This window comes from Phyllostomus hastatus, unplaced genomic scaffold, assembly GCF_019186645.2.
Source record: "Phyllostomus hastatus isolate PE091 unplaced genomic scaffold, TTU_PhHast_1.1 phas_scaffold_501, whole genome shotgun sequence".
In the NCBI taxonomy this organism is placed as follows: domain Eukaryota; kingdom Metazoa; phylum Chordata; class Mammalia; order Chiroptera; family Phyllostomidae; genus Phyllostomus; species Phyllostomus hastatus.
In genome coordinates, this window is record NW_025334033.1 from 17,316,580 (window position 1) to 17,422,373 (window position 105,794).

General features: G+C 43.4%; 1 protein-coding gene across 1 annotated transcript; it reads right to left on the bottom strand.

Moving 5' to 3' along the window:
• Positions 1-3,033: 3,033 nt before the first annotated feature.
• LOC123808544 (aromatase) lies at positions 3,034-99,855 on the bottom strand. Its single transcript, XM_045823258.1, has 10 exons — positions 99,729-99,855; positions 30,084-30,266; positions 27,407-27,557; positions 18,299-18,453; positions 13,539-13,715; positions 10,559-10,673; positions 7,473-7,587; positions 6,881-7,043; positions 5,084-5,325; positions 3,034-3,840 (listed from the first exon to the last, which is right to left on the bottom strand). Exons 2-10 carry the CDS (start codon positions 30,226-30,228, stop codon positions 3,586-3,588), a joined length of 1,518 nt encoding a protein of 505 aa, XP_045679214.1. The 5' UTR covers positions 30,229-30,266; positions 99,729-99,855; the 3' UTR covers positions 3,034-3,585.
• Positions 99,856-105,794: the final 5,939 nt, after the last annotated feature.

Genomic DNA, 105,794 nt, shown 5'->3' on the forward strand with positions numbered 1-105,794 from the left:
TGCAAAGACCATGTTTGAGAATGTATACATGTGAAACTAATTATTCTTGTGAATTTAATAGAACTTGCTCTTCTTAGTGGCTCAAAGATTCTTCCATTCTTCATCCACCAAAAATTTATTGAGTTCGTGTTGTGTGTCAGACACTGAGATGAATAAAAAACATGGATGAATAAAAAACATGAATGGCTAGAGAAAATAGATAGATCAATTGACTTTGACTCCTTAATATAGTCAAATCAAATAACTGGTTTGACCCACCCTGGGCTGGTGATTAAAGAGACAGCCCAAAGTCCCCAGTCCTTGTTTTTGAACTTATTTTCATGCTTGAGTGGCCAGTCAGGGCTAGGATAGGAGCAAAAATTCACCAGTTTTCTTAATACCTGATTTTCTACCCCCACCCCCAATTTTAATACCTATACTAATTAAAATGTATAGTTACTTATCATTATATTATATTTGATGTTACAAAGGATCAAATACCACTTTTAGTTAGATCATAGACATTGGAATAAGATGGGGGGTTCGCCCTGGCTGGCGTAGCTCAGTGGATTGAGTGCGGGCTGGGAACCAAAGCATCACAGGTTCGATTCCCAGTCAGGACACATGCCTGGGTTGCAGGGCACGGCCCCCAGCAACCCCACATTGATCTCTCTCTCTCTCTCTCTCTCTCTCTCTCTCTCTCTCTCTCTCTCTCTCTCTCTCCCTACCCCCCTCTTCCTTCTCTAAAAAATAAATAAATAAAATCTTAAAAAAAAAGACGAGGGGTTCAAATTTCTAGCTAAGTGGGTAGGGCAAGTTACTCTTGAAGAATCAGTTTTATCACCTGCAAAATGGGGAATACTCTCTACCCTGCAAGATTGCTGTGAGGTTTAAATGAGAAAACCTGGTTCATGGTAAGTACTTGGTGAGTGAACAGCTGTCAGTTGTGGTACCCTAATGATTTATAACAATTCCTTCCTCTTCACACTTGCCTCAAGGACCACACACAAGGTTATCTCAGCCACTCCTGTGTTATCTTGGGCAGGGATTTCTGCTAAGTGGGAGTTCACTTCTGTTTTTTTGGTAGTTTCTAGAGCTTTGTGAGTAGTAAAAGCAGCAAACTGCATTTTGGGAAGGTGGCAAGCCTATCAGAGAGAAAGTGTTGGGGGCCAGGGAGAGTCTTAATTTCAGCAGGGAATGAAGGTACTGTTAAGCTCTTAGTGATCCAGTTGATTTGAGTATGAAACCAAGGCTGCTCAGGAAAAAAAAAAAGATTATTTGCTTCAGCGAATCCATTGGCTTGCTCACAAGTTCAAATAGGGCATAAAGTGACTATCTGTGAATGAACTGTGTTCCATAAACTTACTCATGCCCCTGCAGCAGTAAGTGAGAGCATATGCAGACATTTTAGCACTTGGGGACTGACAGTCTGCCAGTTGACACACACTGGATGCCCAGATCATCTGTTCAGTGACCAAATTGCATGTTTGACCTGAAAATGAGATTGTCTTGTATACTTAATTTGTGATTAGGGCTTAGATACAAAGGGGAAAATGGTGTTATGTATCTGAAGCAAAATAATAACAGAACAAAAGCATTGGAAATGACTTAGAGCACCTCTGGTGCAATCATATTTATGGATGGGTCTACTGAGGTCCACACTAGGGAAAGGACACAGCCTGTTTTTGTATTGGCATTTTCTAGATACAACTGTGTCAACCTTCCATTTTACTTTGACCCTATAGACATAGGCCTTGGGTACATAGAAACATATAAAAGGCAGTAGATGTTCCAAGGGAATTGGATAGGTGAAGTACATTGATCTAGTCTGATTTTCTCTAGTATGCAGCTCCAGCCAGAACAACGTATGCAATGTGTTAATAATAATTGAGTGATTTAACCTGGATACAAGAAATCTAAAATCCTGGCCTTGCTTTCAGGTATCTGAATTATTTAGATGATTGTCTATAGACCTGACTACAGAAATATCCAGGCACACAGGCATATTTGCATGTACTTTTGGGCCTAGAGATGATTTAAGTAATTTTAAGTTCAAATATTTCCTTCTTTACTAATGTCCATCCTTGAATTCTTGGAATGCCTGCCTCTTCTTTACTTGGTTTCTAGGGCCAGTTGAGAGTGTCTATGAACAAGGCTGTCTGTTCAGTACTGATCTTGAGAGTAAATATGGGAAGGATTGCAAAAGAAAGAAAAGAGCTCTAAAGGAGCTTACACTTTCATTTTATGCTCAGCTGTTGTCCTATGGCCAAATGGTAAGATGAAAAGAATATTCAAATGTTGTGGTGGCGGTTGACTCAATGGCAAACACTTACATTTTGAAAATGAGTTTAATTTTTTAGCTTTTAAATGACGTTCAGTTGAAATAATCATAACACAAATGGTATTTAAAGATTTAATCTATTTATTCCCTCTACCAAGCTAATTCACAAGGTATATATTTTATCCATGGTCACATGTGATGATTCAACAAAGTATACCATTGTTTAATCTCCATAATGACTATTAAATCTGAGGTAGGATAAATTATGATTGCAGGGGTTCTACATTGATCACCTTCTATACTAATCTGTTGCCCTTGGCTTTGGGGTCATAGAAAGAGATGGGGGAAATGTCAAGGGAGAAAGATAATGCTGTGGGAGTAGCACTCCTTAGAAGTTTGAATCTACTGGGCTAAAGAATTAGATAAAGATTTAGAGGACTTCTTTTCCTCCAAATCACTGGACCTGCTGTAAGAGTTACTAGATGCCATATTTAAAGTTATCTCTTGGTTAGCCATACTACTAGAACTAAGCAACAATGCAAACATGAAAAAAATTTGAGTTTTAAATGCATTGTGTGACTTTCAATTCCTACAATAGATATATGGTCCTAATTATATATTTTACTTGAGTAATTATTAAGTTAGCTTGTATTACCTGAATCTACACCTTTATTATAGCAGAGGTAAGTGGCTGAGGCATGAATTGAAAGACTGAGGAAGGAGTTTTCCATTTAACTTTTGCTGCAGACAAGTCACATGTGGATAAACAAGAGTCAATTGAATATAATTAATAGGAAAAGTAAAATGCTGAATTTGTATTTCTCCAAAGACTATGAATACTATAGTCCTAAATCCACTGAAAGCCAAATCAAACACTTTTATTTACACTAACAGATGTGTTTAACTCTAGGCACCCAGACGTTGGTCTGGTCTTTCTAATCAATTGAAGGGCTTCTGCCCCAGATATTCAACTGCTCTTGGGGCAGGGCAGTGGAGATTCCATTGGCAACCAGATATAAGTTTTGCTGGTGGCCTATTTTTTAACACCTTTTGTGGAATTGGGCCTCTAAGGCTGCAGTTTTTCACTGACCATTTTGCCTGCAAACGCTTGACCTCTGTGTTTTCTCTTGCTCTTGATTCTGTGTTTTGGACAAAATCAGATGACTGATGTCTTCTAGTTTGCTGACAGCCTGTAAGAGGTATGCCTATAAAGTGTCATACACTACCTAATGTTCACTATGAAGATGATACTATGGCAAGGATGAATAATTTTCTGATGAACTACTGATTAGAAGTGCTCCAGAGTAGGTACTGACCAATCTTCTTCAGCATTCGTGGCACTTGTCTGATTTTCTTGGGACAAAAGTCATATTCAAGTAGTTGCATGTCTCATCTGGGTGCACGGCCAAGTTAGTTTTCTTATGCATCTTTTCAATAGATACTCCTTGACCTTGCAATGTCTGCACGTGGAATCGTCTCAGAAGTGTCACCAGGATGACTTTCATCATCACCATGGCGACGTATTTTCCCGCACAGCTACGGGGCCCAAAACCAAATGGCTGAAAATACCTGTAAGGGACCTATGAAAATAATAAGCCAATTAGCTAAAATCATACAATCTCTGTTTGATTTACTCTGAAAATAGTGGTAAGTCAGCATACTCTGGTTTGGGGTCTCAGCCATACTGCTACTTTACTGAGATGAATGACTATAACTCAGCTAAGCCCCTTTTTCCACACAGTTTGATTCATCCCCTGATTCATATACAACCTTGGACAGTATCCAGTTTTGCTTTTCATATAAATGTGCTGGGTAAAGCAATGCAGACCATTTTATCACAGCCATTGTTACTCAGCTAGCTCTTTGGGATGGCCAAAGCTTTACTACTATTCTGCAAATCACCAAAGCAAAGACTGTTCATGTCATATAACTTAATGACAAAGGACAAATTTAGGGAAAGGTGTATATTCCTGATTTATCAGCATCTAAATACTTTTAGTTATGCAAAAAAATTAATGGGTACCACATCTGTCGTCTTGCCTACATCTGGACTTACATAGTGCCTGTCACATAGTTGATTCCCAATTAAGTTTTTGCTGACAAATTGTCAGCGTGGCATGGGTTGCTTATACAGAAACAGAAAGAATTGGGGAACCAGATTAATTGTCATTTTTCTATACCACATGCCAATGGAAAAAGAAGACACTAAAGGAACTATCTGGATAATACAGGTTAAAAACATCATTGCCTAAAATTTGACGTAAGGGAAGCAGAATCTTCAGTATATTTCACTGATAAATAAAGAAAAAAACTGAAGCCCTTCTAATTACCAGGTCCTATTTTGAATGGGAATTAGTGCTTGTGGGGCTGTTTTGTGAACCGAAGGAAGACTGGAAACACCAAGTCTTTTGATCTCCTTTGATGTCCATCTGAAGCACAAGTGGACTTTCCTTTGCTTAGATACTGTTGTCACTGAATTTACGTGATTACAAAGTGGTGACTGTAAATGGAAAAGTAGGTTGGTTGAGCTAAACAAAATTCACCTCATTTTAGTCAAATTCGGGTCCCGACTTTTTCACATTCTGACCTATCATGTGGCCACCATGTAGATGACTTACTACAGCTGGAAACCCAGCATCCTTGGCTTGAGGACAAATATGGTACCTATGACCCAAACTAGGGAAAATGTGCATTTCTGGTGAGGCTACAGGAGGGAAGAAGTAAATAGAATGAAATGTGCGTGGCACAAACACAGAACCAGAGAGGATTTAACAACTGAAGTGTTGAAGAGGGGCATACTTGGTTTTAAGGAAGGGCACTTACATTCTTGGCAAAGTTTTCAAGAGTGAATTCATTAGGCTTGGGGAAAAATTCGAGTCTATGCATTCTTCCAATATTCAGGATAATGTTAGTCCCCTTTTTCACTGGGTAACCATCAATAACATCATCCTGTAAGGCTTTGCGCATGACCAAGTTCACAACAGGCTGGTACCGCATGCTCTCATTAATAAAGTTTTCCACCACTTTTAATTTTTGCATATCATCAATCCTTATGTCTCTTTCACCTGTGGGAAAAGATAAAAAGGACAAACAGGTAATAAGAGTTTCAACATGTGGTGGGCATTAAAACTCCTGTAGTTTCCACAGAACAGTTTGTTCTTGGTTGGAAAAAATTTGTATTTGTAATTCTAATGCAAACCAGCAACCTGGGCAAACTGTGTTACGTTTGGCCTACAGAGAATTTTATAAAAATTCAGGTTTGAAGCCAATTATCATAGAAGCTGGGGGATTTTATAGAAAAGCCTGGATTTTTATAAAAATTTAGAAAACCTGGAGACACTGGACTCACATCACCACACGGTGACAATGGGCTGAAGCTGAGTGGTTGGTGAGCCTTTGCAGGGGCAGTCCCTCTGTAGTCTCATGTGGACCTCCTAATCCGCTTCACACAGTTGTCTGCCTGGCCTCTGGGGTCTTAGAGTTTTGTCCCTTACTCTAAAATCTGGGGGGCATTCACTCCTTCTCCAGTCAAATGAGACAGTGACCTTAGTTTCAGTAACATTTTCTCATCTGGGTACTTTATGGCTCATCTGCCCAGGACACACCCTGTTGTGATAGAGTAGCAAGAACCACCCCTGCCTCCTACCACAACAAAATGGTGCCTCAGAGCAGCCCCAAGTGTGCTGGGGATTGAAGGACACTCACACTGTCTCAGACTGGCCTGACATCAGTCAGAGAAGCTCAGATTACTCCCAGAATTGGTAAAGCTTCAGAGCATCCTCCAATGGGCTACCACCTTTGCAGAATCAAAAACAGACCAGGGTCCTGAGGCAGACCTGTCTCCTGTACAACTGTGCCATTCAGGAAAGGTCTCATTTGATCAGAGAATTTTAACAGCCCTGCCCCTCACATACTGTTTTTTGTACACTTAAGGGTGTAATGGGGTGTGTTTATCTGGGGTAAGGAGGGAAAATGACGGAGAAGGTAAGCAAAGGCATTCCCTAGGAAGCAGTTACCACGGGTGTGTATCTAGAGGCAGCATGGACACATGTGCAAATGGTTCTCATGCTTTTTCATCTTTGCAGAGGTCTTTTGAAGTGTCAGGGGGATGTAATGAGGCACAAACACTTTTTGCTTCTCAAGAAAATTGTACCAATAGATATAGTCTTAAGAGTAATTTCCCCCTCTTGGAGCCCAAGTGCCATTCTGGCTCCTTGCTAATTCACTTGGCAGGCAGTTTCCTGCCTACAGCAATGCATCAGTAGACCCCTTCTCTCATATGTTTAATTTACTGTCAGCTATTCCAAGCAGCACTGAAATGGTTTATAAAAGATAGTGTCTTTCCACAGCCAAATAACTTGTTTCACAGTGACTGTGCAAGGTCAGGAGAGAAATGTCAACATCAATGAGCATGTATTATTTTTATAATTAAATAAAACACAGAAAAAACTATATTTTAACCTATCTGGCATATGAAAGTGTGACAAAATGCCTTGCTTTTTTGTTCTCTGGGTGGATTGTAATAAAGATTTTGTTTGACGTCAGATTCTTAGGACATAAGAAGCTGATATTCTGAAGGAATTATTTTCTACCTCTATTATTTATTTGATAAATTCTTACCAATAACAGTCTGAATTTCCTTCACCAATGCCTCTTCAATGTTAGGATGCTTTGCAATGAGAAACAGCATGAAGAACACAGAGACAGACATGGTGTCTGGTGCTGCGATCATCATTTCCAGTATGCACTGGTTCACATTCTCCCTTGTCAGGTCACCACGTTTCTGAATAATGGAAAAGAGAGAAAATTTGGAAAAGTGAATCAAAATTTCACAAAAGGAAGGGAGGTGATGCTCAAGGGTCAAGAACTTCACAAAAATGACATGTTTCTGTAATTGACCGTGAACATTTTTCATAATCTTCAGCTGAGAGCTGAACTATTAATAACAAATTATCTATGTACTTAGTCTTTGGACTCCACCGTTTTCATATTTTGTATTTTGCAGACACAGAGTCGCTTCAGTCTTAAAGTTTGGTCTCAACCAGAATGCCTAAAGAATAGGCCATTTGAGTTGGACATTATAGAAGACCTGGAGCAGATACTGAAAAGCAGAAATAAGCAATACGATCACAAGAGGAAATCTTGACACACCTACACCCAAGCAGTCATACACATTTGTTGTGTGGGAAGTATGGTTAGTTCAGGTCAGTACCTCGGCAAAAATCAACTCAGTGGCAAAATCCAAATTGTCTTCGAGTTTATCTGCTGTGGAAATCTTGTGTCTTTTTTCATCTATCAGAATATTCATGGCATCTTTCAAATCCTTGCTGGAAAAAAAGAAATAAAAATACAATCTATCTGGACTCAGTTAAGACGTATAGAAAAATGGATTCATTTGTCATTTGCTTAAATAAAAATAATCTGCTTTAATTGAAACCATTAGTGCTTATGAATAACTGAATTTATACTTAATATCCTTATATTAAGGATATTAAGATCCTTATATGAAGGATATTAAGTATTAAATATCCTTGCATTACATATATGTTACACAGATATCCTTACGTTACATATACGTTATACTTCATGTTAAGGAACCAGAGTTTCTAGGTATGGATAGCAAAATCAAGGCTGTAACCTCCAGTTAAGGGTTGAAAACTGGTAGAAAAGCCAAGTCCAATCATGTTTTCTTATTTTTTATTTGGTCAACACAATGTATAAATAAAAAACAACAAAACCAAAACCAGTGAATGTCTTTAGTGGGGACATGCACTTTCCAGTTTGCTACAGGTACCTCCTCTTTCTGTTGTCTGTGTCCACCCCGCACACTTTTATTTGCCCGGCCCTCAAGACTATTGGGTTTGAGATTTCTGTTCTACCCAGTGAACTCAAGTGACTGTTTATTAATCTTGATATTTATTCTCACACCTTGTAGTGTCTGCCACATAATAAATACTAAGTAAATATTTGTTGAGTGAATGAATGGCTGCATTAATTTGTATAGGCATTTTGACAGTGTGGGGCAGTGAAGAGCTCCTTGGACAAAGGGTCAGGTTCTAGTCCAAGTTGTTCTCTTTCTACACAACTTACTTTAAGTCTCTGAGCCTTATGTATCTTCTAAAGCAAAGGGATCAGACTAGATGAATGATGAGTCCACCTTGAGATCTAAAGTCGGTTATTCTTGGCTTTGTCTTTAAGTGTATGTGTTTGTGGGTAAGTGTGTTGTTCCTCAATCTCAGGGAACAACATTCTGTATTACCTTAAATGTAATACAGACACCTACTTACAGTACTGTGACTGAGAAGCTTTATACTTGCCAAAATAAAAAGTAGAAAACAACATTGCTGTATTAAAAAAAGCAAAAATATAAAATTGAATAAATAAGGATGGGAATAGATGTTTGAGAATCCTTTTCATAAGTATATTTTTAAAGTATTAGCATGATAAAGACAAATACTGTATGATCTGACTTATATGTGGAATCTTAAAAATGAAACAAAACAAACCTGAGCTCATACATACAGAGAACAGATTAGGGGCTGCCAGGGGTGGGGAAATGGACAAATGGATGAAGGTGGTCAAAAGGTATAAATTTTCAGTTATAAAATAATTAAGTCCTGGGTGTGTAATATATAGCATGATGACTATAAATAATAAATAATACCTTTTGCATATTTGGAAGTTGTCAAGAGAAAAAAAGAAAAAAGAAAAAAAGGAGAGACTCAATCCTAAAAGTTCTCATCACAAGAAAAACAGTTTTAACTATAATACCTATGGTGATAGATGTTAACCAGATTTATAGTGGTGATCATTTTGCAATATATGCAAATACCAAATCCCTGTGTTGCACTCCTGAAACTAATATAATGGTATATGTCAATTATACCTCAATACAAATATTAGCATTATTGCAAGGGCATAGAGGGGAAGAAATTAAAGGGTTTCTCTAGGTCTTTACTGCTCTATGACATAGGAGATATAAACTAGTGCACTAACCATTGACAAATGTTATATATAGAGAGAATATTGCTAAGCTATTTCCACAGAAGCCTAAGAGAAACTGTTACACAGTTGCATGCAGTAAGTTTCTATGGGCCTGCTGGCCAAGACCAAAGATAAACTAATAACCAAGAACCATGACCAAATCTGACTTCAGTGAAGTGATCAATCCTTTATCTCATTGATTCTTGAATCAACAATCTCTGGTAGAAATGAAATGAAATGTATAAAAACAAAGTCTCCAAACATCTACTTAATACTCATTAACCATATGAAAAAATATAAAGCAACATCAAGTTGGTTTCCTCCCTGGAGACTAATACTATAGAATTAAAAATACAGAAACAGGATAAAGTTGGGAACTTTTAGAGATGGAGAATTTAAGATGGTCAAGAACATTGGGGGAAAATATGAACAGAGGGAAGGGAAAAATTAACGTATTTAGTGCCTACTATGGTCCAGGATCTGTGTTAATTGCCTTCCATATAGGATCTCATCAACCTATATCTCTACTCTGGAAGGCAGGTTCTTTTCACTTTAAATAACTTCCCAAGGCCATTTAGTTACCAAGTGGTAGAGACAGGCTACAAACCACATCTGTCTGCCTCTAGATCACATGGGCTTTCCACTGATGATTAGAGTGGGCAGTGTTTAATGGCTGGCTACTTACACTAAAAACAAACATTGATTACCTAAGGCCATTGGATATTTGTCCAGTTTTCAGCTAGGCTAGTCTTAGACCAAAGAAAAGACATTTAATGATGGTTTCTGGATCCTCAAAGATACAAGATATATAACTAAAAAACAAACAAACAAAAAAACCCATACATTTTATTGAAGTCCATTATGTTCACTATGAAAAATTCTTCTGAGACTACAGTCAATTCTATAAGTTGAATTAAGTTAAATTTACTCAGAAGCAATACAATTATAAAATGGATTCCATGTTTCCATTTTTCTGACATGCAAAGAGAATTTTGACAGATAATAATGACACGTTCAGCCAGCCCTTCTGTTCAACTCAAAGTACACTGCAGTGTTTTAGTTGCAGGTATGGAGCGCTCAGACCACCCACTTGGCCCCTTTGCTGAGAAGCTGCCTTGGCCAAAGGCTTCCTTACTCTCTGGTTCAGCCACGTTCAGCCAAATTGATGTAGAAAGTGTTACATCAGCAACTTGATCAACATCTCCCTTGTGGGCTCTAGTGTGCAGAGAACTTGCTGAAGAGGCCAACAATAGCAAAGACACAATAAAAAAACAACCCAATATCACGGAAAAATTTTCCAAATTTGTTACTTACACAGACTTTTCATACTTTTTGTAGAGCCAAGAAATCTTAAAGAAGATGTCTGGTTTGAGAAGGAGAGCTTGCCATGCCTCAAAATAACCCTGTATTTTAACTACGATGGCATTTTCTGGAAAAACAAACAAACAAACAGCAGAGCAATTGAGCAAAAAGAGCCTAAGAAGAGTACTCTGAGCAGAAAAGATACCTACCAGTCTGGGGTTCTGAGCTAGGAGAGGTTCCACCTCCAGTTGGTGTTTTAGCTGCATTATTGCCACTAGACAAATCAACACTAATTTATTCTGCCCGGCATCTAAATTGGCTGAGCTGATCAAAGATTTGCCAGTTTCCAACTTTGTGTTAGAGACACAGCCTAGAATCTCACATGCCGTTCTTTGGCTGAACATCCATGTCTCTCCTGTTTTTCTGGACAGTGGGGAATAAGAGGGACATTAGTATTATGGTTGCTGTGGCCTCAGTTCTGGCACCCAGGAGGGCAACGAGCCATGCCACTCTCTTGGTGGGCAGCTGACAGCCAGATTTTAACTTCATTTTCTGTCGAGTGAGGAGACCCATTTAGTGAATAATTTACTTGTATTATGTACCTAATTAATACCATTTTTGTATTCTTACCTCATAGTGCTTTATTCATAATTTTCATAGCACTCATCACATAGCTTTCATATTTATATTCAGTTAGAATGTAAAATTCATTTTAGTATCTTCAATGACTTGTCTTGAGCCTCATGTATAGTCAGCTCTTAATAAATGTTTTTTAATTAAATTGAAAATTGGAAAAGAGAAAACCCCTGCTTTTTCTGAATTATACAAAAGGGAAAGAAATAAACATTATTTTCAACTGCTAAATACCAGCCACCATGCAGCATGCTTTGCAAATACTTCATTTGATCCTTACAATCTTGCTAGGGGAGTGATCGTATCATCATTTGGCAGATGAAGAAACTGCAATTCATAGAAGTTGAGAAGCTCGCCCAATACCATCCAGCCAGTGTGGCAGTCAGGCCCTTGGGCTGGAGCCCAGTTCTGCCTGATCTCAGGACAATGTCCCTTCCTCTTCGTTGCACTGGGTCCCTTAGGCAAACAGAGTTTATCAAGGACCAGGTGAGGAGGAGGGAAATAAAATAACTGTGCATGACTTATGCAGGTTCTTAGCATCACAGTGTGTATCCAAGAGTTAACAGAGACATTATAATTCCCTTTACATGGTCCTTCCTAAGAATCAGGGCTAGCAGGGAACCAAGGAGCAGGGACCTATAAAATATGTACCTGCCTAACCTGAGGAAAGATGTGTATAGAACAGGCAAGCTGGGATTGGAGCCCCTGTCTGAAAGGGGATCGGGGAAGAGGGTGTGACTGAACTCCTCAGAGCGAATGGAAGCTCCCATCCAAATGGCAATCAGATGAGGCTTCTATGGCTCTCGTGAGGACTAATTGAAGAGCAGGGGAGATGAGGCAAGGAGAACTGAGAAGAGAAAGGGAGGTCTTAGAGCTCGTCTATTTGTTCAAATGTGGTGCATCAGGCAGCAGGTGTTAGAGCTCAGCTGGTTTGTTCTGACGTCTGTAATGCTTTCCCTCCGAACTGTACGTGGCTTGTGGCCTCACCTTGTTTAGACTTACAGGCAGACGTCCTCTCTGCAGGGCCCTTTCCTGACCACCCCCTCCGTGAGGGCCCCATCCACTCCCACTCACCCCCCTTTGTCCTCTTGCCCTGCTTTGATTTTTCTTCAAAACACTTTTTATCACTTAATATATTATAGGCAAAATAATATTACTTGTTATATATTACAAGTAAATACACACACACACACACACACACACACACACACACACACACACACACTTTTACTGTCTGTATATCCACTGAAATGTAAGCTCCCTAAAAGCAGGACCTTTGTCTGCCTTGTTGGCTGCTCTGTCCTCAGAACCTATATCAGTTCCTGCATAAATAGGCAATCAATAGATGTCTGTTAAAAGGATATATGAATCAATGATTGCTGCTAGAAATTAATTCAGTAAAAATTACATGAAGCTAGACAACAGCAAAATGGAATTAATCCCAGTGATTAATGTTTGTGTTTAGGTGGTGGCAGAATTACATGTATGTGTTTTAATTTTTGCTTCTATAGCATAGTGAGGAAAGTAGCATCTTAAGTAAGACATCTTGCCAGCATTGTTTAAAATGCTTAATGGCAGCCCTGGCTGGTGTGGCTCAGTGGATTGAGCACCAGCCTGAGAACCAAAGGGTTGCTGGTTTGGTTCCCAGTCAGGGCACATGCCTGGGTTGTAGGCCAGGTTCTCAGCTGGGAGTGTGCGAGAGGCAACTACACATTGATGTTTTCTCTCTCCCTTTCTCCCTCCCTTCTCCTCTCTAAAAATAAATAAAATCTTTTTTAAAATGCTTAATGGCAGTCTATATGTAAAACAGCTTTTTATACTGCTTGATACATGGTAGACACTAAATTAATGGCAGCGATCATGACTGATTCCTGCAGCAGCAAGTAGCACTGTCATCATCGTACAGATTTTCACACTGAGAGTCTTGAGGGAGGGGTGTGTATGTAGTGTATTTATATCTACATATGTATGTAGATATATGTATGTATGTGTGTGTATACATCATGCCCCAAAAGATGGTTGAAGATGGTTAAATATATCAGTGTGTTTGATGGGAGCCTATATTAATGACCAACCAAACTGATCACATTTATTGAGTTTTGATTGTGGGTAGAATTCTATATCCTAGAGCAATGAAAAGATTTATAAAAGAAATAGATGGTCCACTGCTTTACAGAAATGTATATCTTATAAGTGAACAAGGCAGACACACTAGGAAAAAAATCTTGGGAAATCTTAGAGATGTTGAAAGAAAAACAATGTAGAAAACAGCAATCTTTTTACTTGAGTCTACTCTCCCTCTCGTCCCCTTGTTCAGAAAGGGCAGAATGTTAAGTCATAAGAATGAAGATTTCAGTACCATCCAAGGGGATCCTCAGGAAGACCATGTTGGAGGTGTCCAGTATGATGCACCGCATGAGGTGCAGCACGTTGAGGCTGCCCGACTCATTTCTGACTTCCTCCAGCCTGTCCAGGTGCTTTACGATGGATTCAGCACAAACTGTCACCATGCGCACGAGCCCAGGGCCAGACAGAGCTGAAGGGAACACAGCAAAGAGTGAGTCGTCCTGAACTTGGGGACACACGCACACAATCGGCTGCTTTTGACTTTTTATTTTTGAGAGCTTAATCGTCCACAATTTTTTACTCCATAACTGGGTGGCATTTTCGTATTCTTTATATACTTTTCTTATTCTCCTAATTTTCTATAAGAATGTATCACCTTTCCTATTAAAAATGCATGAATGAGTTTTATTGTAAACAAACTGTTCAAAATTAAACTTTTCTTCATGCTCTGGCAAATCATTTGTAAGACTGCAAGTGAAACATTTAGTGCTGTGGTCACAAACCAGTGTGTTTTTTTCATATTTACTGTATATATTTTCCTCTAAAAAAGGTTTAGGGTGATACTTATTTTATGTTTCAACAGGTGGCAGGATATTGCTACAAAACTAGTCAAATTGGACCTTAACTATTTTATCTAAGGTGCTTCCTTTTTAACTGTAGTTTATATGTTTAAAATGCTACTCTTATAAGTTACTAAAAGTGCCCTTCTCTTTATTGTAGTTTCTCTTCAAACTGTTTCTGGATTTATTTTACTCAACCAATTTCATAACAGCTAAGCAATTCTTGGTTTGCTTAGCAGTCTTCCCCACTGGACTGGGACTTCTCTAAGGGCAGTGACAACCTCCCATGAGCACTATACTTCAAGTCCATAGTACATAGTGGACCTCAAAACATATTTGTCCAATGGAGGAATGAATGAATGGATGAATGAGTGAATGAATGAATGAAAACAGGTAGAGTGAACTGGCTTCTGATCTTACCCTTTGCTCTGCTCCTGACCATCTGAACAGCTAGTTGCTTCTGATGGTAGGTGGTCCATTGTGAAAGGTTCCCTTGAAAGTTCCCCTTTTTTTCTTTGCTCTAAGTTTAAGCTTTAGAGTAATCATATATATATATATATATATATATATATATATATATATATATATATATATATATATATTTTTTTTTACTATTCAGACTTGCTGTTAGAGTCCTTGGAATGCAAGGAATAATACTGGGGAATTTTGTAGGCATATTCTTTCTTTTAAAAATATATGAAAAAACAGCTGCAGAAGCCCCTGAAGGAAGACTTTGCAAATTAAGGAAGAAGGCCTGGTGAGTGGTCTTAGACTCTTAAGATTTCTATTTATGTGGAAAAAGAAAGGCTGGGTTGGTGGCATACTTCCTGACTGTAGGAAGGACTTGGCAGATATGAGAGGCCAGGGTGTTGTTCCCTGGGTGACCATCACATCCACAGTGGGGCAAATAATTCCCTAATGACTCAACACTTTGCTTTTAAGCACTGGCTTTGAACATCACTGGTGGTTTTCTCCCTGGCTGGTGTATGATTTGCCTCTACGTCCAAGAGGTTGAAGCCAAATTTCAAACAAATAAAATATAATTGCTGATAGGTAGTGGTATGATGTAGATATGACTTTAATTTTTGCGGTCTGCTTAAAAGTACTGAGTTTTATCCAGTTTTTAGAAAAATTGAGCACGTAATCAGTAATTGAGCAAGCAACCATCAATACAGACGGTTCTCGCGGCAGTTCCAGGAAACACAGGCTGTGTCCTGGCCCTCCCACTTCACCCCCAGCATGGGCTTCCCCTGAGTTGAACTGAACTGTTTCCCCATAGACACACCCAGTGAGTCAATAACTTCACTAATATACGACTTTAGATAATAAAGCCTATCCCAAACTCTCTGCTATATCAGAAAAACCACCAAGAAGTCCAACCCTAAAAGAAGATTCATCAAGAAATGTGTGGGGCTCTCACTGATGATTAAAGGTGTCACAAACAGCAGTGAATTTTCAATGAACACTTAGCCCTCTATTTTTGGCATTTAATTTGCATATAATTTTTTAATGTTTTCATTAGAAAATCTGATATTCCATAGATGGGGCTAACCTTAAAAAGTCACAAAGACTTTTTTATTAACTTACAAGGACTGTGGATTCTACTCTTTTTACCTCGCTTACAGGAGTGCCCTCCCCTCCATCCATCTGCCCTGTGTCTCTGCTGTAGCTCTTAACTCTTCTCACTGCTCACAGTCATCCTTCCTTCCTGTTCATCATTCACTCTGCTACCAGAACAGATTTTCTAACATGAATATGTTCATGTCATCCTGCTTAAAATCTTGAAGAGTTTCCTGCAGTTTCTGAAATATGTTCGGCTACTTGCCTTAGCACAGGAGTCTTTGGTGGCCGCCCCACCTTCCCCTTGGCCTCACACCTTGCATGAATATGTGCAGGCATGTATCCATTGCAAGGTCCAGGGGCCTCCTTACAATTCCCTGGAAAGGGCATGCTAATCTATCCTTTTCTGCCTTGGAGTATCCCGTTTTTCCCTCCTGTGGAATGTGTCCTCATCACACTTCCTTAAGTCAGGAAAATTTTACCTTCTCTGAAAACTCACCATAAGCATACACTCTGAAAATCCTTCCCTGACCTCTCAGTGTGCTTTAGATGACCCAGTGGTCTGTGCTCTGTACACTCTCTATACCCCTCTACTGGAACACATCATTGAGGGTGGTATTTGGTGAGGTATTAAGTGGCCACTTTGCACCCTCCGCATTATAAATTCCTTGAAGGCAAGGCCATATTTTGTTTCTCATTGTGTTCTGGGCACCTAGTTCAATGACATGAAGACAGTAGTTTGTTAAATGGATGAGTTTAGAGATTCTATTGATTCTTGCATGTCAGAATAGAGAGTAAAGGTATATGATAGTTTATTGTTCCTAAATACTTATTCACATATTCCTAATACAACTGGACCAAATGACAAAGTAAAATGAAACGTATGTTTCTGTAGGATCTTACAGTACTATTTCATTTATTCTTCATAATAACTCTAGAATTCAAGTTCTATAGTGCTTGTTACTTTTTATGGAGAAGGAAACTGAAGCTCAGAGAGGCTGAGTGCCTTGTCCAAGATCATATGGCTAGTGAAGCGGCAGAGCTGCGAATCAAACCCACAACCTATAATCCTAAACCCTATACTCTTTTCATTAATCTGTTCGGCAGTTTTGTCAGGCATAAGAGGATTTATCTGCCCCAATATAAATAGTAGGCAGAATGATAGTCCCCTAAAGTTGTCCAGGCCCTAATCCCCGGACCTTATTAACATGTTACCTTACATGGAAAAGGGGATGTGGCAAGTGTGATTAAATGAAAGAGCTTGAGATGGGGAAAATATTGTGGATTATCTGGGTGGGCCCATCTAATCACAGAAGTCCTTTAAAGCGAAGAACCTTTCTCAGCTGAGGTCAGAGTCAGAAAGATACGACAGAAGGATGGTTCAGAGAGACGTGATAGAAAAAGGACTCAACCCACTGCTGCTGTCTTTGAAGACAGAGGAAGAGGCCATAGGCCACATCATGTGAATGGCCTCTGAGGTTGGAAAATGCAAAGAAATAGATTCTCCCGGGGAGCCTCCAGAAAGAAACACAGCCCAGCTAATGCCTTGGTCTGAGCCCAGTGAGACCCATGTCAGACTTGACATACAGGACTGGAAGATAATGTGTTGTATTAAGCCACTAAGTCTGTGGCAATCTGTTACAGCAGCCATAGGAAACTAATGCAACAGGGTCTCAGGAGAGTTGTGCTGAGTCTTGGTAATGAGCAACTCTGCAGAGGGGAACCAGCACCCAGCGGGAATAGGCATAGCTTTTCCCCTTCTCAGCAGACATACAGGAGGCACCTAGGTTCACTACAAGGCTGACTGGGGAAAGAACATTGACAGTGCACAGTCAGCCCTGAAATCTGCTAGCCCATTTCCCTCACTGGCAACATCTCCAAGGCACGATTATGTTCCTTGATGTTAATGCCAACGTCTGGTCATGTATATCCCCCAACAGCTTCATTTCCAGCAGAATATGGTAAAGGAGGAACTCACTAGATAAGGAGGCTTGCGATGAGGTCTCTGCTCATTCATCCATTACTCTCTATGTTGGACAAAAATCACAACCTCTCTAGGACTGGAAACCTCAGCTATAAAACTCAGAGGCTGGATAAGGTGATATATACAGTCCTTCCCAGTTCTAAAATTCTCTAATGTAACTCACAAATTGCTTTCTGTTAAAACATCTGGGATGTCAGTCAATGGTTCAGCAAACATGTTGTTTGCTATGTTTAAATTAAACATATGGCAGATACACTTAATTATTTTTTAAATGATCCTGAGTTTAAAGCTCCATATCTTCTTTACATCCATGAAATTGCTTTGTGAATTAACAAGAGGAACAGAATTTGCAGTGATTAAGTGTAGGTTCTGGGGTTGTCTCTTGGGCTCACATTTACTAATGTTGTAATCATGGGCAAGTGACTTAACCTCTTTATGCCTCAGCTTTCTCATCTGTAAAGTAGAGGTGATTAGAGTGCTTTACCACCTGGGGTTGCTGTGGAATTAAAATATCAAGTGTTTAGAACAGTGCCTACTCTATAGTAAATGTATAATGCATATTAGCTCGTATCATTATTTCAAAACATGAAGCAGCAGAATTTAAGAATGATTTCCAAATAAAGGGCACATTCATAGACAAGAGCAGAATGTAGCCTGGCACCTGATTACCTTTTGTAAAGAAAGGTCGAACTACTTTCCAGACATCTGTGTTATTGTTAAATATGATGCCATTCTCATGCATGCCGATGCACTGCAACCCAAGTTTGCTGCCGAATCGGGAGACGTAGTGATTGTGCTTCATTATGTGAAACATGCTTGAGGACCTGCAGAGAATGAAAGCCTTGGTGTTAATTTTTAAAGGTCAGGAAAACTCCTGGTGATGATTTTGACTACCACGTGTCTCTCTTGGCAAATGCATGTTGATCTAACTGCCATGCGTGATTTCTAGTGTTCATATTGAAAAAGCACTTCTGTTAGCACAAGAACATCCCTCTCCAGTCGTAACATTTCTATTTGCTGACTCCCTGTTTGAGCATTAGGAAGATAGAGTACACATACACACCCCATTTCTTATTTTCCTTTTTTCTCTAACTCCCAAGTCATCAAAATACTACCCAAGTCACCAAAATATTGGGGTCAGAGCTGCAAAGCTATTAAGAAGTTGAATCCTGCACACCACCAGAGTTCTGAGAGCCTCCAGCCCCCCAGGGACGGTCCAGCCCCACTCCAGCCACAGCTGCCCCTGTAGGAGTGAGCCTCAGAATCAGAAGTTGCCAGAATTCTTGAAGTCTTCTTCAGTTTGGAACCAGCAATAAGCTTAGGGTCACTAATCAGATCTGGCCCTACAGTGAGGTATCACTCTGGGCTTGAAGGATATTTCCTGGGCACTCCTGGCCCCAGGCTTGGCTAGCTGGGCTGGTCCTGGCAGGCTGTGTGTGGTGGTGACAGTAGCTATCTCGGGGATGTGCGTGCTATCATGATTCATCAAGGTCTCTAGGGTCACAGAATTCTCACAGGATATAGGACATGGGGAGACATTAGATAGCTCTTGATATGGCAATTCTGGGACCTTACCAATAACTCAGGCTTCCTTGAATTTCTCAGCTTTTCCTCCACTATTCCATCTACATCCCCACTACCATGCTCAGCTTTTAAGGCCTGGGAAGATCCTTCAGAAAAAGTGGGAAGGAAAAGGCAGCTCCTTCCGTCTCTGTCCTCCCCACCCATTTCCTTCTCTAGGAGCTGCTTCCCGCCCCCACTGCTAGTCTAATTTGGGCATGATGAGGCACTGACAGTTTTAAAACGTTATAAAATTCTGGGAAGAGGTAGAAGAGAGGGGGGATAGATGGTGATGGAAGGAGACTTGACTTGGGGTGGTGAACACACAATACAATATACAGCTGATGTGTTATAGAATTGTACACCTGAAACCTATGTAATTTTATTAACCAACATCAGCACCAATAAATTTGATAAAAAGGAAAAAATTAAAAAATAATACAATAAAATAATAAAATTCTAGCTGAAGGAGTCATAGTGACATACACATGTGAAGAGAATGTTATCTTCTTAGAAGAGCAATATGGAATTCATCTGTAGAGAGAGACTCATGAAAAGATGTTTTATTAAGACCTCTTAGCCCTGGCTGGTGTTCCTCAGTGTACTGAGTGCTAGCCTGCAAACCAAAAGGTCACTGGTTCAATTCCCAGTCAGGGCATATGCCTGGGTGGTGGGCCAGGTCCCTAGATAGGGGCGAGAGAAAGGCAGCCAATCAATGTTTCTCTCACACACTGATGTTTCTCTCCCTCTCTTTCTCCCTCCCTTTCCCTCTCTCTAAAAATAAATAAATAAAATCTTAAAAAAAAAGACTGCCTAGTTGTTAACTTATGGCACTGGAAAGATAACTGTAATTTCAGCATTTTTCCTTTTGAATTCAAAATTTCAGAAGAATTGATGTTATCTTCATTTTTGTCATTAATTTTTTAAAATTTTGGTGAACTTAATGTATTTATTCAAGTTTTTATGTGTTCACTGTAACTTTGGCTCTTTGTCCTCACTTCCCCACTGAAACATTGTTTCTCAGCTGCAAATTCTCTTACTGTGGGGGTTTTCTGAACACATAACCCTCAAAGGTGGTGTGCGGCAGCTATAGTACATGCAATCCATTCTTGTGTAGCCTGGTTCTTACACTGGGCTGGATTGGCCACCTTAATACCTACTTCTCCCTTTCAAAGTTGATACTTGGTTCCTAAAAGAATGATTTTGCCTTTGTTTCGTTCTGTTAATGCCTGAGAAAAACACATTCTCCTACAAGACATTGGGCCAGAAGCTCTCCGCTGGCTGAGCGGATTAAACTCTGGGCTAAGTATTAGCCAAACCCGCACATTTGTGTGATGGATTTCACAGTCCTATTTAAACTTTAAAAGAAAGCCCCTGAAATAATGGCAGTACCAAGAAATGAAAACAGAATTATTATATGAATTCTGTGTTAAGTAAAATATTCTCTTGATTTGATTTCAGATAATATTCATCAACTGATCCTGAGTTTTCAACAAGTTTCCCCTCTTCCTAGAAACAAAACAAACAAAAAACCCAGATGCTTCTATTTATATTTCAGGGAATTAATTGGTCTGACAAACAGCTAAAATTCTGTCCTGTATAGAAAATCATGCCATAGAGAAGGTTGAAATTCTTATTAATAGGTTTTAGAATTCTTAGCTTTTCTTACTGTCCCCTACCTTATTCTATAATTAAAGCAGGAAATAAGTAATTTGTATATTCTTTACTCACAAATTTGTATCTAAAAATGGTTAGTGCTCAGAAGACAGTCAGGACACTAGTTTTCTGCTCTGACCCCAGAGCTTCTGTATACTGCGTTAACCACATTGTCCTGTCCATGTATTTTGAGGAATTACTAGTCAATTTGGAAAAGAGAACAAGAAGCCCCAAACTGAAACCCAGCTGAATGCTAATGAAGATCTAACTTTTAAGCCAGGTGGTGAAAGACAAATACCATATGATCTCACCTCTAACAGGAACCTAAACAACAAAACAAACAAACAAGCAAAATAGAACCAAAGACACTGAAATAGAGGACAGGCTGACAGTGACCAGAGGGGAGAGGGGAAGGAATTTCAGGGGAAAAGGGAAGGGTTTACAGGAACAAGTATAAAGGACACATGGACAAAAACTAAGGGGGGTGGAAATGGGAGGGAGGTGGGGAGGCCTGGGGGCGTGGGCTGGGGTGGGAGTAAAAGACAGAAAACTGTACTTGAACAACAATTAAAATTAAAAAAATTAAAAATGAAAAAATGATAATAAAAATAAAATCAATGTGTCCTTTAGGGGGCACCAACATCTCAGTTGTTTTGAGTCAGAAGCTCAGCCTTGGCGAAGGACAAAGCTGCCAAGACTGAAGCAATACAGCAAGCACAGTCCAGGCAAGCAATTTCGACCAGGTCTTTTATCAAAAGCAGGCCAGCTTTATCAAACCAGAGTAAAGTGGGACCGTGAAGAAGAAAAGGCTGGTGAAGAACAAGCCCAGAGCTTTGTCATGAGGAGAGAAAGGGAGTCCCCAGGTTCAGATGGAATAGTGGGCAGCATTAGCTGTCTGGTAACTGGTGTCATTGTTCTCCTTTAAACAAAATTAAAGTAAAATAAAGATAAAAAGTAGAAAATAAAAGAAAAAAATAAAAGAATAAACATAACTGAAGTCAAAAGATACCCTAAAGATAGGAAACCTATTATCTGTTCAAAGTGGATAGGAGCCAGGAGGTAAGTTCTTAAGTGGTAAGGAGGAAGCCACCCCCCTGCACCGTGTCCCCCTCCCTCTGCCATTCTGAGTTTAAAGGACTTACATAGCTGTGGCCAGTTTCAAGAGTGATGAGTACTAGACATATGGAGAAGACAATTAACGGAATAGCTATTCCCCAACATTTAGAAATACTTGCTTTGTTTGGACCTGTTCTGTGCCTGAAGTTTATGTTCCATCAGTCCTATCACATTCTTACTGTCGTTGCCCTTCTAATATCCTCACTTACCCACCTTAAAAACTGGGGTCATTGAAAGGGACAAAATGTCTTTTTAAAAGGGAGATCTGAGTGTAACCACCCCAGCCAAGTGATCAAATTTAGTACCATTAATAGTGGGACAGACAGCCTTTCCTTGCCTCTTGATGTGAAGCAGTATGCAGTGCCTGTACTACTAAGGAAGTATTATTACAAACATGTTTAACCTGAATCTAATTAAGCCTTAGACTACATTTCCATTTATAAGAAATACAGGGAACAGAGGAGTATGTTAAATGACACTATAATGAAATAACGAGAAATTCAGAATGTGGAGCATCCAACAAGACAACTGACCTGGTCTCTTCATAAGGTCAATGTTGTGGCGGGGGTGGGGGTGAGGAGGGAGTGGGAGGACTACTCTTTTAACTTTCCTGTTCATTTGAACGTTTTCTCAATAGGAAGTTTGAAAAACTATGTTATTGTCTATCATTAAAATCACTCCCTTCCATGTACCCTTAGCTCCCTTGACCCTCTCCTTACTTTGTCATAGTTGCTTAGTTATCTCAACCCTGGCTAAATCCAATTCTTAGCCTACTCTTTGCTTATACCTGGCAGCTGAATGGTGCTGGGAACACGACCCCCCACCCTCACCCCCACCCCCTCAGACACCCACCAGCTGCCAGGTCTCAGTTGACTTTAAGTGGGCCCTTAGTGCCACTGGCAATTCTATTGCATTTCTCCAGGCCACTCACTCATTCACTCTTCTAGATGACTATTATATCCTGCCTCCTCTCTCTTTAAATGTTCCACTTCCTCCCTGCTCAATATCGACTAAAGACTTTATTTCCACTTTTACTAAAGGAAACAGAAGCAACTAAAATCTCTGCAAGCTCCACCCACCAGGATCTGTGCTCATATATTCAATCTTCCCTTCTGTTTCTCCGAAATTCGTACTTTATGGAAAACTGCTTGGAAAAGTTATTTAAGCCTGATGCCTCCAATTCTTCTTCCCCTCCATTCTCTAATCCAGCCAGACTTTTGCCTCTACCACTCCCTCTCCCCACCATGGTCATGTCAAGGTCACCCATGACCTCCCTATTGCTATAAATGTGACATTCCAATCTCTGTATTTACATGGCATGATCGACAATTCCCTGTCCCTGATGTATGTTTGTTATCTGGCTTTGAGACCACCATACTGTCCTGGTTCACCTTTCTTTAGCTAGCCTCCTTCGCTAGTCTCTGACTATGGTAGAGGGTCTCGTGGACCACAAGAAGAAATACATCTGCCAAGAAGGACTCCTTGTGGTTAACCGGGCCCAAATTCATAATCAGAATCTAGCAGCCATTGTTTATGTGTTAACTGCATGTCAGGGAAAAGCCTCAGACTGAGCTGCCAAGCCCCCTGCACTGTGTCCCTGCTCACTGAGCCGTCTGGTTTGCCTGGGGCTGTCCCAGTTTTATTTAGCATTAAAAGTCTCACATCCTGGGAAACCTATAGTCCCAGGCAAACAGATGGTTGGTCAGCCTCCTGATACACTATACATTTTACTTATTTTTGGTATATCAACAATATGACAATATATTTCTCTATGTCTGTAGGGAGTTTTTGGCTGATTTGTTCATGATACCCAGTGTACATATGAGTTCTCAATAACTATTTATTTAATGCATAAGTGGAGAACCAATAATGATTATAACTTAGTATATAGTAAATTCCCAATGTGTTTAAAGAATAAATAAAAAAGAAAACTAGCCCTGGCTGGCGTAGCTCAGTGGGCTGAGCGCGGGCTGTGAACCAAAGTGTCGCAGGTTCGATTCCCAGTCAGGGTACATGCCTGGCTTGCAGGCCATGACCCCCAGAAATCGCACATTGATGTTTCTCTCTCTCTCGCTTTCTCCCTCCCTTTCCTCTCTAAAATTAAATAAAATAAAATCTTAAAAAAAAAGAAAACTGTACTTGAACAACAATTTAAAAAAGAAATGAAAAAATAAAGAATAAATAAATTCCCTATAAATTTATACATATTAAAACAGGTACTACTATAACCCTAATTGGTATGTTAATTGCTAACATATGTGCAAATATGACCCTAATTAGCATGTCAATTGCTTATTCTGCTTTATGGATGCTAGCCACATTCTTTTGTTTTGTATTCATGATGAAAAATAATATATACATGCTGCATAGTATCATGCACAACTTTTGTAGACCCTCATTAATTTAGCACGTGCCTGCTCTGGGAATTGTGCATGCTTTATCTACTGATGATTAGCTGGGCCTTCCCCCAAAGCCTGGAGATGCTCAGGCCACATCCCAGCAGCGCTCCTGCCTGCCCTTCTCCACAGCCCACCCCAACCCCACCTCCATCTCTGAAGTTCTGCATCCCTCACCACTTCAGGACTAAATTGGTTAGAAAAGTTGGGCCATAATCTCTACATAGTTACAGTGATTACAGATCTCCACACCTGTCTGGTGTGGCTCAGTGTATTGATTGAGTGCCGGCCTGTGAACTGAAAGGTCACTGGTTTGACACCCAGTCAGAGCACATGCCTGGGTTGTAGGCCAGGTCCCCAGGTGAGGGCATGTGAGAGGCAACTAATCAATGTATCTCTCATACATCGATGTTTCTCTCCCTCTCTTTCTCCCTCCCTTCCCTTCTCTCTAAAAAATAAATAAATAAAACCTAAAAAAAAAAACAAAAGAAAAAAGATCTGGCAAACTGTTCAAAAGAAAATAAAAAGCTTTCTAAGACCCAATGGGGTCTTCTTAAGAGGTACAGGTAGTTCTGGAAGGGACCTGAGGAACAGGCAAGGAAAGGAGATAGGGACAAACATGTCCTATTTCTGCAGGGGGGCTCAGCCCTTAACAAAATTGAGTGGCTCAGAGGCCATTAAAAAGAACACAAAGACTCCAACCAGTGAAAAGCCTATGAGGACAAGATAGTGAAAGAACTGGGAGAGCTGGGGGAAGGGCAGGATGGGTTGTGTCCACTTCCCCAGCGTGAATCAGCGCCTGACTTGGGCAGGTTGCTAAGGTGACTTTCCTAAGTAAGAGAGCAGAGTGGTCACATGCAGCCCACCCCTCACTGTAATGAGGGTCCTCCTTCAGGAACTGGCTTTGGGCTTCCAGGGAATTTATCTGGTGGTTTAAGCATCTAGAATCTGAGAGTGATTTCTATTCTGGCCCCCTGGTCCTTCCTCACATTTATCATTCTTCACTTCAGGTCTCATCTTAACAATACCACCCCCTGAGCTAGACCTAAGGGTAACACGGTGAGACAAAACCCCACTCCAGCTCCATTTAGCTGTTTCCTTTAGCCCAGGGAAAGGCCTGCCTGTTCTGGAAGCTTCTGACCTTCTCTCCTCTCTCAAGCACCTCAGCACATTGGAACCACCTGGAGAGCTCTACATTTCACCTGTCCACTGGGAGAAATAGGTGACAAGGAGGGCAGACACTGCCTCCAGGGCTGGAAGGCCACTCGCTGTGCTGGGGGACTCGAGAGCAGGAACGAATGTTCCAATCCCTCAAGCCCAAATGTCATCAGTCCCAGGACATTTTGGAGATGGCAGCCAGTTGCAAAGGTGAGTAGAGTATTGATTTTTAAAATGAGAACATAAAAAATTCACTTACATTTGGCTGACCAGAGTTCAGTAGCCCAAGAGAAGTGAAATCCAAGAGTAATCGTGGTCCAGCCATGGCAGCATGGTTCTCAACCTTGAGTGTGCCTCAGAAATCACCTGGAGGGCTTGTGAAAACACATCAGTAGGCCCCACTCCCAGACTTTCTTATTTAGTGGGGCAGGGTGGGATCCAAGAATGTGCATTTCTAATAAGCTCCTAAGTATGTTGATGCATTGGTGGAGCGACCACATTTTGAGAAACATTACATTACAGTGGTTTCACAATAAACCTAATGAAATGACATTTCCACCTTTAGCTGTTTATACTTAGTTTATAAACATGGTCTGCCTCAAAAGTGCAACAACAGCAAACTTAAGAAGCAGAAAAAACCCAGGCAAAACCTGAGGTGTTGGATTGGTCCAAAATAACATTACGGGATAGTTCAAAATATTTGTAAGGATAACACATTTTTCTTTTTCACCTCCTTCTTTCACATATTTGGTTCAAAGAACTAGGCTTTGAGGATACCATGGTATTTTATGAAATGATGAATGTAATCTTGGCCTGAAAAAAAATTAAGGTAGTTCCCAGAAATACTTTACTTATGGGCAATAATCAGTCAGTAAAACCTTAGTCAGCCTTAGTTTTTGAGTGAAGCCCCATTAGGGATTCTAAATATAAAAATTCACTAATGAGACAGTGTTGGTAGATAATTTTGCTAAAAATCTAGTAAAGATACCTGAAAGTCTAGTCAAATATACTCCCTCTGAAGTTCTCCATTTTCTACAATTACTAAATAAGAAAACTAGAATTTCATAAAGCTAGTTCTGTATAATCAATGCCTATTTAGTTAATCCTCCAGTGAATTCATCCTGCTAAAAATTATGATTTCTTTTAATAGACAGTCTTGTTCCTGCTTTATTTAGGATCACTCAGCTAGGACACTGGCATGCAGTCATGAATAGGATAGTGTCATGTGGATGGCTTCTTGTTCTACTGTCTACCCTTCAACAGGTGCCCAGCAGCCTGACACTAGGAACACATTAGCAAACTGGCACAGTCAGATTTTTGTTTCAGGCATGATTCATTCATCCATTCACTCACTCATTCATTCATTCATTTGTTTATTTATTTATTTAGAAATGGAAAGGGAGGGAGAAAAACATCAATGTGAGAAACATTGATCAGTTGCCTCTTGTATGAGGGGAACAAACCCTCAACCCAAGCATGTGCCCTGACTAGGAATTGAACTGGCAACCTTTTGCTTTGTAGGATGACACCACTTGTGGGATAAGACCAAAGTCTTAGGAAAGCAGAAAAGAAAATGTCACTCTCTAAAGTGTGTTGTTTTCAAAACCAAACTATCTGGATTCTGTATATTCTTTAGAGAAATTTTGAAGAATACTTACCCAGCTTTCCCAGAGTTCTTTATGTATGAATCTCTTTCTTCAGGCAAAGCCCATTTTTCCACTTGTTTACAGTGTTAGGTTGCTACCTAGAATGCCCCCCTTTCACTGAAGGAGTACAAACATGGCCTTATGAACAAAGATGCCAAGATGTCAAAATAAGTTTGTTTGGTTTCGAATAGGAAAAACCCCAGCTTTTTCTTTAAAGACTGAGCTCTGACTGTTAACAGACTTACTTGCTGATAATAAGTGTTTCCTCTCCAGCAATCCAGACTCTCGTGAATTCTCCATACATCTTGTTGTAGTAGTTGCAGGCACCGCCAATCCCCATCCACAGGAACCTGAAGTGGGAAATGAGGGGCCCAACTCCCATACAGTAGCCGGGACCTAGGAAAATCATCAAATCACAGTCAGCACTCTGGTGACACCAAAAAGAGCAACTGCTTTCTGTCGCTGCTGTTCTTGTTCTTTTATATCTAAGTGTTCTTTCACATCTTCTGATGTATATCTGTGAATGACTTTAAAGTTTTTTTAAAATAAACCAGTAAGTTTGACTAGAAACTCTTTACCTCTCTATGAATAAAATCTAATTCATTGTCCAGACCACACTAGTTCCATTCAACCTCAGTCATTTCAGTCTGAATGAACAAGGGTATGTGTCCAATATTCTCTTGTCATGCTAAATGGTGTAAATGAGTTTCAAATACAAGTCCATCAGCCTGTCTAGTTACAAGCATAGAAACCAGGAAAAGTGACAAGTTGACAAATCTATTTGGCTGCCTACTTTTGTCTGAAAACTTTTAGTTTAAATCCCCCACTTGACCTAATGGGTAGGTTAAAATTAATTTGTAGTTTTAGTGTAATCTTTTTAACTGAGAGAACCTGGTCTGCAAAGATAATGTACAAAGAACATCCTTACCTCCCTCCCTCACCAAAGGCCTTAGGTTAAGAAAAGAATCTTAAGATAAATCTCATTAGGCAAAATAAAGCTAAGACTTGATTTAGACGACGAGTGGGACCAGTGTTTAGACCAGAGTTTCAGTCCAGTGACGTACGTGGTTTTGCTCAGATACTGTTGTCCTTGCTCACGCAGATGCACACAGAATTTTAAAGATACAACTCTAGTGAACAACTAGGGAGCCTGATCTTGTTTATATCGGAGACCAAATTTGGTAGCTTGCTTTTACCAGTGGTGGTGAAAAGTTAGACAAAAGCTTTTTGGAATGGTTTTAGGAGTTTATTTGTAAAGTAGTAGCTTTTCTAAATCTTTCTCCTTTCAGTCCATTCTCTCAGTGAAATAGTTATAAAGCCAAAACATGCACAACTGTGTGAGGCAGTGCTCTCACTTTATGGGCAAGAGTTGTGTAGTAATAATCTAGATAATGTAAGCTTTTTCTTGAATCAGATGAATTAGATGTTTAGTTCCAAATTCAGCAAAGTTTAGTTTAACTATGTTAACTATGTTAATAATTAGCTGCATAGTGTAGCGAATTATGTAGTAGCTACATTAATGTGAACAAGACTGTTAGCTTTTTTTCTTTAATGTAAAGGACTTTGTTTATATATATATAGAATGAAAACATTTTCAAAGTGTTCTTAATCTTGTGATTGTTCTAATAACACTCTAAGTAGATGACTGACTTTATAGAAAATTGTTACATTAAGTTCTTAAAAAGATTGAAATATGGAGATCTGATTGAATGGATACCTGTTCTCATGCTTGTCCCCCTAGACTGACATCCCCACTCAGGGGTCCACCTTCTACTACCACCTTCAGCATAAACATCTGGGGGGACTTGTTTAAAGTGCACCCACCTCACCTCCACTATTCATGGACCCTGACCTGGGAGCCCACTGGGGAAGAAGAAATCCAGTAGGAAAGGATTTCAAGTTAAAGACCATGGAAGAATCTTCTCTCAGACCCCATCAGAGAGCAGAGAACAAAATTAACTAAATGTTCTGATAAATTGGACATTGAAATAACCTAAAATACCAGGCTGAATCAGGTAGAGAGACAGACAGTTCTCTGAAAATTCTTAAAGAGCCCCGACACAGGGCACTCTGCACCAGCCCCACACTCCCACTCCAAATCACACTGTGATGGGGTCCCCCGCACTGGGAAGTATGAGATGACAGTGCTCCTGAAACACAGCCTTACCGTATATCTTCTGTGATTGGGGACAGATGCCTGCCATGAGGAATTTTCACTGAACACTGAAGAACTAGTCTGATATTTCTGATTCATTCTGAATTAATCTGATAGTGGTAGAGTGGTGGGGATTTCTATTGAATTTATCTAGGTAATTATATTATACTCTACTTCTGATTGACCCACAGATCTTGTTGAAGATTCTATCAGGGTGTGGCATTCCAAGGGAATTTTAGTGACCCCCCCCCATTCCTTTTCCACTGCCCAGGTCTCATCCAGTCACCCCCACTCCAAATATATAAGAAAATGAAGAGTGGGATAAAGAGAAACCAGGGAGAAGGCATGCATGAGGCAAAGTGGGGAGAGGAGAGACAGGAGTAGAGAAGGCATTCCAGAGACTTTTTCACCTTCAGAGCAAAATTGGAATGAATTTGAATCCAACAACCAAACAAAAACTCCAGGAATTTTACCTTGCTCCTTCCTGTCTCAAATTTACCTTAAAAGGTTTGTGCCATGTCTACTGTACCAAAGCTAAGCACAGAATAGAAAAGATTATCTAAAATATTTTTTAAATACTGTCACTTAAAATGTACAGATTATTAATATAAAAATGTTCACCTGAGTCTTCATTTGCTATTGTTGCTGTGGGCTTCAGCCATCTCCTCAGGTTTACTCTGTGTCTGTTTACAAAATTTTCTTTTCCTTCATAAACCACAAGCCCAAGTAAACAGTCTCCTCAGATGCAAAACTCAGTGACGACTCACCTGGGATTGAGGAGGTGTTCTCATAATTCCAAACCAAAAGAAGGAGCCCAGTGAGCAGCAGGACTGACATGGTAGCAATGGGCACAGCATCGAGCACCATGCTGGTGATGTTGCAGTGCATTGGGTTCAGCATTTCCAAAACCATGCTGTGTTCCTCAGGCTGAAGGCAAGCGGGCTAAAGTCCTGTGGGAATCAAAGAGGCTGAAAAATTAGAGAATCCTCCAAAAGGTACATCTAGGACTCCTGTTGCTTCAGAGAATGCTGTATTGTAGAGAGCTGTCCTTCCTTTTATAATATAATTGAACACTCAGACAAGACAAATTTGACTCATGCGGACAAGTCAAAACAAACTTGATGGGCAACAACATTTTCCTGACCTCTGACTCATTTTGGAACCTAAATGAGTGTCAAGTTCATTTAGACGCTTGGTCTGATAGAACCTTATCATTTTGCCCTTGAGTGGGTAGAGTGACTAAATTTCCAATTGAAGCCAAATTTATTACAAAATATAGGAAAATGAAGCTTATTCCAGAGATGGAATCATCTTGTGACTTCATCAGCAGATTTTGTTTAGGCAATCTTTTTCCCTTGCAGCCAAATCAATTTTTAAAAAAGAAATCCCCAACACCCTTCCTTATTCAAAATTACTTTTCCCAAAGAATATGCTTCTTGGTCATAGGTATTCTTACAGCCCCACGCCCCCCATTAGATTGTCTATTGAATTCATTGTGACTCACTCAGGACAAGTGAGGCTTAAGATCTCTTGCATCACAGGCTGGTTTAAGCAGTGCTTAAGGGGTACAATATCAGTGGGGATGGAAATAGCGGTAGGGGACAACTGTGCAAAGCCTTGTAGGACAATAAAGATATTATAATTTTCCCTAAGAGAAATGAGAAGTCACTGAAGGGCTTTAAGCAAGGGGTCAACAAACAAATAACCCATGCCTACTGTTTCCTTTCCTTTGTAACCATTTTTCTTAACTCTTGGCATTTGGTTCAACTACATTCATGATGCCAGGCTCGCAGAGGTTACATAGGACCTCCCTGCTGCCCAGCCACAGCTTTTCACCTTCATCTTTGTTCTTCCTGATCTTACCCTGTGGCATTGGACTGATTTGGCCATTCTTCCTTCTTGAATCTTCTTGTCTATGGTTGCTGTGAAAGGCTTTGCCTTTTCTCCCACTGTTCCTTCTTATTCCTCTGTACCTGTTCTGAGTTCCCTGCAATCCCCAGACTAAGAGCTTTGCCACCATGCTTCTTACCTCTTTTGAGAACTCATTAGTTTTCCTGACTCTAGCTTAGCTCTCACTACTATTTGGGTCTCCCTCCCCCGACCTCCCCCATTTCCTTCTTGGGTTTGTTCCCTCTCTCTCTCTCTCACACACACACACACATACAAGCAAAAGTTTATTGAGAAAGCCACAGAGGTAAAAGAAGTGAGCATGGAAGAAGTGAGCCAGCTGAGCTGCATGGGCTCAAGAAACAAGTTACAGAGACAAGAGAAGTGCCCTTGGAGCTTAGGAAATAGCCAGAGAGAATGCACCTAGGGGATGGAGAAGGGTAAAGGCATGGGCATGAGAGAGAGAGAGAGAGAGAGAGAGAGCAAGCTTTTGTTTTTGTTCTCTCTTTAGCTCTGTATCTGAAGTCCCAAATGCATAGTGAACGTCACCACTTAGATGTCTCACCATCACTCCACACTTATATCTAAAACCAAATTCAGCCTCCTCCTAATATCCATCCCCCACTTCAAACTTTTTATGCATCAGTTTCCTAGTCATTCAGCTTCAAAATCTCATTTTTTACTTACCCCTTACTTTCCTGACCCATATCCCTCATCCCAGCCTAAACATGTCCAGTCACAAAGTTCTAAGGATATTCCCTAAAAAGGTCTTGTCCTTGACTCAAGGTACTTTCCTGAACCTCCTTTACTCTTGGTGCATATCTCAATTTTTACAGACCTTAACTCTACCCTCTGCTCTGTTTATGATCAAAGCATATTCTCAGTGGTCAGCTGAAGGCAAATCCAGACTCCCGGGTAGGATGTCTGTGGTTCAGTCAGGAATCAGAGTTCAGTGTGGAGAAGAAATACGGTTAGTTGAGGATGAATTTGGAAACCTTATAGTCAACTGGAAGCAAGAAGGGTTTTTAGCAGGGGATTGACTTGATAAAAACTGAGTTGAGAAACTATCTGGCAGTAGTGTGCAGGATGAGCTGAAAGGGAAGGCCTGAAAGGAAGGGGCTCAGGGAGGCTACAATAGGGAGTGAGACTCTTGCCAAAAATTACTTTGAACTCTCTAATCCAATTGTTTTCAAAAAGCCTTTGTGAAAAATCCATTGGGGATTCTTGGTGGACCCTCAGTCCACTCTGAGACATCCAAAATCTGATGCCCTCCAGGGCTACGCAGGTGATACAAATAAGGTGAACAGACTTGTAATGTATTGTGCAGCATAGCCCTCCTGTCAGAGTATTGGGAATAATGCCACACAAAACATCTCTCATGGGCCCAATCTAGTCCCCAGCCCATTTGCAGCTTTTACTTAGTATCTGAATCAATTGCCATGATGCAAAGCACTGCACACTTGGACTTAGTTGGGTCCTTTTTGCAACTGCCTTGGCCTAGTTATGCTTTGGTGCCAGGCCATAAGCCGACCCTGAGTGACTTTAAAAGATTAGCCTTACACACCATTTTATCTAAAGAGATGTTGTCAGGAAAATAAAATCATTTATATTTATCCTTTGGAGTTGAGTGTATCTTTGTACATTTCTCCAAATCCCTTACAGTATAAATAGGGCATTAAATTTTTTATGGAATTTATTGGGGTGACATGGGTTAATAAAATTATATGGGTTTCAGGTGTATAATTCTATAATACATCACTTGTATGTTGTATTGTGTGTTCTCCACCGGACATTAATTCTTAAAAGTCATCTCCTTCTGTTTCCTCTCCTCAAAAGTGAGTTCCCTAGAGTTGGGGATATGTGTCTGTCTCCTTCATACCTGCACCTCACTCCTACAACGGTATCCAGACCTTTGTACATGGTCACTACAAACTTGGTGCCTGAGTTTGCACTCTTTCCACCTTTGTCCAGATTTTACTCCCTATTACAATGTCTCTATTGTATGAGTTCTTCTCCTGTCCCCCTGACACAGCTGGTTCTGCCTGTGGGTCTCCTGGAAGAAGTCTGTATCTTCCTTCCCTGAGCCTTCTCTTACCTGATATAAATAGCCCACCTTACTGTCTGCTCGATATGGGACATTCTTGTTTTTGATTGCCAACTCATTCTGTAATTCAGGGTCCTGGCGAGTTTCATTAAATATTTACCAAAGAGTTTTTGCAAGGTGATATATTCAGATATGAGAGACATGCTCTGGTCAGGTGGTTCAGTTTGTTGGAGTATCATCCCGTACATGAAAAGGCTGTGGGTTCGATCCCCAGTTAGGGTGCATACAGGAGGCAACCAATCAGTGTTTCTCACATCAATGTTTCTTTCTCTCCCTTCCTCTTTTCCTCTCTTTTTTAAAAAAATCAATGAACATATCCTCAGGTGAGGAATAAAAAAAAAAAGAGAGAGTCATAAGTCCCAAGGAAAGTGAAGCTTCTACACCAAGGAAACACAGGTTATCAGAGGTTAAAAGACACTTTGAGATCTTCTAATAGTATAGTTCTCACTGTTGGAAAATGAATCCACAACATGAAGTCCAGGGAAGTAAGGTCATTTTTCAATGGTCACTTAAAAGTGGGAAAGGTTTACCCATGTGCACATTCTGTGATCTGATTTCTGTGCCCTGGCACTGGGGTCATGGTACTGGAGAGTCCAGTCATTCTTCCCACAAAGCTTCCAAGTGAGTCACTGGAAATGTCTTGTTCTGAAGTAGGGGAGACATAATAGGAACCAAAAAGGGAGACCCAAAGAGATCAATGTTGTGTGGTTGGTGTGGACTTCCCTACAGGGCACCAACCACTAGGAGACCTCAGCCCCTAGCATACCAACCAAGCAAGGAAGACTACTGACTGTGCATAAAAGGCAAGTTACCCTCTCAGGAAAGTGTACCAGTGGCCCAAACCCATATTTCATGTGAGCAGGCAGACCCAGAATCCTTGGGCACCAGGCAGCACTGGAGCTTTTGTACTCATCTTCAAGGTCCCATGACTTCAGTGCATGTTTGTGGAAACTCCTTTCTTTGCGGTAACTTACTGACCAACCCCCAGGCCTGGCTGCCCTTGTATCTCAGCTTTCATTTTTTGTCCCTTTGAGGGTGACTTCTTGTCCCTCTGATACCTAACTCCATTGTCTTCCCAATGGTATCGGGTATCCTCTCGTAAGGGAGTATGTTTTAAAGTATAGTCAGCAGTGAACAGCTGAAAAGCCTTCTAGAACTTGATCACTAGGTCTTTCAGGCCAGAAGTCAAGGGATGGGGTGCAGGGGATTGTGGGATCAGAGATCTACCATGGGGCCCTCAGATCCTGTTGTGAAGGGGCTGCCTGACACCCATCCGTTTTCTCACTGGCTGGCTGAGCCTGTCTCAAGGAGGAGGTAGAGAGGGCAAGGCTGGGCATTGTTCCTATAGCAGCAGCCATTGTTCTCAGAACTTTGCCACACCCTAACTTTAATTCAGGTTTGTAAGACCTAACATGCCTTACAGCAAAGGAGATAAGGTAGCAGGATTTTTCAGTCCAATTTTAGCTTTTACCCTGAAGGAAAAGGCAGAAGTAACAATATCACTTCTGAGGATTTGAGGCTGGGAGTCCTGAGTTCATGCCTCAGCTCTGTGGCTAACCAGCCCTGTGACCTCATTCACCTCCCTGAGCCCTGGCTGAGGTAGTGAGTTCTCTCTACATCAGGACACTGAGGTTTGGGTTAAAGTGAAAGTTTCAGAGTCGTGCACCAGTGGTGCTTGCTGTTGTTGCCCAGGCTTTAAGGTCTTTGTGGTACATGGAGCTGTATGACTCTGACTCTGGAGCAACAAAGATGGGTCCCCAAGTAGGGCTGCTTAAGGTAGTCCTGATGCCACCAGCCACAGAGGCCATGAACCTCTTTCTCGTGACAAGATCCAAAGTCACTCCTGAGTCTTGGTGTCCAAGATTTATCATTCTGAAATCCCAAGAGGCCTTGTTTCAGCTCACTTTACTCCTGTAACGGCTGTAAAAAGCCAACCCTGGAAGGAACACATCTAGCTGCCTCAGCAATGGAATGTGTTTCATCAGTACCCACAGACAGCATAAATTCCTCCAAGGTATTCTCACATCTTGTTTATCTCTAGGACCCCCATGGAGGCTACCACAAGGACCTTGAACATCCAAGTGCTCAGTAAATGTTGGCAAAAGGACAGAGTGAGCAGGTTAAGTTTTTCAGGGCTGAGGTCATCCACAAATGATGCATTCACGTAATCCCAGAGACAGATTTTCTTATTTTATCTGAATTCCAGTGTTCAGCAATGCAGTGGCCCCTAGCCACCACCCAAACAATAAGATAACAGCAGCATTATTGGCTTTTCCTTGTGAATTTATCTGTTGTTTAAGGAACAAGCTGTAAGGCCACACAGATGGCCTAGAGTAAGGCCAGTCTCTGGCAAGGGAGCCACTGACTGACCCTACTTGCTGGGCTTACTCAACCTCTCTGGACCCCCTTTCTTTATAAAACAAGGGGATTGGGCCATATGACCTCTTCTAGCTCTGAGTCTGATATCCAGCATTCTTACCCTTTATCATATCTTCTCCTCCAGGCCCTCTCCAGTACCTCTGCCCTTCTGCACCATTGCCTCAGGCCACCCGGTGGTGCCTATGGGCCCAGGTCCCAGAGCCACACTAGGATGTCAGGGAAGTGGGGTGCCAACAGCCAGGAGCTCTTTTCATTCTCTTAGAGCCTCATACCCATCCTGAGAATCTAATGCAAGCTATGGGACAGTACCCTGGAGAGAAACACTCAGAAATCAATGAGCAATGCTTTGAATACAATTGCGGTTCTGGGTTCCCAGCCGCCCATCCACAGACTTCAGATAAACAACTCTTGGGTTCAGTTCTTTTCTTCATCCTCCATCTCAGGTTCCAAAGCCCCAGAAGCTCTTTCCAAATCAAAACCACCTTCACTGACCAGTAGAGTGGGGTGTCCAGGTTATAAGAGAGTGAAATTTTCTTTGGGCATTTTACATTTTACAGGGACCCAGAATACAGGTGAAGGTTTATGATAAGGAGATAGATATGCAGCCAATGAAACCAATGAGAAAGATTTAAGGGGAGAGTAAGGGGCATGCCTGATACCCTGAGGCCCCATCTGTGGCCTGCCTCACACTGACACTGCCCAAGGACACATGTTAGCCCTCAGTGGACACGAAGGCTCACAGGATCTCTGGGCTTCTGCCGTGGAGGGTCCCACCTCACTGGGAACACATGCATGTGGACACCACTGGGTTCACTCCAAAAATGTGCTATCTTCAGTGTCCCAGCCACTGTTACGGCTTTAGAAATATAGCAATGAACAAAATGAGGTCCTTGTCCTTAAGGAGTTAATTCGGACAAGACAGAGCCACCCATGTTACAATTAATATAAGTTAAATTACAAGTGTTCAATCAGAGGCATAAACAACTATGGGGAGAGATGAGAAAATCCTTATCTTGGAAAAGTTGGGCATGACTTAATTGAGACAGGCTAGTCAGCCAGGACAAGTGGAAGAGGGAAACTGAGGCAGTTTGACAGCAAAGCAGTTTACAGCCAGCTAATAAATGGCAAAATCCTGTCTTCCCTAACCAAGGACACTTAAGAGTAAATGGTTTATACTTCTGCTCCCTAACCAGAGGACAAATAGCTTCAATCACCCTGCTCAGAGAGATAGATAATAGAAATCCAATCAGTGCCATTGGTGCCAACCCCACTCAACGACAGATGAAGTTAAGGGAATAAATCTCATTTTGGTGCATCAGCATAATAAAGCTGAATATTCTGTTGAGATCCTCCCCTAAAACCTCTCCTAAAACTCCTAGCCTTTTAAAACCTGCAAGACAAAGGACACCCATGCCTTTCTTCACTCTCAGGCCTGCACCTCCTAAACTCTAAGGGTCCCCAACCTTAGAGTTTAGTCCTACAGCCAGGGGAACAGTGGGCATGCAGCTCGTTTCTGGCTATCCTGTCTCCAAGGCTCCCTTCCTCTGACTCTCCAGTGAGCTAACAGCAGCCCCACAGTGGCTTACTTCTTTCCTGTAACATTTCTGGAGAGCCAAAGCAGCCCTACTTAAGCTCTCTCCTGTTGCTTCTGTCTTAAACCCTTCCTTGTTTCACTGCCCCCAGCTTTAATAAACATGCTGTCAAAATCAGGTGGACTCGTGTTGTGAAATCTTTTCCTGTGAAAAGTCAAAAACCCACACACTGCTGGCAGGTGGGCCTGAGGCAGACCCTGTCTGGCCAGCTTCCTGGCTGGAAACATTATGAGTGAGCCTTGAAGGAGAAGCATTGTTTTACAATGTATCAAGTTAAGGCATTGCAAGTTGAGAGAATGAGGAAAGAACTGAACGGAAAAGAAACTCAAAGGGCTTCTGCATCCCTCTCTGGGCCATTTGCTTTCCTGGGTTCACATGGACCTCCACCACTGTGTGCACTTGTTGCTACAGGTCTACTTCAGTTTCTTCATCAGAAAATAGGGAACTTAATATATTTCTTGACTTGAAAACTGTGATTAGGAAATGAGATACAACATACTGGGGTCTTATCAGAGTATCCAGCACATAGATGAGTTCAATAAAAGTCGTTATAGTGATTAGTCTTTAGTCTCCAACAAGACCACGGGTAATAAGGGGCAATCTCTGGACTGGAGTATTGTCATCGGGAGCCACTGTAAACTGTGTGCTTTTGGGCAGGTCACCATACCTCTCTTGGGTACTCTGAGGGTGCCAGGGAATAAGGGAGTCTCTAAAGCTCCCTTGGTGGCCTGGAGGTCAGTGAGTTTCTGACCCTTTTGTCATGTGAGAGACACTGAGAGACACTGAGGTGGCCTGAGCAAAATTGGGGAATAGTTGACTTTTGCTTCCAGTGCCCCTCCTCACCCCTCACTTCCTTTTTCTGTCATTTCCCCATATTTTCTATCCACCCACTTTCTTCTCCCCAAAGGAGATCCAGCTCACCAAAATAGTCTCTGGAGACAATCTGTCAACTTGTTCTCCCTTCCAGGGGTATTTTCATTTTAACAGGTACTTGGAGGGCACAAAAGAAATGTTCAGCACTCTCTCAGCTCTATGAGAGCTTGTAGTCTACTAGAAGAAAAAAAAGTCTAATAAGCATGGCACTGTTGACAAGTACAAAGAAATATTAGCTTTGAGATGTGGCCAGAGAAGGCTTTGTGTGGAAGGTGGGGGCTTGCCCTGCATTTTGAAATGTTGGGATTTTCATGGCAACTAGAGGAGGGGCTTTGTAAGTGCTTGGATGCTGGCATGAGTGAGGCGATTGAGGATAATGAGACTGAGGAAGCTGGATTTGACAGGGGACTCAAATGTTGGAAAATTTTAGTTTCAGGTAATAATAGCTAATAGGCTTGGCAATCAATGTAGGTAAAAAGCTATTGTTCCAGGAACTGAAGGTATGACCATTTTCACTCCAGGAAACCATAAGCAGTTCCACCTTTGTGCCTCAGGAGGACTACAAGCCATCAAGCTGGTATCTGAGCCATTGTGCTTTCATCTGAGCCAGGGAGAAACAGATATAGTTGAAGGCCACCGCCCAGGGCACGGATGAAAGAATGCTGCAGCTTTTCTCTGATTAAGTTTTTCCCTGAATTCCAAACCCCTTACCTACACTTTTTTTCTCCTTATAAAAAGGGTCTGTTTATTATTTTTTAAAGATATTTATTTATTTTTAGAGAGAGGGAAAGAGAGGGAGGAAGAAAGAGAGAGAAACATTGATGTGTGAGAGATACATCCATCAGTTGCCTCTTACACAACCCCAACTGGGGACCTGGCCTGCAACCCAGGCATGTGCCCTGACTGGATATGGAACTGGTGACCTTTCATTTCCCAGGCTGGCACTCAATCCACTGAGCCACACCAGTCAGGGCAAAAAAACGGTCAGTTTAAAATGGAATTGAAGATGGTCTGTTAGGGTACAAAGCCACCATCTCCACAGATTGATGACCATCTGAGTAAAGCACCTGTAAAGATTCAATTGACATTGAAATTAAAAACAAACTGACAGTAACCAGAGGGGAGGTGGGAGGGGATAATAGGGAGAAAAGGGGCTGTCAAAGAACATGTATAAAGGACACATGGGACAAAGCCAAAGGGGGTAGGATCGAGGGTGGGAGGTGGGAATGGCTGGGGAGCGGGATGGGGGGAGGAGTATGGTGGGGAGAAAATGGAGACAACTGTACTTGAACAACAATTTAAAAAAATAGTTCATTTCCTGTCTCTTCTTATTGGGTTTGGTAGGTGACAGGTGGCACGAACACCAGCTTTTCTGGTTTCAGATTCATGCTGGGAAGCATTATTATGTACTGGTGGGACTGTGTGTAGGGGTGGGGATGCTGAGAGAAGATATGGGAGAGGCACTGTTCTCTTAGCTGACACCATGGCTTTTAGTCTGATCATGTATTTCTATGCTAGGAAACTAGCATACATGTACTCCCATACAAGGAAACTTAGAATTTTTGAGAAAATAGAACATCCTACTAGCTAAACTGGCTATGTTTTAGCCAAAAATATTTTAAACTTACATCTAATTTAGCTTACATTCCATTGTCAATAAGAATTGAGTTTGATCATTCATCTTTCCGCCACACTTGGCTTCAAAAGACAAGTTTCGGCTTTCCCAAATCAAGTCTGTCTGCAGGGGGTGAAAAAGTGGGCCCCACTGAGATGTCTGTGTGCGACTCTTTTGTACTCGGAGAATCTAGGAGGTCCTCTTCAGTTCCGGGATATTCTTGGCTAATCTTTCTTTAAATATTGCCTCCCTTGCCTACTTACTATTTTTGCTTCTTATACCAATTAGACAAATACTGGGTCTTATGGAGCTATCCTTTGTGTTTCTTACCTATTCTTTCATATTTCCCATATCTTTTATCTTTTTGTGCTGCATTCTGAGATAATTCCTCAGTTGAATCTTCCAGCTCTTCAACTGCTATTTATTTATTTGGCTTTTCAGTTCTTCTATTTAGACTTTTATTTCAAAAATCAAAATATTAATGTCTATTATCTTTAATTATGTTATAGGTGCAATATCTGCTACTGTCTCTGAGACTATTAATTCAACATATTCTGTAGTTTTGTTTTGATGGGACAGCACATGTCTCTTTGCAGGTATAAAATCTTTTGTTTCCTTATAGTTTGTGACTCCCTTCCATGGTATTGGCATTAACTAAATGTTTGGTCTTAATTATGTGCTCATTTTTGTGGCTGAAATTTCCTGTCAGTCAGCTGGCTGCTTGGCTTTACTCACTATTTGGAGGACAATGAGAAGAGGCAGGATATTTTGCTACAGGTTACACTTCAGTCTGTTTTTAAGAAGAGTGAGGAAAGGGTGGGACATCCTACTAGCCCACCAGTTAGGCTTCTGGGCTTGGGTGTGCACTGCATCTCCAGATCCAGCCCTCTGTTTCAGTAGTTTCTTTGTACAGAGCCCCACTTTAGCTGCTGCTTGGTAAGGGGAAAGAAGATGTATAGGAACTCCTGAAACCAGTTTCCCAGTCCGCTGGTCTTCCCTGGTTTTTTACTGCTCTTATAAATCCACTTTCTCTAGGGAGGAGCTTTCTTGGGTTCTGCCCTGCTTTTGGAGGCATATTCTTATCTCCTGTGTGTATTTCTATTTGTTTCCTTTATCAGGTCGATCCTACCAAGTGTTTATACTTGCAGAATTTCTGGCCTTGGTAGCAATCCCCTTTTTGTTTTATTTTTTATGTGCATTTAAAAAATATCTTTTCTTTAATTCAGGAGATTAGGGGTGTGACAAATGCTATATGTAGCCTGTGCTTCATCCCCTATCTTGAACCAGAAGTTTACTAAGGATGTTGAAAATAAGGCTTCATAGACTTCTGAAAGCAATTCCAAAAAAGGAGCTTTGGTGATGTTTTGGTGGTATCACTGAAATGAGCGATTAGGCTGCATAAGAGAGTCACATACTTGGTGGCCTGAATGTCTGATGTAGTCATTGCTTATCAGTCAGGCAACTGTGAGGGAAGACCCTGTGACAATAAAGCAGTGTTGCTGATATCAGAGGTGCTCTGGACCTTACTTAAGGAGTCCTCCACGTTGGACATGGTAAACATAGGAGGCTTCGGGGGATAATAAAGAGACATACTTGGAGACTCAAAAGAGCAGATATGTGGAGGTTAGTGGCCCAGGTGGAGGGAAAAGGCAGGCAGAAAGGCATGCACATAAAAATGACTTCTCAGAGAACAGGTGGGATAGAGAACATGGGAGATTTTGGCCAGGCATGAGAATTCCAATAAAATAATCAGAATTTCTAAAGGAGGGTAGCCTTCCAAAGAGGCAATGAATGAGTCCTTAATAAGTGATATCTGAAAAAGGCTTGAATGACCTGTGGCCAATTGGAACTTGGAAGTAAGACATAATCAGCCTTATTATAGTTTTATGACATTATAGTTATAATAGTTATAATAGTTCAGTTTACAACTTGGCACCATATAGTGTGACTTGGGGCAAGTTATTGCACCACTGGGACCCTTCCTTTTCATGGCCAGTAACATGGAGACAATAGAAACTTCCTTGCCTTGAGACAACTTAGATGAATTACCTACATAACTGTAGTGTGACATTAAATGGCAGGCAATTTTGCTTGAATTTCCTTCTAATTCTCCTGGAGTGTAGGAGCAAAGCAGAAGTGAACAGTCCTTGAAATTGAAAGTGATATCCTTGGAAGAGAGAGAAGAAGCATCTCCAGCCTCAGGGAACCATTCCTCAGCCAGCGGACTGGACGCATTCTCCCACACGGTGAAGCACTCCACTCTTTCGCTGCTATCTGTGCTAGATACCATGCCAGGTGATGGGCATGGGAGGAGCATGGCCATCAGGCCCTGTCCCTCAAGCTTGTGACCTAGTAGTGAGGGCGAGCCTTGAACTAATAGTAAGTATAAACATGAGATGAGGTTTATCAAAGGGAGCATGCAGAGTCCCATGGGGAGTATGTAACAAAAAATCTCTTCCAGATGAGATTAGGTGCTCCCTCAAGCGGACTCTTAAAAATGGTATGTATTTTCCAGGAGGAAAGGCAAAGGAGTGATTTATTCCAGCAAGCAAGAAGAGTGTGTACAAAGACTTTGGTGGTTAAAAAGACCATGTTCTTATCTAAAGTGGGAAAACTCCCTCTTTCCAAATTAATGCAGGCATTATTCCAGTAAGTTGGGGCAGACGTTACTTGTACTGAGGATACCTGGAATAGTGGGGCTGCACAGGTTGGCATGGTTTCTTGACCTTTCCGGGGAATGAAGTGGGGGACTGGCCCCACGTGCAGGTGGGTGCACCTGCATTGCCCACCACCATTTCTCATGAAAGCATTCATGACATGGAACAAAATGGGGGAACTAATCTACATAAAACCCAGTTAAGATAACTCAAAGGAAGATTTACTCAACAGAATATTTGAGAATAGTTTCATTTTCAGTTTGTCATCTTTGCAAGTGGGTGGGGAGGCTTACTGGTGTTCCCCCTCCTCAGGATTGGCACCAACACCACTGTTGAGAATTTGGAAGCCCTTAACCCCCTGATGGAAACTGTCCATGAGGCCCAAGTTTAGTTGAGACAAAAATTGTCACTTGCCTGCTATTAATCCCGAGTTCTGCATAGAAGCTCTTATTAGTGATCCTGAGATACCAGCCTGCAGGTACAGAGGAAATTTTGCACTGCTAGGACATGATATATGTACTGAGATTACTTCTGGACTGGCACCCTGAGGTGACAGGCTCTGCAATGATGAATGAATCTGTACTTGCTAAAGAGCTCTTTTTACACGAAGGCAGCGCTGCAGGAAGCAAGCATTTTCGTACACCCTTAGAAGAACCACCCTCCTGAAAATTATGGCCCCAGAAATGATGAAGTTGCCCAAATAATTTACCTGAATTCTGAGTGTCATTCCCCAGTTTTTTGGGAGTCCTAGCTTTGTTCACAGGGAAGCAGACATTTAGAGTTGATGTTTTCTATCTACATACACTTAGTGCATAAGGGAATACTGACAATGGAAAAAAATAAGGATAAAATCTACTGCCAGCTTAGATATACAGTCTTTAGGTCTTATGAAAACTGTACATGATACCATTAACAAAGAAACTGGAAGGAGGTTTATTTATTAAACACTCTATATTTATGAAACTCCCATTTCTGTGAAAACTATACAGCAGCCAGTAGTTCTTCAGCCCAGTTCTCTGAACTGAGTGTTTGGGAATTCATGTGTAATGGTAGATGTGCACTTTGGTACCCATCCTGTGAGTCCAGCAGGTGAGGGGTGGGAGTAAGGGCCTCACATAAATAATTCTGGGCTGCCCCCTGCATACCCGATCTAGTAAAGATCATAGGCTCTAACCTATGTGGTATATCCCCAATACACCATTTACAAGGCCTGTAACCTTGGTTGGGCAAGTTACTATGTTTTGAAGAAAGAGGTGTATGTAGTCAGTTTGGCCTTGGAGATGAGCAGTGTGGGGTGGATAAGAATCATGGGCTGGTTTACCCAAGATAGTCCCAATCTGGGCCTGCTGTCCCAACATCATTATTAATAATAGCACTCCCTTTACTTCCAAAAGTGCCCGGGGACTTAGACAATAGATTGTATGGTCACTTTATTACATGTGCACTTTCGAGTGCACTTGTAGCAGCAGCCGTGTCCCTTCTGTTTGCCTGCGGCATCGATACAGTGGTTGCAGCTTTTAACACCTGTAATGGCTGCCTTTTATTGAATGCCAGCTTTTCCCTTATTACAGCTAAACCTTCACAGTCCCATGAACATTTTATTCTTATATTCATTTTACAGATGTGGAGAGATCAAGTAACTTGCCCCAAAGTCTTGATTTTACTGTTTCAAACTTATTGTGGCCTCAACCTGCTGTACTTTGGGGCTAGACATTATAGCAGGCCTCTGTGAGCCCCCTTTGAGTCCAGGGCAGGGCAGAGCAGGCAATGATTCTGTAAGGGTGAGGAGAGCCACTCTGGAAATTTCCCTTGGCAATGAAACCAGTATTCTTTGATCCCCAGGGCCTGACCCAAAGCACCTTCGGGAAGGCTGCAGCTCAAAGGACTGTTGTTGGCTCTGGGCTTGGAACCAACAGGAGCTTTGCCTTCATGCTGTGACGTGAGGAATCCAAACAGGCCTTGGCTTCTAAGATACTGCTCCAGCACCTGAGCCCGGGAACCAAGGTCAGGCCCAAACAGCACCATTTTCATTGCTGTTTTCCTCTAAATGTCATCCCAAAGTTCTAAACCATGTGAAAACAGCAGCCACACATGAAGGTCAAGTCCTCTCTCCCTGATCTTTCGTGGTGTCTCTTAAGAATATATCAACTCTCAGTCTATGCAGGCTAATACTGTTTGTGGGTCACAATAGGCATTTTGTGTGTGCCTGTGTGTACAGATCAATAACTTTATACACATGCATATATGCCTGTGTGATCCTAATAATAGCTAACACTTATTGAGCACTTACAGTGTGTTAGGCACTGTTCTGAGTACTTTGTAGGCAATAGTCTCATTTAATTTTCCTAACAAGTCTAGGAGGTGGGTACTACTAATATTGAAGTCTAGAAACTAGCAGTATCTTACCCAAGCTGCTTAGCTACTGTGGTTCAGAAGCATGCTCTTATCCTCTCTACTGCTTCTTGCTTTGTTCCCTCTCCTCTCCTCTCCTTTGCACCGGGTAGCTAACATTTTATAGCTGACCTACTTCCAAAGGCATGGAAACTCCTTGAGCAATCACTAGGTAGGACTCACAGGCCCTGCCAGGGGATGGCACTATGTTTCCCTCCTTTTAACTAGTACTACATGCCTTCTAAATCACTGTCTCTCCTCCACAAAGCTTTCCAGATCTCCCCAGCCCACGGTCACTTCTCCCACCTTTGTTTTCTTTTTATTACCCCAGACCACAGTTAGCACTTGGTGTGAATCCTGGGTGACAGCTATACAATATCTTTATTCCAATGTCACCCAGCTTCGTGACTCTCAGGTGAGATTGTAAACTGCCCTGCCTCTCTCCTCCAGCCCCTGCCCCACTGGATCATATTAGCCGAAGCAGCTCATTTGTGTGACTTAGAAAGAACCTCTACCTCTGGGAGATTCACTTTGAAAAAGGTACTTCTTCAATGGAGTGTGGGCTGGATTCCAGCCCCCTGCTCACTCCTCCACCCCGTCCCCCACAACCTCCCAGCCCGTGCCAGACTCCCCTTCTCTAGCAAAAGGGCTAACAAGCCAGTGCTCAATGTATGCATGTTGGCTGTCTGCCTAAATTGTCACAAAGATTTACAAAAAGTAGCAGGACTATAAGAGTGGTTTTTCACTTTAAAATGTAAATCTGGTTTATTCAGTGAAAATAATTTAAATCCAAGAAAATCAGGGAGGCAACTTCAGTGGATGACTAAATGTCCAAGGAACCAAAGTTGGCTGCTGCCAATGCTGCTCACGACAAATTTGACAAAAGCTTGAGAAAGTGGGAAAGTCTTAGGAAGCTGTGGGTTACCTACTTCTGCCTCCACCCACCACAACCATTTACAGACTACGGCAGCTTAGGAAAATCACAGAATCTCCCAGCCACAGATTGTGCATCTGTAAAATGGGGCTAATGATCCCTGCCCTCTGCCATTCGGAGGGTGATACGTCAGTAGTGGAAACAGTAGTATTGAAAGCACCCAGAGAAGTGTGCTAGGCAGAGTTAGGATTTGGGATTACTATCACCAGGAACATTTGTCAAGTAATAACCAAAGCAGAGAAAAAAAATTGCATGAAAAATAATAGTGTACACATTACACAAGCATCTGTTTCTGGCAAACAAGTTTAGAAATAATGGAAGATAGCAGCAATGTTTTGGCTATATGCAAAAAGATGCAAGGAAAGAACCCAGAGAGAGATCACATTGTATTCCTCAGTTTCAAGGGAGACTTTTAGGGGAAAATTGGCCACTGCACATATCATCTTCTGGTTCTGAGACAACCATCTCCTTTGCTGAGAGAAACTTCGTAAGTCTTTCTTTCTTGTAGAGATCCCATGGGTTGCACGGTGGGGGTCATCATTACCAGGACTGGAGAAACCAGGAGTGATAAGACAGTTTTCCAGACAAAAGAGTGCTGAACTCTGGAACTAGCCTGACTAAACAACTTTAAGATGAGTCAAAAGCGGGAGTGATGGTGCAGGCGCCAAGGTTGCAGCAGATTAGAAAGCATTTGAGAGGTGGAGGGAAATGCCAGACAGATGGGAAGAAACTACAGGGAGTCAGTAGGAGTGGGTAGGAAAGAGGCTGAGGGCTTTCAATGTGGGCAAAGAAAGGTGATGCATTTTGTGGGGGAAATGACCCAAATTCTGTTTATGATTCATCCGTTAATTTTTCTAGAACCCTGACCTCCAACCAAGTGCAAAACATGGGCTTAGGATTCCAGGATGAGTGGGGTGGGGTGGGGGCAGGTAGGAAGGACACTCAGAGAATATTATCTGTGCCTTTGAGGAGTTTATGATATGCCTTGGCTGGTGCGGCTCAGTGGATTGAGCGCCAGTCTGTGAACTGAAAGGTGGTTGTGGTTCAATTCCCAGTCAGGGCACGTGCCTGAGTTGTGGGCCAAGTCCCCAGCTGGGGATGTGAGAGAAGCAGTCAATGTTTCTCTCACACACTGATGTTTCTCTCCCTCTCTTTTTCCTTCCCTTCCCTTCTCTCTAAAAAATAGTAAATTAAAATCTTTTTTTAAAGAATATTTTTAAAAAGCTTATGATACAACTAAAGAGAAAGACACAAATACAAATAAAAATATCAAGGCTTTGTGTGATGAAGAGCACAGAAAGGGAGTATGCAAATTATGAAGGTGGACAACAAAGGGACTGACCTGGTCAGAGGTGGGAATTAGGAATCAGGAGGCTGTCTTTCTGGACTCATAGAATCATTAGAATTCTGCTGAAATGAGATGGCAGAGTGCGCTTGTTGATGGCATAAGACATGAATTCAGAATTTTTTTTTTAGCGTTTTCACCTAAAGGGCTACTGAAGCCCTAGTGAATGTTTAGGAAAAGCATTAACTATGAAAAAAGTCTGTGTAAGCCAATCAGGATCATATATGAACTAAATTGTGCCATAATATACATCCAGTGCGACTAAAAATGCCTGGCTCCTTTTAATAGGCTACATTACTAAGGCATGCACACACACAGATAACTTGCAAAGAAGTTAATTGGCACCAGCTGAACTGGAGTGAGATTACTGTGGGTCTTCAGATATGAATTACTCAGAAGCTCAGAGATAGTGCCTCAGGGTCTTAGGCCATTAGAGTTAAGAGATTGTTTACTCTGAAGGCAAAGAAAGGAACAGGCCAGGATCATCTAAGACTGTTATATAAATCTTTTTAGAGAAATGAGAAGTAAGCATTATTAACACACCCACCAGGACTTTGTTTAAAAAAAAAAAAAAGATGAGAAGACGCTTTGCTTAATTATAAGTCAAGGAAATACAGTAAATGTACTGCTTTCAATTTATGCTTTTTTTCCCAACTGTTCTAGTTGGAAGTGCCTATCACATCACAGAGGGCATGATGCCTTGATACAGTCAACTACACAAACACTTGTGTTATATCCAACGAGCTATAATACTGACCACTTGAACAAAGTGCTCTGGGTAAAAGAGCCATTCTTTCTGGGGTAGCCAAGGGGCTCTTCATAGATATCATGAGGGAGGAATAAGATTCCAAGGGCTTAATTGTGGGGCAGGTCCTTCCGTGGAGAGAGAACAGGTGTATGAAAGAGCCTACACATGAGGATGGTGGATAGCATACTAAAGGCCTCTAGTTCTGGGCCATCTCTCACTGCCTGCCTCTCCCACTCTCATATCAATTTGTTATTTTATCTCTGACAGTCTCACCTCTCCCTCTTTCTCTCTATCCTCATACCACCTGCGACCTAAGGCTTTCATCCGCTCTCTCTGAAACAGAATCACCTGAATGCCCCTGCCTCCATTCTCTTCTTCCACTGGTTCTTTCTCCTCCCTGCTGACACTTTCCCAAAATTTAGACCTCACTATGTCACTCCTCTGCCTAAAAACCTGAAAATCCCCTCACTCCTCAAGGCTGGCTTTATTCTTATTATTACAGGGTTCCCCCACTTGGGGCCAAAGAAAATACCTGTATTTCCTGTTCTGCACTAAAGAAAAGACAGTTGTAGCTTAGATCTGGAGATAAGACTGTAGCGACAAGTTCTAACTACTAGTCCCATGAAGGCAGACATTTGCTTTATCCTTTGGTGAGCAGAGGGTGGGCCCAGCAAGAAAAACTTGACATTGAAGCTTGGTCACTTTTGTACAGGCTGACCCCAAGGGATTATGGAAGTGGTGAATAAAGATGACATTTCACACCCTCGTGGGGGGTGTCCTAGTAGGGGAAACAATATACAGATAATCACCCAAACAAGCACTTATTATAGATCTGTGATAGAAAAGGTGAGAATTCAAGAAAGATTAAACCAGGCTAGAGATTGTAGTTAAGGCTTTGGGAGAAGTTGAAATTGCAATGGGAGAGATTAGTATAAGAAGAGCGCCCCAAGAACTCAAGAATTTAGAATTCAGGCCCTGACCTGGTGTGGTTCAGTGGATTGGGTGACGACCTGCAAAGTGAAAGATCGCCAGTTCAATTCCTGCTCAGGGCATATGTCTGGGTTGTGTGTCAGCCCCCTCGAGTTCAGTCCCCAGTCAGGGTGTGAGAGGCAACCAATTGATCTTTCTCTCTCATGTCGGTGTTTCTCTCCCTCTATTTCTCCCTCCCTTCCCCTCTCTCTAAAATAAATAAATAAGTAAGAATTCAGGAGGTGGAGGAACAGGCAAAAAGGTCCTAAGGAAGAATAGTCAGAAGCTACAAAGAAGACCAAAAAAGTATTTTTATCACCAAGTCAAAAGAGAGAGCGTTGCAAGAAGGAAGATAAGGTTAATTATATCGAGTACAGCTGAGAGGTCAAGTCAATGAGGCAGATAATCTGCACTGGATGAAATGAGCAGTTTCTGCACAGTGAAGTAGGAAGTCAGAATGGAAAGGAGACCAGATGACAGAGTGGAGGCAGTGTCTCTGCATAACTCCAAAAAAGTCTGACTATGGATGAAGAGTAGATAGAATAGGAGGGAAGTGTGGAGTTAAGGGAAGTTTGCCCAGATGTACAGCTCAGACTCAGCTGAGGAAAGACTTAACTTTCACTTTGCAAAAATCTGCCAGATCTGACCCTTCTCTGCCAGGCTCAGAGAAAAACAAAGAGCAAGATACGTGATAATGCTCTCACGTCACATTGTACACACAACTTTTTCTTTATTAAGAGGAAATTGCCTATATGCCGATAGAGCATGGTAAACACTGGCATCTGCCAGGAGGCTAAACTATGCGCCCAAGACCTCACACTAATTAGTGATAAGAGTTTAGAGCCCAGGCCTCCTTATTCCCCAGCCAGTGCTGTGGAAGACTCTACTGCTTCATCCTGCCTTGGAGAAAAGGGCTGGGTGGGGGGCCCTCCCACTGGGATGAAGGAAAAGCATTTTCCTCTCCATGGGGATGGAAGTGGACAAGCTTCTGCCAGTTCATTCTCCAACCCATGGAGTCCAGGATTAGTCCCACATTTCTATTACACCCTGACTCATTTAATGGAATTTTCCAAGTTTATTTTCACTTCTAAATCCATGAGTTGAACAGATTTGTAAGCCATGCTCCCTAAGAAGAGATCATATCTGCTCTTGCCTGTTAGAATAAGCTTTTAACACTGACTTGAACTATGTGAAGAAAGCAGGAGGCAAGGAACTGACAAATTAAATAGGTACCAACAATCTCTGAGGGGCCTGGGCAAATGGAGGTCTACTTTTCTCTTTTGTTGCAGCTGGGTCATTGTCTGACTAAAAGTGTTGATTTGAAAGAAAACCCAAGGTATTAAAATAAAACTTGGTGATTCCTACCTCAAGGCCACGGACTTCAAATAACAGCCTGGAGTCTTACATGATCAAGATGCAGGAGGGGTTTGAAAAAAATCTAACTAGGGAACAACAACAAAAAAAGATGCTCCTGAAATTGAATCTGAATCCTAAAGAGCTTATCCTGTAAGACCAACTGATAGTCAAGTTCATATGCAGATCTACTTTTGAAAATCTCATAAGAATATATACAAATTTTGAACAAAAAGTATGTGACCTGGAACAAATAGTAGAAATTTACTTACCAGATAGTTTATATAACATTTTAAACATATTGTTTCCTATTAAACACATGATATGTGGGATCTTCCTTTAAAAAAAGATTTTATGTGTTTATTTTTAGAGAGAGGGAAAGGAAGAGAGAAAAAGAGGGAGAAGAACATCAGTGTGTGAAAGAAGCATCAACTGGACCTGGCCCACAACCCAGGCCTGTGCCCTGACCGGGAATCAAACTGGTGACCTTTCGGTTTGTGGACGGACACCTAACCTACTGAGCCACACCAGTCAGGGTGACGTGGAATCTTTATTAAAGAAAAATATTTTTGGATTACATTTGTAAAAAAAGAAAAGAGAAGAAAAAAGAAAAGAGAAGAGAAGAGAAAAAAGAAAAGAAATAGTGAACTTAAGGCCTTTTACTAGTCTCTGTGGACTTGGCTGTGTTGTGGCGACTTTTTCAAAACTCTGAATTGGAACTTCCATCCCATCCCACACTGGAGAGGAAATCACCTAACAAGGATGTCTGCATCCAGAACAATCTCATGAGAGCAGGACTTTCCCTGCATTTATCCTAATACACATTCTGCTCTGGAGAGCAGTTCAGTCCTACATTCCTTTCCTTAGAAACGCGTCAGTCTCTGCCACTGCTAGGCAGGGTAGTTTGAGCCAGATCTTTCCCCGCGGGGTGACTGGAAGCTTTTCGGGGACAAAATCAGACCAGGTCCTCTACTTGTGGCATCCATAGCTGGAGCGGGCTGGCAGTGGGGTGGGGACTGAGTGTGGTAGTCTCAAGCAGGCTGCTCTGTGACAGAATATGCCTGGTTCAGGGCAAAATGAAAATGGGGAGCCCCTTGTTCAAAAAGTAAGACCAAAAAAAAAAAAAGCCTTTTTCTTTCCTCCTCGCTATTTCTCTCCAGTTGTCATGGTGTATTTTATTTGCCATTTAATGTTGTGCTCCCTGAGGTACAGGGATTCTTGCGCCGGCACATTCAGACCCTCGCAGGAGCCAAGGGGCTAGAGGGCGGGGAAGGGGCATCCTGTGTGTGATTCAATCCCCTAGTTGTGCTCCCAGCCCTCCCCATCCTTGTGGAGGGCCGTACTGCTCACTGCGAGGGAGCGGGGGCGAAGGAGGAGTCTGCAACGGCAGGAGACAACTCTGCATGAAGCAAGGGTCCCAGTTCACGGCACATCCAAAGTCCCATCAGACTTCACTTACAAAACATGCATTCAGAAGTAAAGTTAGGAAGAATTTCAGTATGGTGGCTGCAGAGCATTAACCCAAGTGCAGCCCCATTTGTGCGCGGGATGGCGTGGCGTGGCGTGGCGGGGCGGGGTGGGGGGGGAGGGCGGGGATTGCTCCTTCTTCCACTTCCTCCCCAAGCCTGGAGGAAATGCAGACACTAAACAGACAAATAGAAAAGCAAAGTACCAGACTCACTTCTCCCTAAATTTCTTCTAGGACAGTTTCAGTATTTTTGTTGTACAACCGGGGTTGCTTCAGTTACTACATCAGATCCCATTCCCCATCCCTTCAAAACCACTTTATTGAGGCATGAATGACACAGTAAACCTCAAATATTTAAGGTGTACAATTCCATGTTTATTCTATTTGTTATTACACATACAACAATTTGCATATACTTGTGTATAAACTTGTCCAACCACCCCCAAAATAAGGATAACATTTCCATCACCCTTTTGTAATTCACCCTTCCTCCACCCCATCTCTAGGAAACAATTAGTTAGTTTGCATTTTCTAGAACTTTATGTCATTGTGATCATACACTGTACTCTTTTTTTATTTGGCTTCTTTCCAGCATATTGATTCTGAAATTCACTTACATTGTTCATATTAACAGTTTGTTCCTTAATATTGCTGGGTAGTATTGTATTATATAGTCAAGTGATAGTTTATTCACTTGCTACTGAACATTTAGGTTGTTTTTCATTTTTTTTTTTAATTTCAAATAAGGCTACCATAAACACTAGCGTACAAAAGTATTATAGAATGGCTGTATTGTATGGTAGGTGTATGTTCAACTTTTTAAGAAACTGCCAAGTTATTTTCCAAAGTACCACTGCGTTCCCACCAGCTGTGTGTGAGGGTTCCGGTTGCTCCACATTCTCACCAGCACTTGCTGTGTGTCAGTCTTTTGATTTTAGCCATTTTGGAGGTAACTGGTCATGGCCTTGCAATGATTTTGAACCTCTTTTAGTGAGCTAATGGCCATTCAAATATCTCCTTCTCTGGAGAAGTGTGTAATCAAATCTTTTCCCTGTTTTTTAAAAAATTGGATGTCTTGCTGAATGTTGAGAGTTTTTAAAAATATATTCTGGATTCCAGTTCTTTGTCTATATATTTGTTTTTAAATATTTCCTCCTAGTCTGTGGTTTGCTTTATTTTCTTAGTGTCCATTAAAGATCAGAGTTTTAAATTTTTGATGGGGTCTAATTATTGGGTTTTTCTTTTATGGTTTATGTTTTGTGTTCTAAGGAAAATTTGCCTCTCCAAGGTCACAAAGATTATTATTTTTCTGGATGTTTCATGGTTTTACATTTAGATTTGTGATCCATTTTGAGTTATTTTTTTGTGTATGATATGAGGTAAGGGTTATGGTGTGAGGTATGGTATGAGGAGGGTTCACCACCCCCATTCTTCCATCCCTGATGGACATCCAGTTGATCCATCTCTGTTTGTTGAAAAGACTTTCCTTTCCCCATTGAATTGCTGTAGCACCTTTGTCAAAAAATTGGCAACATATATGTGGGAGTCTTTCTGGACTCTATTCTGTTCCTTTGATCTGTATGTTTATTTCTTTTTTTAATTGAATTTATTGGGATGACATTGGTTAATAAAACCAAACAGGTTTCTAGAATGCAACTCAATAACACATCACCTGCATATTGCATTGTGCATTCACTGCCTAAAGTCAAGTCTCTTTCCATCGCCATTTATCCCCCTTTGCCTTCCACCTTCCCAGCTCTTTCCCTCCGACAATCACCATACTGTTGTTGTGTCTAGGGGGGTTTCTGTATATTTATTTGATGCCAACACCCAACTGTTTTGATTACTGTAGCTTTGTAGTAAGTCTTGAAATCTAAAGGTAAGGTTGGTAAGTTAGAAAATAAGCTCTCAGGGGAGAGAAGAGGGAATTTCAGGGGAATTTCAGGGGAAAAGGGGAAGGGTTTACAGGAAGAAGTATAAAGGACACATGGATAAAAACTAGGGGCAGATGGAAATGGGAGGGGGGAGGGGAGGGCTGGGTGGGTGGGCTGGGATGGGAATAAAAGATAGAAAATTGTACTGCAACAACAATTAAAATTATATATATATATAAAGAAAATAAGTTCTCCAGCTTTTTCTTTTTCAAAATTACTTTGTATGTTGGCCATGGAAGTACACTACTCAGATCTCCTTCAAAAGAAGATCTGCTATTGGGAGCCTAGTTGATAGCTCCTCCCTGTGGATTCACCACCAAGTTCACAGAAAGGCCACGTTTCTGTGGGTAGCTCCTAACCAATGGCTAAGTATGGTGGGGTACTGCTGGTAGCCCATTTCTCCAATGCAGAACTCTTCTAACAGACAATCTTTCCCTTTCTGGTTGAAATGGGCACTTTCCATTTCTGGCTGAAACTCTCAGAACTGCAACTGTGGTCTGAAGCCCTTTCCACACAATTGTTTCTTTCCTCTCTCCTTTCACAGGCATGGGACTGGCACTGGGGTGTGACAGCTTCTTGCTTGCCCCTGCTCCGTTCCCTCTTATCTTCCCTAGTCCCCCCACCCCCCCTGCCCCATTAACCTCTTGCATGTTTGGTCTTGCTGCCTGCTTCTCAGAAGTCCCTAACTAACATATTTTGGTTATCCTAGGTCTTTCTCATTTTCATACAAATTTTAGAAATCAAAAACAAAAGCCTGCTGGAATTTTATTTCAGTGAGAGTTCATTGACTCTAAAGAACAATTGGGGTGGAATTGCTACCTCAACAATATTGAGTCTTATCTCACAAATATATCTTGACATATTATTAGGTCTTCTCTAATTTCTCTCAACCATGTTTTGTATTTTTCAGTGTAGAGCTCTCAGACATCTATTGTTGGATTTATTCCTAAGTATTTTGTTTCTGGTAATACCAGGATTTTTTTTAAAAATTGCCTATTGATTGCTACTAGTGAATAAGAATACAATTTGAGCCCTGGCTGGTGTGGCTCAGTGGACTGAGCACCAACCTAGGAACCAAAGGGTCGCTGGTTTGATTCCTAGTCAGGGCACATGCCTGGGTTGCAGGCCAGGTCCCCAGTTGGGGGTGCATGAAAGGCAACCACACATTGATGTTTCTCTCCCTCTCTTTCTCCCTTTCTTCCCCTCTGTCTAAAAATAAATAAATAAAATATGTTTTTTAAAAGAATACAATTTGATTTTTATATTCTGAATTAACCTTTTTTTTTAAATTTTAATCATTGTTCAAGTACAGTTTTCTCCCTTTTACTTCCATTCCAGCCCACCTACCCAACCCTCCCCACTTCCTTCCCATTACCATTCTCTCCCTAGTTTTTGTCCATGAGTCCTTTAAATTTGTTCTGTAAACACTTCCCATTCTCCCCTGAAATTCCCTCTTCTCTCCCCTCTGGTCCTTTTATCCTGAAACCTTGTTAGACAAAAATTTCCATGGGATCCCAGTATTCTGTTAAGAGTGGGGTATGGGTGCCTGGAGTTCCTCCTATCATGTTCCATCTCCCGAGACACCCACCTCCAACTGCCAATGCCTTCAAAACACAGCTTCTGGAAATTTTTGAAGAACTCCACGACTCCAAGTAACACAGCTAAACAATCTACAGTTATAGAAAAGTTGGTATTTACTGAGCACCCCTGCCATATTTTATCCCATTTTAATCTTTAAAAGAAAAAAAAAAACAATTTAGGAGATAAGTAGTAGATCATTTTAAAGATAAAGAAATAGAGATTAAATTTCCTTCTTGTGGTCACACAGTTGGTCTCTATTTGAGGAAGTATTAAAACCTTCTGTCTGACTCCAAAGGTCATGCCCTTTCCTTCTGCCTCAACCTGGCTATCGCTAGGCTGACTCAGGCAGACAGCCAGATTTCAAAATGGGTGTCTAATGAGGGCCAGGTCTTCAGACTGACTGATCGTGCATTCACTCAGCACGTGGAGGTCCAGAGGCCTGTCTGGGCTCTGGCATTCCAGCCCCACGGCACCTTCCATCTGTATGGGTCCCCCGCTTCCTGTTCCACCCACACTGCTTTTGAGGGTACCAGTGACCTTTCTCTCACCAGTCTGTTTGCAAGTCTAAGCATTATTTACTTCTCTGCTGCCTTAGCAGAGAATATCTTCTTGGAACTGAGTGACCAGTTTGCTTCTGGTTCTCTTCTAAAGTCTCTGGCCACTTTTTATCTGTCTTCTGTGCTAATTCCTACCTCTTCTCATTGGTCGCCCACTCTGCTGAGATCTTCTCTTTTATCCCTCTCCACACTTATTCTTAGACACGCTCTTTCAAACACTTGTAGGAGCAAGGCCCCTTTCATCAGTGCTGCTAGCCGCCTACAGCTGTGCCCCCAGGCTTCCTGGGTTTTCCAGGACAGCCGTACCATCCCCATAACACCATTAAAATATCTGGGAAATTCTAATAGTTTACCACCTGAGTGATGTTTTTCAGACCTTTCCGCTTCTTTCTTGACTCTCAAAAGAGCACAGATCTTTTCTGAGACCCAGTACGTCTTGATTTGTACTTTGAGGGACATAGCTAACATTTCCGAGAAGTGTCCCCACTTGGGTGGGCACATTTGCAAAATACAAACCTTGGTGGAAAACAAGCTCACCATAATTCTACCAAAAGTGATAGCTAATTCCTAAATTCTCTTAATTCTAGAGATACCATCATCGTGCTTGTGTTCTCTCCTCCTCCCCTTCGCCCACCTAAGCAGCAACGTAGCCCATGGTTGGCTCTGCGTGTGACTTGGGTTGGGTCTTACCTTCTGCAGCCGCGGTCCAGGACAGGGCCGAAAGTCTTTAAGGTTCTCTACAGTGTCCTATATCACCAAGTTATTGTTTATGGTATTCCTCAATATGGAACTTTTGTAGCCAGAGAAGAACTAAGGTTTGCTGGCCCTTTTATGTAAATCATTTCTCCTCCATGCTTGTGTCAATTTATTCTACATGTCACGAATGCCAACTTTTTGTCAGTCTTCAATTCTAACCCCCCATCACACCCAGCCCTGTATTTTCCTAAGAGTTTTTTTTCTCTAACCCTTTCTAGCATTCAAGATGTGTGTTCTACAGTAAATCTTTTCGAATTGACTTTGTAAATAACTTATTTGCGATTAAAGGAGCTCTGAGAAGCAGAAGTTCCCACATTATGTGGAAATGAACATTGTTAGGCTGTGAGCTTCTTCAAGACAAACACCACATCCTGTTTAACTTCATATCACCAGCACCTGGTCCAGTGCCAGGTTCATCATTTAAGTGCGGTAAAATACGTTGAATAAATAAATGACACTTTATGGTGTTACCCCCTATAATAAGTTCCTTCAACATAGAAGAATTTCAGCTTTCGCATCAGGAAAATAGTACTCAGAATACTGACATCACAGGTTAAGCAGGAAAACCTACATAAATGTCTGAGCACAGGCCTGACACAGAGAGCCCGATCCATGTGCGTTCACACTTCCCCATTAACTTTTTAGAATTGTCATCAGAATTGTACAGTTTCCGTAACTGCTCCTACATATCAAGGTATTTTTGCTAGAGCTGCTTCTGGGGTAGTACCAAATTCAAGTGTGGGAGTTGTAATAATCTGTAAAAAAAATCTTGCTGCTGTGGAAGGAACATCCACCAAGATTCCTGCCCACAGCTCCCTTTGTTACCAGTTTCTGGTGTGGAGCCTGCCTGGCAGCTCCGACACGCAGATACACCCTGGTTTATCTTTTTAAGAGGTTCCATAAATGCAAAATCTGTCTGAACACTAGGCTTCGTGACAGAAAGGGCGATTTTCCCCCTCTCCTTCCTCACTTCCATACAGGGGAAAAACGATATGATCTGCGAGCGGAAAAGCCTTTGGATACGCCTGTGTGTTCACTGTGACACTGAACTCCACATATTTGATTCCAGCAGGGTGGTGAAAGTGTTCATCCCGGGAAGCTGTTAAATCACTTTGCAGATTTCATAATATTCATAACTTTTGGAGTGGCAGCTGTCCCTAAACTGAACTATACCCTCAGTTTTTCTACCTGTGAAATAGAAGTAACAGTTTGTACTGTCCCCTCTTCTTAGGATTAACAATTCTTATGATACAGAGGGAAGAACCCTGGGCTGGGAGTCAAGAGCATGGAGCCCGGTCCCTCACTATGACTAGCTGCACAGACCATGGGGCAAATCACTTCAACTCACTTTCCTTGCCTCTAAAACAAGAGGTCTAAATTAAGCAATCTCTAAGCCGGCTCCCAAATTAAGAATGATAGCCTTTTAAAGACATGGAATGAGTTCAGTGTCTCTCTTCTACCCAGGGGAGCCAGATGAGAGGAGACTTTGTGTGCACTGTACAGAGGGGCCTTTGGCCTGTGCTGCCCATGATCAGTATGTGGCATCTGGACACCAAACGTGTATGCCACAACCCCGCACACCAGGCCAGAACTCAGACTGCTGGATTGCAGACAAGAATCCAAGGGAAGCAGAGGCATGTGGATTACTAGGATACTTTTGCATAAAGATGATTATTATGTTTTGTGAAAAAATAGAACCTATTGCTATGCATTCTTTTCAGGCTTCTAAAGCTGCCCACCAGCCCCCTGAGTTATGGTTGGAGGGCTTATCCATAATAGAGCCCAGCAGAGAAATGGAAGGCTGCCTCTTACAACCTATTAGAGGGTGAGTCCTCCTCTGGGATGGCCATGACAAGTTCAAGAAAGGTTATCTCGGGCCCCAAACCTTGGTGAATCCTTATCACACCCTAGAATCAGTATGAGGCAATGTATGCCATATTTTCCAGTTGTAGGAAAGAGTCACAGAGTTTCCAGTCAAAATACCTGAATTCAAGTTCCACCTACGTGAACTATCTGGCTTTGGGCAAGACACTGCAGGTGTCTGAGCTGAGTGGTATAGGGGTCAAAGGAAATGGGCATGTGTGGAGTGCTTTGGTCCAGGGCTAGCCACTGCTGCCCTGGGCCTCATTCCTCTACAAATCTCCTTCTACCCAAATACTATTTTAGGGGAGTCTTCAGAATTAACTCTTTAAGACTGGCCCCTATGGCAGGGAAATTTGAAGAGGGGCAAAACATAAGCCAGAGAGGCTTTAGAACCAGAGGGGCAGGACAGTGCAACGCTGCAACCTTGAAGGGACACATGTCCTTGAGACAAAGCTCCACTTCCTGTAGCATCATGTTACCCCCTCCCACCCCATCTGCACCTGGCTTCTCTTCCCAGGCACCCTAACTTGGTGGCATGCCATTTGACCCATTCTGGATCTTGGTTTGTCTTCCTCTCTACCCGTGCGGCCCCTGACAGTTGTGCTCCAAGGATGTCCCCTGGGAAGCCCTGTCTCAGGCTCTTTTCTCACAGAAAGGGTATGTCAAAGAGTCCCACCCAACTTCATTTGGGATGTGCATCGTGGCAAGGAATGGTGACATGCCCTGGGGCCACTGCTGCCACAGCCCAGCCAAGTGCCCGCCCCCAGTTCATCAAATGAGGTAGTCATCAAAAATGCCGAATCTGAACCCCCTCCCCCCACTGCCAGCCAACTGCACCAAGGTTAAGGAGACTTTTCTCTGAGAAGATGCCTGAATCAGAGCTTTTGCTTTACTAAGATGAAGAGGTCTATTTGAATGTCAATTTAAAATAGTTGCTTCTGCCCTGGCTGGGGTGGCTCAGTGGATTGGAGCTCCAGCCTACGAACCCAGAGGTCTTTGGTTTGATTCCCTGTCAGGGCACCCACCTGGGTTGCAGTTCAGGTCCTCAGTTGGGGGTATGCGAGAGACAACCAGTTGATGTTTCCCTCACACATCTATGTTTTTCTCCCTCCCCTCTCTCTAAAAATAAATAAAATCTTAAATAAAATACAATAGTTGCTTGTGTCATTGTGGCCCAAGGAATGCACATAGGCTGGGGAGTCAGGCTGGCCCTGGGAACTCCAACTCCGAACTCCAACTTGGCCATTCACTGTTCAGACAACATCTTGGCAGGCTGCTGCGCCTGGTTTACACATGTGTCCACAGGAGATGCTGACGCCCTCGCACAGCTGTTGCGAGGAAGAAAGAAGGGTTAAAATTTTTCTGTTAAGAGTAGTAATTGATCAAAGATCTACCTGACTATATCAATTCAGGTGATAGTGTCTGAAGTAAACAATCCATTTGCAGCATGGATCTCCCACACAGCAGAACTGTTAGGAAGGGGATCTGCCGGCTTACTCCCCACCCAGCACACTCCCCCACCCCACCAACCTAACCCTGCCTCCGGTTTGAAGGGGAAAAGCCCTCAAGTTTGCCTAGGATTTTTAGACACAAAATAAGTATTATAATTGGAAACTCTCATTAAAACTATCCTTTTTCCCGGGAAACCCTCACTAATGGAGAGGATCATTTTGATTTCCTGGTTTATGGTTTATACCAAGACCATTTGTGTGTAAGTGTGTGTGTGTGTGTCTCAGAAGTCACTAATCCCAACACAGCAGAGTGAGTCAGCTTAGTATATTGTGACCAGTCTACTTGGAGTACTTTCAACTCTTGCACTTGTTTCCCATCTTGTCAGATGGCTCATTAAGACAGTCAAAATGACAAGCTCTACAGTGCGGTTGGCCCCCTTTGTTTCCTTATGCACAGATGAAACTCACAAGATGTGCACCGCAAACAATATGGGGATTTGAAAAATCTTAAAGAACCACTGCAAAAACTTAGCTGCCACTTGCGATATAAATGTTACCATATATTTGCTTATTTCTATTTCCCTTCATATTTAGGAGACTATGATACACGTAAAACCAGAAACACATCCAGACATAGCCCAAACAAGTTATATCTTATCTATCCAAGTTCCTCAAAGCCACAAACATGTTCCTACAATGATAGCCACACTGCTATATAAGTACATCAAATCTTTAGTTCTAAATGACAAAGCTGTATGGTTTTTTGTGCTTTCATGGTACATGTTTTTAAAAAATGTTTCTGCCATTCAACTTAAGGTACTCAAGTTGCTAACTTCTGAGCAAAGCAATCATAAGAAGGAATTCTTTCTGCCTGAAGTTGGTAGCAGTAACAGAAATTCAGCTCATAAGCAGCTTTTGAAGTCACGTTGTGATCCAATTGGGCTGATAAGGAGTCTTTTCTTAGCAGAACACTGTAGGTCCCAAATTTTCTGAGATTGCCCTGATTTTGAATGCCCCAACCCATTGCCAACATCCGTATTAAGACAAAGTATCCCATTTTCTGGTTCCGAGAAGCTGTCAACATACAGTTTTATTTAAAGATAAGTGGCACATGCAATTCTTATTTTTTTAAAAGAAGTATCACTGTCCCAATTTGTCTGTATTGAAACTACAATTTTCTAGAGTCTGTTTGCTTGGATCTGTGATATCTCTATGTAATGTTTCCAAGCTCAGAGAGAGTTTTATTTCTCTCTCATAAAAACCTCCTTTTTATGCACTTTGAGTAGCCCAGGTGGGTTTATAATTACATGGTCTTAATTGAAGGGGTACAAGTGGAAAACAATTGTTCCTCATCTCCAACTGCACTTTTCTAGAGAGACATTTAAGTCTTCAGCTCCTGGCTACCTGAAACAAAGTACAGATGGCTGGACTTTCTCCTATTTTTAGTTTTGGAATGAATCTTTTCTTACGGCAATGAGAATAAAACAATTCTTGTTCTGGTGCTATGAAAGAGAGAAAAGAAAAGTCCTTAAATATTTGCAAGAAAAGTCCATCACTTGCCACTAGAACTGACACTGAAGTAAAAAGCTGAAGTTGGAAATAAAATAAATCTGCCACTCTTTAAATAGTTTAGCAATTTAAAAATACACTGGAAAAAGCCCATCCTCACTCCCCTAGCAGTGCGCACCGTGCCAGGGGACATGCTATGTGCTCATCTATTTTGCCACAGTGTGGAATTTTTCCCTTCAGATGAGAACCTACAGAAATAAACTCTGAAAAAATGATAGATTGTTCCCCCCTCCATCTTCTCATGTCAATGAGATATTTTGAATGAACTGTTTTCTCATCACAAAGTGCATGTCCAAGTTGTTGTCACAAAAATCAAGCAGCAGTTATTAAATAGAACACATTCTATTAAAAGTTAGCCGAGACTAACAAAACCTCAAGCAATGAACATATTGCAAAGAATTTGCTTCAATAGTTGCATGAATTTTATTACTTTTTCAGGAAAATGTGCAAATATCAAGGTTACCTGAGTCAGCCGGTCACTTCTAGTTATTGGACTCTTGAAGATGGTGAGTTTTGCTAATGATGCGCGGCTGTTTAAGAACCAGGTGGCTTTTCCCGCAATCACTCTGTGTGTGCCATCTTTTATAAAGGTACTTCTTGTTGCTAAGAGATCAGTTGCTTAGAGACCAAATCATTTTTAAAAAAATATATATGTCAGGGGCCAACATAAATTATAAGCAAATTTTGTCATTTCAGCTCCCACTCAGAATGTTTGGCTTTTGTAATAGACCACAACATGCCGAGAGAAGCCAATTACTAATCACAAATAGAAAACTGGCCACGAGGAGGAGACCAGATCTGTGCGTCTGCTCCCCCAGACAGAGAGTAATGCCTCCGACCACCTGCGAGGCAGTGCCGGCATCGGCCAGCTCCCCGAAACTCCGGCCCTGTGGGAGTCCCAGGCATATGCTGGAAATAGGGACTTAGGTGCACACAGATACCTGTCCCAGGCAAACCTGAGTGCCGTTTGGAGTATGAAGACATGTGAAAATTGCAGAGCTACTTTAGTCTTTCTGAAAGCAAATGGAGAAAAAAATGTTATGCTCAGGAAAATGTAACTTGGAAATCTAAGTGATCTTAACCTTCAGCAAGCTCTTTTCCTGTGAGAACAACTGTTGTCACCACTTCAGGTCCAGGTGTGCGTGTGGTGGAGGGGGGAATTTGCACACATATCTGCCTTCTATCTTCCCCCCTGTACTCAGATAGAGCACTGGCCGGGAGGCAGGGGTGCACACAGTTGGTGAAGTAGGCAAGGTTTGGCTTTGGGCTTCTTTCTCTCCCCTGCTGAGACTTTCTCCCCTCAAATTAACTGTCACTGAAGTGTTTCCCCTCCCAGAGACATTTGCATTTGAGGAATATATTTTTAAATAAAAGACTCTTAAATTTCTTTAAGATTCAAGTGAATGGTGGCATTCCAAGCCTCTTAACAGGTAGGATGGGAGATATTCAGGAGCTGAATATAGCTAGACACAACCCTTCGCTGTGTAACTCAATCACAAGTTAATTCCTCCTCCCTCTCCTTGGTCCTATCTTAAGAGGGAAGAAAGCAAATAAGGGATCAAAGACATGGCGTTAAAAACCAAGGTCAAAGTAGCTAGGATCTCAGAGTTTTATTTTTTCTTTTGCTAGTCTCTGAAGCGCTGGCCATTGGAGGAGACTCCATGCCTTCACCTTGATAGCCTTGTGATGAGCACACTGCAGGGTGGGCGTGGGGGGGTGGCGCAGTGAGAGCTGTGGTGCCAGAGTCAGGCAGGAGGACTCGGAAGTCAGGTGTCCACTCGCTCCTTAGCTCTGACAGTGTCTCACTGTCAGATGAGCACCATTCCAGCGCTCATGTACAAAATCAATCAAAGACGCACTACTGATTAAGTGTGTGTGTGTGTGTGTGTGTGTGTGTGTGTGTGTGTGTAGCAGTAAGACATGGATATAGCCTGTGCAAATGGGGTGGGGCTAACGCTCAGCAAAAATTCATTATGAGAGAGAACGGAACGCCTTTCCCCAACCCAAGCTACGAGTGAAATGAACACACAGCGTCTGAGTGTCACAGACAAACACAGGCCAGCTAAGCATAAACGTTTTCTGGTAAAGTCTTTTTCCTTCCTCTAACCCCCCAAATTTCTCTTTGTTGCCTACTTTTGAGAGAGAGAGAGGGAGGGAGAGGAGTTGGGGGTAAAAGAAAGGTAAGAGAAACAAGAATTTTGGAGTACACAGTGGGTGCCTGGGAAGAAATGCTCGTTGGAGGAATGAGAGGGGGAGAGGAACTTCAGGGGGGAAGAGGCTATGAACTCAACTGTATGTCCTTTGAGGCCAAAACCACCTTATACGTATCTTTTCCCCTTTTCAAGTTTCTACAGGGCTTTTGCACTTAAAGCACAATTACATTTTTTGTTAACTATAAGTCAAAGGAGAGAAAAAGCAGAAGTGCTTGGCCTAAGGGGGTTGAACTATCATTTGGCCCTGGTTCTCTCCAGGGGAAAATGAGACCCCATGTGCCCGGTGTCCTGTAAAGCAAGTGCTCTGCATACATGTGTATTTTGCACCTCAATAAAAAAAGCCCACCCTTCTTATCCTACACCCTGATCTCGCTATTCCTTGGGGTCTGCTTTGGTTCCCTCTCCCTGCATGGTGGCCATTTGCTTTGGATTCTGGGGCTCTACCTCTGGGACATGAGGCCCCACACCTGCCATTTGGCCACCTCTTGCCTACCATGAGGTGACACAGGCACCATTCTGGATACCAGTCCTTGGCAGGCTCCAAGCTTTCACCTGCCTGGGTCGGGGGAGGAGATGCAATTGTTTAAAAAAGAACCCATTCAGATGCCAATGCTGTGTGGCTCAAGGAAATAGGGCTCTGCCAACTTGAAGCTTTGAAAGGAAAATTGTTTTGCATGGATGTAACTGCTTGCACTGAGGACTTCAGTCCAATGCTATTTGGGGTTGTGCAGGGTGGCAGGCCACTTGTCCACAGTACTCACAGCCCGCCCCACCACTGTTGGGGAGCTGCCAGCCCAGGCAAGCCCCATCTCCCAACCTCAGGAATGAGGACACAGCTGGGATCCTAGAACCGTAGGCTCTTTCCTTCAGATCAGGAGACGGTACACCGAGACATCAAGCCCCAAGCATCCTCTGCAGAAGTGGCTGCCACTGCGAGGTGCCTTTTTTGTTGGGGGAAGCCAGTGTCCCCTGATGCCACTCTCGATTGAGTACCCAAAGATCCTGATGCAGTCTATTGTCTACTGCCAGTAATTCCCCCAGGACTTGCCTCTCCTGGCTGAAAACCCGAGACACCATTTCTAGAAAAGTTGCACAGCCCCATTTAGAGAGAAGGCAGGAAGAATCCACTTCTATGCTGGGAGGTTCCAGTGCAGTGACCTGCAATTCTGTTCCTATTTCTCTAAGAAACTGCTCCCAGAACGGGCTAAATAGCCTGTAGAAAAGCATGACCTGCTAGGTCAGAATGGCAGCTACTTCAGGTGTATGGGGTCCTCTCCAGAAAGACCTTAGCGTGCAGCCTAGAGCAGCCCCCACAAGCATGACCAGTACCAAACAAGCTTACCTTTCCCCAAGCAATTTATCTGGCCAGATGCCACATGCTGGGCAAAAAGCTACTCTTACAAGCCAGAGCACCAGGTGGAGGCAGAGGAGAGCCTGCTCTGGAAAAGTCACCTCCAGCCCTCTAGCCTAGAGGTGACTGTTAAAAAGTAAGGCTTGGGCAGCAGAGGGCAGCAAAGCACAACTGCCTCAAATTGAACGCTCAGGCAGCTGGGAGGCAGGAAGTGAAAGCGAGAGGGTCTGTTCTCCTAGGGGACAGTGGCTCATCCTGGCCAGAGGTACTGCAACCAAGCTCACCCTTGTGCTGATTGCATCTCTGGATGCAAAAATTTCTGTCAAAGTCAACAGGTATGCTAAGACCTGAGACATGGAGGCCTGGCTCAAGGGTGAGCTGACCTCAAAATACATGGTTATAGTTGGCTTTCCTGATCAAACACTCTCCTCTTGGTCTTACCTCCTCCTTGCAGTGATGGAGGCCTTAAGACACCACATTTCATCCTTTCCTTTTGGTGCCTCATCACAGCCCTACTCAGCAAAAAATGTCTCTAAATACCTTGCTTCCCCTTCTAGATTGTACCCCAGCTTTGTGGGGCATACATCCGACCACACGCACAGCTACGGGTTCTCCAGTAATTACCTAAAGAACAAGGCCAGATACAGTGTATCACTTGGGTGCTCGGGAAAGACTTGCCCTTGCACCCTTCCCCAATAAAGAGCCTGCTCCAGTTCTCTAGGAAAATTTATGTGTAACAACTCTCTGCCCCTTCTCTCCCTGCCCTCTTTCTTTCTATCCCTGCCCCCAGAAAATATGCCTTCCACCCACCCCAAATTTCCCAGTGCTCCAGGGTCATACAAACACTCTAGCAGCCAGCCTGCCATTGGGGAAGCCACAGCAATCCCCTTCTGGGAAGGGCTCCTAGATGCCCTGCTCCGGCGTGTTGAAGAGTGCAACAAAGGGTTCACCAGCTGCCCCTGGGCACCAGAGCAAGATCTGGTGTCCAGTCCGTCTTGTTAGTTGCCAGGCGTTTAAGGCTGAGAGCTCTTAGACTGCAATTTATGCGATAATTAACATAACAAAAGAGCACAGTCTGATAAGCGCCTCCACAGTCCAATTTCACAGCTCTTCTTGGAGAAAGAACCGTGATGTTCTTCTCATTGTCTGGCTCTGGTTGACCCTCTTCACAGATGTCAATTTACCTCGAGTCACTGCCTTTGACGAATTTCATGTATGAATTATACCCATCTGTTAAGTAGTTCACTGAGCGAGGCAATACTGGGGAGAGGGATGGGAAACCAGAATACCATGTGGTGGGGGGAAGGGGGAAGCAAACAGAAGTCAAAAGTCTCTTGAACTGAGGAAGTGATGCAGCCCCACAAGGTGCACACTTTAATATCCACACAGTAACCCACTAACTCTGGAATCTTCTAAGCCTCAAAAAAAATTGGGGTAGTTACTAGTTGCAACACAATCATAAGCTGACAGTGTTGTTTCAGCAAAGTACAATTAAACTGAGCAAAATTGGCAAATCAAACTAGCCTCCATTCTCCTCTCTCTTTTTTTCTGACCTGTCTCTGAATTCTTCTCTCCCTATCTGCCTCCTCTCTCAACCTGTACATCCCACTCGGCCACCTCTCACCTGCAGGCAAGCACCCTCCGTCCCACCGCTCAGGCCTGGGACAGATACACATCTTTAAATGAGGTGGGCCAAGACAAAGACCAAGAAGCACTGACCAAACTGTCTTCAAGTACTTGTTTTGTTGGATTCTACTCTCCCACCCCCCTACCAACACCAGTCCCCTTGATGGTTGATTCCTGACTGAACCACAAGTCTTCAACCAGCAGGGTATAAAGTGCTTCTTAGTTCACTCAGCACGTTGCATTTCAAAGCCAAGTGCACCCTGACCACCACCCAAAGCCCACTGTGTAAGGGCACCAGGTCTTCAATAGCTTAAAGGGAGTCTTCCTCCCGGAGAACAAGGTCTCTTTGTTGTTTGTGCTGCCCGGGCCTTTTTGTTTTTGTTTTGTTTTGTTTTTGTTTTAAGTAACAGCTTTTATTGAAATACTGTTCACATACCATACACTTCACCCATTTAAAGTGTACAATTCAAATTTTAAAATGTTTAAAAAATTAAAAAGTACACAATTCAATGGGTTTTTTTAGTGTCTTTACAGTTGTGCACCCATCACTATAATCAATGCCACAGCACTCCCATCGCCCCAAAAGAAATCCTGTACCTGTTGGCAGTCACTCTCCACCCCTCCCTCCCCCATTTGGTACCACTTCCTGTTTCTATAGTTTTGCCTGTCTGGACATTTCATATAAATGGAATCATATAATATGTGGTCTTTTTGTCACTTGCTTCTTTCACTTAGCACAATGTTTCAAGATTTACTCACAAAGCCTGTGTCACTACTTCGTTTCTTTTTGTGACTAGATAATATTCCATTGATGGATGCAAAACATTTTGTTTATCCATTCCCGACTTGACGGACATTTGGGTACTTTCCATTTTTTGGCTCTTACGAGGACAGCTGCCATGAACATTCCCATACAAATTTTTTGTGTCGACACGTGCTTTCAGTTCCCATGGGTCTCTACCTGCTGAGGAGTGGAATTACTGAGTCATGTGGTAACTCTAGCTTGAAGCTTCAGGAGCTAGATTGTTGTCCAAAGTGGCTGTACTATTTTATATGGTATCTCATAATATTTTGTGTCCTATGTTAGTTGGGAGCTTTGGCTGCAAAATGTGAAGACTCAGTCCATCTACTTTGGGGAAGGGAGGGCTTGTGGTGAGGCTGTCTGTAGGAGTCGACCCGTGGCGTGGTCCGTACTCCTCAGGCCTTCTACAGCTTAAAGGGAATTCTCCTCAAGAAGAACAATGTTTGCTTGCTGCACCTGATCCTCACACTGCAGCCTCCTCCCTCAGGTTTCCCAACTCTTTTCCTTGTGCAAGTTTGTTGACTTGTAAGCATGGAGCAGGCAACCAATGGAAAGTTGATGAAAATCTTCCAGAAGGAAGCACAGGCAGGATCTGCGTGCTGAAGATACACTGGGTTACATACGAGCAAGATGTTGACACCTCATGCGTGTGACATCTTGCGAGAAATAAGCTGTGACCTCTTACAGGAGGGGCCGGGAGGTGCTGCTCCAGTCTTGCTGAGGAGGATTCCAGCAGAAAAAGCTCTCATTTCATCCTACCCAACATGCCATCCACAGGGTGGCGCCAGGAGAGGACAGCACTGAACAGCAGTGGGGCTTGCCACCACGTCTTGCTCTGGCACAAAACTCATTGCAATGACACCTGCTCCAAACACAAAACAGACCTCTGGGAATGAGCCAGAAGATTAGTCAGTCTTTCTTCTTTGCTTTTCCTGTCCTTCCTCACCCTCTAGACCAGCTTCACTCAAAATAATGGAAAACACTCTTCTGTGCTTTACGGAAAGAAAACAGAGACAAGAAGGCTAATGATTGCCACAGCACTAGCGTGGTTGTTGCCCAGAGGCAACTGTGAAACCATGAGACGTGTTCTCTGGCAAATCAGGGGAGGTCTGGTTTGAAGTGACAGGGCAACCGAGCCCACTTAAACTTGGGGCTCCTTTCAATGCCACTTCCTTGAGGATGTTGTAAGCCTCCTCGGCTCTGGGGCAGCTGCAGGTCGGACACTGGTCCCAGGGCTCTGCACTAGCAGCCTGTTCCCATACCGGCTCTCTCAGGCCCCTCCTCCTCTCCTGGGCTCAGACACCTTTGCCCGAACTCTGCTCCGGCCAGGTCTTCACCCCACTCTCAAGCGGATCCCTCCTCCAGTCGTTCAGTTAAAACCCCTAAAGTTATTGTTAAAATGACTCCTGATCCTCTTCAATGATTCAGGGCTAAAACTACTTAAGGAAAGAAGCAGAAGTACCACCCTCTTGATGTCTAACCCAAATTAGGTCCAAGTCACCAGCTGATTTTATTGGCAACTAGTAGGAAAAACCATGTGCATCTTGGAGGTGGGGCGGGAAATGAAAGTGGAAGGTTAAAGAGTTCCATCCAATGCCTCAGCAAAATAGTCCATGGGCGACCGACCAGATGTGGTGCACCGAAGCAAGACTGTTACAATATTGGAGTAAGATGTAAGTGATAGAAAGTTGCTTTTGTACAATAATTTAAAAGAACCATGAATTTGATAAGGCCACCTTACAGCCCTGAAGACTCTCTTTTTCCCTAGCCCCTTTCCCCTGTAAAAGTTCATGAATATTTCAAAAGTAAAGATTAAGCCCTACTCATGTTCCTCTCCCCAGGCCACTGATGCCTGTAGCACTTTGCAGCTAGCTGTACAGTGATTTTTGAGTGAATGAAACTGTTCACCCTTTGCCTCATGTCTGCAGCCCCTGCCTTCCCTGGCCCTCCTCAGTTTCTGACAGCTGTTATCTGAGCTGTCACTCCTGCCCCATTCCCAGACCAACCCTTCCTTGAGGTGGGAATTCTTACTCACACAGCTCCAGTTCTGCCCGCCATCCAACATGTGTCACCAACTCCCTGCCTGCCCCCAGTGGTCTAATTTGAGCTTTTGTGCCCTGGAACTGACCCCTAGTATTGCACATTTGCTACTGAGGCCTCAGATTCTCTACCATCCCATATCCCTGGGATTCCCCTGCTGAAACCTGGACGCTCCCACCTAAGGCTTCACCACTTGGTATCCAAGTTCATCTAATCTCATTTCCTTGCTATGGTAAACTGTCCAGTGAGCATGCCAGCCCTACCCCCTCACCCTTTGGCAGGACCCTGCTGCCCATTGCAGAGAGAGGACGCACTGCCCCCTTACTCTGCTCCTCTGCTCTTGCCCACTCCCTGTCCTCACCCTCCATCCCTACTCCTTCCTGGAAAGAGAAGTTCTGCTCTGAACCTCTGGCCCAACAGCTTGCTCCCTGTCACACTCAGACTGTCCTCAGTGGTGACAGCACCTCTCTGCCCTGAGTCTGGTCTCTGTTTTGCCCCTCTCATAGGACACCCCCACCTCCAGTCCTCAACCCCTGGTACCAGCCACTTGTTTCAATCAGGATAGGGGATTGCTGTGCCCTTTGCCCTCCCAGCTGGCCCACTGGTGACGAGAGGGTTCATTCTAGATTCCTTCTTGCACTGTCAAGAAAAATGAAAGGTGACCTAAGCAGGAGGGGTTGATCTGAAATGAAATGGGTTTGTTGCTATAGAACTAGGGTATTTGGTTAGTTGCATTCTTTGTGAAGCATTCTTCACAAAGGAGGGGATTGCCAGTGCAGGTCTCTGACAATCAGACACGTGAAATTATCTGGAACATCCCACTTTCCATCGTGCTTTATTCTCTTCCATGAAGGTGATTTATTTTGTGCTTTATTAAATACACAAATCTATGCATTTCAAATGCTTTGTTAGACTTCATACACATTTCCAAAAGCCTTTTAAATGAATTCTTTCTCTGGTCATGAGTTTGGGAAGAGGGGGCTGGGCTGCTGCATGCGGGGCTCCTGAGATAGTTGGGGAAAGGGGAGTTCTCCCAGGGAGCCCTCACACCTGCCCTGCCCTGGCCTCACATTCTGGGAGTCCTGCATTCATCAACAGGAATGTGAATTTGGCTCTGCTTGTCATCTCACGTGGCTTCTTGCCACGTGCAGCTACAAACCACCAACCAGTCTGGCTGGGTGGGTGCTTTGGGGTCCTCTGCAGTGCTTCGATCACCTGACCCCTTCCTCCCCACTCTCCTTCAGACAGCCAGGATCCCTGGGTGTCCTGCCCCAAGCCCTTGGCAGAAAATTGGCCTGAGTTGTTCATTGCTTCTTATAAATAGAAGGCGACCCCCTTCTGTTACTTCCCTAGAGCCACTTACTATCAGTTGAGGCTGATGAAGGTCAAACATAAATAGCACCCCCATCCCCACCCCTCCACCATGCTTTTGCCCCACCACTGAACTGCAGGCTCACTACTTGATTGAGTGGAAGGCAGACAGCAGATGTGAAACTGAGGATGAGCTGCAAAACCATCTTTTAAAGGCCGTCATCCCCAGCTGGTCCCAGCTGGTCCCAGCCTGCATCTGCTTGACCCCACACTCCCCTAACTCCTCAGTTTCTGATGACTTTGCATTCCTACTCAGTGTCACAGGAATCATCTAGAAATGGGGCAATGCGTTTTCCTTTGCACAGTGCCTGGTACATAGTAAGCACTCAGTAAATGTTAGCTATTAATAATAAAAAGAGCAAATCCAGAATGGGGCCCATGGGATGGATAGAAGCTGCTAGGAGTACTCAGGGCACCAGGACAGGGGAGGGCAACTACACTCTTAGAGAGCCATTTATTTAATGTTTCTGAACTGGAGGGACTTTCAGTTCTTTAAAGCAGAAAAAGAAAGGCTTTTGGCCAAGTGACAATGATAAGGAACCTTTATTATTTCTAAATCTCTGAAAGAGTTGAAGTGGGTTAGACATCTTGCTTAATAACTAAGATGCAGATTTATGACCAAACACACCACACCATCTGTCTTTGGTCTTGATTGTGAGAATTCCAGTGGGCCAGGTGATGTAGAGAACTTTCATAAAGGCCCAGCACCCTCTGTGGAAGGAGATGAGGCCAGTGTGTTGTGTTAAACCAATTAAGCAGCCACTATTTGCAAGATTCTCACCTAAAGTCAGGGAATAGAAAGACAAACAGCTGAGCTTCTGCCTTCAGAGTCCAGAAATAACCTGCTGCCTTAAGCCCAGGCTCACAGCATTGCTTCTTTCCTGCCTCTCTCCGTCACATGGCTCTGCACATTGGAAGTGGAAGTTTTCCTCCATTTCCTGGGATTCTCTGATTTCCAAAGCCCCTCTAGCACTACCTTGACTTCTAAAACTACTTAGCTGGGGCAGAGGCCCACGACTGGCTGTGCTCCTTGCCCTGAAGGCTAGAGCTCAGCATCAAGGTGCAGGTGAAGCCCACACTTAACTTTGAGTGGTCCCGTGGCCAGGAAGCATTCCCCCCAAGCTCTAGATTGGATGCTCTTGGACAGGACACTGGCTACCCTCCCCACCCTTCGGCCCCAGATTTTGTGTCACTTTGGTCCCAAGCATGTCTGGTAATTGAGCCAACTTAAGCTTGGCAGAAAACTAGGTTTGAAGCAAGTTATAGAAAACCTTGAGCGTGAAGGTGTGGAATCAGGAGTGGGAGCACTGGAAGTTTAGCAGGGACTTCACATGATCAGAACAGTGCTGCCCATACTGGTGGTGGGCAGCGTGGATTGGGTGGCCACAACCGGAAGTCAGAGCGGCTGGTCGCATGAACCCGGATAACTGCCCCTCAGAGTGGCAAGGGGGGAACCCATGTCAGAGGTGGTTCAGAAGAACTGACATGAATTTGGGGAGGCACAGGAAAGGTAATGTATATTATTATATTCCAACTAGACAAAACCTGAATGTTTTGGATGTCTTCCCTGGCTGGCTCCAATGACTGTGAGCTCGCAGCCTACTGCCTCCTTCAAGTTTCTTTTTTTCTTTCTTTTTTTTTTGAGAGAGCTCAAAAAAACTAGATTATGATTATAGAACTCTAGAAGGTACACAGGACCCTTCTAGGGTGCTGGCAATGAATGGTCTGTCTCACGAGCCAGGGAGTGGTCTTATGGCTGTAAACAGTGGAGATTATGTGTTCTCTGTGCAATAAATAAAACATAAAAAACTAAATGTGCAGTGGGGGTTGGTACAGTGAAGTTTGCAGCTTAGAGATGACCTCTGAGTAATTTAAAGGAGATTTTTCAAGTATCGTTTGTCACAGGTGTGAGAGAACTAGGTGCTTGAAGGTCAGACCCTTTGATTCCTCTCCAGCATGTGCTGTCTCCAAGGCAAATACACATACGTATGGAAACGAAGGTGTTCTGCCTCCCTGTGGGGCATGATAGTCCAATTTTTCCAAGTCTTCCAGGTTTCCCCCTACTCAGACTCACTCCCTCTGAGCTCCAGCAGTGGGGTAGCAGCTCAAAAGATACCAGTGGTATACAGGGAGAAACTGAAGTGTCTGGCAGCAAGGGGAGCAGAGGCCATTGTCTTTTTTCTAACCACCCTCCCCCCTCAGAGCCACAGAGCCGGCAAGCTGGTGCCATATTTCAAATTTCTATTAAAGATTTCTACTCAGTTTCTCAGGAGTCATTGGGAATGAGGCAAGCTCACTTCAGAGGGAAAATGTTTGGGCAAAAAAAAAACAACATTTAACAAGTCCTCATTGAAGAAAGAGCATTGGTAGCATTCATGGAAATGAGAAAAAAAGGACCTTGCTACAAAGGCTACACAGAAAAGTGCAGAACCAGGATTCCAACTTAGGTGTGTGACCCCAAAGTTTTTGTCCTCTGCACTGTAGAGTGTGTCCGTAGAGAAGCCAGAAAGAGAATCAAAATAGAGGGAAGAGATGAGGGATTCAAACCCATTGTGGGGCTGGCAGGATAGGTAGCAGTGCAGCCAGCAGTTAGAAATGTGGGCAGAAGGATCTGGAAATAGATCAGGACCAGAAGTTACAAATCTGGGAGAGTCAGTCACATAGCTGTTAAAATGGAAACTCTGGCATACATCTCATCTCCAACACAGAAGATCGAGATCAGGGAAGAAAGCTCAGACTAGAACCCCGAGGGATCCCCTCAGCTTAGGATCTAATGAAGAAGCAGAAAAAAAAAAGCCACTAGGGTAGAAGAAAAACCAGATGAAAGTCATTTAACTGGCGTCCAAGGAGGACCGGACAAAAATGGGAAAGAGAAGCCAAAACAAAACAAAGTCCAGCAGCTCAGCAATTAGACGTACTGGTTCTCTCCCGTCAGTCAGACTTAGTGAGATGGTGAGCAGAGGCGCTGTTGAGACAGCAAGTGTAGACTCTTCCTTCAAGAAATTTGACAGTAACCTACCTTTCGTGACAGCATGGATGGCATTGATGGGGGTGGGGTGGGAGGAGCAACAGGGGAAATTGAGACAACTGTAACAGAAAAACAATTAAAAAAAAAGAAAATTTGAAGAATGTTCACCCAAAAAATTTGGCAGTAAGAGAAAGAACTGGAAAATGTGGGGAAGGGGCGGAGGACCCCTTCCTTGGACCAGTCTAACAGCAGAATCGCACAGATTTAATCACAGGTTGAATTGTGATACCTGTGATACTCAGAGGTATTTTTGTCACCCCCAACCAGATTTATGGGCCCTCCACAAACCGTACTTCAGTAGCAACAGTTTATAGCACCTCCTTTCCAACCCCCACTCCCTGCTGATAGTAATTTTTCCACCACCACTGACGCATTCAGTAATGAATCTGTAATACCATGCTGGGGTCTTGGAGATCTTGTCCCCCAGCCCCACATTCCATGCAGCAGCGGGAAAGGCTCAGGCTGATAAGTACCCTTATGGATCCAAAAATCTATACAAAGCTTAAGCATTCTTATATACTGGCACATGGTACCTAACTTTTACAGATGTAGCCTGTTCCTTGGCATCTGCCCATTTTTAGCCTTTAAATTGGGAAGAGGACTGTCCAGGGAGAACAATGTTAAAAGCCGAGGGGAAAGCCCCCTTCGCTTGGGGCCACCTGAGCAAGGGTCAGGCTAGAGAAAAATCCAGCCCCTGCTTCCTTGCCAATCTTTGTGTCCATCTGGACGAGATACCTTTTTCTAACTTGCACAAGGGAGCATGGGCTAGTTGGGGCCTGCCTGTATATTTACCCTGGGAGCAGGGATGGATAGAGGGCAACTCTTTCTTCAAGAGAAGCCATTTTCTCTGACAGGGTCCATTGGTGGTAACAGGCCTAGCCCCCAACTCCTAGTCTCTGTCCAGTGCAGAAGGGCCAACCGGGTGAGATGGGAGGAGTGCGCCACAGGCCACGGTGGTCTTGGGAAGGAAGACCTGCCATACTTGGGGGAGCATTGGGTAAAACAGGGGGAGGGAACCAGACAATCTGCTTTGTGGGGACAAACCTCAGAGGGTTCAATGCCTGGTGCAAAATGATGTCAACTTTGGAATTTGCGCAAATTATTTTAAACATGAAATTAACAAGTATGAGCAAACCTCTCCCTCCTTGAATGAGCCAGCTGAGACCAGAATACAAGAGGTTAAATCATGTGAAAAATGTTATTTTTTTAAATGCAACTACATTTAGTCAAGAACCACTTGTGTAGGATATATCTTCAAATCAAATATTGTTGCCTTTTGCCAGAGAAAATGTGCTTTAATTCCTTCATGCCAAAGAATGTCTACTACATTGTATAATGAAACTAGAATAATTCAGCTACTTGTTCATTACAAAGCTCTCTAGCTGAATACTCTAAATTTTTCAGTGGCTGAGTGGGCTTGGAGTGAATTAACAACGTTCTTTAAAAAAATAATTTTGAGGCAGGACACAATATTTACAATAGAATTTTTGTGAAGCACTACTAAATGCTTTTTACTCCAAGAAGGAGCATGCATTATTCTTTGCTGATAGTGCCAGGGTGACTCTGAAGGACAAGTGAAAAGTTAGCCAAAGCGTTACGCAGAAGTCCCGACCAGCTTCACCCTGGCCACTTTTCTCTTGGTTCCCACCAAGGATTTCCCTTTACCTCTCTAACCTACTGTCGCTGTCTCACAGAAGTCCTCTGCCAAATTGCCTTGCCTCCCAGCAACTGAAGCAGCAGTTTCCCTCCTTGAGCTGGGGAGCCCTGTGAAGGGAAAGACCACGTTGTACTAATGTCCCAGTCCTCAAAAGCACACAGCAGAGTACTTCACACATAGAAGGCTCTCAGGAAGGCATTGATGTTGAGTACAGAAAGCAAGAGTTAGGTGAGAGACGATGGGATAAAAATGGAAACCAAGCCAAACTCAGAAAGTTGAATGCTTCCACCATCCCACTGGAATGACTGAAGCGGTCTCAACTCTTCCTATTTCCTGGGAAGATGAAAAGAAGTACCCTCCAAGTCAGGGCCAGCTTGTTAAGGTCTGGCTGGCCTTGGGGAAGCTGGCGGTCCCCATCAATTTCAGTTACAAAGCTCCAGCATCACAGGAGTTTGAGGACAGAGGAGAAAAGTGAGAAGGGACACAATGAACCATGGCCACACCCACAAAGGCAGGCGGAAGGAGGTTTCAAGGAGCATGTGAGCATTTTACAGATTACAAACAGGCTGAGTTTGAGGACAACCAAGTAAAGGCCCTTGGATTTCAGGAAGTCATTTCTTGATTTTTCAACTATTTCCAGAGAGGTGAGGCTAGAAGCCAAATGGCACGGGGGCAGTAGGGACTTGAGGAGTGAAGGGTCAGGACAAAGATTACAAATTTCCAGAGTGGCAGGGAATAAGAGCCATGGCAGTGGTGAGGGGTGTCTGAGTCAGACTAGGGCTTGGGGAGGGAGCAAGTGCTCGACATTTTAGTTGAGTTTCATTTTAGTGACAACTCTCTGGGCAGGGGTTATGGTAGAAGAGGCCTTGAGAGAAAGAATCTGATGAGTAGAGGGAAAGGGAAATAGAAAAGAATGGATGTAGATTTGATGTGTCTATGAATATTCCTCTCCCAAGTCAAGATGGTACATGGGGTGTGTGACAGGGATGGAGACCTTGCAGTTACATCCCTGTAGGGTGAGCGAGTCAGGCACTAAAAAGGACAAACAAGCAGCAGTGCGAATGCACGCACCTTCACCAAATGGCCCTGGCAGCTTCCTCAGCACATCTCTGACTTTAAATCGGACCAGGTACTTTTTTCACAGAGCTAGATTCAGTGTTAAAGGTATTAGAATGCCTTTTGCTGAACATGAAATGATGATAATAGATCAAAGTTTGGGTTTTTCCATGTCTTAGCAAAAGAAAAAAAATGCTCTTCCACATGGGTTCTGCTCTGCCACTGCCACCAATTACATTTCCTATTCCTGCTTGTAAAATAAGTTGTTGGGGACCATTGTTCTGAAACTAGTGTTTATACACTTCCAAAGTACAGTTTCAAAAACTATTTTAAATAAAGTATTTTTGAGCACCCAAGGGAAAACATTTTTGGTTTGGGCTCCCTGATTAAGATATACAACCTCCTGCCGACATCATCTCCGAATTGTGAATGGTTTCCTGTGAGGCCCACCTTAAAGCGGGGTGGGAAGCCAAGCCTTTCTGACTCAGCCATTTCCAAAAGGACCAAGTGGTGACCTTTGTGTGCACCGCTCTCCAGAGACACCAGTGAGCCGGTTTGTGGTAGGAACTGAGCTTGTGCAGGCCTGGGATCCCAGGCCTTTCAGACTGGAAGGACCTTTAGAATTTCTCTCGTCATCTAATCTGGATTGTTCTATTTTTAGCCCTTTCAAAAAGAGCAGATTTTTCTAAAGCCACACAACCAACCGACAACAAAGCCCAGACAAAAGTGAAGCCCCGTCTTCAACCCCCAGTGATCCCTCTCCCATCCCTACTTGCCCCAGCGCAGTATTATGGCAACCACCTGTTTCCCAATAGGTAAGCCTCAAGCCACACAATGGAAGCCCTGGCCCAGCATGCTAGGCCTATCTGCTGGTACCTGGAGTAGAGCGCCATTTTCTCCTTTGTGATAATGGCTGTTGCCTCAAATGTTTAATGCCTTCCCGATTATATGACTCAGAGCGACAGTGGCTGCAGCCTCCAAGTCCCCTCCCAGAGGGGCTTCTCTTAAAACGACTCGGGTCAGTTCCGAGGCCCAGGCTCTCATAGACCACCTCAGCCTCCACGATTTCAACATGGCTTTCCTGCAAACACCTCCACTACCTACTCCTTTCCTCACTTCCCTGTTCACTGCCCACCTTCAGGAGTGGCATCTACTCTCTAGTGAACCAGACCTTGTGGGAATCTCAGTTCTACCAATTGACACATCAATTCTCATAGTAAGCTTTGAGGAATTGCCAATGATATCACATCTAGGGCTGGCAGAGACCTAGCAGAGTCACCTTAATACTGTGGCTGTAAGGGACACTATGGACAAGGCCACTCTGAGGGATGAAGGGAGAACCCAGGAAAGCTCCGCAGAGAAGACATTTGAGTTGAGCCCTGAAAAATGAGTTAGAGGCAGAGGAAAGGTTTTCTAAACAGCTCCCTGTCCCTAGTCCCAGAACCAACCCCAAGGAGTCAAGCAGGAGTGAGAGAGGAGAGTCACACAGGAGCCAGGGAGGGCCCACCGGATGGCACACAGCTACTGTTCAGGGTGGCGTCGAAGCAGATGTCTTTCCTGACTGGTGTGGGTTACCCCAGCTGAGAGTATAAGGTTATCTGCCCATTGCCTATAAACTGAGAGGTAATGCCTCAATGCCATTTAAGTTACTCTATTTTTGGCTTAATTTTCTTGTTTAGAGTTTGTAGAATAATTTAGAGTTTCATGGAGCTCATGCCATAAAAAATAAAGTGTAAGAAATTAGAATGTGAACTGTTCTATTGACAAGGTTGACAGGTTATACTGACATTTCGCTACCGTCTGTGTCCTCGGCTCTAGATTAAAAGTAATGATATAACCACTTACTGGTGCACATTATGATGAGGTGTTTAGCTAGAGATATATCATGAGCCTGTGTTTTTAAAGTTCATGTGTATCACTGAAATTAACATAAAGGAATCCAGAAACATTCTTTATGGGAAAGTGCATTCATGTTGGAATCAGGAAGCCTTGGCTTTCCACCCTGACTCGGCCCCTGGCACCAAGTGTCTCATCCCCGATCGCCATCCACTTTCTCATCTGTGGAAGGGAAATAGTTGCCTGAGGAGGGGAAAAGTAGAGTAGATGGTTTCTGAGAACTCTTCCAGCTCTTCCATTTCTATGCCAAAATTCAAGGGATTCCTTCATTGAATAGCTGTCCTAAATGTTCCTTTCCATGCCTATCAATCTTGTGTATTATTTGCTTCTGAAACCCTGAATCCTTGTCATGCTAACATGCTCACTAACAAGCTCACCCAAGTTCTCAGGAACTCTTAGCATTGGTAGTTTGTTGATTCAAGCATTAGTCAATGGTTAACAACCGTTGTCCCACTTTAGCTACCACTATGAAAGAGCCAGCAGGGCTGGGGAAGTGAGAAAAAGCAGCTGGGTCTGAGCTGACTACAAATATGAGCTTGCTCACATGGTTAGTGGGAGGCTGAGAAACGAGGTGGCTGGACCTGCTAGCACTGTGTAAGTCTTGGGGTCAGCAAGGGCATTTTCTGGCTTTCTTAATCCTCTGCCTCAAAAAGCTCTGTAGAAAGGCAAGGACCATTCCTCATTCCCCATACTTCTTTCCATCGTTGGTGGCCTTTTCTGTCTGCTGGATACTGGGCTTTTTGCCATCACCTGGGCTTCCTGGCTTATATGGCTTTCTGTTGAACAAATGAACACATACCCGTCACTGGTCCCAGCAAGACAAAGGCACTTCATTCAGAACACCTGTTGCCCAGCTGACAGATGTTCTGGCCTCCTCGCCCAGCAGCCCAGCAGGCTGTTGACCCCAAAGGTGAAAGGTTCTGTCACCCATGCCTATCCCCCAGTTGGCCAGTTACTACCCAGGATCATCCAAGAATTTTGACATTTGTCTTTCCTCCCCTACTCCTGCCTCCACAGCTCCTAGCAGCTGTTAAAACAGAGCTGTTCCCAAAGTGGCCTTTGATCAGGTCAGCTGGAGAATGACAAAGATGAGTCATATGGTCAGGGCTGCCTTGCCACAGCCACTTAGATTCTACATGTGCAGACCTGACTGTGTCTTTGCAAAGACCAGGCCATGAGGAGCCCTCGCAGGCACTTTCCCACGTAGAGGGTGCAGTGAGAGGTCCCTTTACAGGAATTTAGTGACCGAAAAAACAAGTGCCAACTTTCTGGCTCATCGTGACTGTGGGCTCAGCAATCTTCCTTTGCTCTGTAGTTTATGGCCTAGCTGAGGGAGAGAAGACCTTCACTAACATGCTCATCAGCTTTTACAGTCTAGGGGAGCACCCAATCAAAAGGTTGTGGCACCTAGAGGAAGTAGCATTGACTTCCAACAGGATACTTAGAAGGTTCTGCGGAAGAGACTGACAGTTAAGTGGGCCTGAGGAGGACATAGGGTTTCACTGGGTGGAAATGGAGCTGAGAAGGCTTTAATATATGCGGCTGCCTGGGTGTGAAGGCAGGAGAATGCAGAGCCAACCTGAGCATCAGAGAGGGTGGAACAGCAGCTGATGAGGCAGGATGGACCACACCACCACAAATATGCTCTCCCAAGGTCGTCATCAGTTGGCCTGCCTCGGAGTCCTGAGCCCACTCTGAGTAAAACTCGTTAGACCCTTTTCTTTAGAGAAATTCGTAAAGAGGTTTCTGAGGCAGAAGTGACCCCTAAGGAGTTCTGAAAAGGCAACTCCATGATTTCAACTGACTCCCTCCTTGTCTAGACTTCTTTGGAGTCTCTCAGCATTTTTTTACATAACTTGCTGAGTACTCTGTGCTTGTACCCCAAACCACAACTAACGAGCTCTACAAACAGCCTCCTAGCTTGTCACTGAGACTATTAGAAATCACTTTAGTGCTTTTCAACTCTTTTCATAAATCATTTGCAGGGCAATAGAGGTTTGAGTCACTGTGGCAGCTTCAGGTGACACTGACCCCCTGTTCCTCTGGCAATAATCAGGGCAAAGAGTTTCAGGAGTTGGACCCTGAAAGGCCTGCTCCCACCATACACCTCAGGCCTGGAGCCCAGACCCCTGAGCCGGAGTCCTGCAGCATCTGAGCAGCACCGCCACCAGCAACTTCTCTAGCCCCACCCTGAGAACCAGCCCCTGCTGCTTTTCCTTCCTATAAAGAGCAGCCTTCCCCCCAAATTGTGTCCATCTTCTGTACCTTTTTAGCATACCAAATCAGTATAACTATTTTGTTTAGAAAAATACAAGAATATTTCCCTTAAGAAAATCTTCACCCCCAGAAAACCAAACTAATAGCGAGGGACAAACTGAATTGGACAAAAATACGATGAAAGGCCAGCTAGGTGTGACTGGGGAAGTGGCAGAAAGGAGAGAGCAGATCAAACATCCAAAGAGTGTGATACCACCAAAGATCAAACAAAAAATTGTTCTTGAAAGTTGTACAAATGTTTTTTTAAAAAGTAATATTTGGGTAATGATTTCCCTGCCAAAGAAAAACTTTTATAAGATCCCTTATGTGATCTCCACAAAATGGTAGAGCTACAATTCTAAAATAGCAACAAAGGTGAAACTGAATTCAATATTTAAAGTGTAGACTTCTTAAGTAAGTTTCCCCTTTTGTCTTTATATTATCCAGTTGCCCCTTTTGACCACTTTCTTGTTATCAAGCAACTCACTGCCATCTCCCCCCAGCCCCGTGTCAGCTCCACTCCTCATCCTTCTCATGCGTGCCCGCCTACAGACTCTTCAAAACGTGCATCCATACGTTTCCGCTGGCAGATGTGAGCTAAACAGCAATCTGACAATTTTGCAAATTCAAGTGAGCAGTCCTGAGCTTATTTATTCACTCTCTGGAGTCCCATCTCCCATTCTACTATGAAGCAGCATGGCTCAAATGAGGGCATTCACTAACTGAGAAACCTTGACTAGGCCCAAAGGCGTGTCACTGGTTCCCCTTCCAAATCACAGATCCATAGAATAATGGGGTTGAGCGTCAGCCTAACCAGCTTCAGAGAGCACGTGCTATGCCAACCCTGAGTTCTCAATGTCTCAGCAGTACTCCCTATAAACAATGGCCTATGTTCATCTGGGCAACGCTGAGCAAAATGTTGAAGCATGCTAGGTGTCATCCTTGGTGTCATCTTACTAGAGATCATGCCCAGAGTCTCCTTGGCCTCTTTCTCACCTTTCTTCAGTGACACAACCCTCCAACCCCTCCACCACCCCTAACTCCTACAGATCACAGTCTTGGACTAAGGGTGTTTGTCACCATAACTAGCAGCATCTCAGATCTCTGCCTGCCTATTAAGTTCCCTGTCATCCTTCTAACTCCAGCTCAAATGCGACCTCCTTTGGCAGGCCTTCCATGATGCCTACTCTACATCTTTCTCTCTTTTGAAGCCTCATGACCCTTGGAATTGGATTTTCTCTGGTACTCGGCACTTTCTGCCACTAGGCAGTAAGCTCCTCAAGGGAAGGATCCATGTCTGATTCCTCTCTGAGTCCCCTGCAAGGCTGAGCCCAGTGGACCCACTCAGAGGTGTGCAGGGATGGCTGAGGAAGGCACGAGGCTCTGGGCATGGCTCAGCATGCTCCGCCAGTAGACCGGAAGAAGCTTGAGCAGGGAGTCTGCCTCCTCCTAAGGCCGATCATCCCCAGTCCCTCCCCTTCTCACTCCCAACCCATTCCTGAAAGACCTTCTCTCTTTCACTGTCTTCAGCCAACTGTCGCTGTGGGACAGAATCCTCTGGAAGGCTTTTGCTGTTAACAGCTTAGAATGTTGCTGCACCCAGAAGTCTTTGCACTGAACAGTGGGGGGCACTGTTCAGTGCAAACGGTAGGGTTGAAGTGGGTAGGGTGAGACTCTGCACTCCACAATGACATATACTCCTATTAGAGAACTTAGGCATGGACAAGGGAGGAATTTGGGGGATTGGGAGGGTTGTTTCTTGATACCCTTCAATTATAGCCCCTTAGTATTCTGAGCTACTTTCCTTCTCTTACTGCCTATGCCCTTTAAAAAAACATGTATGTCCTGGAATGTAGTAGCCCTTAAATAAGTAGTAATCATTCTTATTATTGTCATTACTACTAAGTTAAGAACATAAGCAACATAGACACATGAAAACACACATAGCCCACCCAAAACACATGAGTGCTTGGGAGTGCCAAATAGGAGATGTAGATGGGTTTTGTTAAGGAAAATTTCTGAAAGGAAGTGTCAGGTGGGTTTTGAAGCATCTGCCTCTGTGGTGGTAGAAGCAGTCTGAATGAAGATAAGGAGGTGAAAAATCCACAGTTTGTGTGTGCACAGGGAATGTCCAATGACTGAAGAGAGGGCCCTTCTAAGAGACCAAAAAGTGGAGTTGGTTAGATGGTAGGAGGGAGTGAGAGGGGAGAGAAGGGTCGAGTTGAAGGGAGATGTGATGATGAATTCAACTTTGAGTTGTAACTGCATGTGTGGTAGGTCAGTTAGAAGAAATGTCCCCTGGGAGCCTGAAGATCCCAGGCTGAGTGTGGAGAAATGGGGCCTAGGGTCTCAGGGAGTGAACTGATTGTGCAAGGCAGCAAGTTCAAAGGAAAGGGCAGGGTGCAGGATGCAGAGGGTGTTCAAATGAAAAGGGAAGGGTGGGGGGTGGTGATGGTAATGGCACTAGTGCTTTCAGCCCTTCCAAGCTCACCACTTGCACCAGAAAAGTTCAGAAATACATATAAGGCCAGGGAGAGAAACATAGAGGATAGGAGGAGAAGTCATGAGAAACTCTAACTGTGAGGGAAGGACAATTTTGTTTAAAATAAATATTGACATTGTATTTACTTAAGTTCAAAAAATAACATTTTTTATTGTTTTTCTGAGCTGGGAGATAGAGTAAGGCCTCAATAAGTGTTGAGTTGAGGTTCCCACTTAGCCCTCTCCTTGGTGCTGGATTTGCACAGTGCATCCCTTGTCCGGGGGTTGTGGAATCCATCCCTTTGTCCCTGATCATCTCCCTTTAGGTGCCAGCCAGGAAGTGAATCTTGCCATGACTTGTGCTGCTCCTCTTTCTGGCAACACTAAGCTAATGTTTGCTGCCAAGTTTTGAAGGGAATCAGCAATGCTTTCCAGGAGAAAAACTCTCACCGTATTTTTGTTTTCCATCCCAAGACACATTGATAATCGTTTCCAGTGGGTGGTGAGATTACAGGAAATGTTTATTTTCTTTAAATTTTCTGCATTTTCCAAATAATACTTTCATAGTTAATTTTTTTGTTTGTTTTGAAGAAAAAGAATTATTGGAGTTATCACTCTTAGAAGCCTTTCAAGAGAATCCCCCTAAGTCCTGAAATTCTCAGTGACATGACAACATCTCTGTGGCCTTCAAGAGAAAATTCTCAGTATACTATTCAAATTTTTAAAATTTATTTTTAGCCCTGGATTGTGTGGCTCAATGGATTGAGTGCTGGCTTGTGAACCAAAGGGTCACCAGCTTGATTTGCAGTCAGGGCACATACCTGAGTTGCAGGCCAGGTCCCCAGTTGGGGGCACATGAAACACAATGACACATTAATGTTTCCCTGCCTCTCTTTCTCTTTCCCTTCTCTCCAAAAAAAATAATTAAAATTTTTTTAAAAAGTAAAATTTATATTTAGAAAGATGCATGAGCAGAAACTCTACAAGGTGAGCTTTAGGATTGCATTTCAAAATAGGTTACTACCTCCTAGTGGCTATTTCTCTTCTTTTCAATGTAGGATGGCACCCATGTTTATCAACTCTTTAAGGCATTACAGAAAAATGTGATTTTGGAAGATTCCTGAGAATATAATTTTAAGGGTAGGGCCTTTATCATATGACTAGAAGAAACTCAGGTTGCAAAGAAGAATGGAGAAAATCATCATGTTGTTGGGTTTGTCTCAAAATCAAATTCAGACAATATGAACTTAACACATTAAGCATAAGGCGCTGCTCACTGCCCTCCACCGCTGTCTTCACACTCCCACCCTCTGGCGTCTCTTTCTGTGTCTACTATGTACTCTCTACTGGCCAGCTGATGGGTCTTCCAATCACTGATCCAAACTTTACTGAGAACCTAGCATGTGCCTTTCACTGTGGTTGGCTCTGAGCAGGAAAAATGGACACAACAAATCCCTTCCCTGAAGACCCAGTGAGCCAAGGACAGAGGCAGCTGTGCCAAGGTCTCACTACAGCAGATGGCTGCTGGTACAGAGGCCTGTGCATAGTGTCAGCGAGCACCAGCAGCTCCAATCTCCCTGTGGAGAAAAAGATGGGGAGGAAATAAGGGAAAGGAGTCACAAAGGAGGGAAAACTTGCATAAATTCACTAGGTCCACTGGGGAGGGGCTATGAGAGAGGAGCTAGGGTGAGAGCCAGAGAGGAAAGCCAGGAAACCTCATGAAGAGAAAGGCTCAGGAATGACGGAGTTATCTCAGACCTATGCTGCCAAAATGCTAACTGAAAGACTGAGCCCCATTGACCTAGGACATGAGCAGGGTCAAGGTGGTAGGCAGAACTCTAAGATGGACCCCAAGATTCTAGCTTCCTGGTGCACGTGCCTGTATAATCCACCCCCTTAAGAATGAGCAGGACTTGTGAATATGATATAATTTCACAGCTGTGGTTGTTACCTTATGTGGCAGGAGGGATTTTGTAGATGTAATCAAAGTCCCTAATCAGTTGACTTTCAATTAATTAAAAGGGAAGTTATCTTGGGTGGGTTTGAACTAACCAGGTGAACCATTTAAAACACAGGGGGCAAACACATGGCCCATGGGCTGAATCTGGCCCTCCACCCTGTTTTATCCAGCCCAGCACCTTGTTTCTCCCCGGTGGCAGCACTAAGCTCCTTGCCCCTAGTTAAGGAGTAGTTACATTTATACAGTCCCAAAATTATATTCAGCCCTTTGAAGGCAACTGCGAGGCTCCTGGTAAAAATTAGTTTGACACCCCTGTTTTAAAAGGTGCCAGGCCTTCAGCATAATGTTGACTATAAACTGTAATAGAAAAAAATTTTTGAAAAAAATTTTTTTAAATGTTCTAGGCTTTCCCAGAAGTTGTAGTGATTCCAAGCACCAGAGATGCTCATGGCCTTGAAGAAACAATCTGCCATGTTGTGGAGAGGGCCACATGGCAGGTGGCCTTTAGGGGCTGGAACTGAATTCTGGCAATACGCAGTGAGCTTGGAAGGAACCCCAGGCCTCAGGTGAGATTGCAGCTGTGGTCAACACCTGGCTTTTGATCTGCTGAGACCCTAAGCAGAGAACCTAGCTAACCCAATACCTTGATTCCAGATTCACATAAGGTAATAAATTTATGTTGTTTTAAGCCACTAAATTTGTGGTACTTTATCATATAGCCGAAGGAAACTGATACAGTGGGTAAAGCAGGGAATAAACGTTGAAGACAGAGGTGGAGGTAAGATCTGAAGCCCTACGAGAAGCTGGGATGCAAGAAGCATTCTGATCAGCTGGAGTCATTCAGTGAGAGGTGCTGAAATATGAAGTGAAACAAAGAAGGCCTCCCCTCCTGCCAGGGATCCCCACAGCAAACATTAAACCCACAAGTCATTCCTTGGCAGGAGGAATGCTCAGGTGAGTGAGTGGTGCCTGCTGCAGCCCTGTGACTGCTCCTGCCCAACAAACAATAGGGGAGGTCACAGAATTCAGACAGAGATGAAATTGGTATCTTGGGGAAGCACCAATAATGTGTTTCAGTCAAAAGCATAGACTTCACTTTTGTCCCTTGAAACCTGGCAGGATTTTTCCCTGAAGTTTGGTTATTTTACTAGAACTTTCTTCCATGTTGTTACTTGCTACCAAGGGCACAAAAGAAACTCCCCTATTCTGTGGTGCATTCTCAATTCTTTCAGAATATGGAAAAAGTGTAAGGGCAGACAGATTGCTTTTCCTACAAGAGGACAAATATTTGGGTTTTCTTTCTATTAAAAAATATTTTTGGAAGGGCCACACCAGTTTCTTTTGAACTGGTGAACCATTTCAACATTTGAATCATTTTCAAGGGTTCAGAGGGACAATTTCCTTCACATTGAAAATAATTAAGAGTTGTATAATATGCACAGGAAGGACAAATAGCTTTAAAAAAAAGTTCCATCTCTTTTTTTTCTTCCTTGTAAATCTGCTGGAAATAATAAAAGTATATTCAGCTAGTCATCAGTTGGTTGTTCAGTTGATTGCTGTATATTTTAGTTGTGATTCCAGTTTGGTCTTGGGGGAAGGTGAGTGTAACATTCACCTACTCTGCCGCCATCTTGGATTGCAATAAAACATTCTTAATAACAAAGTTATCTTTATATGAAATTGCAAAGCTTCAATAGATTGTGCAATAGAATATTATGTGTCTATTTTGAGAGGAAAGTGTGGCACAGTACTTCTGTCACTCCAGCATGTGAAAGCCATTACAAACACGTAAAGACAATTAGCAATCAGGTGCTACGTGGCACAAGTTGTCCAGACAATCAAAATTGTGATTGCAGGGGAAGGGGGAACTGCCCACAGCCCAGAGGACCGAGCTTGAGTCCGTCTTTGAAGGAAAGGTGATCTCCTATCGCTGATGATGACTGAGAAGGGGGCTGCTGACATGGGGCAAGAAAAAGCTGGGAAGGTGGAAGAGTCTGGGCATATTCGTGTAGCAATAAGTGAACCAGTTGGGTGGAAGGTGGGATTCACAATGGGAACCGATATTCGGAAGAGCAAGCAGCTGTGAAAAGTTTTGATTACTTGCTTGAATTATACTCCAAGGGGATGAAAGACCTAGAGAACCGGAATCTGGCTTCTCAATGTACTTCTTCCTCTCCCGTGAGCCCCCAGATCCCACTATCAGTGGTAGGGTCATTTCAAAATGACCCACTTGTCACTTGGAAAACTGCTGTGGCTCTAGTGGTGTGAGAAGGGAACATATTTAGAGTCCAAAGTCTTAGAGTCAGATGCAGTGGAGAAAACAGAACCCATACTCAGGAGGTCTGGGTTCTAGTCTACGTTTAGCTTATTAAGCCCTTGAGAAAATCATGTCACCCCTGAGTCTCAGTCTCCTTGTCTACCATCCAGGAATCACAAGGCTTATCACACAGGCTTGCTGTATTGACATGAGGATGCTGAGTTACCCAGAACACCCTTGCTGACACATGGCATCTATCTGTGCTAGCCAAATGACTGGCCCCTGTCCTTTCTCCCCCTTTTTATCTCCTTTCTCAGGTTCAACACTCTAGCATTACTTCAATGTAAAAAGGGAAGGTAAGTGCTTTCAAACAGAAAAGGCAGCAAGGGTAGGTTGGGGAAGATTGTTTGTCTTCCTTACGAAGGATTATCTCCTTGACAGGTGGCCTCAGCTTCTCCTACTCTACTTTTTTTTTTTTAATTCTCACCCAAGGGTACATTTTTATTGATTTTAGAGAGAGGGGAAGGCAAGCGGGGGTGTGGTGTGGGGAGAAAGAGAGAGAGGCAAAGAGAGAGAGAAACATTAATGTGAGGGAGAAACATTGATCAGTTGCCTCCTGTATGCACCCTGACCGGGGATCAAACCCATGACCTTTTGGTGTATGAGATGACACTCCAACCAACTCAGCCACCCTGCCAGGGCTTTTATTCTTACTTTTTAAAAAGTATCACTTCCATTCTTTTAACACTTTAAGTACTACTCTCGCCACTCTCCATGACTTCATTTCCCTTTTGAGTTCTGGGGCTCCAAACCGGACTGTGTTTCCAAAAACTATGTTTAATAGGTGAAAAGATCAGTACATGAACTAATTTGGCATTTTGTAGTGTGTACAAAACTGAAAGTAGCACTTTATATATTTTGTAGAAGTGTTTGCTGTTGGTTCTCCTCAGAGGAGACAATAAAAAATGTTTTCTAGAACCCTGGCCAGGTGGCTCAGTTGGTTGGAGTTTTGTCCCATACACCAAAGGTTGCAGGTTCAATTCCCAGTTGGGGCACTTATGAGAGTCAACCAATGGATGTTTCTAACATCAATGTTTCTCTCCCTCTCTCTCTCCCTTACTCTTGCTCTAAAATCAATTTTTTTAAAAAGACATATCCTCTGGTGAGGATTAAAAAAAAAGAAATGCCAAAAAATGTTTTCTACAAAGTTAAAGTCCCAGAATTGGGCTGGGAAATGCTCTCTTATAATGTGTTGTGATTCTGGGCACACAAGAGGCATTGAGAAAGATTTCAAGCTTAGATTCTAAATGTCTAGTCCAATGTCTTATTATTTCACTGGATTGTGAGCTCTTTTAGGGCAGGTACCATGTTTTAGCCATTTTTGTAGCCCCATAATACAGTACCTGCAGATATCCAATACATCTTGGTTGAGTGAAGATCTTTATCAATATCTACCCAAAATAAGGTAGAAAACTTGGATCCATAGACTCCTGGAACTTTACATAACCAGACCAGGAGACACAAGATTTCAAAATGCAGGTTCTATCAGTGGACATCTGCCAACAGAACCTAGTGTAGAGCAGCCAAAAGATATGGATGGCAAGTGTGATGCTGGACTTCCAGCTCCAACCAAATAAGGAAGCACATTGTACTCTCTGTCTCACTGATTACAACTAAACACTCAGAACAAAATATAACAACAACAAAAATGAGAACTCTGAAACATAAAAGCAGGTGGATTGAGAAGAGAAATCAATCCTCTGAATGACCAATGTGATGACAGTGACTTTCCTGGAGTTTTTCCCCTGGTTTTGATCCGAGGATGAGCTGAATCACAAAACTGCACTGCAGTCATAGGTGCAACAACTGCAAGAAGCAGCCAAGGTTTCTGGCCAGATGACCTGGAAATGGGGTCCTGGCAGGCCTGAGAGTGCAGAGGAAGTCCTTGTTCTTTTTCACCATTTATTTCCCCTTCAGCTCTGCCTCATGGCCAGATGCAGCTGAGACGGTGCTGCCACCACCACTACAGCAGCCTGGGCACCTAAAATGCCCAAGAGAAATGTGTGCCACCAGATACAAGAACCTAGAAAAGGGCTGCTGCTATGTGAAGAGTATGAAGGGAGTCATGTTTTCTCTTTTCTCCTGCTACTTTGCCCTGAGGGCCAGCTCAGTGTCATGAAAATTTGTGACATCATCATGACTAAAACTCAGAGAGATCGCCATCTTCCTAGCCAGGAAATAGAGAAAAGGGATCCAGGGAGCTGAATAATGTGAAGGGATCTGCAGAGGAAAGAGTGGGAGAAAGGGGTTCCATATATGAACCAACATATGTCCTGGGCTGACCTCCATGTTCTGCATGTGCAGAACACATGTAAATAGCACAGCAAAGCCTTTGAAACCTGCACTGACAGGGGAATCACTGCCTACAGAAAGTGAGGCAGAACTTGCTGTCTGAACTAAACTGGTTTGCTTGCATGTGTTCACAAAGCAAAGCAAAATATTAACATGCTCTGATTTTCACAGGACCCAAAGTCTCCTAACATACCTTTAAAAATGCCAGGATACACTTCCAGCCAAGATGGAGGCATAAGTAGATACACTTTGCCTCCTCACACAACCAAAAGAAGGACAACAACAAATTTAAAAACAAAAGATAACCAGAACTGCCAGAAAATCAAACTGTATGGAAGTCTGGCAACCAAGGAGTTAAAGAAGAAATATTCATCCAGACCAGGAGAAAGGGCAGAGATGGACAGTGGGGTAGAGAGGACTCATGGCAAGGCAGTGGCTGGAGGACCTGGGCAGGTGAGGCGGTGGCTGGCAGACTGGACGGTCCCACATTTGTGTATGGATAAACCGGGAAGAACAACAGTAGGTTGAGGGGAGTGAGATAGACCACGCAACCCAGAGTTCCAGTGTGGGGAAATAAAGCCTCAAAAGAGAGAGTTCGTTGGAGAGACTCACAGCATCCTAGAACATACACAAATCCACCCACCTGGAAATCAACACCAGGAGGGCCCAATTTGATTGTGGGTAGCAAGGAAAGTGACTGAAAGCCACTGAGAGCTAAGCAGGCAGCATTGTTCTCTCTCAGACACCTCCCCCATATACAGAGCCACAATGCAGCCACCTGGGTTGCCCTACCCTGGTGGATAACTAAGGCTCCACCCCTTACTACATAACAGTTGCTCTGAGACAACAAAATATGGCCCAAATAAAAGAACAGATCAAAGCTCCAAAAGTAGAACTAAGTGTTAAAGAGATAGCCAACCTGTCAGATGCAGAGTTCAAAACACTGGTAATCAGGATGCTCACAGAAATGTCAATGGTCACAAAATAGAGGAAGAAGTGAAGGCTATGCAAAGTGAAATAAAGGAAAATGTACAGGGAACCTATAGTGATGGGAAGGGAACCAGGACTCAAATCAACTGTTTGGACCAGAAGGAAGAAATAAACATTCAACCAGAACAGAATGAAGAAACAAGAATTAAAAAAAAAAAAAAAAAAAAGGAGGAGAGGCTTAGGAACCTCTGGGACAACTTTAAATGTTCCAACATCTGAATCACTGGGGTGCCAGAAGGAGAAAAGAAAGGGAAAGAAATAAAAAACTTATTTGAAAACATAATGAAGGAGAACTTCCCCAATCTGGCAAAGGAAACAGACTTACGGAAAGTCCAGGAAGTTCAGAGAGTCCCAAAGAAGTTGGACCCAAGGAAGCACACACCAAGTCACATCATAATTACATTACCCAAGATTAAAGAGAAGGAGAGAATCTTAAAAGCAGCAAGAGAGTTGCTATCTGCCTCATAAAGCAAAGGAGAGTGTTTGTCTTTTGGGAAGACTAAGAGGTCTTCTCCTCTGAAAGCGCCTCCTATATACTTAAAAAAAAAAAAAAACAGCAAGAGAAAAGGAGACAGTTACCTACAAAGGAGTTCCCATAAGACTGTCAGCTGATTTCTCAAAAGAAATCTTGCAGGCAAGAAGGGGCTGGAAAAAAGTATTCAAAGTCATGAAAGCCAAGGACCTACATCCAAGATTACTCCATCTAGCAAAGCTATCATTTAAAATGGAAGGGCAGATAAAGTACCTCCCAGACAAGGTCAAGTTAAAGGACTTCATCATCACCAAGCCCTTATTATATGAAATGTTAAAGGGACTTATCTAAGAAAAAGAAGATCAAAAGTATAAACAGTAAAATGACAACAAACTCACAACTATCAACAACTGAACCAGGAAAAAAACACAAAAATGAACTAAGCAAACAACTAAAACAGAAACAGATTCACAGAAATGGAGATCACGTGGAGGGTTATCAGTGGGGATGGGGAGGGAGAATAGGGGAAAAGGTACAGGGAATAAGAAGCATAAATGGTAGGTACAAAATAGACAGGGGGAGGTTAAGAATAGTATGGGAAATGGAGAAGCCAAAGAACTTATATGGATGATCCATGGACATGAACTAATAAGGTGGGAAAATGATGGTGGGAGGGTGGGGTACAGGGTAGAGGGTAATAAAGGAGAGAAAAAATGGGACAACTGTACTAGCATAATCAACAAATTATATATTAAAAAATAGAATAAAAATGCCCAGGATACAATGTAAAATTATCTAGCATGATAAGAACCAAGGCAATCTAACTAATTCTCAAGGGATAAGACAAGACAATGTTGGAATTACTAGAAAAAAGATCACAAAGCAGCTATTATAACCATCCTTTATAATGTAAATGTGAACACTCTTGAAATAAATGGAAAGATAGACGTTCTCAGTGGAGCAATAACAAACTAATTTTTTAAAAAACAAGTGGAAATTTTAGAACTGAGAATGACAGCATCAGAAATTTAGAAATCAGTGGATGGGCTCAACAGCAGGATTTAAATGACAGATCAATAGAAATTATATACTATGAAGAACACAGAGAAAAATGTTTGGAAAAAATGAATAGAGACCCGGGGATCTGTGGAACAATATTAAATGGTCTAACATTCATATCATTGTAGTTCATAAGGGAGAGAAGAAAGATTGATATAGAAAAAATATTTTAAAAAACAGTGGCTGAAGACTTCCCTAATTTGGTGAAAGACATAAGTTTACAGATTCATGTCACTCAGCAAACCTCAAACAGGATAAACATAGGAAAACTGAACTGTACATCCTCCCACTTCCTGTCATGTCAGTCACCAGTGTCCTCCCTGTTATTACCTGCCTGGACCTGAAGACATCTAAGTTTTTGACCCTGGGTGAGGGGAGAAGCACGGGAATAAGAGTCAGATACCTGGGAGTTGATCTCAACTCACTGATTCTAGTGTGGGACCTTGGAAAAAACAGTGTCAGGGTTGAACTAGATGGTCTTCTAATTGCCTTCTAGCTCTAAAATATCCTCCAATAGTCATCCCTATGTGGACTTCTTCTATTCCAAAATGATAACTTTATCAAAACTTAATGTTATGAAATGAGAAACCACTTTCCTACCAAGAGTCTTTCTGCCCTTTGTGACAGTGCAAGTGACTGAAGTGGAGATGCCCACAGAACACAGCCCAAACTGGAGTTTCACAGCAACCACAGTGGAGGTTGGCTTTCCCCAGTCGCTCCCTACAGCGCCATGGGAAGCCTGGAATTCATTGCAAAGGGAAGGAAGCTCTGCAGAAAACTTTACCCCCAATGAATGCATTTCCAATTTCATCATGTTTATCAGAGGCTATGAAATGGAATGGAATTTCCCCCATTGCCCCAGATTCCTAGGTTGACATCAAGTCCGTCAGAAATCATTAATTCTCCTATGTCTGTAAACACAATGATAACTGTTACTTGTATAGCATTCTACAGTTAACAGAGCAGTTCTCACTTTATGCTTTACATCAATCATTTCATCCTCCCAACCACCATCCTCTGAGGTATGTGGTAGCTCCTGTTTCCTCAGAGGAAACAGCCTGAGAGAGATTGAGAGTTTTACCCTGGACCACCTAGCACTAAGTTGGAGAAAGAACCAACTCTTCTGACTTCATAAATTTTGTCTTACTTTTCTACCACCAAGAACCAGAGGCCCTGGGCAATGCCAGAGACAAGCTATGAGCAGCAGCTACTGGGCGAGGGGGCTGTCACCCCATGTTTGAAGGGCAGGCTATGATAAATTAGGTCCTCTTGGCTCATTCGTCCAGGGAGGAACATTGTGTTGAGCTGCTGCAAGGCACTCTGTCCCTCTCCAAGTCCCTCATTTGCCTCTAGCCAGTCTGCTTGGCATGGAGAGGCTCTCTGGTATTAGACCCAGAAAGGTCTGCAGTCCCACACCCCACATATGATGGCTCTTTTGAAAATGCCTTTCCTCTCCGTCTCCAGCCACCTGTGAATGTGCTTGGCTTTAAGTCAGGTAGGCTTGGAAACTGGTGATTGCTTCAGGTTTTGCCAGTGAGGGGCTTTGCTGCTTGGCCCTACATCTGCTCCCACTTTGCTCTCCTTTCTGCCAGTGGAATTGTTGTTTCCTCCAGTTGTTACATTCATTCAGCCTCCACTCTGCAGGGATGTCTCCTGAGGTCATCCTTCCCTCCCTACATGAGCCATTTTCAGCTCATTTATTCACACAATGTCTTTTCATTTTCAAGAAAAATACAAAGTAGTCTTTTTGAATGTGATAATTCTGAATCATTGCATATTGTCACTAGAACAAAAAGTCGAAAGGTGGGTGAGTTCATATTATCTAGAAAGGGAACAGGCCTTCTTTGTTTTTCCTTAATGACTCATTCAACCTGAATCAAAGCTGAGTAGTCTTGGCCCTGGTACAGGAGGCTAGGGGTGGGGGGAGCAGAGTGTGGGCACCACCTAAGCTGTGGCCATGGACCCGAGCCCCCAGGAGCCATGTCCATGTGGCATGGAGTAGGCAGAAGGGACTGAGAAAATGGAGTGGTAACAGGGGGCATGTGAAGCCCTTGCTCATCTCTGGCCCTGTTTTCCCCTCTGTAAAAACCTCAAAAGGATCACACAACAGTGGGTTGGAATGGAGGCACACACTCTCACTATTTTTCTGAATCACTGTGCTTTCCTACTTGGGCACTGGAACTCGGATTCAGGGACCTGGCTAAGGCACCTGGAGAGGTGGAAAGAGGAGGCTTTGGTGTCAGGCACACTCAGGTTTGGCTTCTGCCACTTCCTAGCTGTGTGACCTTGGAATAAGTGCTTGACCTCCCTGAGTCTCAGTTTTCTTATTGGTAAAGAGGGAATAGTAGTACTTTCCTGGATAAGATCATGGTGAGGATAAAATGTAACATCTGCAAAGCACCTAGCACACTTGCCCCACTCATCTCCTGGACTTCTATGACTCTCCTATAGGATGTGTAGGACAGTGGACACACAGGGTGTGTGGTCTTGGATAGTCATTTAGTCTCCTTCAGTTTCTTCTTCCATAAAATAGCTGACATGATTTGTGAGAGGGATGTGAGAGATACAGATGATGTAATAAAGGGCCCAGTACAGCACTGGGTCACTATGGGTCCTTAAGTGGTGCTGCTAGTCAATTTGAGGTTATAATTACTTACCTTACAGGTCACTGTGAGGGGCCAGTGCCCCTAGAAAGTGGTCCTTGGGAAGATTGCAGTAGTCCTCAGATAAGAGCCAATGTCGGAGCCTGGGGGCTTGGCTAAAGTAGGAGACACCAGCAGGTTTTGGGCCAGAGAGTGTGGGGCCAGAGTGCCATCAGCTTGCAGGCTAGGGCCAGTACCCAGAAGTATAAGGCAGGGTGCTCCAGCAAGGCATAGTGCCTGGTAAGAGTCTCATCCCCCTCCTCCCCGCAGAACCAAAGGGGCTGCTCCAAACAACCACTTATGTGCCATGTCTCCCACAGACTAGAGTTCAAGCAGCCCCCTTGATGGGTCCACAGGCCCCATTCATAATGCTGCCAGGCAGGGCCTTGCAGGGTCCTGGAATAATGAAGCACCACCCTGGGGCAGCAGCTCTTAGGGACCCAGTCCTTCCAGAAAATCCACAAGTATAAACACATGCCTCTTGGGGGAAAAAGAACTTTTTCTCTTTCTTCTAGTAGAAGTTGGGATCTGTGGGATTTGGGTCATGCTGGGCTGTCTAGTGGTCCACAGACCCCTTGAGGTTCCGATACAAGTGGACTTGGGGTACCAAAATGTGCACAAAAAAAGGGGCCATATAGTAAACCTGACAAGCTCAGGGGAGGTGGACATGGCAGGTCTTACAAACTCAGACCTAGAGTAACCACATAAGATGGTCTCAAAACTCCTAACTAAAGGTTAGTCATGGCAGGTACTCAAGTCCTAGGCCTCTGTCGTCCCTGACAAAGGTCAACTTTACCTTGACTGAGCCTGTCTGTCTGTTGTCTTTTTTCATCTAGGATAACATACCTCTGGAATGTCCCTGTGATTTCATTTTTCAAGACCCCTCAGGGGACAATCAATGCACCAGAGCAGAGACCACAAATCTCATTGTTCATAGTTAACTCTTAGCCATTTTATACCCACCCGTGTAAAAGAAGTTATGTGTCTATTAGTTTTACTTTTTATCCAATCCCAGAGGCTTCTCTGTTTTGCTTTCTCCCACCTCCTTAACCTATAACCAATGGATTTCCTGTAACCCTTTATGCTTCTTCCTTTGACTGTAATATATAAAATAAGGTGTCAAACCGCCATTCTGTGGAGGCTTTTCTCAATCCAATGAGATTTTGCTTCCTGGCAACTGTCATCAGTTTGGTTCAAATAAACTCATAAAAATTCTCTATATGTTTGGACATTTCTTATGTCAATACAAAGAACTCTGTACCAGAGCAATGACGTTCATCTCCCCAGTCTTCACCTTCAGCAAGAATTTTAGTTGTGCCTCCCCAGAGAACAAGTTTTTTGTGGCTCTCCAAAGAAAACCATGTCCAAAACATCTGTGAAACAAACGACACGCTGTTCTGCCTCAAGATGGTTACTTCTGTCATTATTTAGCTTCGAATGTCCTCTCCATTCACCAAAATTCTATGCATATACAAGGCCCAGCTCCAATCCTAATTCTTCCAGGAAGCCCTCCAAAATTTTTCTACCCACCAGCAATCACCCCTTTCTCAAGTCACAAGGTTTTTTTGTTTGTTTTGTTTTTTGCTTCCTTGTATTCCAAATTGTTGATTTGATTCTCAGCATCATCCACTCTACTGTTGATTCCCTGTAATTTGTTCTTTATATTTTCTTTCTGAATGGCTGTTATTCTTTGGCTTTGTTTGTTAGTATGTTTGTTATTTTCATTTTTTTCTTTATGAATATTGGTATTCTCCATCATTCTCATTTCTTCCAGTTAGTCACCAAAACCTGTTGGTCATACCTCTCAAAGATATGCCAAATCCATCAATTTCTCTTCACCTTTCAGGGTTATTTTCTGGTTTGGGCCACCATCACTGCAATAGCCTCCCAAGTGGTCTCTCTGCATCTAGACCTCCATCCAGAGGACTCTTTCTAAAATACAAATCTGCCTCAAGCCCGTTATCCTACTGGCTTCAAGATAACATATAAACTCTCCAACAGGCCTTTTGAAGTCCTTCATTTACTAGTCCCTGCCCACCTTTCCAACCCCATTTCTCATTGTCCCCTCACACCCTATTCCACCGCTATCACCAAGGCCTGCTGCACTCTAGTCATTACAACAACAACAACAACCAGAAAAAAAAACCCTCTCAGCTTCTCACAAACACACACTCTCTTGGACATTCTATCTGGAATACTCTTCCTTCCCACCATGCCCCTCACACACAGCACTCGCCTGGCCCACACATACTCAGTCTTCAGGTCTCCAGTAGTATTTCATTTACTAAGCATTACTTCCCCCCATACCTCGGTCTAGGTGACAAACTCAGAGTGCCTTGTTCCTTCCTCATCACTGTACTTTTTTTCTCAATCCTCACCTGAATATATGTTTTATTGATTTTTAGAGAGAGAGGAAGGGAGAGAGAGAAGCACCAATGTGGAAGAGAAACATTGATCAGTTGCTTCCCATTTGCACCCAGACCAGGGATCAAACCCACAACCTAGGTATGTGCCCTGACAGGGGATCAAACTCAAAACCCTTTGCTGTATGGAATGATGCTCCAACCAATGGAGCCACCTGGCCAGACCCCATCACTGCACTTTTAATTCCATTTTGCAGTTGCCAGTTTACTAACCTGTGGCCCCCACTAGACTATAAGCAATTTCAGAGCAGGAACTACATCTGCACACTTGACTGTTGTATTCCCAGTCCCGGGCCCAGTTCTGCCTTTAGTAGATGCCTAAGAAGTAATTTTTGAGTGAATGAATGAGAAGAGTAAATATGTACATCCAAGTCCTTAAGGACAACAACCATTTCTTGTGCTTCTCTGTATCTCTTTTTGGTGCTTAATTTAGGGTCCTATGCATTCTAGGTGCAAAAGGAAAGGGGATGGTTATTTGCTTTTTGCAAAAAAGGCTTCATTATTTAAACAACATGCTCCTCTATCATTGAAGTTTTCCTTTCCAGACTGAAGGCTCTTTGAACCATGTGCTAGGAGGAATGCAGCTGACCACACGGGGAGCCAGACCTTCCTCCAAGCGTCCTGCCTGAGCAGAGTCCTCAGCCAGGAATGGGAGACCTACAGAGCTCAAGGCCTTCAGAGCCTGAATGAGCCACTCATCAACGAGGAGCAGGAGAAAGCCTTGAAGGAGTCCCAAAACTCAAGTTGTAGTCCTGGCTTCTTCACTAACCAGCTATCTGACCACAGACAAATCACTGAACAATTCTGAAGTTTGGTGTCCTCATTGGTAAAATGTGGTAAGGGGAAGGATTGATAATTTATCTTTACTTACAGGTCTGAGTTATCAGACCTCACCTAAGTCTGTGAAAAACATGTCATCACATCCTCACCAGAGGTGAAAAAGAATTAGGGTGTTTCCACCTTAGAGATCAGGACACCCATATGTTTTTAAATAGGTAAGTGTTTTATAATAATTTCATACATTATATGGGGCTTTCAACTTGGTTGTAAATTGTCATAATTACTATTCTTTTAATGACTGTGGCAGAGGCAACTATATGAGTATGTCAGTATTCATTCTCCCCCTTCCCTTACCTTATTAGAAATGGATCAGTTAAAAGCTGTATTCTCCAGCCTTCCTTGCAGCTAGAATGACTGTGTGACTAATGACTATATTCCAGCCAATAAGACATGAGCAGAAGAGTCATGTGTAGCATCCAGGTAGCCTCCCTGCAGGAATAGGATACATTTGCACCCTTTCACCTGTACTTTCTTTTGACTGAATAAGATGTCGGAAACTTCTCAGTCATAGTGGACCATGAGGGGATGTGCTAAGAAGCGTGAAGCAGCGAGACAGGAGTGTGTGTCCCTGACACCCAGAGGCACCATCCCAGCCCTGGGCTATCTTCTGTTGGACCTCTTTGTCATAAGAGAGAAATAATTTCTGTTTAAACTACTATTGTTTTCCGTTTTTCTGTCATATGTAACCAAACTTAATTCTAATTGATAAAATAAGCACCTGCATTATGCAAGACCCTGTGCTGGATGCTACAGGGGATACAAAGGTGTATACGTTTGACACACAGAGATTTGGACAAGGTTCTGTGTGGGTATGAAGGAAATGCTAAGAAAGGTTTGGCTTGGCAGGGCCATGTGCCCATGATATAGGAGACCAGGCCAAGGAATACAATGGAAGGAGCTTGAATACCAGGCTAATGCGGTTGGAATTGAGCCTGTGACAAACACAGAGCAGATAACCCGGCCACAAATTTGAAAATGAAGAAATTCAGGCCTCATGTGGTTACAGCATTTGTCCAAGGTCACACAGCCAGGGAGTGGCAGATCAGATCTCAATTCTCCTGACTGGTGACCAGTGCCACCCCACAGTTCAGTACTGCCTTTCAGAGAATCCAAGGCAGAAAGAGTAGGAACAGAGGCTTTGCACTTTGACACAACCAGGGAACTAGACTGTGCCCCCCCACCCCAACATACCCCCATACCTCTAAGAGGAAGTTTCAGGGGTTTCCAGAAGTCTAGGGTCCAGACCTACCTTTAAATCAGAGGACATTTCCTGGGCACCCTGATTAGCCACTCCTGTGAGGCTATAGTGGCCAGGGTGCTGCTTTGCTCTGTACTAAGTACCCGTATGTCAGACATAGCAGTGGGCACTCTGCATACATTATCTAATTTACTGCCCTTAACAGACTAACAGGAAAGTCATACACCGCCCCTATTTTACAATGAAAATGAAGAAACTGAGGTTGTAAGAAATGAAGCTACCTACCCAAAGTCACTCACTTGATGAGTGACTTGAGGTACAAAGCCATGTTTGTTCAGCCCCCATTTTAATGTCTTCCCAACCCCTGCCAAAGCATACACCAGTCTCTGGTTCCTGCTCAGACTCCAAAGACTTACCTTGTTTGATGGGATGACCAGTGGCAAGGATCTCCTGTCAGAATGCAACTGTGTGCATCTCACCTCCAGCCAGGAGACAGTGTCCCATCTAGGAATTACATCATCCTCACCCTGACCATGACTCCACATGGGTAATGGGGTATACATTGATGCCCAGCCTCTGTGGACTCTGGCCTCCCAGGGTTCTTAGTCTTGGGTAATCATAGAGCAGGAATATCAAAGTCCTCCCATGCTAGGTTCTATGGTTCACAGATTGCAGTGAGCTGTTTCACAGGCTTCAGGACACTCTGTTCCTTGTGTCCTTTCTGCGGCCGTCATGGTTAGAATGTATTATTATTTGCACTGACATTCATTCAATAAGCAACTCGTCACTGGAATTGAATCTCCTATCATTGCCAACATTTGGAAACTTGAGTTTCATTGTGCTGGTCATCCAGTGTGCATCTTTCCAGTAATGTGGTATGTTCGGTATTCCAATATGAACCACATATTCCCCCAAGCTGACCACACTGGTTTTCTTCTGGAATTTCGCAGGAAACACCCTGAGGTGTAGCCTGCAGAGCTAATAGGGAGGGATACACCATGGTCTCTCTGCATTTACTGCCCAACTACTAGGCGCCAAGCACTTTTCCCTGGATCATCTCCCTGGACCACCCCATTCTTGTCTTGTGCAACCTCCCTTCCCATTGGCAAAACTACCACTGTTCCTTTCCAAGCTCAGCCTAAGACTTATCCCTACACCCTGTCCCATAATGAGGCTGAAAACAGCATGTGTTCACCTTATTTTATTATGATTAGATATATTCAGCTTAGTCTAAATCTAGGAGATTTTAATAATTATTAATAGAATATTCATCATTTCCTTGTGAACACTGTAATCAACCTTCCTATTCCCAGATGCACCATGGAAAGCATCTGAAATTAGACATGAAAGAATCAGTTTGTTTATAACAAAGTTTTCTGAAGACATATGCAGATTCTGTCAAATGCAGAAGCACATGCAATTCTTGCAAGCACTGTCAGGCATTATAGTATGTCGTTATTATACCTTGTAGACATTCTTGTAAATAGTTCTCATACAATCCTCATAACCTGTTATTGTCACCTGTAAGTGACTGATGGCCAGTTAGCGATTGGATCCACGTGATGACCACAGACTCACTGTTTCACTGGCTGTTTCATTGGTGAGCTCATGAAAGCCAGGCCCTCCGTGTTTCATGTATACACCACTTTGTATGTATACCTCCTCCCGGGGAGAATAGGCGGTCGGTGGATGTGAAAGGACTCTGAAACACTCTATGCTACTGTCCATGTACCACAGCGACAAATGGCGGCCAAAGTCAGGCCCAGCTCTGCCTTGGAATAGTTATGTGATCCCTAATAGTAGGTTATTTACCCTCTCCAAACCTCAGGTGTCTCATCTGTAAAATAGAAATGATAAGAATGCCTGCCCTACTGTGAGAGGTCCAAATGAGATCATGGGTGGCAAATCCCTCTGAGGCCACAAAGCAAAACTCAAACGTTAGCCCTTTTTTTTTTACACAGGTTAACTTTCAATCTTCACAGCTGGTGGTAGACATCATTCCCCCCTCCTTACAGATGTGGAGGCTCAAGTGAATAAGCACGGAGGGTCCGAGGCCCGAACCCAATCTCCCTGCCCCGTGCTCTTTCCTTTCTCTGAGAAGACACAGTCCATGGTCCTCTCCCTGCCAACCACTGTGTCATCTGCACACTGCAAGCAGAACGTCATTAAGCTCTTAAACTTAAATTTCGGAGCAAATCAGTTGTCAAGAGCAACACAATGGGGAGGGGCAGACCAAGGGAAGTGTGAGCTAAAACGGAGTCTCTAGCATCAGGGGGCCCTAAAGGGAGCCTGGAGGTCACAGGAAAGTCAGACCCATGCATCTTTGCCAACAGAGGAGGTTGGCACTTTTGGACTTCAGTGCTTGCCATAGAATTACATCCTGGAACTTGTTTCCCTTGTTTCCAACTTGTAGATTTTGCCCTTACAAGCTTCAACTTTCTTCATTCTCTCTGAAGTGGAGCACAGTTTGGGTTGCTATTGAATCTGCATCTCCCAGGTTGCAAATCCTTTTGCTCAAATGATGCTTCTTTATTACAGTGTGCAGTTAATACTGGGTGCCAGAAACCAGTCACGTCCTTGAGCCCTACCCCCGCCTCCAGCTGCCTGACTCCCTACAACGTGTGTGTGTTTGCCAAGTGCCTGTAGAGCACCTGCTTCTACCCTTGCCCTGGGCTGAGTGAGTGCTGGGGACAGCAGACGGGGTTCAATGGCGCTACCCTGACGAAGCCTGTCATCCAGCTGAGACAAGAACTCAGACACAGGTAAGCAACAAGCAGACACAAAACAACACCTGTCAGGTGCCAGGTGAGTGGGAAGGACAGAGGCATGTTCCCATGCTTCATTTGGGGACAGTGTAATAATTCCCAAAGCTGTCTGTAGCCCCAGCAAGCCCAGGTGTTACCTTAGTTTGGGGAGACACAGTATCTGCATCATTCCCCCTCTTTCCACAGATCAGCTCCTGAGGTCCCTCGCAGCCCCATCTCTTCCCGTCCCCAAGGCCATCTCCCTCACTGGTCTGCAGGCTCCACAAGGTCAGAGAGCAGACATTTCCATTGCCACATGCCCTAGGCCTAGTTCAGAGTCAGTTCTCAGTGAACGTCTACGGCACTGAGCAGACTATCAGAGCCGACGGGCAGCCCTAGGGGCTCATCCTCTTGTCCCAGAGGCCCATGAAAGAGGGTGCAGGAGGCGGGACCGTGCTCTGGGAAAGGGGAGGCCTAGGCCCAGGGGGGCTCCCTGGAAGCCAGAAAGAGAAACCCACCCACATTCTGTGAACTAAATGGAGAGAAATGCTGTTGAGAAAAGAAACCCAATAAGTGAAATTCCTGAGCACAGGAGCTAAGTCAGACCCTTGTGTGAGAGGACACGTCCTTGTCTGGAGTGGCCTCCCTGCCACTGGCCAGAGCTGGGCTGCAGAGGCAAGGGGGCTGCCTCCTGGCCTTGAAGTAGACTGAGGGGAGACCTGTGAGTGTCCTCCCACCTTGCTGTGAGGGCAGCTCATCAGCCATTGTAGAGGGTCCTGACCTCTTCAGAGGAAAGTGGCCTAATGCCAGGCATAGTATTCTGCTCGGAGCTCTCGCCCAGTGCAGAGAACACGTGGAGGCTTCCTCAGAGCTGTGCAGCCCTTACCTGGTTTGGCTGCACAAAGGAAGGATTACTAGAGGGCTACACCTGCAAATTCCTCTCTCCTTTTGTATACTCTCCTTAGAGAAAGGAACTGCTTTGGCGTTTCGAGAGGAGTTTTATGTAAGAATTTGTTGCTGTTAACCACCCAAAGTATAAAAGCAAACCAAAAATACTCAAATGTCAGCAACACCACCAAATCACTTAGAAATATATCCTAGGCTCCCTTCAGTCATCATGTTCTAAATTTCTGAAAGAATAGAGAACTTTCTGAAGAGGACTTGTGGTAATCTAATGCCTGACAAAGTGTTTTCCCCCTCCCCTCACCAGCTTCCCCGTTAGGGTTTGCAGGCAGGTCTGATTGCCACAGCTTTGGGTGAGGCCACCTCCCTGCTGGGCCATGGGCCAGCCCCTCTCCCTCCGGGTCTCTGTTGCAGGGCCTCTAAGTTGCTTTCCCAAAGTGGAGCCCCTTTCAGTTCCATGAACCCATAACCAGTGACCCCATTAGGAAGCAACACAGGTCCTAAAGGTAGAGGTCTGCAGGGCACACATCTGCTTCTGCCTGAACTGTTCCTAAACTGCCGCTAACACAGAGGCTCCAAACTCTCAACTTTCCAAAAGGACTCTGAGGAATTCGTTGTTTTCTTCTGTACCAAATGACTGCTGGAACCACACAGGCCCTGGACAGGCTTTTGCTGGCCCAGTAAGAAAGGAGGAAATTGACTTTCTGCCCTCCTGCTTTCTTCTCCAGTGGCCTCCTGGGCGGCCTTCTCCAGGACCCTTCCCACACCCTTATCACTATGTCATTGCCACCGTGAGTCCAGGCCCTTGGGTGGCCTACAATGGCCACCATGTCTGGCCTTCTCCAGCCCTGTCCTTCCCTGCCCGCTGTAAAGCTTCTGTAGGAAGCTGGTCTCAGGTAGATAGGATCCAATTAACTAACTCGTGTTCAGGTATAATGCTTCCTAAGGAATTAAAATGCAGATGTCCTATAGAAGAACAAATTCATTAAGTCCCCAATGACATTAATTTTAAAAAGTAGAACTTGAGCCCTGGCTGGGTGGTTCAGTTAGTTGGAGCATCGTTCAGTACACCAATAGTTGCAAGTTCAGTTCCTGGTCAGGCACATACCTATGTTGTGGGTTCAATCCCTGGTCAGGGAGGCAACTAACCCATGTTTCTCTCTTACATTGATGTCTCTCTCTCTCTCCCCTCTCCTTGCCCCATTTCTCTCTCTCTTAAATCAACAATAAGATATCCTTGGGTGAGGGGTGGGGAGAAAGAACCAAGAGAGGGAAAGGTTTTTTGGCATGAGGGCCTTCTGACACCAAATTTTTGGATTTGGGTATGGCTCTAGCTTTTCTGTCAAAACTCTGTGCTCGTAGGAAATTTATTTAACCAATGAAATCCAACTCTATGACTATAAAATGGCTCTAGAACCACTGGCCCATCCCAAGGTGATAATGTGAACGTGCTTGCAAACTGTACATCTCTGCCCAGATCTCCACGTGCACGTCCTCTCCCCCACCTCCTCTGCCTCTGTGTCTGGTACTGCCCTGCTCCCAAGTCGCCTCCATCTTAGCCCCACCTCTGAGAAGCCCTGCGGAGAAGAGGGAGGGAGAGAAAGATGTTGAGGTTTCCCCTTCCCTCCTTCTCCACGCTTCATCCCCTCCCCATTCCCAATCACCACATGGATACTGAATGTTGTTCTGTGTGCAGATGCCCTCTCCCCCCGCCAAAAAAAAACACTCCAAATCTCTGAAGCCCACAGGCTGAATTCCCCCCCAGGGTTTCTGACACCGTCTTTAACAGGAGACTGGTGTGCAGGGGGGAAGGGAGGAGGTGCTGTGTGGAGTCTTTCTGCTTCAAGAACAAAACCAGGAGACAGAAGGGTGTCTTGCTATTTTTTTTTTAACCTACACAAAAATGCTTCCCTTCTGACACTATTCACAGCATCTCTCAGCTCCAGGAAGAGTGGGCAGTGTGCTGACAGACTTGGGCCATTGTAACGCGGGCGGTACATGGATGGAACTATTCCCACATATCCCACCCAGGGAGAGGTGGGCCCTCCAACCCCCAACAGAGTAGACAACTCTCTACAGAAAATCCAAAGACACATGAAATGATGCTCAATATCGCTAGCTATCAGAGAGATGCAAATTAAAACCACAATGAGATACCACTTCACACCAGTCAGAATGGTCATCATAAACAAAGCAACAAACAACAAGTGTTGGAGAGGTTGTGGAGAAAAGGGGACCCTAGTGCACTGTTGGTGGGACTGCAGACTGGTACAACCACTATGGAAAGCAGTATGGAAGTTCCTCAGAAAACTAAAAATGGATCTGCCTTTTGACCCAGCAATTCCACTGCTGAGACTATATCCTAAGAATACTAAAACACCAATGCAAAAGAACCCCCATGCACCCCAATGTTCATAGCAGCACAATTTACAATAGCTAGGTGCTGGAAGCAACCTAGATGCCCATCAGTAAATGCATGGATCAAAAAACTATGGTACATTTACACAATGGAATTCTATGCAGCAGAAAGAAAGAAGGAGCTCCTACTCTTTGCAACAGCATGGATGGAGCTGGAAAACATTATGCTAAGTGAAATAAGCCAGGCAGTGAAAGACAAGTACCAATCACCTTTGGTATGATCTCACCTTTAACAGGAACCTAAACAACAAAACAAAGAAACAAGCAAAATACAACCAAAGACACTGAAATAGAGGACAGGCTGACAGTGACCAGAGGGGAGAGAAGAGAGAATTTCAGGGGAGAATGGGTAGGGTTTACAGGAACAAATTTAAAGGACACATGGACAAAAACTAGAGGGAGGGTGATAATGGGAGG

What these genes read in the sequence shown, in the direction of transcription:
- LOC123808544 (XM_045823258.1), bottom strand. Translation starts at nt 30,228, where the DNA reads ATGGTTTTGGAAATGCTGAACCCAATGCACTGCAACATCACCAGCATG. An exon ending in TCGACCTTTCTTTACAAAAG is followed by an intron (nt 13,716 to 18,298) that starts GTAATCAGGTGC and finishes TGTTCCCTTCAG; the next exon opens with CTCTGTCTGGCCCTGGGCTC. An exon ending in CTGAGTTGATTTTTGCCGAG is followed by an intron (nt 7,044 to 7,472) that starts GTACTGACCTGA and finishes TCCATTATTCAG; the next exon opens with AAACGTGGTGACCTGACAAG.